Consider the following 144,179-nt stretch of genomic DNA (forward strand, 5'->3'; position numbering starts at 1 on the left):
GAAAAAACAAACTGCAGAAAAATTGGCCACAAGAATTAAATCAAATTTGTTTTGTTTGTATATATATATATATATATATATATATATATATATATATATATATATATATATATATATATATATATATATATATATATATGGCCATCAATCTAAATAACATGTAATTCATCAAAATTGATCAAACCAAGACTGAGTTTAAATATTAATAATACATTTGAACAACATTTGTGAGCAAAAAGCTAATTTTCAACGTAGATAATCGTGAATAAGAACAATATCTAGTCAGTCTGAAACAACCCGACACTGATCCATATTGGTCCAGTGTTTGAAGAGTAAAAGCTCAAGTATTAACTGACAAGTATGGGAAATGAGATTTCCCATACTTGTCAGTTAAAACACCCAGACTGACCTCAGTGACTTCATATTTCTATTTTTGAACCAGAAGTAAAATCCAATACTTTAGGACAACAAGGCCTGTGGATACAGCCAAACTCATTCTATCTCAGTTTTAAATAACTCTCCCAGGTTAGAACCTAGTTTATCCAAAGTCAGACCAACTTCCTGTTCTCCCAACAGCTCATTTCCTGAATGTCTGGGCCAATCGTCTCCAAGACTTCACTGATGGGAACCAAAGGATCTTCTTTAAAGCTGCAGTAACAGCTGAGACTTCCTTCACTGTTCTTCATCTGCAGCAGTTTGCAAACTTCACACGGCGACATACCAACATGTCGGTGTTACAAACACAGACGTCTTATTGAGACTTTATGAAACAGACCAACACAAAGTAATGTATGACTAATGAATGCAAAGTTATTTAATTCTAAAAATCTTCTTCAAATAAAATTCTGACAAGCATAAAGCAACCGGCTCCCTTCAGACCTAATTATAATCATTCCAAAGTCCACAAACTTTCACTTTGTGTTGATCCATCGCATAGAGTTGGAATAAAATACTGACTGTTATGTTTGTAATGTGACAAAATAAGGACATTTCCAGGGATCTGAATACTTTTCCAAGGTGTGGTACATGGAAAAGCTTTGTTTGGACCTAACATCGGTTTAAAAATGTTCTAACCGGGTCCGGCTGCGTTGCCTCAGAAGCTGTGAAAGCATCAATCAGGCGTTTCCGTGTGTCTGGTCCGAGCCGGCCGCGGCGCCCTGCAGCTGCTGCGCTCCTGCAGCACGTCCTAATGAGCCGGGATGAAGACGGCCGCCTCGCTGCAGCAGGTCACATTAACCCAGATGTGTCACCAACCTTAGCGGGCCTTGAGCTCGACGGGCCACATTAAGTATTCAAGCAGTCGCCCTCCTCTCATTCTGCCCACTGGAACGCTCCTAATGCTTCGCCGTACTTCCATCTGTCTCTGTGTTTTCCAGCTCTTTGACTTCTCCTGTAAAGCAGCTGGATCTCATTCCAGGTCCCACTTTTCTACGCGGGTCTCGATAAGCTCCACTTGGCCTCCTGCGGTCATTCCAGGACCACCGGCGGCATCGGCGCCATCCACACACACAGCTTTATCTGTGCTCCTGAAAGCTCTGCTGAAGGCTGGGGCCGGCTGTGGGAAGGAGGTTCTGAAGCACGGAGCTTTTTACAAACTGGCAGGTGTCAACATGAGCAGAGGCAACAAACACAAAGGCTTAAATTAATCCTGAAAACTCAACGTTGTTGTAAAAGCCAAAATAAAAGCAGAATATTTCAGTAGAAAAGCTGCTTTGTGCCATAAATCAGCTTTTTGAGGACAGTAGATCAAAAGCTTTGAAATAGCTGAGTCATATTTTATAACAGTGTCTCTTTTTAGTACATTTGTTATTAAAATACACAAAGTTCTAACATAGACATTCATGATTTACAAAATTAATGTGTCACTCACTTCCATATCGTACTTCATGAAAGTATTTTTATATGAATAAATAATACACCGTCTGCTGTTTGCATGAGAAAGCAGCAAACCGATCCAGGACGTGAGAAAATCCCAAACTTTCGATTCGTTCATGCTCTCGATCCTCCTCGACTCAGAAACAAACTCAAGTCTGAACATGTTTCTTTTAAAACATGAAGGAGAAACGAGAAGAAAATAAAACCTGTACAGTTTCTCCTGCTTTCAGCAGAGCACAGAATGTGTCATCCGGCTCCAACATGCACAGGTGTAAAGCTCCAAACCATCGAGATCCAAACACAAAATCCAAACAAAAGTAAGATCAAATCCATGATGGGAGCTGGAGGCATCAGTCCAGTCCAGAGTTCAGACGATGTATGTGGGGAGTTCTGTGGAGAATTTCACATGTACATGAGGTTTCAGACATCCTGAGGGGAGAGCAGAGCAGACAGAGCACAGATTAACAAACCAGCATATAAAGACAAATGTTATTCATTAATGAAATGTTTTCCGTGGTCTGGGGTAAAGTTTAAATGTGTTGTCATGATCTGTAATAAAAACATCTAAATTAACAGAAATACGTCCTTGAAAACATCCAACTTTGTCAAAAAAAAATCAATAATCAGATTTATTTACCATGAAGTTACTGGAATAAATCAACTTATCAGTAATAATCTAGTAATGATCATAGTCTTGTATAACTTTGCTGTCATCGTTGCAGATTAGACTGTTCTGTGGAACATGAAGTCAAAGAATAAGATAAAAAGTTTGTTAAATATCTTCAGTGCTGGTTGAAAAGCTTCCTTGTGTGACATCATGAAATAAATTCAACAGAACTGGTGTGAAATATGTGAGTTGAACCCAGACTGAACTAATTAAGATGATGCCTAAAACTGAGAGTGTCATCATCCACATCCTGTATCAACAAGGTCTGAAAGGCCATTCAGAGAAGAAGATGTTAAGACAACATCAAAGCATCCAGTTTGGACATTCACTCTGGGACAAACGTTTGGACTCCATGTCCGGGTTCTGATGAAGCTGAAGTGGGACAATGACTGTTGTTACAATTGGAGGGAAACAGAAGAAGCTTTTCTGTGGATGTCAAATCTTCAGAAGGCTGAGGTGAACCTAACTGAATCAGTTTGGGTTAAAATAGAGTGAAGAGAGTTTTTTTGTTCTTACTTTGATCACTCTGCAGAATGATATAAAAATGCAGACTAATGGCAGTAAAACTGAAAATAAAACAAGTGACATTTTGTGTCAACCAGAAATGTTCATGACTGGATCTCAGAGATAAAATCAACTCTTCACAGGAAGAACTGATGGATGATAAATCAGAACAAACTCAGACAGATGAGGCATGAAATCTGAAATGAGGCATATTATGCTCCTATTAAAACATTAAAGTTCTGCAGTTACTCTGGACATAAACTAAACGCTGGACCTTTTCTGAACAGCACCGACGTGGAGCAGCTCTGTGACGCTGGCGCTGATTGGATCTTCTCCTAAACTTTGATCATTTTCTGGTTTTGGCTTTGAATGTCTGGATAATTTCTCCCTCTGGATTTAGATGCTGTGCAGCAGGAAGGATGTTTGCTCCTTTTATGGTCAGACAGTTGATATGATGTATAATCAATTTTTGATTGTTTTTTACATCTAGGAGCAGCTGATTAGCATCTCACCATATAATCTGCTGTCTGAACATTGGCTGTTAGCACTTTATGACAGACCACCATGCAGCAAAGGTCTTCAGTCAGAGGCCTCTTCCAATAGTTTGAAGACTGACTGCTACTGGAGATCCTTCCTGCCCACAGCATCACCATCCATAGTCATTCTTTGGAAATAATTGAGTGATCAGAATGATGTCAATGTTTAATTTCCCATTGGGATAAATAAAGTATTTTGAATTGAATGTGGTTTTATAAATCATAAGTATGGAATAACGGGAAGGCAGCTAAAAAGAAAAAAAGTGTGACTCAAATGCTATAATAAAAGCAAATAATCTATTGATTAACGAGAAATAAAACTAAATAAAATATTTAATATGTTAAAATGTAGTTAAAAAATAAAAGTCAGAAAAAGACAAAGTTGAATAAATCTTATAAACCCAAGAAACAAAAGTTGACATTAAAATAATCAAACACATAAATAAAGAAAAAATAAATAATGACATAATCAATAAACAGTGTTTTCAAACTTAATTTTGTGATTTTACAGAAAGCATTCGCAAAGTGTTTAATAAGAAGTGTTGGCACTCATATCATTCCGTATAATGTGAGGCTGAGTCTGATGTCGACCCGTTCAGAGGAGAGACAGCGTGTTGACCGTACCACTAACAGCCTCTGATCTGTTTATGTCTAGTTCTCCTGCAGTCTGGACCACTTCACTGAGAAACAACAGAAAGCACAGGATGAGCGACAGGACGGGGTGAAGCAGCCGTGAGACGAGACGGGAGGCTCGGATCAGGTCAAAGGTCACTCACCGATGGGCCGCGAGTTCAACTCGGTGTCCAGAATCTCCAGAGAAGGCACCAAGTCCTGCGGTGAGCAGGGCGTGGCCTCTGAGGGATTGGCTGGACTCATCACTTCTGGTTCTTTGTCGTTCTGCATCTGCGCATAGACGTTGAGGCCTGGGATCTTCCTTGAGGAAAGATTTACAGTGAGGCAGACGGAAAGAGAGAGGAAGCTACCAGGAACACATGATGGATCGGACTGGTTTCCTCAACCTTTAACTGAATGTTTGCTCCATGTCAACCAGCGTCTGGATGGGATTCAGCAGATATAAAACCTGTTAAGGCTAATAAATGTTTCCCTTTGCTTCTGCTCGTCTATAAATCTTCATGACCCTTCACATGATTTTCCCTCTGAACGCCGTCTCAGCAAGGAAACACGGTTTAACATTTCAGAAAGGTCAGCAGCCTCCATTTAAAGGCCTTCATCCTGAAAGCCGCTGAAGGCCGACTGACATTTCTTTTTGTGAGCGATGACCTGATCAGCAGCTGTCAGCTGTTTGTGTGTCGAGCTTCAGGAAAACTTTACCTCTTAAATTTGTAGATGACAAACACAGCTAAACCCGCAACCACTACAGAGAGCAGCATTAGCATGGCAGAGCCACTGTGGTTCTCGCTGGTGTCCACCAGGGGCGCTGCAGAGACAGGGAGACAGCCACCGCAGCGTGTGAACAACACAGCAGAGTTAGAGGAGGTGTATTAGCAGCCTGCTGCCTCATGCAACGAGCAGTGAACAGAAATGAGACCCATGTGATGAATCGGTTTAATATATGGACTTCTCTTACTCTTTAGCTTAAAAGCCCCTTTAGGACAGTAGCAGCATCCCCAAAAGGAAGAGGCACACATACGTCTCTGAATGTCTCTGTGTAGCTACATGGTGGGAGCCAATCAGACACAGGGGTGGAGTTATTAGTCGAGAGGGGGTGGGGCAATAAAAATGTGAAATATAAACCTGACTGTCCGCTGAGCCTGGCCACATGCTTCATGTTTGTGCTGAAGGTTCACGGTGAGCAGGCGGACGGCGGCCTTACCTGCCGACAGGTGAGCGGCGTACACGGTGACCTGGACCCCCGGCCGCAGCGTGAACTGGACCAGGTTCTGATTCAAGGCGTTCAGCAGGAGGTCAGAGAGCTGCAGACAGAAAGCACATGACCTGGGCTGGTTGCTATGGAAACACACCTGTCTTGTTTCATGTTAACACATCACCAGATAAAGCAAATAGTTTTCTTTGTCAGTCTTTAGTGTCTCTGGTCCTGTGAGATCTGAAGGAATCACATTATTTTTTATTTTAAAAATTTACTTTTAAAAGTTAAACAGCCGCTTTGGATAAAAGAGGAAAAACAACTTTGAGCATCTCAGGAAAACTGAACAAATTTGAAAATATTCTTTTACTGACGACAAATAAATAATATAGGTATTGAAATACAAATTCTCTAATTCTCTCCTTTGTCATATTGAATATTACTAATTAAAGAATAAGCCATGAAAAAGAAATATCAAAGAAGAAATAACAGTCGGATGTCAGCAGGCGACTGAAATGTTGAGAAGTTTGAATCTCTCCACAGAGATGTGATGCTTCTGTTTGTGTTCCTGCAATACCTGAGGTTAATTTATGCTATTTTAGATTAAAGGAAATATGATCACCCAGCATGTTGTCTAAAACAAGCATTTACATCGTTTTCGTCATATGGACTCAGTCACAGCAGTAGATGGATGCAATTTCACACATTTTACATAAAGTGGCTTCAGTTCAGTTGATGAAGTGTTGCATCGTCACAAACCAGAGAACGCTGCATTAAAGTGTGATCTTTAGGCTCTTTGTAGCCAGCGCTCTGTCGCTAGGAGACAATGTGTTCCCATTTATTTAGATGAATCAATGAGAAATACCAACGATAACACAGTTTGACTGACAGGAAAATAGGATTTTAGCTCCCATAACACCAGATGTAAAATCTGACTGAAAAGTGAAAGATAAAACCAGGTTGGAGAAAAAGGAAACTAATAAAGTGTGAATGTGTTGAAAAAGCTGCTAGGATGGATGAAAAGGCTCAGCGAGTCTGACTGATTGTTTTCATTCGAGTTTGAAACTAAATCAAAAGTTCAACACGCATTTCAGGGTTTCTACACATTAACCATTTCAAGCTTCATATGCAAGTGCTATCAGATCTCCAGACTCTTCTGCAACAAAGACAAGTTGGGTTTGTTATAAACACAGTAAAACCCTGAGCATCAGTAACGCTCCAGTACCAGGACACTTACAGAACTGACCTTTGTTTTCCAGTTTCTGCAGGAGAAATGCAGAGTTTTCAGCAAACCGATCATTAGGAATCAGTTTATTGGAGCTAAAGCTCCTGTGAGACTTTTTATTATCTTGGCACGTCTAGAGGATTCAAACACCAGTTAGGAGGAGATCCGTTTCTGAAGCAAATACTTTTGATGTGCTAATTCTCAGTAGGGCAGGTGCATCAGGATCAAAGGTGTAAAATTAATGATATTCTGCTAAATCAGGAACAAAATGTTTATGTTTCTCACACTGTCTACTTAAAATGGTGCTCAGAAGTATTCATACCCCTCAAGAGACTTCCAGAACCCTGGAAATGACAATTGTGTTTTCACTTCAACTTTACTTTTGCTGGAAACTCATTATTTTATCTTTTTTTATTTTAGGTCTAAAAATAAACTGTGAAAATCATTTTTTTTATTTCTGAGGGAGAAATACTTGAGAGGCTCATTGGTGTTAAAATACAAATCAATAATTTAAAGGTCAAGAAGCTGAAAGGATCATTAAATGTCCCCAGTGGTCAAAAAATATTAGAAAATTAAAAAGTAAATACACTCAAGTCCACTAATAATCACTTTGAATTATTAGTGTAGGACTAATAATACAAAGTGATTATTACTGGACTTATTCATTGATTTTATTTGAATGGAAAGGTACATTAATAAATGTACAAAACTGTAGTAAATACTCTGGATTTAGCAACATGCTAATTCCCATCCACGTCCCATAAGAACCCACCTGTTGATGCTGCAGCACCGACTCATGCAGTGTTTATGAAGACAACCTCAAACTGAAAACAGCCTCCGCAAACCTACTTTTTCCTGAGAAGGTCAAATGAAGTGGATAAACAGGTGAAATACAAACGTGCAGCATGTTTATCAGCTCTGACCTGAGAACGTTCCTGCAGCCTCTGAAATGATCATAACGCTGAATGCACTTTAAATACCGAGCCGTGTCAGCGCGGCCCTGACCCGCCCACACATGTGAACGCTCCTGTTTATGTAAGAGTCTTTGTCTGCAGGACCTTTTCCTCCAGGATGCATAATGCAACGCAGGCAGCTTGATCTCTGCTTTCAGACAGATGAACTGGGATCCAACCTGGGAAGGTTACCGCGACCCGGAGCTCAACTGGAGAACCATCCCAGCTGATCCACACAGACAGACCTCTTCATCGGAGCTCCTACACAATCTACAAATGAAGTGTTGCTGTTTTTAAATCATATTCATAAAAGAAACCAATAAGGAGCTGCATAATTAAAGCAAACACTTCCTCTCTCTCTGCTGCAGAGACTTCATTTATCTTATCTGCCTCATTTGCTAAATTAATTGTGATATGAGTAATTCCTGTACTCCTTCATGCTCCCCTTTGTGCTGTTTAAATTTAGTCTGTGCTTTGACTAATTACTTTCTCACCGTTTGCATAGCGGGGTCAGTGAAATCTGTTTTACATTCTAACAAGCGGAGCCAACTCCGCACTTTAAGGACGCCAGCCATGAATGAAGATTTATGGCCGGCTTGGAGGGAGGGGGAACTTTCCAGAAGATCAAGCAGGAGGGAGGAAGAAGGGGAGAAATGGAGGATTCCTATCCATGGATTCTTCCTGGCATTAACATCGATCATCATCCGTTAGGTTAGACTGAGCAGCTCTGCTTCATGTCGATTGATGCTGAACATTTCTCTCTCTGCCCCCCCAACATCATGTAAGTTTAAAAGTCAGTCCTTTCACTCATAATACTTGTCAGGCTTATTGATTAGTCGATTCTTCAAGCATTTTCCAAAATTAGACTCCTACAAAAAATAATTCTCCAGCAGATTAACAGTGACATCTGCTGGTGGGGAATGGGAACTTGAAGCTGCAGGTTTAAATTTTCAGGAGCCTTTACTGGATAAGCTGCTGCTATGAAAAGACCCTCAGTGAGTCACAAAGCAGGAACAGACGATCTGCAGCTGTGTGTTGTGTCAAAGTTAGAACGAGGATAACAAGGTGGCATCCGTCCGCCCACTGGAGGACGACGCTGCCGCCTCACCTGATCTAAATGAGCCGAGCTCTTCTCTGCTTTCCCCTCGGTGAGCTGCTTGTCAGGCAGCAGGAAAAACTCGGCTGCTGTTGGTAAACCTGGCAGGACGGTGACCAGGAGCAGGTCCTCTCGTACGCCTGTCGCCTGCAAGGAGACCAGAGTCAGGATCTGCTCAGATCAGAACCTCAGATTAAAACCTGCTGGGCTTCATCAGAGGATAATCCAGCCGACCTCCGGCAGAAACCATCCTGTGAAATCACGACTATTATTAAACAAAATGTCTGCGCTCCAAAAACTGCTGAAAATGTTTTGGTTGTATTTTTAGACATCTGAATTATTTAAAACTGCTTTAGTTTCCAGTTATTTACTGAAATAATAAGAAATATCCTGAGGGAGACGCAGCAGGAAATGAGAGTTTATGAGAACTGAAGGCTTTTAATGAGGGATGCAGTTCAGGAACCAGGTTGAACTTTTGTTATGTTATAAAATACATTTTGATCAGCAATCAATCAGTGATTGGAAACATATTTAAATCATTATGTAGAGATGAGATACTACCAACAAAAAGGTCTTCATAAAATCAACACATCCGAAAAATATAATGAGACAAAATATAAACTGATAAAATACAACATGCAAACAATCACATGTTTTAGACAGACATCAACAATGTCACCTACTTATGGTTTCTGCTTTTTACTTGTGGGAACCAAAAAGTGACATTTTTTACAGACTTTGAATAACAACAAAGTACATAGCGCCATCTGGTGGACAAATCTAAAATGTTAACAGCTAACAGTTCAAAATAAGACGAGGAACCCAAGCAGGTAAAAATGGATCTCAAACAACAGAACAGCTTTGGGTTCTAACTGACTGCCAGATTTTAACAGACAGATTTAAAACTCTACTTCTTCTCCCACTTCGTCCGTTTGCTCTAAAAATGGTGGACGGCAATGAATCTTCGGACTGAGCAGGCAGAGAAGGATACTCCACACTCGTCCTTCAAATGTGGAAAAAAAGGAGAAAACTATGACTGGTGGAGCCTCCGATCCTGGACAGCTTTTGTCTCATCGCTGTGACAAAACCGGCCTTGGAAGGATGCAGCCCTGAATTTAGAGACTTCCTTAGAGACGCCAGGAAACTTTAAATAAAAAATCTGGCAACGGAAAAATGAAACTATAGCAGAATAAATATCCAAAACACAGAGCAAGATCAACAGAGACTAAAAGAAGGTTGTTCAAAGGATTCACACAAGGGGTGATCATAAGTGAGGTTTGTAATTATTCAGTTAAAACAATAATTTCTGAATGTGGATTTTTTTTCTAAGATGTTTACAGGTTGTTGCCAGTAAGGATGAAGATAACTGACTGGTTTTAAGTCAAACAGCTTGTGAACTTCAGTTCTCAGTCAAATAATGTAAAAATGAATAACTCTCGTTTTACATCGGTGTGAAATAAACCAATAAAGAGATGAAGAAATGATCACTGCCTCCTGCAGGAGTCGCTGCTTCTTCCTCCACTTCCCTCTATGAGCTTCAGCCTCAGTGATCACTCAACTCAGTCATCAAATCAGATTTTCATCTCAGTTTTTCCTCTCGCTCCGTTCCGCCTTCAAGGCTGAGGTTGTCACCAGGAATAATAAAAAAAAAAACATAAACAATAATCATGTCAGAAAGAAATAACAAGCCAGGCGTGCTCAGTGAAGATTGGAGAGATGGATGTATTTCTGGCATCAATTTTGATTTTGCAGGATCAAAAAGTGTGAAAGGATGATGCAAGAGGCAGAGAGCTGCTTCCGAAGAATCGGAAATATATCGGAATCCTGAGGAAGTGTCGAGAACCGGTTAATGAGTCCGACTCTGTCTCTGACAGTTTGTGTTTGGCTCATCTGCCAGCGTCTCGTCGGGTCAGGACCAGGACTTCTGATGTTCATTGGGTCCGGTCCCGAACTCGTTCACCTGCTCCAGCATTACTTCCCCCTCCCCGGTTCTCCTTCTGACCATTTATCAGGGTGAAAGTCAAACCTGTGAGGAGCTGAGCAGCAGAAAGCAGCAGCTGGGAGAGCGAGCCTCACCTGGATCAGAGCGTTCCGGATCACCCGGCTCACATCCTGCCTCCACTCAGCCACGTCCGGGTTGTGTTCGTCCAGGTTCGAGGAGAAGGCCAGCAGGTGGGATCGGAAATATTCTGCATGAAGCAAACATGAGGTGAGGATTTTTCACTGACCTTTTTCAGCTTCAGCTCCTCATCAAGTAACGTTTCTCTAAAGCAGGGGTCCCCAAACTACGGCCCGCGGGCCGGATCCGGCCCGCCACGTCATTTGGTCCGGCCCCCTGAACAATGCCGGATCCGGCCCGCCTCCTCATACCAGAGAGCATTCAGTGTTTTTTTTCATATATTGTATTTTCTGGTTTATATGTGGATTTTTCTTCAACCACCAGGGGGGGCTCTTGAGCAGATGTGAAACTAACTTTCCCTCAATGGAATATATACTCGACAGTCCCAGTCACCGTTTCACTCACGGTTTTTTCCATTTGCATTCTGGGTAAAAATCTATCTAAAAGCGCGAATGTGTTGTCGCCCCCCCCCCGTAGACAAGAATTTTCTAAGGTTTCTTTCTCCAAAAAGTAAGACCGGCCCCCGACCAGAGAAAGGAACAGCTATGTGGCCCTCGCAGGAAAACGTTTGGGGACCCCTGCTCTAAAGGAAATCATCAGGTTTTTTTTTTAAATTCAGGACACAATGATACAGAAAACTGTCAGAACTATTGGAGGGACTGACAAAAAATTAATTACAATTATTTGTACATCAATCAAAAACCATAAATCGACTTTAAGTCAGTAAAATCCGTACTATGTGTTCAATGTGCTTTTAAAAACAGCTGGATTATGAGCAAATATGTTGATTCTTCTCTGTTCTGATGCTTCCTGAGAACATTGATGTTGAAAATTAGAATTTGTTCTCAACTCATTTCCTTGGTAAAATAAAGGAAAAATAAATAAACATAAAACTACAATAAAAAGTCAATTGATTTCAACTGGTCACAGTTATCAAGTTCAATTTATCATTTAAATTAAAAACAAAAAACTCAGCAGATGAGATCTCTGATTCAGAGCATATAGCGACAGTAGAGAGGAAAACCTTTCAGTTTACTAACGGTTTTATCTTAAGATTTTAGTTTCCATGTCATTAATTTATTACTTTATTACGTTACTTTATTTTTTACAGCCAGAAATATTTCCAAACTCTCTGTCTTGTAAGTGAGCGAAAAGCAAAGGAGCCCTGAGTAGCCAGCTAGCTTAGCGGCGTGAGGAGCAACAAGTGAGGGAGGGGCAGCGCTGGATTCCTGCTTTTTATCAGACATTAACAGACTGTTTACACTTAAACCGCCAAACTGAAGCCTGTAGATCAGCTTCAGGAATAATAACAACAGCAGTCGGAGTGTGTGAAGTGATGGTGGCGCCTCCTGCTGACAGGAAGGCAGATTGTTGTGGCATCTTGTTCACAGTCTCCACTCACCGTGGACAGCGATAGTTTTCCTGTCCTGCAGGATGGCGTTCCCAGCAGACACCTGCACCGTGACTGTATTGATCCCTTCCCTGGGGAACGTACACGCCACGCTTCCCTCCAGGGTGATAACAGGCTGCTGGAGAACACACACACACACACACACACACACACACACACACACACACACACACACACACACACACACACACACAGCCAGTCAGTCCGAGCGCTCCCCTGAGACTCGGCCATCAGCAGCCGGTTACCACGGCCCAGCAGGACGGACTGACATCAGAACCAACGTCTCTGTTCATCCGGTAAAACGGACTCAGCTGACAGAACCGGCCGTCCTGATCCCAACACCAACACTTTGACTCAACAGAAGCCAGACAGCCGGAGCGGTCCGCTGGACCGGGCCAGTCAGACAGAGGTTCTGGTTCTGTTTGACTAGAGCGTTCTCTTCTAAACACGAAAAATACTTTTCAAATGATTTCAGCTATTAATGGAATAAAACCATCCGAACGGACTTTTCCCAAAATATTTTCTCAGACCGAGATCAGGACTTTGTTTTGATCTCATCATAGATCCTCCAGGTCCTCCAGGTCCTCCAGGATCTCCAGGATCTCCAGGTCCTCCAGGGTCTCCAGGTCCACCAGGTTCTCCAGGTCCTCCAGGATCTCCAGGATCTCCAGGATCTCCAGGTCCTCCAGGGTCTCCAGGTCCACCAGGTTCTCCAGGTCCTCCAGGATCTCCAGGATCTCCAGGTCCTCCAGGATCTCCAGGTCCTCCAGGATCTCCAGGATCTCCAGGTCCTCCAGGGTCTCCAGGTCCACCAGGTTCTCCAGGTCCTCCAGGATCTCCAGGATCTCCAGGATCTCCAGGTCCTCCAGGGTCTCCAGGTCCACCAGGTTCTCCAGGTCCTCCAGGATCTCCAGGATCTCCAGGTCCTCCAGGATCTCCAGGTCCTCCAGGATCTCCAGGATCTCCAGGTCCTCCAGGGTCTCCAGGTCCACCAGGTTCTCCAGGTCCTCCAGGATCTCCAGGATCTCCAGGATCTCCAGGTCCTCCAGGGTCTCCAGGTCCACCAGGTTCTCCAGGTCCTCCAGGATCTCCAGGATCTCCAGGTCCTCCAGGATCTCCAGGTCCTCCAGGATCTCCAGGTTCTCCAGGTCCACCAGGTTCTCCAGGTTCTCCAGGTCCACCAGGTTCTCCAGGTCCACCAGGTTCTCCAGGTTCTCCAGATCCACCAGGTCCTCCAGGATCTCCAGGTTCTCCAGATCCACCAGGTCCTCCAGGATCTCCAGGTCCTCCAGGATCTCCAGGTTCTCCAGATCCTCCAGATCCTCCAGGTCCACCAGGTCCTCCAGGTCCACCAGGTCCTCCAGGTTCTCCAGGTCCACCAGGTTCTCCAGGTTCTCCAGATCCACCAGGTCCTCCAGGATCTCCAGGTCCTCCAGGATCTCCAGGTCCACCAGGTCCTCCAGGATCTCCAGGTTCTCCAGGTCCTCCAGATCCACCAGGTTCTCCAGGTCCACCAGGTCCTCCAGGATCTCCAGGTCCACCAGGTTCTCCAGGATCTCCAGGTTCCCCAGGTCCTCCAGGTCCACCAGGTCCTCCAGGTCCTCCAGGTTCTCCAGGTCCACCAGGTCCTCCAGGATCTCCAGGTCCACCAGGTTCTCCAGGATCTCCAGGTTCCCCAGGTCCTCCAGGTCCACCAGGTTCTCCAGGTCCACCAGGTCCTCCAGGATCTCCAGGTTCTCCAGGTCCTCCAGATCCACCAGGTTCTCCAGGTCCACCAGGTCCTCCAGGATCTCCAGGTCCACCAGGTTCTCCAGGATCTCCAGGTTCCCCAGGTCCTCCAGGTCCACCAGGTTCTCCAGGTCCACCAGGTTCTCCAGGATCTCCAGGTTCTCCAGATCCTCCAGGTCCTCCAGGTCCTCCAGGTCCACCAGGTTCTCCAGGTCCACCAGGTTCTCCAGGTCCACCAGGTTCTCCAGGTCCACCAGGTTCTCCAGGATCTCCAGGTTCTCCAGGTCCTCCAGATCCTCCAGGTCCTCCAGGTTCTCCAGGTCCACCAGGTTCTCCAGATCTTCCAGGTCCACCAGGTTCTCCAGGTCCACCAGGTCCTCCAGGTTCTCCAGGTCCACCAGGTCCACCAGGTCCTCCAGGTTCTCCAGGTCCACCAGGTCCTCCAGGTTCTCCAGGTCCACCAGGTTCTCCAGATCCTCCAGGTCCACCAGGTCCTCCAGGTTCTCCAGGTCCACCAGGTTCTCCAGATCCTCCAGGTCCACCAGGTCCACCAGGTCCTCCAGGTTCTCCAGGTCCACCAGGTCCTCCAGGTTCTCCAGGTCCACCAGGTTCTCCAGATCCTCCAGGTCCACCAGGTCCTCCAGGTTCTCCAGGTCCACCAGGTTCTCCAGATCCTCCAGGTCCACCAGGTCCACCAGGTCCTCCAGGTTCTCCAGGTCCACCAGGTCCTCCAGGTTCTCCAGGTCCTCCAGGTCCACCAGGTCCTCCAGATCCTCCAGGTCCACCAGGTTCTCCAGGTCCACCAGATCCTCCAGGTCCACCAGGTCCTCCAGGTTCTCCAGGTCCACCAGGTCCTCCAGGTCCACCAGGTCCTCCAGGTTCTCCAGGTCCTTCTCCCCCCCGGGTTCCACCTTCTCAGTAATTTTCTGAGAATCATCGATCTGGAAGTCTCTTCTGTGCCAAAGCTTTAACGTCTTACAGAAGTTAATGTTCTGCCTTCAGAACATTAAGTCCATGCACTTCTGGTGCATTTCCCAGAATTTGTCTCTTTCCTGAATGATGTGATGCCTGGACTGTCCCATCACGTCTACGCTGCTGTGATTTGTCTCTAACATCCCTTCTCTCATTATTGTGGCATTTAGCAACCAGGAATCATTCTGGTCGTTCCAACTGACCTGCTGTGTGTCTGTAAGCTTCTGGTTACAACATTCACTATGGAGTTTTTCTGTTTTTGAAGATGAGCTGGAACCACAGTTGACACACCTGAGATGCTCCTGAGAGCTCGTTGCTGGCTGAAGCCATCAGGATGTTAAAACGGGTCAGAGAACTCCTGCTGCTGACCGGACCTCCGCTCCGCTCTGCTCTGCATGCAGATGGCTTTAAGATTCTCCATAACTTGGTAATCGAGACACTTTAAGCTTATGGCTCATCAGAACATTCTGCAGCTGTTATCAGTGCTGATTAACAAGGTTTTGGTTTTCTGCAGCCGGCGCCAACAAATATAGCTGCACAGAACAACAGAGTCAGCAACCTACTTCTTAATCACAAACGGACACAGAGAAGCAGCGCTCGCCGTACCTCAGTGTTATTTCCGATCCACCAGATGTAGGTGACCGTTCCCACTTGGCTGGGATGCAGAACGGTGGTCAGGTTCACTTCCTTGTTCCTCACCGCCACAAAGGGAGCAGAGAGATGGATATGCTCCAGCTGACCTGTTCAGACACACAATGCATCACAGAGTGAACTCCACGCTCTGCTGCTACATGCAAAACTCACAAACAACTTTATTAACTTTATTAGCTCAAATGGAGAGAAGAAATTAGCCCAGAATTCTCTGCTGCGTCTGAACCAATAGCTGCCATCTGTGGGTTGTTTTCCTCTGCCGCCCTCTGGGGTCTGCAGTGACTCTGTGTGCGTGGCTGTCACACACGGCGGGCAGATCGGCGGCGGGGGCGGCGGGCTCCCTGATCAGTAAGTCGGTTCCTTTTACATCTGTTAGGCAGCAGAAGTTGTCAGGCCTCATCCATACGAGGCAGCAGCTGACTGGAGAGGAAGCGTAATGAGGTTTGTTCTATCTCTGTTTGTTTGTTCGATTCTGGACGGGTTCTGGGGAGATAAAGCCCCGAACGCGGTGAACTGACAGCAGCAATTCCACACAAGGTGATAAAGAGTGGGAAAAAGAGGAAGATTAGAAAAATGGAGGACAGTCCTCCATGAATGGAAGCAGAGGTTTTTTGTGCTGTTATTTTTAATAAAAACTCACATGTGACGTGCAGGAAGAGCGTGGCGGTCTCAGAACCGAGGCTGTTCTCCCCGGTGGCCGTCACCCGGTAGATTCCCACGGATCTGTAGACGTGCTTGATGCCGTCCTCGATGGAGCTCACGTTGGAGTACGTCAGAGCGTGACCATCTCCAAAGTCCACCGTGATGCTGGTCCTCGCTCCGTCTCCCTGCGCAGGACAAACACTTCAGGTTTAATCTGCAGGACTTCATGTTCTCCTCACGATAAAAACGCATCTGGTGCCTGCAGGCAGCCTGGATTTACTTTGCTTTAAATTCAGAGCCTGTCAGACTGCATGGTAGGAAATGTTCTAATTTACCATAATTCTGGACATTTTCAAATTCTTTAAGATCACATGTCAAACCTTTAACCAGCTGGGTTTTACTAAGTTTCATGTTGTTTCGGTACGTCTTGGTGTTTACAATGATTTACTGAAATGTACCTTTAAAACTAAGAAACATTGAAACAGCACTTTATAAATCTAAGTGTAACTTTATGGATGAATGATGCTAATTAGCATCAAAGATGTTAATAAAAGTGTGGGAAATCTATTCACATTTTCTGATTATACAACATTGACTCAAAGGATTTCTTTAGATTACAAAAAAATAATGAAGTGACTCAATTAAAATGTTAATCAAGGTAATTACAGAGTCAATAATTAATTAATCAGGTTTGAATCAAAAACCATACTTACACAATGTAAGTTCATTGAGAACCTCTGACTGGATAATATTCACGTTATTCTGAGTGTGAGAAACCCAGTCAGAGAAGTTTGGACTCGTTCTGCTGTTTTTAACTGGGTCCAGATTCGATCAAAGCATTTTACAGCAGAACCAACCAAGCATCAGTGAGGCTGAGCTGTGAAGACGACCTGCGTGATGCTCACTATGCCAGCAAAGAAAGAAATACAAATGTAAACCGTGATGCTCTGGTGCTGCTTGCACTCAGTCACAGTCACAACGAAACCATTTGAAATGCAAGAAATTGGCAAATTAATCTTCCTGTGTGTTTAAAACTCAGAGTTTCACACATTTTTCTGCTGCGCTTTTCACACGAGGCGTTCATCACCGAAGAGTTCATCTGAACTCAAACAAAAAACAGATTTTTGAATTTCATCTGCGATTATAAAACATGTTTTTAACCTTAATGAAGTTACAGACTCTGCTCTGTGTGAGCCAATAACTTGATTCTTTTGTTTAAACAAAGATAAACTTTATGTTTTATTACACTACAAAGTGACTCTTTGCATCCAGTAAAACAGGCTCAGTGTTCAGAGAACAAAGGACCAAATCTAAGTGAATAAATATATTCTGACTCTCCTGAGCACAAAAAGAAAGTTCAAGTCTTCATGGAAGAATTGGACTGGATAACTGAACTGCTGCATTTCATTTTCTTATGTGTGAAATTTTCTTTTCGGTAATGTTGAAGTGGCAGCAGTGAGACTGGACCTTTGAAGGAGCCTTCATCCCCCAGGCTGAAGTGATTCATTCATGTTGGTGTCTTACTTGACTAGAGTTTCCATTTAATCTCATTTTCTAAACGTCAGTTAGAGAATAAACTTGTGCTCTTTCCACTCTGCATGCGGCGCGCTGTCTGCTTCTCCTGGTGGATGATTTCGATCCGAAGCTCTTTGAATGGCAGTAATAAATTCACTCTCCTCTTTTGAAACGTTTAGGTCCATTCTTTGTTCTGAACCAGAACAGGAACAGAACGAATGGACACCGAGTGCGAAAATAACAGCATTTCAGTTCAACCACAGGGTTTTGGTCTCCATAGAAACGGCTTAGCCAGGAACATTTTCTTGGATGTGATGAACAGTGGGCACCGTGGTTGACATTCACAGATTGATTTTATAATTGTAGAAGGTTTATTGAAATTCCTTCCCTGCTGAATGAAATGACTCAGCAGCTGGTGGGGCTCACCTCCTCCAGGAAAACCAGGAAGGTGACGTTGGCGCCCAGCGTGGCGGTCAGCCGGCCCTCGCTGGTGACCAGGTGGAGGCCTTTGGGAGCCTGGACGGGGCAGTGCTGTCGCCGGGCCGTGTACTCTGCTATCACTCCAGCTGTGCAGTTATTGGACACCACCTTCCTGTAGCTGAGGGGGACAGACACCATCTGACCATGTTCACATGGAAACAGTAATATGCTTCTCTGTGGTTCTGTCCAAACCTTGTTTATCTATTTAAATTACATTTTCTAGGCAAAACAAAAGCTTTGAATGCTCATTTAACTGGCAACTAACTTATTTCAACCAAAAACTCTCTCACTTTCCCACCAACTCTTATTTAATCATTAAATAACTGTTAAAAGCTAAAAATTTGTTATTTTTTACCACTGTTATGCAACATGAACTATGTCTTAGCTAACCATTAATTAACTTTTAGTTAACATCAACTAACTGTTATTTACCATTTACTGACTTTTAAATAATTAACCAAGTCCTATTTAACTACTAACTACCAGATGGTTCCACGTTGTTGTTGCTCTGTCCAGTTTTTTTTAAATATCACCAGCTTGTCTTTTTGATGTTTACAGTTTCATGTACACATCATATCCTGAGCCTTAAAAAGTAAACGTTATATTTTAAAATGCCTGATCTCAGTAACACTTGATCATTTACCTTTTAACAGCCACCTGCTTTACACTGTTTAGAAAAGTTCAGAAAGTTGAAATTACCCATTTAAAATATAAATATAAACCTATCTCATCTTTAGACATTTCAACCAGTGAGAACCGATGAGATTCGGTCTTCCTGTCGTTGGTTATCACATATTCACTATGATTATTTATTAAACTTCACCTTAGTTGATTTTCCTTCACATTCTGCTTCCTTTGTGTCTCTTTCTTGTTTTCCTGCCAACATGTCCTGTTTACTTCAGTCTGACTGTTTCTTTAGTTAGAAACAAACTTTTTTGCTGCAGACTCGTTTCCTCCTCCTGCTGTTCTGTAACACTTTAAGGCGCCATCAGCAGAACAGGTTCTGTGTTGTTATGAATTATCATGTTGAACACTCATTTTTCTTGTTTTACAGCCACCAATCAGCCCAATCAGTAAAGTGATGTGCTGGTCCTCCAGGGCCGATGTCCTGGTGTTTCTCTGCTTTAGCACACCTGATCCAAATAATTACTACCTTCCTGCAGAACCTGACGACATGCTGAGGAAGCAACCCAGTCGTTTAGACTGTGTGTTGGACCAGGAACGTGTCCAAAACCCTCAGGACAGCAATTTGACACTGTTGTTTAGATATTCACTCCATTTTGGGCTTCAGATAAAATTATGTTCAAAAGTTTTTCAACTCTTGTGTTTCATTCATCTCCGACTTTTAGCTGTGATGTTCTAATTAACTAACTAATTAACTTCCTGATTCTGATCTGATGCTCGTCATGTTCACCCTGTGCTGTTGAGGAAAGTCATCCCCGTGGTGCAGCTGCGGGACATGGAGGACGGATGGAACCAGAAGGCGGGGCTGCACTTCCCGTCAGTTCGCCTCTCATAGCCATAATCACTGCAATGAAACCGACAGACGGCGATCCGATCAGAAGCAACGGAAATCTGAAATCATTGTTAAGGTTATTGTGAAGTTTGCATTCTAATAAAAATTATTTTACAAATGATTTTAATCATATTAAGACGTTTTCAAAATACACAAGAGATTTCACCACAGAAGAACTCATGACGTAATCTAATAATAGATCAAAATTATTCACAAATGGAAAACATTTAACAGTGTTTGTGCATCTTTAAAATGTCTTAAATTCATTTAAAGGTAAGTTCATCACCAGCTGGCATGGAGGTGGAAGGGTGATGATTGGGGCTGGTCTTAAAGCCACAGTCCAAACCTCAAAGTGTTCAGGAATGGAAACCTGTGAACTGATGACATGAACTACATGTCATCAAGAAAATGTGTCAATATATGAGCCTGCTGGAGTCAAAGCTGCAGTTATAATAAACATGTTTCTGAAGGATCATAAACTTGATGCTGAACTTTGTTGCTGTGACATCAGTGATGGTGAGGAACCCCTCTGTGTTTAGGACTGCAGATACCAGCCATTAGGTGTTTGTGCTACAAATTAAAAGGCAGAGCAGCTCTGTGTCCCCAAACTGATGGGGACAAATTGCCCCAATTAGAGCGACATGCACACAGATGCAGAAGTGTTGTGATTGTTAATGAAAGCTATTAGGCGCCGTGATTTATGGTCCTGATGAAGCTTATTGCAGGAGCTGCCTCCTCCAGAGGCCTGTAGATTTGGGACCAAAGCATGAAAAAAATGAATGCAATTAAATAGTGAGAGAAAGCAGTTTTCATCTGGATGCAGATAAACCGACATCTTCCTGACATTAAGAGTCGCTGCTGCAAAAATGGCTGTGAAGGATCGTTTTATCTCTGAACACTTTGTCCTTCAAGACGTGAACGATGGCAAACATTAAAGCAGAATCAATAAAATGTCTGAGAGTGAAAAACACGTTGGCTCCTCCACTTTTTCTCTTTCTCACACACAAACACAGAAATATTCACACATTAGCGCAAACACCGTGAGGATGAGCCAAATCCGATATGCATTTCTAATCTGCAGGATGGCAACTATTTATCCCCTGATCCTGTTTTTTACAGGGAGCCAAACTGAGACAAAAATCTCTTAGTCAATAACTGCAGAAGGTGTTTCACACATATCCAAAAACCTCATGTATTCACAGAGATATCCAGTGTTTGATTAGTGATGGAGGTGGAACATTATTGTAAAATCTATAGGCCTTCAGAGTAAACAGTCACCATGTGTACAAAATGAAACAACATCTAAATTCATGCTTCGGTCTTAACCATGTTGAGAAGAAATGCAGGAAAGTGTTTTTCAGTTTCTCATCCTAAATATTTATGTGTGAAAATGAAGTGAAAAAGTAAAAGTAAGCAGCAATGAAGGGATCTAAATTTACAGATTTACAGCTTAGATCTGTAGGCCTGGATATTTAGTTACCATTTTTCTGTGAAAGTATTTTTTCCAATACGGGTTTTATATTAAATATTATTTCATAAGCATTTAGAAGAGGACTGCCAGAAGGCCTGTGATGGAAATGATTATGGACATTTGATTGAGTGAATATTTATTGGTTTGTTGCTTCTAGAGAAAATATGTTTTTAGCATTATAGCTTCTCACTGATGAGTTCAAATTTAGGGAATTTTGCCTCCATTTATTATGATATTAATCTTTTGTTGTTTTTTTCTAAATCGTTTAAGTGTGTGTGTGTGTGTGCGTGTGTGTGTGTGTGTTTGTACATGTCCTGTGTTGGCTTGTGAAGGACTGGTGACCTGTCCAAGGTGGACAATGTCCTGATTGGAGAAATGAATTAATAAACTGTGACTCTTTTCAACCCAGATATCTGATTGGTTAGTGAAGAGAACTTCAGACCAATTATAAAAACCTGAGCAGGATTAGCTCCGCCCCCAGGCTTTGATTGGTCAGGGTGAGAAAAAATATGTATTTATGATGTGCTGCTATGAAATTAATAACTAAATAGTAAACCAAGATTCTGTTCCTTTTAAAAATAAAGCATTTTATTTTTAAACTTACTCATTAAACGCTAAAAGTGTCTAAAACATGTTCAGATGTTTTTTGAACATAGGTACTTATTTTCTTATGTGGGATTTTTCTGTTTGTGTTCTGGCTGAGATCACCAACATTAAATTTGACAGAAATTTAACAAATAAAATCCAAAAATAAAAAAATAAACCTTGCATTGCGAATAAGGAAAGATTATTAGATGTAAAGGGGATGAACTGAGGTCAGCACTGACCACTCGAAGTCCGCCTCCGTGCAGTCGCAGGGAGCCGAGGTCATCGCCACGGAGTACGTCTTTCCCATGACGCACCTGGAGGTCGGCTTCAGCTTCCGGTAGATTCTCTTCACGCCCATCAGACACGGCTCACCCTGCCGAGCAGATCAGAAAACAGATTACAGGAAAATCACACAAACATTCATTTAAAAACCAGGAGGAAAATGATTTAAATGATGCAAACAGAAATAAATCAACATCGTCTGTCACTGCAACCCTACTGGGGCTCCATCTTAGATTTATTCACTAATATTGATATAATCTGATAATGAACCTCAATCTGCCAAACATTTTTAGATTTATTCTGAGTGACTGAATCAGTTGAGGATTAAAAAACAACCTGAGCCGCCGGTTTCACTCGACATCCCGCCTCCATGCAGCAGGTGTCAGTAGTGAGATGTCAAAGAAACCGGACTGCATCACAAATAGACTTCCAGGTTCTGACAATGAAAAGCTGAAACTTCTCTAGTTCCATCTCCTCCTCTGTTTCTCTGCAGACGCTCTCAGCCAGTCGGGCTCCATAATTGGCCCGGACTCTTGTCATCTTCCATGCTTCCTGGTTTGATCATTGCTCCGCTCTGAACATATGGGTGTCTGAGCTGTTGACAGAAGCGGGCCGTGAATAAAGGCTTGCTCTGAGTGTGTGGCTCGGTTTCAGGCCCAGCAGGTTGATGAAACAGAGCAGGACGGGTGGAGGGTCAGGGTCCAACACACTCTGAGCATGGAGGGGAAGCGTCTTTAAAAGCTAATATAGAACCAACCTTGGTCCTCCTGGATGTTCAGCAGGATGGAGATGCATTAATAAGCTAAAGGTTATGGCTGTATTTACTCCATCCTATTTCCTGTCAGTGAATGTTCTGACCAATAGTTGTGGTGGTTCCCCAGGATTTATTTTATTTATTTCTTTTTAATGAATGCATGACGTCAATAAGGAGGGATCAGTCAGCTGTCTGCCCATTTCACCCTTCAATACAGAATTTCTTTTCCAGTTTTAATCTATATTTAAGAAAAAAACATAATGAATAATTGTAAAGTAAATGAAAGAGCAGAGTAAATAGTTACTCACTCTGATCACACTGGAATAATTAAAAACAGAAAGTGCATCCAGAACCGTTTTGTCCTCAGATCTTTATTTGGGTCCGGCAGCCATGATACCTGGTTGTGTAGGTGCCACGTCTGGTAGTCCGCCTCGGTGCATCTCCTGTTGAAGATGGACCTGAAATCTATTTTCACCAGCTGCCACTCAGAGCGATGACTGAAGTGGCCAAAGATCCTGGAAACAAGTCATGTAAAGAAAAAATCAAGTGAGGGATGGAGATTGATGGAACGAGCCGTTAAAGAGGAGGCAGCAGAACGGATTCAAACCAGACTAGACCCGAGTCAGAGAAGAAGGAAAACTTCACCAGACATGTATCACTCCATGGTCCAAACTACAATATCAGTTTTCTCTTGTTGAGTAAACTCCATCTTATTTACAGAAACAATGTCAGAGGCAGAGAGATGAAAACTACGTTTAAAAACACAAACCAGCCAGAATGTGGATGTTTTGAAGCTGCTGCCCATCATGCAGTGGGATTCCAGCCATGCAGCGTTTCTGGACTCCTTCCATCTGGAAATGATCCTTCATCATCCCAGGAAGCATTCTGACACCGACACGTTTTAAGGTCAAAATTAATAGCCAACACAAAATTATTTGCAAAATTGTGGCTTCAAATGTTTGATAACTCTTAAATGTTTTGAGCTCTTATTCCACCTATCATGCCTTCTTATTCACAAAGACACCCAGCTAACAGGGTTTATTTATTTAAATGACTTAAATTAGAGCTTAGACTATTTTGTAATTGTTTTTTGTGGATCTTTTGTTAAAAACAGATCAGAAAGTTCACCAGGTAGAGAGCTCAGTAAAAGCTCCTATGATTTTACACTGAAGGATATTTTCCAACTTCCTTTGGGATGAGTTGGGAAGAGCACAGTGACGACTTCATGAAGTCTGAAGAGGCTGATAGAATAAAGTTTCAGAAAACTTAGCATAAGTTTGTAAGATTTGTAGCCTAATATTTGTACGAGACAAAAGAATAAAACTCTAGGAGAAAAAGGGAGTGATGAAGAGTTGTTCTTTTTCCAGACAGGCTCGGTTAAAAGAGCTTTTCGATTTCCTTTGGTTTCTGCACAGCAGGCCTGGGTGAAAACATTCTGCTTCAAATACAAATGAGATCCTCATGCAGAAAGAAAACCCTGCAGACAGAAGACTTGCTCCAGCCCAGACACGCATCCCTGCTTTCACATCTATTTGTTGTCACCTTACTCACATTGGAAAATACAAACCAAACAAAAATAAGACAAAATGACGACTAATCTGTCTTTATTATGAACGTTAATAAGAATAAATTCTCTCGTTTTTCTCTGACCAGATTCCAAATACAATTCAAGGTTATTAAACCGGCTAGGAGAATATCCCATCTCCAGCTGAATCAAGTGACTGTGTGTGTGCGTGTGTGTGTGCGTGTGTGTGTGCGTGTGTGTGTGTGTGTGTGCGTGTGTGTGTGTGTGTGTGTGTGTGTGTGTGTGAGACCATATAGCAACATATTAATCACAATCTGTCAATTAGCGCCGGAGGCATCCGACCATGACAGGCACTTACTGCAGAAATTAGTACAAATTGATAAGAAAGCGGTGCATGATGGTCTTATGAAAACTGATGGCCTTAACGTTGGAGGACTTGATCTCAGTCTCTGCTTTGTCTTTACAGAACCTCAAACTCCTTCCAAACAGAAGCAGCCGTGGTGCGTTCCTCCTCAGAGCGCTGTCATCCTGCCTTCCTGCTCTCCTTCCTCCTGCTGCGCCCATCACTCTCCCGCCGCGCCGCGCCGCGCCCGCCGTCACTCTGTCATTAATGGCAGGTGTCATGAAACATTGATGTGCCCGTGGAGACCCTTTGGTAACGGGCCCCACAGGCCCCACTCTCTGCTGCAATAACGGGCCGGTGCTGCGTCATATGAATGCTCCCGGCTCGTGGCTATTCTAATAATAAATGTGGAGGGAATCTTCATAACTCTGCTCTCTGAGGGCAAACTGATTCGTGCTCGCCGCTCTGCCCGATTTCTAATGCTGTTAAAAGTTTTCAAAACTAAACTTTCTTTGCTGTTTTCCTGTCTTTTTGATCATTTTGATCATTTTCCTTCATGCTCTTCAAATGGACAGTCGCGCTGTCGCCGGCTGCCAAAGCATTGATCTCCTGTGATCACAATCTGGAGACAGCCAGTTTTGATGTTGGCCAGACCTTGAGAGAAAGTCTGTTTTTATTCATGAAGAAGAAAACAGGCAGAGACGAATGCTGGATGGCTCAGAAGGCGAAGCAAAGCTCAGGTTACAGGAACACATCTGCAGATGCAGAGTTAATGTCTTACCTACTGCAGTCAGAGGATCTGGGTTTGGAGAATCAACCACCCTGATGTTCAAGCTAACAACAGACAGAGCCGGTTTCCTGTCAGGTTTCTCAGCTCAAATCATGTTTGTGTTTCTACTCAGCAGAAACTCTGCAGGTTTCTGACCAGATTCGCCCACCAGGATTATTCTCCTGTTTCAGTTCTCTAATCTCTAATCAGTCGTTAATATTGCATTTAATTGTCAGTCTAGTCTGTAATTATCAAGATGTCTGTCCTTCCTGGTTGAGGCTTTCATTCCTCCAACACCAATCCTGCAGAAAACAGAATCTGATAATAGTAATGCTACAAACCAAAGGAACGTCTAATGAAAAGGTAACAGTGGATGTGCTGTGGTGGTTCAGCACAACCCAAGTATGGAGGCCTCAGTCCTCAACGCAGCCGCCGCAGGTTCGATTCCCGGCCTTGGCGACCTTTGCTGCATGTCTTCCCCGTCTCTCATTACTAACTTTCCTGTTAAATAACTATCAAATAAAGGCCCCTACAGCCAATAAAACCTTTAAAAAAAGGGAAACCAAATGACTTTCTATTCAATAACCGCATGATGCTGTCATGTCAGCATGGACTGAAATCTCTGATGATTGGCTCCATCAGCTCCTCTGCTAAGAGTCACGGCGGCTATGAATGACCATTTCTATCTGGTGACAAATCAGATGAGTGCTTTGGAGGAAATTAGGTTTTATTTTTGTTCCAGCTTTGAGCTCTAAAAGTGCAACACGGACGGCGGCAGCATGTTGGAGCAGCTCTGTTATTTTACCTCTGATTTATTCTTTTCTAGACTTTCGTTCATATAGTTTTTGGTTTCATGTTTAGACATTTATTCCCTCTGGTTTGAATGCAGCTAGGATTTTTGCTCTCACATTTTTACTTTCACGTAGTTGTCATGATGTGTAACCATGGTAACAAGGTATTGGTTTTACAACCAGGAGCAGCTGATTAGCATCTCTCTCCTTGGATACGGCTGGTCAGTACCAACCAGCAGAGACAGAAGGACGAAGTTCAAGCCGTTTCTTCAGGTCCCAGACTCTAACTTCTCTCTGCCAGACTTTCAGACAGAGATTTACAGAGGAGTGGCAAGAGCAAATAAGGTGGATTAGCAGTTCTGGCCAACAACTGATGGTATCATCTCGGCCAAGTTACTGTGTAGAAGTCCTGGGCAACAGTCAGAGACTTGATCATATTTGTTAAAGACAGTAATGGATGGTGGCAGCATCACCATCCATAATGACTGAAGGAATTAGGATGATATGAGTTAAACATTTAATTTCACATCAGGATGATGGAAGTATTTGATGTGTTTGCTTGATTTTGCCTTGATAAATCCTCCCTGGTTCACCAGGAGATTGCATCAACTGCTGCTCAGAAAAGTTCAAACACAATTTGTCTGATTTCTCTCTTTCCCTCATATTTTTTCAAGATGGACGTGTGCTACTCACGTCATGATGAGCGTCTCCTCGCCCGGCTCGCCCAGCACCCCGTCCACAAACAGAGGCGTGTTGGAGAAGCTGTACTTGTTCCACTGCCGTCCTTCGTCGAAGCTCAACCTGAGAACACAAACAGCTGCGGCACCTGGGATCCGTGCTAATCCCCCCCGCTGTGTGCACAAGCTAATGACCCTTAGAGGTGTCTCACAACTTTATTTCATATTCTGTGCAGGACTGAGGGAGTCTGCTCAATGAGCAGCGATCAGTGAGAGCTACACTCATTATGACTTCAAACACGGAGAGGGGAAATGGAATGACAGCTGTAAGAGCAGTCATTCTCCACGGCTGCTGGCTCCTCTAACAGGAATCATCCCCAGTTCAAGACAAACTCATTTGCTTTTCTGTTTGACTAACTTAAGACTTCCAGCTCCCTCTGAGGGAATTAGTCATGCTGTGACAAACGGCAGCTTCGTGGTAATGACTCACCATAGGTGTCGGATGGGAAGTGGAGTGTGTCTTATTGCCACCAAGGCTCCACCTTGGTCGAGATAAAGCACGGCGTACTCCTCGTCAAAGATCTGCAGGAGAAAGAAGAAAACTCAGCGAGGCGAGACTTTTCTGCGTCTGCACACTGAGCAGCCGTCACTGGCGCCGGGAGGAAGCTGCATGCTGCTGACCTTACAAAGTTACACGACCTCAGAGACTGTAATATGATTCTGTGACGTTAATATCTAATGAAAGTTATTCACATGACGGCAACCCCTCGTTTTATGTCTTGGCCCTCAGATTTCTAAATTATGTTTTATCAAAGTGCTTCATGAAAAAAGTCTGAGTGAAAAGTTGACAGTAAGACAACAGACAGGAGGATTTTCACATTAAACTGTAGGAAAGAAATAAAAATCAGATTAAAAAAAACGAGTGTAAAAAATGCACAGAGTTTTATTTAATTTGTTTTCCTCACTTTTGAGTTATTGATGGAACAGATATTCAGATGATCCACTTGTAGATTTTTCTAAGAACAACATATTTTACCGTCACTATAGTTCTATATTAATTTGTTTTATTGAGTGAAATTCACAAACCAGTCCAATCTTGATATTTATTCAGTGTGTGTGAAGAAGGACCTGGCATGTTCTTGCAGTAGAAATGGTGATGCATATCCAACAAACATAAAGTAGGTAATAAACATGCTTTGTTCAGGGAGCCGTTTAAAAGAATCGGATCGTCACGTCATTATTTTCTCACTATGCATTTGTATTGAGCCTCCTTTTCTTTGACGCCCCTAAATAAAATCCACTGCAGCCTGGTGCCTACAGCGGCCGCCGTAAGCATCATGAAGACCCAGGATGTTCTGGTGAAGTTTGAAACTGGTCAGGTTCTAAAAGAAGAACCCAAGCTCTGAACATCACACCCAGCTCCTTTAACTAGGACATAGTTTATGACTTTGCTGCTTTTAATTAGCGTAGCTTCATCTGTCTGAGCAGACAGCGTTCCTCCAACGCTCCAGACAACCTCCAGCTGTTCCTCACATCTGTCAGCTTCTCCATAAACGCTGTGATGGCCGCCGTTCTGTGGATGATGTTTGTCTTCTGAGCTTTATGACTCTTTATGCTTGAATTATTTCCTCCAGGTATCAGCTTGATCCCAATTTATTCTGTCTAAAAGCTCCCACAGTCTTGGTCTGCCTTTATGTCCCAGAGGCTGCTGCACAGTTTGATCCTGACTGCAGGGTCGGCCCAAGGCATCAGCAAACTGAGCGGCTGCTTAGGGCCCCATGAAGGCTTGGGCCGGCCCCGTCTGACTGTCTCCATTAAGATCCTTTACTAACTTCGACTGAGTCTTCTGGCTAAGTTTGGAGTGATGTGGCTAAAAGCCTGCAGTAGTTCAGACTGGCTTTACTCACATGTTCGTTATTCATTTGTTTCAGAGCTACATGGCAGCTTGTTCCATTCAGAAGGTAAAAACTTCCTGCCTTCCTGAAAAATGACTTTCTGAATGAAAGATGTTTCTAAGACATTAATTGCTTGTAGCAGTCAAGGTTACAACTGATGCAATCTGGAAGAATTGGGTTTCACAGACGTATAAACTTAGTCATGGATGCTGAACAGAAAAATGATGGTGAATTAATATGTTTTAAAATATTTGCTAGTGAGGTGCTTCAGGGACAAAAATAAAAACATAAATAAGCTGTGAAATAAAGACCAAATCCATAAACGTGAGAAGTGCCGAGCACCTGCAGTGCTTGGTGAATGAACAGATGTGACCTGGAGAACACATTTATCTATTTAAATGGCTTTTTGCAGGTTTTTCTGTCTTCACTGTTTAACACCTTATTTATATCACACATAGCTAACTTTAAGACTTTCTATAGCAGCAACAAACCCCAGACCAGAGGCAGATATTAGCACCAAGGCATTGACTGAGCTGAACAGATTCAGTGTTTTAGCTGATAATCAGCTGATCGGTGGACCGAAGCCCAACATCCGTTACATTTAGGGTTAAATGATGGACAACTAAATGTTCAGCTCACATGGATCATGAAGATAAAGTCAACTACTGTTTTTATCTCCTCAGAAACTCAGGATTTTTCTGTCTTTGGTTTTAATCACTGGTTTGGTTTTCATAAACTTGAGGGCCAGATATTTATTATTTATTTGCCATTCTGCCTATGAATGATCGGTGAGCTGCTGACTGAATCAAACCCAGGCTACTGAGCCTTGGATGCTAATTTGAAACGCTGAAAGCCAGATCATTTTGCTACAAACAAATTAAAAATGATCAAAAATACATTTGCGGATAAAACCCAGTTACCAGTTTTTGTGGATATCCTTGAAAAGATTTAACAAAATATTACGTGTAGCTCAGTTTATTAGCTCTGCTTCGTGGATCCAAGAGGAGCAACAATCTGGTTTTAAGTTTGCTTTTCTGAAGGTTTATCTGCTTCGTCATTCATGTGGTTCCTGCAGCATTAAAAGCTGGAGTCCGTCCTGCCAACAGTCGGCTGTTTTAGTCCTGCATCAACGAAGCCTCTGGTCAGAGAAACTGAAGTCTAGCTCAGTTCTGCTCCAAGAGGCCAACACTGTTCACACGTTGAATGTGGACGTCCTGACAACACGCAGTGGAACCTTTTCTACCCAGTAATAAAGTCTTCAATGTCTGCTAACTGAACATGAGCAGAAAGAGAGACAGGCAGCGCGTCAGGATGGCAAAACAGAAGTGAACCAAATGTCAGTCAGCTGCTGCCATGGGAAACGTCTGAAAGGTTTGTAGATTTCTAAAACACTCTCACTTCCTTCACAAAGAAGAATCAAAGACTGCATTCCCAGCAGAAGTGATGTCATATTGTTTTACACTTCCCACATTTCACAGCTGAACTGGAATTACTTCACAGGATACATTTCAGCGGCGTGACATCAGGCAGCACAAAGAGGCCTCACCTGTCTCCACGTGTTTCCTGCATCAGAGGTGATGAACGCGCTCACATTGCTGGTGGTCAGTTCTGAACCGATGGAGCCTGCAGAGGAAATTCACACAAGACAAACCGCATTTGATGATGGGAGCAGCATGATGTGTACGCAGGAAGAAAAGCCTGCTTCAGATCAAATCTAACTGTTATGCAGTGAGGACTGCAGCCAGCGGTGGTCCGCTCTGCAGCTGCTGACTGCACCTGTAATTACGCCGCTCCTACAGATCTACGCCGCACTGTGACATTTGTGCAGGCTCCCAAATTAACCAATAAATCCTGATTACTGTATTCATCTTTCAGCACTTCGGACCACATTAAGACAAGCTTTCCTAATCCAGTGCAAAAGGCTGTAATTGCTTTAATTCAGCCTGTAATTGGTGCCAGGTGGCAGGTTTTGGAGGCCTGATTGTTCCACAGGAATGAACTCTCCATGAGCCACAATCTCCTTCTCACAACGGACTCAAAGTCGCAATTCTGATCCAGTTTCTGTCTTCAGATTGAGAAAGGTGATCTATGAAAAGTGACCATCAAAGGTTGAATTTCCCATTAGGTGCATTCTTTTATTTCTCATTTTGTAGCACAATGAGGGTGATAACAATCCCAGCAGCAGTTGAGTTTCAGTTTACAGCGAACAGATCGCCGTTTTATGGCTCCGACTTCCTCTCCTTCATGCGGTCCGGACCATCTGTAGACTTTATCAATGGAAATGCGATCATGATGGCTGAAATCGTTCTAAAATTAGATCCCCGGATGGAGAGGAAGAAGTTATTTTTCCGTTATTTTCCTCCTTCGTGACCGCAGCTGGAATAATGACGGATCAAACCAAACGGGTCGATTGTTGCACTGAGAGCTGTTTAATTCTCTGCTTCACGCTCAGAGTGCCAGCCTGGCCTTCTGCAGACACCTGAGGTGTGTGCTGATGAGTTATTGACGGTGTCGGTCCATATGGGAGTAAATATCACGGCGGTGTGAATCCACCTGGAAGGCAGCTGATGTCATTTTCCTCCATTTTTCTTTGTTCTTGATGGTTTATAGCTTTGCATCACTGATGGCTGTTTGGTGGAAAGCAGAGGAGGGCAGGCAGAGGCTGGAGCAGCAGGCAGAGGCAGGCCAAGTATTCATAACTCTTCAACGTTCTCACATTTTATCAAATAAACAAAAACCTGAATGAATTTTATCCAGATTTTATGAGATGTAACAAAACCAAGAAGGATTCAAATGAGAACTCAGCTGCCTCATCTTTACTTCTATCATCTAAATAAAGATCTTTGGGAAGCAGAAACAAACAACCCATATAATCACTGTGAAGCATGGTGGTGGCAGCATCATGCTACAGGGAGGCTTTTCATTTGCAGGGATTATCCAGGAAGGTGCAGAAGATCATTTCATGATTTATGTATTTCATTCTGGAAGAATAAAATGTTTTTACTCATCAAAAAGAAAAATTTTGAACAAATTATTTTTGAAGACTACAGGTTCCTTCAGCTTGATGGTTTCAGCCTGCATGGTAAAAGGTTTACACACTTCCACTGTGTTCTAAAATGGCCCAGTCAAAGTCCTGAGCAAAATTACATTGACAATTTGAGCCACGACTATAAAACTGATGTTCAGATCTTAACTGAAATATCTTGTAGAGTAAAATAAAAAAGAAAATCTTTCATTAACGTTAGTAGATGGAAGATGATTTTCTTTCTACTTCACATGAAAACCTAATGAAGCTCATCAAACTGTGTGGTTGTAAAGAACAAGATCAAAGAGTGAATACTTTATGTCTGTAACATCCTGAAGAGAAGATCTGTCTGCACAAAGTTTGTATCCACATGTAGATCAATGTTTCTGACTTTAAGCAGGAGATTCTACAGTTCGCCAACATGCAGCAAAAAAGATAATCAAGTATTTCATTTGATGCTGTAAAATGGATTCATAAGAAACTCCGACTGTAAAACCAGTTAAATAATAAAACCCCCGTAATTAAGTGAACACTGTTAGCAGGTCGTTACATAATTAGCGGATTCGTCTGAAGGAAGGCAGACAGACCGTCAGCGGCGGCAGCAGCAGCCTTCCTCACACCCACCTGAGGCGACGATGATCCCCGGCGCCGACTCCCTGCTGGCGATGTTTCCAGATGTGTAGGGATTGGCAGACACGTGAAGATGGAGATGTAATGAGCAGTACGGCTGCAGAGGGAGAAATCAAGATCTCAATTAGCGAAACCTTCGGGCCGAGCCGCCGGGATCACTAAGAGACGCAGACGCACGCCTCGCCGGTTGCATCGACTCGGATCTGCAACCCTCCCAAGTCATAAGCTCCATCACAAACACGGCATCCCCATTGGCCGGCCTCACCATTAATTCTGATTGGGTTAACCTTTACCGACACAATTCTCATTACGAGGCGGCGAAATGCCAGTGGAGGAGGCCATGTTGTGACGGGCTGTTTGGAGGTTTATTAAAACTCTGACATTTGCTGACAAATGACTGGATAATATGAGAAGAAGGCAAAAAATGCCACAGAGTATCTAATTGGTTTGGGGTTTCTTTTTTTGGGGGGAGGCGGGAGGGGGGTGATTATTTCCGGTCTGAGGTTGGGACGAGTTGGGAACGTTCCAGATGAACCGGATTGTTTACTTGGATTGTTGAACTTTAGCGTCTGACTGAAATCTCAGGCGAACGATGAGCTGCCCCAACTTTCAGGAGCTCTGAGGAAGACGGACAGATGAAGGAGAGGAGCGCGCTTTTCCATCTGACACCTCTTCTTCTTCCAGTAGCTTAAATGGGAGGTCGGCTTATTGGACTGAATCAGAACGGCTGACCTTTCAGCTCAGCCGCCTCGGAGCACTCAGCTCTGACGGCTGCTGCTCTCTGAGCACGGCCTCTCGCTGCTGCTGGGATCAGGCGGCTCCTGTCTCTCAGATGGACGCGCACACATGGATAAAAAAAGAAGCAGCAGCAGCAGCAGCAGCAGCAGCAGCAGCAGCAGCAGCGCTCACCAGCACACAGTGGATGCTGTTGCCTCTCAGGTCTCTGCTGGGGGCCTGCAGTAACCTCCAGTCTCTGCCGCGGTTATAAGTGATGTACGTCTTTACTTGGTTATCAGTCTTTTTGTTGGCCAGGAACATGCCCTTTATTCCTGCCACCTGGGAAGGTAACACAGAAACAGCTTTGAGAGAAACTCAGGCAGATCTCTGAATATTATTCACTTCAGTTGAAACCAGATGTTTACATACATCGTAGAAAACCACACAACCTTTTTATTCCACAAATCAGAATAAATGTTCAATTTAACATTTCTCAAGAAACGATATTTCAAGGAATTTTGAAAAAATAATTTAAATTCAATCACATATATTATAGTTGATCTCAGCTATCAAACAGTGAATTATTCAAATTAGTCTAAAAGGTTTCCATCAGGAAAACCAGCAGGTTGCATCGAGCCGCTGACTTTTATTCCTCCTGAAGGACCACGCAGCAACGATCACTCCCATTACAGAAAACCCTCTCACTGAGCAAGCATGTAGCGAGAGGTTTCTTCCTTTAACAAGAAGAAACCTCCACCAGAACCAGAGCCAGAACCAGAACCAGAACCAGGCTCGGTACCAGAGCCAGAACCAGAACCAGAACCAGGCTCGGTACCAGCGGCCATCTGCCACGACTCACTGGAGGTTTGAGAAGACAAAGCAGATAAACAAAAAGGAAAGAGAAGAACTTGTCTGTGGTTATTTATGATGTTTATGAAAGTGAAAAGTTAACAGCAGGAGAACGACTCCATGACGGCGTCATATCACTCAAACCTGCACTAAATATTTAGTTTGTGAGCAACATATTTAGCTCACAAACTAAATATTTACATACAAATGAAATATTTAATTTAACTAAATATTTAACTTGTCAATAAATCTGTAGTTTGGAACTATAATATTTATAAATGTATGTACAACATGGTGAAAATATAACTTTGAAAAATTAAAATAAACCAAAACATTACTGTCATTTTTTACAGTGTAACTTTACGAGCAGCACCCATAAGTCTGAATACCAGCTTCACATGGAGCTGATAAAACGCAGCTCAGTGCAAAGCGAGTCGGACGCCGGGCTGATTGCAGCACACAGACCTGCTCTGTATTCCTACCAGAACCAAACACAGCGACAAACGCTGAGTGGAAAATGATGGAGCGTCTGGAGACTTGTGAGTAATCAATGTGTGCCTTAAATGAATGTGACTCCCTGCTGGAGGCCCGCGGGGCGCCGCAGCCGACCTCCAGCGAGTCGCTGCGCCTGCATCAACCCGTGAAACTCCACTTTGGTAATTGGCAGATACTTCATTCTCCCTCGGAGTGGAGATTTAGCATAAGTTTCGTCCCGGGTGGCGACCCCAATCAGGACGGTGGATTTGATTCTATCTCTGTGGCTGCAGGAAGACATGCGCTGCATCGTCGCAGGCTTAATTATCAGATCCGCAGATAGAAGTTTTAAATAATGGCAGGTGGTCAAATGATTCAAAAAATTATAAAGATTAGGTAGGTTTCATTAAAAATTAGCTGCTTTTTTCATCAAAGGAAGAGATAATCTTAGCTTCAGGAAAGCTAACATTCTAGGAAGAATTCCTTTTCCTGGTGATGTGGACACTTCAGAGGAAAGGTGCTGGTTTATTTCATCCCCTCTGCCTTCAAGCTCTGATATATTGATCAAAGTTCTAATAAAACTTCAGACCAGTTGCTTTTAACGTTCACCTCTAACTGAAATCAAAGCGTGTTTCTGGAATGAAAAGCAGACTCCAGCGGCGAACGGTCCTGTTAAAGCTTGTTTACCTCATACAGGTCCACCATGACGTTGCCCTCCAGGCCCATGCTGCTGACCACGTTCTCCAGAGCCAGAGTGTAGTAGACGCCCGAAGTGTCCGACACGTACAGGTTGTAGGTTTCATTCTGGTTCCACTCCTGAACAGCAGCCACTACGCGGTTTTCATCTGTACTGATCACATGCAGCTCCTAGGAGACGGACCAGGACAATCAGGCTGATGGGCTGGATGGAAAGGTTTGATTTGATATGCATTACACCTGGAGGGAGGAGGGGACGGACGGATGGACGGATGGATGGACGGAAGGACGGACGGATGGATGGACGGACGGATGGACGGATGGATGGACGGAAGGACGGACGGATGGATGGACGGACGGACGGACGGATGGATGGACGGACGGACGGATGGATGGACGGACGGACGGATGGATGGACGGACGGACGGATGGACGGACGGACGGATGGACGGATGGACGGACGGATGGATGGACGGACGGAAGGACGGACGGACGGACGGATGGATGGACGGACTGATGGACGGAAGGACGGACGGATGGATGGACGGAAGGACGGACGGACGGATGGACGGACGGATGGATGGACGGACGGATGGACGGACGGACGGACAGATGGACGGACGGACGGACAGACAGACGGATGGACGGACAGACGGACGGACGGACAGATGGACGGACGGACAGATGGACGGACGGGCGGACGGACAGATGGGCGGACGGGCGGACGGACAGATGGACGGATGGACGGACAGATGGACGGACGGGCGGACGGATGGATGGACGGAAAAGTTGTTTGCTTTCTCTATAAGGTCCTGCTGTCATCTGAATATGATGCGCGGTCAGAACCAGCCAATCAGAATCAGGAGGAGGGTCATAGCGCTGTCAGTCAAACTTGTGTACACGCTGCTCACACAGTTGGTTCACCACAGCAGCTATGAATGCTCAGACTGGTTAGCATAGTGGATGAACAGTTTTCCTGGAACAGTAAGTTGTTTCTTTGCCATTAGCATATTTAGCAGTGCGTGCATGAGGATGATTGACAGCATTAAGATACTCCTCTTGGCTCTGATTGGTTGTTTTACACGGGGAGTGTGAATTTCTGCAGCTCACTGAGGAGATCAATCTTTTCTTAGGTCATCTGTCTCAGCATGTTGACAGTTTTAACGTTTTTTAAAAGCTACGTACTTCAGCTGTAACTCAATGGTCCTGATGAGAGTTTTAACATTCGTACTCCGAGTATGAATGCACCTCAGCTTGCTTTTAATTTGGTCCTTCAATCAAAGTCATGATTTATTCTGTTCCAATTATAAACCTAAAGACGTTCATATGATCCTTATTGTTCCTGAGCTCCTGCTGGGTTAATCACAGCCATCTGAATGTTTCTGTCGTCTGTGTTTTAACTAAGAGGATGCAGCAATCATTACCACTTGCTAAGAGTTATTGGACAGAAACTATTCGGCTGAGTTCGTGCTGTTAGCTTGGGAGCTTCATCTACCTCTGACTGTTCCAATAATACCTTGCAGCCAGCCTGCAGCTACCCGGGCGCACTGGGCCTGATTGAATAAAACATGTTTAATTGTCAGTAGGGACGTGATAAGCGAGGTCAGGCAAACGCGAAGCAGAGCCGAATATCAATCCTGGAAACACTGAGAAACATTTGGCCTTAATTTGCCTGGAAACACCAAAGAGACCATCGCAGGGAGCCAGCGATGCATCGGATCCTGAAACGAGCCGGGAGCTCATTTTGATCCAACGTTTAGATGTACAAACTTCAGCACTGCTGTGCAGAATTTTTGTTCTAACACTTTCTAGGGTTGTGTAATTGCTTTTTAATGGTCAAAGTCTCAGGAGCGCCTGTTGGTGAGTGTTATGTACGCGGTAACAAAGCGCTGTGCCGTGTTACCTTGGGCAGGGTGTACTTTGGCAGCTTCATCGGGGTAAAGACGTCTCGTTTTGCAGAAACGTAGTAGACCGGCCTCCCTGCAGTGGACACCTTCAGGCACAAACATGACAAACAACATCATATTACACCAAACAACAGAACATAACTGAATATGCCCTGGATGAATCTCCCACAGCCACAGCGCCGTCCCGGAGCAAACGGACGATTACTTACCTGGACAAACACATACTCATCCTGCACCACCAGGGAATTGGGGTCAATGTATCCGGGGAATGGTTTGCCCTTGTTGGTGTCTGTGCAGTTCTGCAGCTTGCAGGTGACGTACAGCGCCTCTGCTCCCACACACACACACACACACACACACACACACAAACACGTCAGGCCGTGGCTTCTGATATGGTTTTAGCCGATGAAGAAAGGCAGCCTTCACCCACAGCTAAGTGCTCTCTTTTGGCCCCGTGTCAGTGAAGTGGCCCCGGTAAGGGATGACAGATGAACCGAGAGGCCGATTGCTTTCCTTGCCTTCAATCACGGCTCTGCGGCCGCACGCCTGTCCCCCAACGCCGGCCTCTGCCAAAAACCTGTCGGCTCCCTCCATGCAGGCGTGATCAATGCTGATGGTCTCTGGCTGTGTGACTGTAACACTGTGTAGGACCGCGTTTGATTGGCTTACCTCTGTCACATCAGGCTCAAACAAAAACCAAAAAAAAGAAAATAGATGGCAGTGTGGAAACGAAGAGGAACACAGATAAATTAACAATGTGACCATGTCCAGACAGGGAAATGTGGTCTGGACATGTCCATCCACGGACAACGCTCTGATGAAAGTCACTGAGGCTTCAGGAACGAATCTGTCCTCAGGGTCTCATGCATAAAACATCCAGAGCCGAGAGATTTGTACGTTTAGAGGCTAACTGGATGAGCAAAGCAGAAATGCTACATCACATCCTACATAATTTTACTCAGTAGTAACAGAGTTCAGGGAAGTTTTATGTGTTCCAAGGATTTCTGTGCAGAACAAAGTCATTGTCCTTTTTAAAACACTTTCGTATCGACGTGATTCAGGTGAGTGAAATGAATCTACATGTCCACCACTGACCTGAACCGCTGATCTTTAAAAGCTTTACAGATCCATGCATTACTTTTCCCTCCATTGTTCCTGTGGGTCCCTGGACCCGGCCGTCCCTTTACATTATCCTGCAGCAGGACTATCCAAGAACCCCCCGACTGCTCACTACTTGAGCACAATGCCTCCAGCAGAGCACAAAGACAGCAGGAAAATAGAGCTCTGAACTCAGAATTCAATTACTCACGTCCTTCAGAGATGCTGGTTTCCAGGTGAATTAAGCCCGGCTCTTTGTCCAAACCCATCTTGGACCTGAAAGGCAGACAAATATGTTTCAGGAACATCACTGTTGCTCTTTTCCCATCGGGTGGATGCCCCCCCTTCCCGAAGCTGCTGTCTGACCTGAGAGATTACACGCTGCAAAGTCAGACAAGCTTATAACAACAGAGAGGTTCAGCCAACTGCAACCACAGCAGCGGTAAATATCAGCAGAGCTGCATGTAGGAATTACTGTCTCCAACACGACGATCTGTGTTCAGCACAGAGAGCCTCAGGTTGAGTGACTGATCTAAATGTTCAAAAGACCTTGAAGGTCCTTTTCCTCCCCGAACGAGAGAGACAGAAAAATGTTTCCTCCCATCATTAGAGCAGGAAAATCCATTGATTTTCCTGCTGCAGTCGGGATGCCTGCAGATGGAATAGCATATAATCATTAGGGCATTAAAAATGTATTAAAAAGACTGGAGGATCAGAGGAAGGAGGCGAAGATGAGGAGCTGATGGGAGAAGGTGGAAGGAGACGTGACAACGTTCCGACGGACCGAACAGATTTCTGGACGTCTGTGTGAGACACCAAAACTCAGATCATTGTTCTTTTATTAACTACATGAGATCAAACAAAACCTTGAACATGATGGCCTACTTCTCAAATCCATGTTTACATTTTACTAAATAATCCAAAGAACCATCTGAGGCAGGCAGTGGATTATGGGAGAGAAACCGTGAAGGAAGTTTGCCCTGTCAGGTTTCTGCAAGAGGGCAAACAGTTTAATGCTTTAAACGCTCCAAGAATTATATAAAGATAACTTTAGTATAAAGAGGTTTTCAAAATATCACTTTATTTATTCAGGAAAAAGTAAATGGTTGTTCCATTCCTGACAAGTGTTTACAACAACACTGACAGGCTGAATAACAGCAACTCAGTTTCAGTCCAGGTTTGGACTAGGCCACTGCAGAACCCTTTTTTTAGTCATCTTGATGTTTGTTATCACTGCCTTGCTTCATAACTCCAGTCTGTTTCACCTGAAGGCCATGAAATGATGACCTGGAGAACAGAACATCGTCCAGGTTCTGACCAGAGCGGAGAGACGCCCAGACATCAAACCTCCTCCATGTCTGACTCATCATACGTTTTCTGAGATGCTGCTAGTTTATGCCAGATGTAACGAGACACAGATGAAACTGGAAATAGATATTCCAGTTTCATCTGTTCATCATCAGCATGTTTTTGACAAATAAAAAATGTGACTTTATGTTCTTTTTAGTCAGCATCAGTTCTGGGCTGGAAACTCACATGGATGAAAAGGTTTCACCTCCTTCCAAGGTGCCTGAAGAGGAACAGCAATCTGGTGAGGTGGCGACTCCAACAACACTCAAAATACTGATTAAACATCATCAGCCAATATTTACATGAGGAAACAAAGTTATCCACTGATCTTACAGGACCAGTCCTGTCTGCTCTGCTGTCCAGAGGACTGACTGACCCAGCAGGTCACGTCTGCACAGCTCACAGATGTCACTCTGACAACTTAACAACTTTTCAGACAAAAAAATCAGTATGAGCCAAAACCGCATCCGCAGGTCAGGCTTTTTAAAGATCGACCAGGGAACTGCAATCGGTTCGCCTCTAGTCGAAGTTCATTCATGATTTAACAAGTGGAAGTATTACAGGTTGGTTTATTCCTTAATAAAGGGCATCATCATCTCAAAGCTGCATTTTCTAATTACTTTGATATTAAAAGTTATTATCTGAAACATTCATTCTGGCAAAAACAAACACAGACGAAATCAGTAGGACAGCAAATAGTTTTTCCAAGAAAGTTCAAATGAAGCCGAACAGCAGCGTCTGTGTCTGCGCCGAGGTCAGACCCAGTAGGAGCAAAAGAGCCGGTGACATGAGAGGGAGCTCTTGTCCCAGGAAACACACACACACACACACACACATGCAGCTCCCAAATGTTCCTGCAGAGATTATCACTGTCATATGCAAATGGCTGCAGACGCCGAGCTCCCAAACTGATTATAGTCGCATCCTATGGAGGTTAGCAGCGAGTCGCTCAGTGCCTCTCAGGTTCTCCGAATCACAAATGAGCTTACACATGTTCCGTGGCTGCATGTGCAGCAGACATAAGCTCCCCGAGCAGCTTCATTACCAGGGCTAGCACAACTCCAACCGCACAGCGCGCAACCCAAAATAGAACCCTGACAGCATCAGCAGCATCGGCCCTGAGGCCCGCTTCACTCCTGGCAGCGCGGCTCGTTACTACGGCGCCGCTCCTCTGCACTCTGCTGAGGTGAAGACCGTTTGTCATGTGTTGGTTACTGGATGAAGACATGCAGAAAACAACTAACTCTGACACAACTTGTGAAGAGGGAGCACAACAAAGTCATGCAGCAGGAACACAAAATGTTTTTATAGATTTTATGAAAGAAATTATGGTGAGCGTCCTGAGGAAAGCATCTATTCCATAAATCTTTGTTTTTCTATATTTTATTCCAAACTTAATTGGAAAATTATCAAAAAACAAATGATTCAATTCTAATGTCTCTGTGTTTGGTTGCTTTTCACTCCTGAATGTTTCAAATCTAATAATGTATAATCTAGATTTCTGGACGGTGAGTCTCCCGCATAAAACTACAAGTTTTTCTGAAGCTCATCAAAACATCCAGGAATAATCTGGATTCACCTTCTACTGCCAATAGACGGCACTGGTTTACCGTTACACCCAGTTAGGACTTTTAGTGGCTTATGCTGCTTGTGGAAGCTGTCAGTAACGCAACTGGAGAAACATTTTGCTGCTTTATGGTTATGCAGATTAAAATCCAACAATTCTGCATAAAAAATCATTTTTTATTGGCTGAATGCAACATTTTTATTTTCTTAGAAACTTTTATCTGTAAGCTGCAATTATCACAATTAATAGTAGAAATATATCAAGCTGTGTGCAACGAGTTTACATGAGTTTCCAATTGTTCAACTGAATTAGTGGAATAAATGAACTTTTGATCTACCAACCATGCAACACACTGATGATCAGTCTAACACATGAATAATGTTCATCTGCGCAGCCTCTCATTCAGTTCTAATTATAATTTGACATTTTTACCACCTGCGTAAAAGAAAATGACAATAACTGACGTGTTTATAGTTTCATAGAAAACATCTTCGGCTCTGCGCTCTCTTCCAAACAGCTGATCAAATTTATTTGGCACAAAACAATCCAGCTTCAATTAATATGCAGCAATTAGAGCCACCAGATTAATCAGTTCTATAATAAAATCTGAATTTCAGAATGTGCAATTTGTCATTATTTACATGAACCAATGTTTAAAGGTATTGCTGTGATGATAATGTGATGTTATTTATCAGCAGCTGATAAATAACAGAAGGAAGGTTCTAATTAAATGATGTGCAGGATTTTTAGGTCATTTTGCTCTGAACAGCATTTTTATGTTGTTTTCTGACTGTTATACTAGAAACAGGTTATTTTTACACAAATGGATTATTAGCAATTGGATTTAAAGTTCAACATTTTTTTAGATTTTGTTGAAATTTACCTAATAAACAGAAACAAACAGCGATGAGCTATAAAGCTGGTCTGAGGTTTACTCCTCACATCAGCTCCTGGACTTCCTGTGTCTGTTGATGAATTCTGAGGTTTATTTGGTGGTGAAACTTTTAAAGTAGCCGTTTAAAAGTGTCTCTGGCGGTGGGGCCTTTCCCCTGGGCTTTTTAATGTTTGCCTTAGTTTTTCCTGAATCATCCAGCAACAAAATGAATAGCTTCAAATTTTAATTTATGAAATGGAAAACGTCTCCCATAGAGCACATGTACCTCTTTATCTTCTCTCACAGTTTGTATTTGGCTTCTTAGGGACAAATTCAAGAAAAATATAAAAACGAGAGTATTGTTGTGTTTTCTGGCACAAAACCAGCAGTCAGTAAGTCAAAAGAATCTTATCATCTCATTTTTCTATTTGTTAAAAACATCAGTGTTGATCCAGACACATTTCATAACAAGAAGCAGAAAAAGTATTAATACTAGAGACAAAAAACCTTTTTCATTCCTAAAATGTCAATATCATGACAGGTCTGGTAAAATCGTTTAAACATCCATGTTTTAATGAATAATGAAAAAATGCATTTAAAAACAGTTCCCTTGTTAAACTTTTCCTAGAGAAATAAATTATATTTAGACATTCTGTTTTTTGAAAATTACATTTGATGATTAATCATCAGTTTTAAACGGTCTAAACAAAGTACAGTGAACAGGTCATTATCATGATTACTTACCAATAGAAACGATTAGGAGCCACTTTCTCGTGCACCAGCTGCCATCTCCTTCCAAACTCAACAGAGCTGTAAAGCTAAAAAAAATTAAAATAAAAGTTACTCTCCACCATCATTCTGCTGTATAAGCACATAAAATAAGACCCAAAGTGCACAAGGCCAACCGTTAGGACATTAACTGTGTTTTCACACCAGATGAGCTCTGCACTCAGACATCAGCATCATGAACCAAAGTGAGAACTACTAACTTCAATAAATTAAAATATTATTGAAAAATCATTTCTGTTAATTACGATGATTTTCTGCTTGGTTAATGAAAAAATATGACATTTAAAATTAGAATATTACATCATAAAAAAAATACAGCCTTCATAAATAAGTATGTTTAATGGCCAATTAAAGGTTGTCCATTTTCAAAAGGTACGTTTAATGAGTTAAACGAGCCTCATGGGAATATTCATACTGTAACTTATCGACTGAGACGGCTTTAAGACATTTTGTGGACTCAGATTTGTGCAGCAGAATGTCACAGTTCTGCAGAGGAGAGTCACTGAAGAAGAGAGCCAATGACAGCGGTAGTCTGAGTGCAATCAAAGAAACTGAACATGAAACAAGAAGCACTGGTTTGTTCTGCTGAGATTTCAGCTAAAGCAGGTTTGAAAAGCCATCTTCAGATATAAAGACATCATTTTGTTCTTTAAACGCCTAAAATAACTTTGAGTTGTACAAATGTGTTAAAATAAAGTTTGATTTGAAATCAGTTTGGTTTTGAAGGCTGGTCGAAAAACGCAGGAGAAGCAGAGGAAAATTTCTCCTTAAAGTTTCTGGTGTCTAAATTTAGTCGTTGGTGAATTTTTTATATTTTTCTGGATGAAACATGATAAAAACACAAAGATGACTTACTGCCGACGACATATTCGCGTTTGTAGATAAATTTTTACCCAGAATGCAAATGGAAAAAAAACCGTGAGCGAAACGGTGACTGGTACTGACTAGTATATATTCCATTGAGGGAAACTGAGTTTCATATCTGCTCAAGAGCCCCCCCTGGTGGTTGAAGAAAAATCCACATGTATATGAAAAAAAACACGGAATGCTCTCTGGTATTGTTCAGGGGGCCGGACCAAATGAGGAGGCGGGCCGGATCCAGCCCGCGGGCCGTAGCTTGGGGACCCCTGGTTTAAATGATTCTGTACCGCTGCACTTGTGTTTATTTTAACTTTATCTATTCATTTATTGATTTACTTTTTCTTTTCCATCACAGTGCTACAGAATGAAGTCATTCTCACTTTTCATTTTTTTAATCTGTAACCTTTAGAGACTGAAATAAAAGTATTTAATCCTCAAACACGTGTAGTCGGTTATAAAACAAAGACAAATCTGTTTACTGTGCAGCTTACAAACACAATCTAATGAAGCTCCAAACTTGTTTCAATGTTAAACTCTGACTTTTCCGTTTTGAGCAGTGATGCACAGCGTGTAAACAGGTATTTATCAGTGGATATCCAAAGTGTTTGTTTGCATTCATTTGTTTTCTAATTACATCTCCATACTGTGAATAACATCCCATATGGATCATCTCTGCTGAAAAGTCTGATATTTACCTCTGAAGGGATTTTCTCTCTGCAGATAAAATTCTAATTTTACATCAGATTGTTCTTCAGTGGACAGTTACTGACCCTTTCTAGGAATGAAATGTCACTGCTGGGGAAGCTGTTCACAGAGATTCATACAAGTATGTTAAAGGAACAGGGATCTTTAAATTCAGACACTGTCCTGCAACTTCTAGATGTATTTCTGCTTCTACACACCTGAGTTAAATATGAAGTCATTAGAAAAAAAACACTTTACTGATATTTAAATATATTGATCAGCACCACCTTCATGTTTCACTATTGGTTATTTTCCTGCAGGGCTGTATTTGGGTTAAACCGGTTCAGGTGTCCAAATATTCCCGCATCAGAATCAGAATGCTTTTATTTCAGTCCAAACAGGCGGGCTGCATTCATCAGAGCCGCCCTCAAATTTACACTCAGCTGTTTTAAGAAATCATTTATTACAGTAAATGTTTCCTCCTGACCACGACAGTTCAACCTGTTTCAGCTCAGCTTCCTCTGACCGTTGCAGATTTCTGTCAACACATTTCATCCTGTTTAAGATGAACTAACTAGAACCAGTTTAAGGTCATCATGGTGTTCACACTCACAGCAGCACTTGGCTGCAGACTTATTGAAATGTCTGAAGTTAGAAGAGCCACATTTAAACTCCTGAGTAATGATGAAGGACATCTGATGTCATTTTACATCTTTTCTTCTGTTTTTAGTTTTTATTCTCACTACTGGCTATTTTCGTGACTTTATATTCCCTTAATGTTTGTTATGGTTAAAACAGACATATTTGTAAAGTCTCCCAATTTTATCATATAAATGTATTCAATGACATCCCAGTTAAAAGTTAATCAATACAAATATATTTTTGAAAAATCATCTTGTAATGTGTTCTAATACACATAAAAACAAATATCACTGATTGCTATTAATATGCATGCATGAAGCTGGCTAAGCAGATGCAAGAAAAAGGAAGAGAGCAGAGAACTGGGGCAGGAGGAAATCACTTTGACTAATTACCCTCCTAAAACGAGTTAGTGTGTTTCCCAGTAAGAGCAGAGCAGAGAACAGGAGCCGGAGGAGGTGAGGCGGCTACTGGTGGGGCGGAGGGGCCGCTGCCGCCGCTGCAGCCTCTGAAAGGTCTCTCAATCAACAAATGTGGCAGCTCTGCCAAAAAGAGGGCAGGCAAAGTGAAAGAGAAGCAGTTTTAGGGTGGAGAGGAGTTGAGTTGGTGGGAGTGGCAGAAGATGAGGGAATAAATTATCCATTTCTTCCCTTTTCCCAAGGAAATATACTCCGCTTTGGTTAGTTACACAACATAACGATGGAGGACTCCGACATTAGTTGGGCTAACACTAAAGCGCTATTGACCCTTTGCAAATATGTCTCCTAATCATGTTGAGGCGCCATGACGGACGTCAGCAGTGAGGGATGGGTGGACTGAACCCACCCAGCTGATTGTTTTCTCCAGTATCTCCAGTTTCTACTGGTTCAAGTTGAGCTGATGTGTCTGTGGAAGAAGCTCATCTAGTTGGGGTTTGGTTTTCACAGATAGCCTGAATTCTCTCCACATGGTTTATGCCGCTTTGTCATGAACCGGGTTTTCTCTTGCACCAGAGAAACTTAAAAGCATGTAAAAGTCCAGATGTTTTCATACATGCTTGGCTGCATCATGGTGGCGCATTTTAACTAATGATTAGATGCATACATTTTCTATATTGCAAAATTTGATTGCATCACTGACATGAATGTTTCTCTTCTTAGTTTGTAAAAACTGTTTGCTGTAAATTCACTGCTAATCCTTCCTCATCAAAAGACGATAAAATGGCAGTTTGGTTTGCATCCTGTCTGTCTGTCAGCCTCCACTGCAACAACCCACAGGAATCAATGAACAAATAAAAGTGATCCTCAGAGTCTTTGCAGGTTGTTGCTTCCTGAAGAGCATGACGTCATGTGCAGAGGCTCATCGTGGTTTTCAGCAGAATGTTAAATTGCTACATGGATAAATTCAGTCATGATGCCCCCATGTATCAATGACTCAGCATGTCACGCCGCTCTTCCATCTGCCCTGCATGGTTTCCCTTCAGGAAGTGATTCTCTGGAACAAACTTGAACTCATGTTTTCAGACGATTTATTTAACTTCCAAAGCCGTCTCAGTGATGCGGCACGGCCTCCTGAGGAGACCAACAACAGCAAACTATAACAAATATTGACCAAGAGTTTACATTTCTGGAACAAGGCCTGACCTCAATAATATACAACAAATATATATTTGTGAATGTTTTAATGCTTCACTAGGACCCAGTTATTATAAACTACACTAATCCTACACAGTCAAATGACTTTTTGTGGATTAGAGGAAACTTTCAGACTTGTTGCTTGTAAATAAACTGTTTCATTATCGGCCAACCTTCCATGTTGATGAGCTGAATGTTAATGTCTGACTGGATCTGCACTGGACTCCTCTGTACAAACCCTCCTCTCTGTCTGCGCTGGTCTGGCAGCGTTTTGCAGGAGGAGCCGGTTCTGCTTCCAGTTCACTTCAACTTTATTTACAAAGATAAATAAACCCAATCAGAGGCAGATTTAAAGTCAATCCCATCCAATTCAAGTTGATCCCTTTTATCAAACAATGCAGTCAAGTTCAATTTTTCAATTTATTATTCAAATTGGCTAAAATGTTTTCTATCACAGGAAACCCGGCAGACTGACAGAACCACATGAAAGCTTTCTGTCTCCGTCTCTCTCACCAGCTCTGTTATTTTGTACGAAAAGGAAACAGATATGAAATATCAGGGCATTACATTTAATTCGTTTTCAGCCGCAGCTGCTGAGATTTCATTGGTTTTAAACACCAGACAGCAAACAGAAAGTCTGGAATGAGCCTTTAGCTGCAGCTCAGCCACATATTTTAACAGCCACCTTCTGACTAAACAACACAGGTTCTCCTTCATATTTACTTCCATGTTTCACCTTCAAGCTGATTAATAACCTCAGTATCTCTGTGGAAGATCTTCCTCTGTCAGGTTCTCTACAGGCTGGAGCTGCTGGGGCTCCATGTTCTGGATCTCTGCTGCACATAAGACACATTTAACCTCAAGTCACCGACTCTCACCTTAAAGTGCATCTTTAAATCTGACTTCTCCCAAACCGCTGTGCTTACAGCGATGTCATGGGTTGATCCTTCACACAAACTTCTACATTTAACGTTTCAGAATATTTTAGTTTGGTATTTCTTTACTAAAATATAACTCAGAATGTTCACATAATTAATGAGGACAGTTGGATAAAGAAACACATTTACTAAGGAAAATAATCTGATTATGGAACAGGATTAGAGCCAACAAAAAAAAAAAATCTTTCAGAATTTTGCTTAAATTCAGAATTCTGAGAAAAAAGTCTAAACTTTTTTTTTCAATGTCCCTAATCCTCTGGAACTATTCTGCTAAGAATCATGGGATATTTTATTTTATTTTCACAGACAGATCTAAAAGTACTGCAGCTATAAAAGCAGAGAAAAATTATTGTACAAGTTATTGATGAAGGTGAGATGAATGCAAATGTATGCCGCACTTTTAAGAATTTTACAGTTAAAAACCAGGTATAATTTAAAGGCCACTTTGATTCGTTACATGAAAGACACTAAATGTTGCAACACAAGAAAATAGGAAAAGTTCAGAGCATTGTTTCTCAGACAATGATTCCTAAAATAAAAACTCTGGAGCTTTTTGGTTACAAACTTTGTGTTTGGTTTTTCTGATAGGCTGCAGATTAAATTTCACAGAAGAGAAACGTTCAGATTAATGAATAAAATCCCTTCAGCTTATGGATGTTTCTGATGTGGTTACTTCTCTTTCAGTGACATAATTAGTCAATTTAGTTTATCCAGATGACTTCCAGCCTTAAGCTGCTGCAGTGTTTCCTCCTCCTGTCAGACTTTCATCAGAGCTCCACCTGTTCTGCAGCTGAACTGTCACCGGCCTCCTGTGGAGCATCAGTCCTCCAGCTAAGAGTCACTGGGATCCTGATGTGGTGAAAGTCGAGGCTCTTCCTCTTTGAAAGGAGCTGCAGTCATGTCCTCTCCCTCACCTTTTGGTCGTGGCTGTATGCCAGGATCCAGTCCTCCTGCTCGGGGTGAAACAGGAGGCTCAGGATGTAGAAGTTGAGTCGGTACTTCTGGTATGTGGCTCCTTCATCAGAGCTGATCAGGAGGCTGCTCTCTATCTCCGGATCCGTCAGCAGCATAATCTTTAAAAGAAACACAAGATGATGAGAAAACAAAGCATTTGGTCATGATGAGCATCATGGCAGAAAGTGCAGGACCTAAAACATTTGGACGTGTTAAATTTGTTCCTGCGGACGACGCGACCTGAGCGCTGAAGAGCTGAAAGCAGCAGACAGACTCATCCTACTTAGAGCTGATCATTAATAATTCAACCAGAGACGGTTTATGGGCGGCCCTCTCCAAATTTAACTCGCCCTGCGGTTTTTAAAGGATTCAACTGTTTTACCACCTGATCAGGTCAGAGTAAAAGAACTGGAGTGAACCGTTACATCTAAAAATAACTGACTCAATCTAAGATTACGACCTGACATTCTTCTCCAAATGTGGCTCAAAATCTGGAAAAGAAAACAAAGATAATAAAAACTGCAACACGGCATCAACAGACTGGAATGAGTTTTCCACAAAACACGTCAGGGTTAGAAAGTTTTCAGCCCCTGTGGGCGGCGCATGTTCTGTTCAGTGAGCCAGTCACACTGAAAGATTAAAATCCAAAGCAACATATCCTATTCTGGAAAACACTCCAGCTGTAATCCTCGTTAACGGCCACACACACCGACTCACAGTCCAATACTGAAAATGTTTAGCCGCCAGCTCATAACAGAAACTGCAAGGTCAGCACTTTGTATTGCTGCACTCATTCCATGATGTAATTTCCATTGGGGATTGGTGTGTGTGTGTGTGTGTGGGTGTGTGTGCGTGTGTGTGTGTGTGCGTGCTTGTTTGCAATACCTTGTGGGGATGATTTTCCTGACATATACTACGTTGTGGGGACCAATTGCTCCTCGTGGGGACCGGAGCTTGGTCCCCACAAGGGGAAACCCTGTTTTTGGGTCAGGGGTCAGAGTTAGGGCTAAGGTATGAATTGAGTTTTGGTTGATTAGGGTTAGGTATGTGATGGTTAGGGTTAGGAAAAGGGTAAAGGTCAGGTTTAGGCTGTAGAAATGAATGGAAGTCAATGGAAAGTCCCCACAAAGATAGCAAAACAAACGTGTGTGTGTGTGTGTGTGTGTGTGTGTGTGTGTGTGTGTGTGTGTGTGTGTGTGTGTGTGTGAGAGAGGTGGGGGGGTTTAGTTCTGCTTCTGTCCTGCATCAATATGAAGAAGACGATGTGAAAACGCTGACACGCTCAGTTTTATTGTCTTCGTCGCTCAAAGCGAAACGCGTGCGGAGCAGCAGGAAGTGCTGCAGGGAATCGACTGAAAGTTTTAACGTGACTTTTGTTTCCGACTCTGGGGAAACCATTTTACCCACAGGTGATGTTCCACTGCCTGACAAAACACCAGAGTCCAAAGAAACAAGTTAGCTCATACTGACGTTTGAGCACCACGCCTGTATGTTCCAGGGAATTTACAGATCATCTGTCTACATGGTACCAGTCAGAACCCACTGAGATCCAAAACATCAACCTGGCTTACATCGGAAAGACTGAGTGTAATAAACGAGTGAAATTTGGAAGTAAAGGGTGTTTCCATTTATTGCTTCCATCAGCAACAGAAATCAGTGAGTTGTGGACATTAAGCTTATGGATCTTAAGTTTTAAAAGCAGAACCAATCCAGAAACCTTCAGCTCACCCTGAGGAAGACTCTGAGGAAGACCTGCAGCTTGGTTAAAGCTGCAGGTCTCAGTCCTGCACCCGTTGCCTTGGTGACCCAGTCCTCATTAACGGACCATACGGATGTAAATCCACAAATCCAAGCTTAAACCTCTGGTTGGACTTGAAAGGAGTTTTCTGAGAAAGAGGAACTCAGGTTTCAGAGAAACGGACGTTTTCTACCTGATTAAATTACTAAAGAACAAAATGATGAAACATTTTACTCTCTAGAAACATCTAGAAACATCAGCTGCCTGACATAAAGATACAGGTGAAGGTATTTTAATGTCTTCACATCTCAACACTTTACAACAAACTTTTATGTAAGAAAACAATAAAAAGTTTTTCTGTTGGTGTGAAAATAAAATTCTGAAAAGTGTGGCATAAAAGTTTTAGCCTTTATGTGGGGTTGAAATCTACAAACTGTTCTTTTGCACAGTTTATCTGTCTTATATATAAACCCATATAATACAGGGGAAGGTGTTTTTATATATATATATAGATATATATACGTTTATATAAGGTGAAATATGCCAGATATATTAATTATGCACTGGCTTCTGTTCAGATAAAATCCCAGTACAACACATGAAAGTTTATTTTTCAAGAGACAAAGTGTCAATAATTTGCATAAAGGCGGCTGTTATTAGAAGAAACCTAATTTAAATAAATGTATTTTGCTTATTTTAGATTTATGCTAAAAGCAGAAAACTTACAAACTGGAATTCTCTGTGTGGTTTTATTAAACTTCCCCACAGTTGAGAAAGTGTTTCATTTTGTCAATAAGAGTCCATTATGAGAGCTGGAGCTCCAGCAACGGCTTCTCCGCCAACAACTCGATGAAAATTGTGCAAGTAAAGTTCCTGCTTCGCGCTCCAGGACTCACATTTGGTTTCAAAATGGCTCTTTGCAGGACGGGGTCTGCGTGGCCATTATGTCGTCAGACAGCAGAGAGAATCTGAGAGCACGCTGCTCTCGCCGTCGATATCCTTCTCTGCGTGTTGCCGTCTGGCGTGAACGTTTCTGATCCCTCATGCTGCCGAGTCATTTGTCAGGACTCGTTTCTGTTAGAGCTGCCACGGTGGGCAGAACCGCCGGCACCAGTTCATCAATCAGAGACGGCGGTTTTAATGCCACATGCGTGCAGAACATGTCGAACAGCCCAATCCAACGTGTTTGTCTCACTCTGAGCTGCAGCCCAGCAGCAGGCCGCTTTCCACCCGGCCGCTGTGTTTCTGCTAACGTCTAGATTATGCTACGCTAACTATGCTGGCATCCTTACCGACATCTGCATTCATCAGACGGAACAAAACTGTTCATTCTGCAGAAATATGTAAATGGTTTTAAAGAAATGAGGTGTATTTCTGAAACAGGATCAGGATTCCATATTATTCTTTGCAAACATAACCGATGCAGGCTGCTGCAGGACACGAGCCAGAATCACATAAAGAAACATATTCAGCTCCATAAAACAACAATAGTGGGAGAAGATGGAGGATTTGCCTTGTTGTGAATGTTTTACAGAATGCAAAAGCCTAAAATAAAACCGAGATGTTTATGTTTAAAGGAGCATGCAGCATGGAAATCCAAACTAAATATAAAATTCAAGCTTTTCCTGCCAATAACCAACAGCATCCTGACCTGCAGCCATCTGCTGTTCTCATGCATTTCAGGGACAATCATTCTCCTTCTTACTCATTTTAACAAGTAACTCCAGCTGATCAATACTTTTAATAAAGCAATGGCTAATATGACTCAGCCTATAAAAGGCAGCCTCTGTTATTGGCCTTTCACAGCTGATTGGTTTGGTTTCACAGGAGCGGAGGAACCGAACGGCTTCACTCCATCTGCAGCTGGAAACAACCCTGATGCTGAAGCTGCTACTGGACTCTGGCTTCATCACACTGGAGGTACTGGTTCCTCACAGCAGATCCAGATGTGAAGCAGAAAGAAGGCTGAATTTTAAATGTACTTCCTCAGCTCAACTCGTGTTAAATTATGTGCTGAGAAAAGAAAACAAGAACCAAAAAGATCATCAAAGGAGTAAATAAAGTGAAGACAACCTGTTTCATAATTAATAATTCCTAGATCTTAAAAGAGAAACACATTTTTACTTCTAACTCTTAGAAATATCCTAACACCACGGTAAAAGCAAATAAACAAAAAAAACTGGAAGGACTCAGTATGTCATGATTCTTATCTAATAAAAAAGAAAATGATCCACACAGTTGGATACGTGTATTTATGGTGATTTACAGGTTATCATGAGTTTTCCAGTCAGAGCCATTTGGCAGCTCAATGAATTAACTGTTAGCTTCAGGTGTTTTAAAACTGCCGTGTATTAAACAACAAAACGTTTTACATAACCAGGTGCTTCCTGGTTGCTGCTGGACAGCAGAGGACTAGTTAGAACTAGTTATCCTCCTGTCTGCATTACCAGCCATGTAAGGCTGTCGTCCTTCCAGTGAGTTCTGGCTTCGGCCCGGTCTGCGTTAATGGGCCTAGAAATGATTATCCTGGTCATCAAAGGTCATCCTGTTGACACAGTTGGACCAGAAGCCTGAGAACATTGTCTTCTGACCCAGTTCAGAACTTCTATCTTTAGTGTTGTACAGATCTGTAACATCTCGTCCTGCCAACCTTTTATCCAGGCTTCGTTTAACTCCAACAGAAACATGGCGTCCTTTTGGCCTTGGCCCAGAGTTCCTGTCCTCAATATTTCACATATTCCGGTGAATCAGAAAACAAGTCAGGAAGTCTGTCACTGACAGGAAGTAAACAACCAAACGCTCCCCAAAATCACCTCTACTTTCCGCATTACTTCTCTGTGTGAGCGGATTGAATTCTGGGTTATTTTGTGCTAATGCCCCAGCAAGCCACGGAGGCAATAGTGGATTATTCCCTGTATCAGCAGGCTGAGGGAAAAAGCTAAAGTTAGCTCCAGGTTGTGCTTAAGTCAGAGGAACCGAGTCCCATAATTGAAGCCAAAGGGCAGAGAAAGGGGAGCAGCTCCAGCCAGGAGGGAGTAAAGTATTCACAAGGGGTTGATAAATGTCAGCAGTAAACATGCTGGAAGGGCTAAAGGTCTCAAAGCCTCCTGTTGTCAATGCCAACCCCCTTTAGTCGCAAACGTAAGGCAGGAACATGGAGAAAAACCGGAAGTTCAGTTCATCCATGGAAAAATACTGTTCCTGTGGAATCTGGACATAAAGATCCAGCCCACTGTTTTCATCTTTATCCACATTTTAACACAAACATTCTGATCAACAGAGGAAGTGGAGCTGCGTGACATCAGCTTCAACGCTGCGTCTCTTCCACTTTTCCACATAAAGTCATTGTTGTGTACTGTAAAAGGTTCTCAGATGGTCCATCCTGCCTCCATGTCCAGATGATGGACTGAACAGAGCTCTGGGGTGTTGCTGTAAAACACGACCCTGCTGCAAACGTCTGCACACCCGTCTGCCTGTCCGGTCTCCGGAAGCTGTTTTTACTCTGAAGTTGATTTGATCAAACATCTTTCTATCAGTGGATTTGTCTCAACCATCACAGCGGCGACCCATTCGCACGGCGCTGAATGAGACGATGAGCAGCACCCGGGTTAATGCTGACACAGAAGAGTCCACCGAAAGCACTGATGAGTTAACAGCCCTGCAGTCCGACCGGTGTGAATCCATGTGGAACCGAGTTAACTCTGCAGAGCGTCTGCACTGACGGCATGCGGCTAATCAGATCACTCACTGCTTTTTATCAATGAATATTCATGTCAAACACTCTCCATCAAACCCCATTCAGCCCCGTGTCTCTCAGTGCAGGACATGAAAGAGTTGATATACATATCCATAATTATTACCTCTCCTCTTCCTCGGCATCGACCAGGTGCTTTCAGCTGTTTGATCCGACTTATTAAACGTAACTCCTGTCTCTTGATCTGAGGCATTTAAGCCTGCTGCTAATTGAACGCTGCCTGACATTTTAGCTCACCCAGACCCTGCCAGACCTGACAAACATGTCAGCTTCCGCCTTTCAGTATAATTGGGTTTCCATCTCGGCTCGGCTAGCCGCCCCTGGTGGCGGCGCTGAGGCCGGAAGGCCGGCGAGGCGTGAATGGAAACCCAGAGATACAGGTTCATTACGTACGGATGATCCCAGACAACAAACTACAGGAAGTCTCCTTCTCCAGACATCTGATCTGACGTGACTTGAACCAGAGAAATAATGACTCCTTCCAGCAGCAACCATCAATTAATAACATTACATTTACCCTCTGGTGAGTATTTACCAAAGCACTGGTTTCAGGTCTTTCTAAAAGTCAGCCTGTTTTCACAAATGTCATATTTGTATCAATATTTACAGTCCAAAAACTATTAAGGGTAATTTGAGAGAGGCATAGAATATCATAAAAAGGTTATGGCTCATAAAAACACAAAATTGTGTTTCACATAAAGAAACCTTTACTAGTTTGATCATTTTGTTTTCATTTCCAACCAGAATCTCAAGACCAAACACTTGTTGATTTACGACCACAGTTTGGGTCCTGACTCCAATCTTATCTGCTTGTTTAGTTCTTCTCTTAGAACGGCCCAGTCAAAGTCCAGAGCTCCATCCAATTCAGAATGTGTTGTAAGATCAAACAGATTTTTATTCAATTTGAGTAATCTTAAATAATAGTAAAAAAAATCTGTTTCTAAATGTGACATGAGGAATTTCATGAATTATGTTGAAGAAATTGTGCAAACATGTTATAAATGCTGGGATGTTGCAACCAAAGCAAACAGACTCTTACAGTTAGCTAACAGGGCTACTGAGGTGTTGATGATAAGGGTCAGCAGACGGGGCAGAGCTAGCCATCTGTTGAACCACATTAACCAGGATTTAGCTCATCAATCTGTTCTAACAAATACCGGATAGTGAAGGTGTTTAATCTGCAGTACTTCAATCTTCCACTACTGCTGCGACTTTTCACCATTTTTATTCATTTTGTTCTCTGAATAAGAGCAGGCGCGTCGTGGCGTTTGCTGATGACTGTGTCTCTGATGACCAGGACTCTGATGGACTCTTCAGTGGAAGAGTTTTATCTTCTGGTGGGAGCGCTCATTTCTAAAACCTCTCAAAACCAAAGAAATGTCCATTTCAGAAAGAAGCCTCCGCCTTGTTCTGTAGTTTTTATCCATGGGCAGGTTATTAAAGTTGTCACCAATAACTTGGTACAATTATTGTGTTGGACTTCCAGTTTACTAACGGGCTGATCGAGCGGCGTCTCCCAGCATGCATAGCGTCAGATGTCACCACTGCTGACATCACAAATGTTATATAAATCGCAGGGATAAAGAGAACTCGGACCCTTTTTAAGACTCGAGGAGACAGATCTTTTAAAGCTGTGGCGCCTCGCCTCTGGAATGAGCTACCTTGTACCATTCGATCTCTGGATTGTATAGACACTTTTAGGAAACAACTTAAGACCCACTTTTTTAAACTTGCTTTTTAGCGTAATACTGTGTTTTATTGTTTTGTATGTTGCTTTTAATTTCTTTATTTCTTACACTTTGTGCAGCACTTTGTGACCCTGGTCTGTGAAAAGCGCTATAGAAATAAAGTTTACTTACTTACTTAACCTGGACATAAAAGCCAAACACTTTCTTCACACCTGCTGAACGGAAAAATGACTTTACAACGTCCAAATTTGAGACATTCCCTTTAGTCTTTACAAGTAAAACTTAAATTGGCTGCCGATAAATAAAGACACTATTAAATAATTGTAACTTTAATGAACTGTAATTTACTCTCAGAAAGGAGAACATTTGTCGTCTGCAAAGCGAACAAAGTCCAGTTAGACTGGAACATTTTGTCGCTTTGGGAGGAAAACACCAATCTGCTCAACTTTAACTTCCTGAGTGGACAATAAAGAGTCAGAATCATAAAAGACCTTCCTTCTTCTTCTCCCTCTTCCATCCCAGCCTGCCGCTCGTCCTCAGCCTCGCCGGCTCCAGGCGTTTTGCTGCTCCGCTCGGCGTAGCCGTTTGGAGATTCTTGCCTCGGGCCCAACAGATGTTACGTTCCCTCACAGACCCACCAACACACCACCTCCCAACAAAACCATCGACTGCTGCTCGTGTTGCTGTGCAGCCGCGCAGCCAGCAGAGCATGGCTGATCGGCTGCGATTCTTCCAGCATGTGGCCTGGAAAAGCCGGCAGATAGCAGACGCTTCACCTCCCTTCTGCAGCACTTCCTCTCTGAATCCTTCACCTACATGAGTTAATATCAGCATGCTGTGGATGCAGCAGGTGGAATAGCTCCAGGTAAGTCTGGTGAAGGCAAGCAGGCGCTGTAATGACCGGCTGATCAGCAACAACTTCACAATTCTGCTGCAGGCGAGATTATGCAACATTCTGCTGAAAGTAAGTAATAAAAGTTATTTTTGCTCTCTGCCCTTTTGAATATTCATCCTTCATAAATATTGATTTTTCCTTACAGTTTCTTGCTGCTTTCAAAGTAAAAGCACTCTGTTTCAACTGGTGAAACAGAAAGTGGCATAAATTGATTTGTGAATTTAATATTTCCACCACTTCACATCACACATTGCCACATCGAAAATAATGAATTATATGTGTGCAATAAGGACCTGAAATACTGAACTTAACAGAATGAGGACCTCTGGACAGAAACAATCCAGAAATGAGATGGACCATCTGAAGTGATGTTTCCTAATTTACTCATGTGTTTTCTGTATTTTCATGTTTAAAGCTACAATCAAAGCACCTGGTTGCAGGTCCATTTCCTTCTTATCTGTACAGGGATAATCAACACACGGCAGGATGGTAAATTATGAATTTAAAATGCAGAATTTCACACAAAAATAAGGGAAGCTGTATGGATCGACAGCAGAAGTGAAGAATAACAGCAGGAATCAACTGACAGGCAGTTTGAGAGACTGAAGCTCATAACTACTGAACACAGAGATTTAAAGAGCAGCAGCAAAAGCATATGAGCTGGATTAGCAGAGATACCCAAAAACTCATGATGTCATTCCTGTGAAATGTCATCTCTGCTGTTACCAAGCCATGATGGTCATGAGACTGCAACAGTCTTCAGTCAGAAGCCTCTTCAGACTGACTGCTACAGGAGATCCTTCCTGCCTCCAGCATCACCAACCACAACGACTCTCTGAGGAACCTTGGACTGAGGAAGCTGTGGTTCATGGTGGGACCCAGTCAGAGGAGCTGAGGTAAAGGCGTTAAACACAGAGACAGAGAGCAGCAGCGCGTGGTGAGGAAATGAGAGCTGAGCTTGAAAGGCGATGCTTTCAAATGATCAACCAATCCATATTTTTATGTCTACCTTTCATCAGGAGTCATGGGTAAGACCTGAACACAAGACGCCAAAACCAGTTTCCTTCACAACATGCCTGTAGGATCCAACAGTAATAACTGTGTAATAACTTAACTTTAGCTCAGATAAAATCTAAAGACAGTGAACGTAGTTTTTTAATGACTTGCAGTCAGACAAGACTACAAATACGCCTCATTTTCTGTGAATCTCCTTAATTCCATTGCAGAACTCCACCAGCTTTGACAAAAAGCAGGAAGAGGCTCTTAGCTCTCTCTAAATAGATTACAAGGCTTCCAGAGAACAATGAGGGCAATAAATTATGGTAAGAATGGGCTTTAAAGATCAGAACCAGGACTTCAAGCGAGATGCATAACAGAACTAAAAAGTATGCTATTCTTTTCTGTTTAATGTACTTCAGAAGAAGAAGTGAAATTAATCATGGCTGACTTCCATTTGGCTACCTTCTTTCTTTCTTTTCGGTTTCAGACTTCTGCTTCCAGCTGCACTGAAGTTAAATACACAGATTTCAATTCAGCAAATATGGCAACATATATTAAAATAAGGAAATGTTTGTGAACTGATGTGCTCAGTTATTCAAAAAGTTTGTCTTCCTATCAGAGCAGCTGACAAAAACCTTTTAGTGTTCAAAGGATTCATTGCAATCCATTTCTGACAAGCAAACTGAAGCAATTATAATGAACAGCTTGACTCTAAAAGCTGAAAACCAGTAAACTGAAATAATTATAAAGTCATAAGTAGCATTTTTAATACAGACAGTAAGAAGGTTTTACTTTGCCTGATGGCTGTGCTGCAGTCTAACATGTAATATATGACTTTTAATATTTGAAATCGTGTGTGTGTGTGTATAGGGGTGTGTGTGTGTGTGTGTGTGTGTGTGTGTGTGTGTGTGTATGTGTGTGTATGTGTGTGTGTGTGTGTATGTGTGTGTATGTGTGTGTGTGTAGGTAGGTGTGTGTGTGTGTGTGTGTGCGTGTGTGTGTGTGTGTGTGTGTGTGTGTGTGTGTGTGTGTGTGTGTGTGTGTGTGTGTGTGTGTGTAGGTGTGTGTGTGTGTGTGTGTGTGTGTGTGTGTGTGTAGGGGGGGTGTTTGTGAAAATGTAAACCCAGAGGTCCATCCACATGGACTGGCAGGCAACCGAGGCCGTTGTGAGGAAGACGCCTGAGCTCTGCTGCTGTTGTTTAAGTCGGTGAATTTAAGAGAAAGAGCCGTATTATGCATTCCTCACAGAGAACGCTCAAGCTGAGAGCAAAGCAGAAGCTGAATCCATCTGTCACTCAATGCCTCCCCAGAAAATTCCCTTTTGTTTCCCGACCATTAGAGGCTATACCCATTTGTATGACTGCAATATGTGAGCTTCTTTTTTAAAGCAAGCACTCAGCTTCCTCGACAATTTACTGTAATTGTGTGCTCTCACAAAAAATCTCAGGCAAAAACTCTGAATTATTTCCCCTTATGTGTGCTCGAGCTCTGATCTCACATGCATGGGCTCAGCATGGAGCCACAATATGAAAATTGATGTAATTGCTGTGTTGCCAGCCTGTTTTCTCTGTCACTGACCCCGAGGCCAGACCTCTATTTATCCATTTTTTGCTGCCCTTTTCCTCCCCTCTCCACTCCTCCTCGCTCTCTTGCTCTCCGTCAGTTTATTTGCCGGCGCTCCCTCCCTGGTGTTTTATTCCCCTGGTCTCCAGCAGCCTCAAAGGTCTGATTTACTCCGGCTCTTGCAGTAAAAAGAGAGGCTTTTGTTTCCCACCAGTAGGAGTCACATGGGACCCTCCATGGGGGCAGGAAGAAGAATCAAAACCCTGCCGTGTCTCCTACCCTCCTTTACAAATCTACCTGCTTGTGTGGCTGGAAGAAGGAAGCTGGCAGTCGGTGTCAGATGCAGAATCCTTACAGGAATACGATCAGTTTGTCTTCAAACTGCTGCAACACATAGAAACTCGTTTTAATAGGAGCTGAGCCTGAAAATGTAAGAAGATTTCTTTTTTCCATGCGTCCTCTCTGGAAATGGACTGAAAAAAACTCCACCACAAGGGGGCAGTAAAGCACAAAGACGTCTGAAAACCACGTGATGCTTATGCAACATAATGTCAACTATCTATTTTGTTCCTGGTGATGGTAGCAACTTCTGACAGCAAGAGTTGCATGTGAAGCTGCTTGTTTTGGTGGAAAACTTTATGAACCAAGTTATGCTTTTCAAGTTTCAGTAAATCTCTTCATGTTTCCATAATCACAAACTTACAGACGTCTGTTCATTAAGTTCAGGTATTTTGAGCTTCTCATGGCTGCATGTGCAGCACAGTCACACGAAGCTGAACTTTCAGCTACAGCAGCATGTGTTGAACACGACACCAAAGTGAAACAGGATTATTAAAGGTTGTTTCTATCAGCTATTCACAGACAAGGAGCCAAAACGACTGAGGCTGAGAGAAAAAACGGAGTGACTTCCAAAACCTTCGGTTCATTTGCTCTGTTCATTTTGTCACCAAAGTGTTTAGTTTAGATGGTTCTCTGAGCCAAGCACAGCAAAGATCAGTGTTTGATTAGTCTGGTCTGCTTCCATTATTACAGCATTTCAGTTTCAAACTGAATCTATGAAAACCAGCTGATGGAGAAAGTTACTAACGGCAACAGATGTTTAACAAACACTCATGTCACTTTGTTTGGACACCAGGTGGCGCTCCTTTAGAGGTTTGTGGGGAATTTGATGGTGTTTAATAAACACCAGCAGGAGAATGAATTTCATGAATTGTGACACTCTGTCATTCATTCCACATGCTTCTGTCTCACACCTGTTTTAAATGAATGGGTTTTCTGAATAAGGAGCTGCTTGTTAGTAATTCATTAATTTTCATGAGATTTGTGAAGGATGAACATGTAGGACAGCAGCCTCCGACAGAAAAGGCCAAACGCGGGTCTCTGTTAAATTGGCCGTCAGTTTCGATTCAATTTACTGAGTGTGACAACAACTACAGTGATGATGGCCCCCTGCGGTTCCCGGTGATGCTACTGTGACTCACTGTTGTTTTTATTACCTTCAAGTCCTGACACAGAGCCACGCTACTGCAACGAGCAGACTGAGAGGAAGGTGTTCAAACCGCGTGAGACTCAGATTATTAGTATTCATGTCTGCATGAAGGGAAGCGAGTGTGATGACAGAAAGCAGACAAACAGCAAACATGTGAGCCGATATATGAAGAAACAAAAGCCTGTTTCCATCCAGCTTTACTCTGACTCATCTGTTCCTGGTCTGGTCTCACCAATCCTGCCAAGCTGTTTATAGACCTTCATCTGCTCTGCTCTGGGTTGGTGGTCTGGTTCTGTTCTGGGTTTAGATGGTGGTCTGGTTCTGTTCTGGGTTTAGATGGTGGTCTGGCTCTGTTCTGGGTTTAGACGGTGGTCTGGTTCTGTTCTGGGTTTAGATGGTGGTCTGGCTCTGTTCTGGGTTTAGATGGTGGTCTGGCTCTGCTCTGCTCTGTTCTGGGTTTAGATGGTGGTCTGGTTCTGTTCTGGGTTTAGATGGTGGTCTGGCTCTGTTCTGGGTTTAGATGGTGGTCTGGTTCTGTTCTGGGTTTAGATGGTGGTCTGGTTCTGTTCTGGGTTTAGATGGTGGTCTGGTTCTGTTCTGGGTTTAGACGGTGGTCTGGCTCTGGTCTGGGTTTAGATGGTGGTCTGGTTCTGTTCTGGGTTTAGACGGTGGTCTGGCTCTGTTCTGGGTTTAGATGGTGGTCTGGTTCTGTTCTGGGTTTAGACGGTGGTCTGGCTCTGGTCTGGGTTTAGACGGTGGTCTGGCTCTGGTCTGGGTTTAGATGGTGGTCTGGCTCTACTCTGCTCTGTTCTGGGTTTAGATGGTGGTCTGGTTCTGTTCTGGGTTTAGATGGTGGTCTGGCTCTACTCTGCTCTGTTCTGGGTTTAGATGGTGGTCTGGTTCTGTTCTGGGTTTAGACGGTGGTCTGGCTCTGGTCTGGGTTTAGATGGTGGTCTGGCTCTACTCTGCTCTGTTCTGGGTTTAGATGGTGGTCTGGTTCTGTTCTGGGTTTAGATGGTGGTCTGGCTCTACTCTGCTCTGTTCTGGGTTTAGATGGTGGTCTGGTTCTGTTCTGGGTTTAGATGGTGGTCTGGTTCTGTTCTGGGTTTAGACGGTGGTCTGGCTCTGTTCTGGGTTTAGATGGTGGTCTGGTTCTGTTCTGGGTTTAGACGGTGGTCTGGCTCTGGTCTGGGTTTAGACGGTGGTCTGGCTCTGGTCTGGGTTTAGACGGTGGTCTGGCTCTGGTCTGGGTTTAGATGGTGGTCTGGCTCTGGTCTGCTCTGGTCTGGGTTTAGACGGTGGTCTGGCTCTGGTCTGGGTTTAGACGGTGGTCTGGCTCTGGTCTGGGTTTAGACGGTGGTCTGGTTCTGTTCTGGGTTCAGATGGTGGTCTGGTTCTGTTCTGGGTTTAGATGGTGGTCTGGCTCTGGTCTGGGTTTAGACGGTGGTCTGGCTCTGGTCTGGGTTTAGACGGTGGTCTGGTTCTGTTCTGGGTTCAGATGGTGGTCTGGTTCTGGTCTGGGTTTAGACGGTGGTCTGGCTCTGTTCTGGGTTCAGACGGTGGTCTGGCTCTGGTCTGGGTTTAGATGGTGGTCTGGCTCTGGTCTGGGTTTAGACGGTGGTCTGGTTCTGGTCTGGGTTTAGACGGTGGTCTGGCTCTGTTCTGTTCTGGGTTTAGACGGTGGTCTGGCTCTGTTCTGGGTTCAGACGGTGGTCTGGTTCTGGTCTGGGTTTAGACGGTGGTCTGGTTCTGGTCTGGGTTTAGATGGTGGTCTGGCTCTACTCTGCTCTGGTCTGGGTTTAGACGGTGGTCTGGTTCTGTTCTGGGTTTAGACGGTGGTCTGGCTCTGTTCTGGGTTTAGATGGTGGTCTGGCTCTGTTCTGGGTTTAGACGGTGGTCTGGTTCTGGTCTGGGTTTAGACGGTGGTCTGGTTCTGGTCTGGGTTTAGATGGTGGTCTGGCTCTGTTCTGGGTTTAGACGGTGGTCTGGTTCTGGTCTGGGTTTAGACGGTGGTCTGGTTCTGGTCTGGGTTTAGACGGTGGTCTGGCTCTGGTCTGGGTTTAGACGGTGGTCTGGTTCTGTTCTGGGTTCAGATGGTGGTCTGGTTCTGGTCTGGGTTTAGACGGTGGTCTGGCTCTGTTCTGGGTTCAGACGGTGGTCTGGCTCTGGTCTGGGTTTAGATGGTGGTCTGGCTCTGGTCTGGGTTTAGACGGTGGTCTGGTTCTGGTCTGGGTTTAGACGGTGGTCTGGCTCTGTTCTGTTCTGGGTTTAGACGGTGGTCTGGCTCTGTTCTGGGTTCAGACGGTGGTCTGGTTCTGGTCTGGGTTTAGACGGTGGTCTGGTTCTGGTCTGGGTTTAGATGGTGGTCTGGCTCTACTCTGCTCTGGTCTGGGTTCAGACGGTGGTCTGGTTCTGGTCTGGGTTTAGACGGTGGTCTGGTTCTGGTCTGGGTTTAGATGGTGGTCTGGCTCTGTTCTGGGTTTAGACGGTGGTCTGGTTCTGGTCTGGGTTTAGACGGTGGTCTGGTTCTGGTCTGGGTTTAGATGGTGGTCTGGCTCTGTTCTGGGTTTAGACGGTGGTCTGGTTCTGGTCTGGGTTTAGACGGTGGTCTGGCTCTGTTCTGGGTTTAGATGGTGGTCTGGCTCTGGTCTGGGTTTAGATGGTGGTCTGGCTCTGGTCTGGGTTTAGATGGTGGTCTGGCTCTGGTCTGGGTTTAGACGGTGGTCTGGTTCTGGTCTGGGTTTAGACGGTGGTCTGGCTCTGGTCTGGGTTTAGATGGTGGTCTGGCTCTGGTCTGGGTTTAGATGGTGGTCTGGCTCTGGTCTGGGTTTAGATGGTGGTCTGGCTCTGGTCTGGGTTTAGACGGTGGTCTGGTTCTGGTCTGGGTTTAGACGGTGGTCTGGCTCTGGTCTGGGTTTAGATGGTGGTCTGGCTCTGGTCTGGGTTTAGATGGTGGTCTGGCTCTGGTCTGGGTTTAGACGGTGGTCTGGTTCTGGTCTGGGTTTAGACGGTGGTCTGGCTCTGGTCTGGGTTTAGATGGTGGTCTGGCTCTGGTCTGGGTTTAGATGGTGGTCTGGCTCTGGTCTGGGTTTAGATGGTGGTCTGGCTCTGGTCTGGGTTTAGACGGTGGTCTGGTTCTGGTCTGGGTTTAGACGGTGGTCTGGCTCTGTTCTGTTCTGGGTTTAGACGGTGGTCTGGCTCTGTTCTGGGTTCAGACGGTGGTCTGGTTCTGGTCTGGGTTTAGACGGTGGTCTGGTTCTGGTCTGGGTTTAGATGGTGGTCTGGCTCTACTCTGCTCTGGTCTGGGTTCAGACGGTGGTCTGGTTCTGGTCTGGGTTTAGACGGTGGTCTGGTTCTGGTCTGGGTTTAGATGGTGGTCTGGCTCTGTTCTGGGTTTAGACGGTGGTCTGGTTCTGGTCTGGGTTTAGACGGTGGTCTGGTTCTGGTCTGGGTTTAGATGGTGGTCTGGCTCTGTTCTGGGTTTAGACGGTGGTCTGGTTCTGGTCTGGGTTTAGACGGTGGTCTGGCTCTGTTCTGGGTTTAGATGGTGGTCTGGCTCTGGTCTGGGTTTAGATGGTGGTCTGGCTCTGGTCTGGGTTTAGATGGTGGTCTGGCTCTGGTCTGGGTTTAGACGGTGGTCTGGTTCTGGTCTGGGTTTAGACGGTGGTCTGGCTCTGGTCTGGGTTTAGATGGTGGTCTGGCTCTGGTCTGGGTTTAGATGGTGGTCTGGCTCTGGTCTGGGTTTAGATGGTGGTCTGGCTCTGTTCTGGGTTTAGACGGTGGTCTGGTTCTGGTCTGGGTTTAGATGGTGGTCTGGCTCTGTTCTGGGTTCAGACGGTGGTCTGGTTCTGGTCTGGGTTTAGACGGTGGTCTGGCTCTGGTCTGGGTTTAGATGGTGGTCTGGCTCTGGTCTGGGTTTAGATGGTGGTCTGGTTCTGGTCTGGGTTTAGACGGTGGTCTGGTTCTGGTCTGGGTTTAGACGGTGGTCTGGTTCTGGTCTGGGTTTAGACGGCGTTTTGGCTCGACTCTGCGTGATATTTTTTGGGACTTGAAGCTGTTGTGATCTCCTGTTGTTCCTCTGCAGCTCTGCCTAATTAAAACAGCTTCTGAGCCTTTTAAGTGGTTTTGCCGAGGTCCCACCTCTCTCAACGCAAACACAACAAAAGCTTGTAAAAATGGAGTTTTTACTCTCGCTCTGCCTTTCAGTTTGATTGAATTCAGTTCATGACACGCAGGGAGAAACACAACCGAGATGGTTTCATGGGAAATGAGAGAGAGAGTTAAAATAATGGAGCAGTCTTTGTGCTGTCCAGCTCATCAGAGCAGCTTTTTAAACAGCATATCTGCATCCATGATGGGAACAAAGATCTGAACTCTGTGATGTTCAACTCTCCAGAGGCTGGAAAGTCTGAATGGACACAACAAGGTCGGACAAGAGAGAACCGCTGCTGTTGTGTCAGGGAGAAACATTTGGAATAATTACAGAATTATGTCCACTGAAAACGGACATGCATAAAATACAGTAAAAATGAATTGTAATGGCCCAGAGTGATAATGGAACCTGAGTTAATTTTCCCTAAATGGACCAGAGCTGAGAAAAAGTCATTAACACTCATCATAACTGATGTGCTGCCTCTGATTTGCACAGAGAGCTTTTCCAAAGCTGCTGGAAAAAACAGGAATTCTCATCAAATCAGATTTATTTCCACTTCTGCTGCAGGACAGGATCGGTTCTGTTGGGATATCATTTTCTCTTTTCTTGGATTACAAAACATGACAGAATTTAATGGAGTTCTGGACATTTCCTGTTTTAATCCTGCATGGAGCATCTGATCCGGTTTCAAACACACGTCTCAGAGCAGATTGGATCCAGGACCATCTGATTCCGTCCACAGCGTCTGGAACCACACCGCCGTGTTCAGCTCCAAATGGCCACTAATTAGCAGGAGGAAAGAAATTACCTGCTCAGCTTCCTGTCTGACTGATGGAGCATTTCATTCATCCAAACATTTATTCCTTCATGTTTCTGGGCAAAAGTACCAAATCTACAGCAGGGAGGGGTGAGCTCTGGCTCCGTCTGACTACAGAGTGTTGATGTGGCTCTGGCCGTTTACATCAGGACCGAAATCATCCACAGAAGGATTGGGATGGTTTCAGGAGAGTTAACTTACAAAATCAAATACTTGAAATAAACTGTAAATAGTTTTCAGCATCTCCTTCTGTCTAAAAACTGAAAATGACTTTTCGTTGAGAAGTCCAGATTTGATCTGCAGATCTGAGAACCAACAACAGGAAGACATCAAATGTTTCTGTTGTACTTGTGAGCAGAACTGCAAAATGAGCACAAATCAGTATTTAATTTATCTGCCTGTACATAAAGAAGTGAATAAACACCCAGGGTTTTAAATAAGTGCATAAATAAATCAGTAATTAAACTTATAAGCCATATTTAGGATGTTATCCTTCAGCAGTATGAAGGATGAGTCAGTGTTTATGTTTCATATATATAAAAATTTAATTTGTTTCTTTTTCTCATCATTAAAGTTAAAATTAAAGGCATGAATGCATCATGATGTTAAGGTTTTCTTGGTTGTGCTTTAGTTAGATTGTTAGTGCTCTTCTTGGTCTTTACCTCTTCATTCTAACTTCCAGTAACACCAGTAACACCAGTAACCACCTCTCTGGTTGTGTCCTGAGGGTTTCCCACATCACTGCCAGATCCTCCAGGGTTTCTGTCATCTCCTTTGTTCCTGCTTTGTTTTTAACCCACATGATTAGAATAAAACTAAAAACAGATGGTTTTAACCGCTGCATGACAAAAACCTCAAACATCCAATCAAATGATTTCCATTTCATCAGCATGAACAGCTCGTCCTGCGAGTCTCAGTGGGATCTACATGTGAACAAACAATCAGGTCTGTTCTGAGCGTCTTCCTGACAACCCAGAACAACGAGTCAGACATCAGCACAATCAGCTGTAAATGACATTTCACAGTCTGTCACCGGAGCTGAGCAGCAGACAAGAGCAGCTCTGACACACAAACTGGACTGAGAGCAAACAGCCTCACCTTCCTCTTGTTGTTGGGGCTCACATACAGGTAGCTGAGGATCGTCTTCGCTCCCACTTTGTCGTTCAGCTTCTGGTACGTTGCTCCATAGTCAGTTGACCTGAAATTTAATCAGAAAGGTCTGGTGAGCAGATTGGTGAATTACTAGTTGCAATTAAACATTTTCTGCAGAGACGGCAGAGCGAGAGCAGGAAGAGGCTCAGATGAGACGAAGTTCCTGTTTGGTTTCAGAGTGAAAACCCAGCAGGAGGTCAAACAGCTGCACCTTAAAGACGGACAACGCCGAGACACGACACGTTGGTTAGCAACACAGATTCATGTCAAAACAAATAACATGGATGAGGTTAAACTTTCAGGAGGTCATTTATACACAGCGCCAAGGAAAGATATTCGGTTTGGCTTTTTTTGTCACAAATGTTTAAATCCATCAAAGTAATTCAGTCAATAAAAACATGATTGGGCCCGAGCAGCTCAGCGCTGCAAAGGCCTATTGAAATTGTGCTGTAAATTATTATGCTTCCATAAAATAAATTGGCTTTTTGGGGGCTTTAACATATTCAAAAACTCACCAAACTTGGCGGACGTGTCAAGTCTGCGTGAAAATTACGTTTTTTAAGGTCGTCGCAAAAATCACTAAAGAAATGGCTCAACGGCGCCACCTAGCAACTTTCAAAAGACCCTTTCCTATTAACTTACTTCATTGTAGAGACTTGAAATTCGGTACACTTGTAGAGCTCCCCAAGATGCTCAGAATTTACAATTAATGTCATAGTGGAAGTATGACAGGAAGTCGGCCATTTTGGATTGAAGTTGTGATTTTGACCCCATTTTGGCCGTTTACAGCCGTCGCATTTGATCAAACTTCAAACTCGGTCAGATCGTTCATAAGGCATGGCCGATTAAAAGTTATCAAAATGGTGAGTTTTCGTGCATGCTGAAGGGGTGATACCAGGGGTCAAAGTTCACCTACTTGCCATGAAACTCAAAACTGTTATAACTCAGAGAGGCACCAAACTTTCAGTGATTGATCATCATCGGGTGCCCTACAATACCCAATGGCTAAATGATGACATCACTTAGGCCATGCCCCCTGAAAACAGGAAATGTCATGTTTTACTCTGAACGGTCCATTTTTGACCCCTTTGACCTAATCAAGATGAAACTGTGTCTACAGACAGAAAACATGGTGTAATGTGGATTCCAACCCCGTTTGTTTTTGATGGAGGAGGTGGGCGTGGCGAAGTGACCTGTAACGCCATTGCTATACATTTGGCTTTAGATTCCACAATTTTGACACAACAGTTGTTGATGGGCGTGGCCTAATTTCTCCCCAGCGCCCCCTAGAATATTTTAAATGATCAGCCCCAAGCCATGCTTTAACCTAGAAATATGAAACTTGGTACACATGTGTATCTTGTCAGGACGTACAAAAAAGTCTCTTGGACCCATGGTGCAAATCCAACAGGAAGTCGGCCATTTTGGATCAAACCCGCCATTTCCTGTTTTTCATACACATCACATTTGATTGAACTCCTCTTACAGCTTTTGAGATACAGACTTCAAACTAACTCAGCACACTGTTGAGACATTGTAGATGAAAAGTTATCAAAAGATCTCTCGTACATCAAAGCATGTGGGCGTGGCTAAGTGTCAAACTTTGACTTTTCTCCAACATGAATGTGCAATAACTTCCAAATGCCAGGTCAGACTTTCCATGTCTCATTATAGACCAGCCTTGATCACAGTAACATGGTCAACTGATGACATCACCTAAGCCCCACCCCCTTCCAACAGGAAGTCACCTGTTTTTTCTGCTGGGTGTCTTATTTTTACTCTATGATTCAAATGGGTTGAATGCTGTGCCAACTAAAATAAAATGACATGATGACCTCTGTGAATGTTGGCTGAACTGTGTGGGCGTGGCTAAATAGCGAATAGCAATGCTCCCCATATATCTACGATCGTCTCTAATTCACACATGCATCATCCGATTTGCACCAGACTTTTTATGATTGACTCTGGTGAACCTCTAAAGAGCCCAATAGCATTACATTGTAATTTGACTCCACTGCGCCCCTTAGGTTAATGAAACCGCTATATCTCCTCGCTACATCGGCCGATCTGCACCAGATTTTTGGTGCATCATTGGGGAGCGCTGCAGAACTCATCGATGAGTACGGCCTGGCGGACGGGTGCGGGAGCTGAGCGAGAGCCGCTGGCGGGCGGCGGTGCTGGGACCCTGCGGTGGCCAATAGGCCGGAGCGGCGCTGAGCTGCGAAGGCTGCTCGAGGCTACTTAAAGCTTTAATTAAAGTTTATTTCTGTGGCTTTTTCATTTGTTTAGTTTTTATTAATCTGCCTTTTGTCCATTTATCATTCCTGAACTTAATGGACATTTTAAATGTACTCCAATGACCCGCTATTGAGTTTCCTGTCAGGTTTTGCATTTTTCCTTTCAATCCCACAGGAGATTTATAATTAATTAGATTTTTTTTTTTTTGTTAAAAATGGCAATAGAAACATTTAATATTACAATTGGCAGATTTAAAATACAACTTTTAGGTTTGATGATCCAATTTCCTAAAGGAAAACTTGAAATACTTGTTAGCTGCTCTGGATCACAGAACCTGAACAGATCGGACTTCAGATCATTCAGAACAGAAACCTTAGTTTTTATGGAGGTGTAGCTCAAGTTTATCCATTCATCCATTATCTGACACACTTATCCCACGAGGGGTCATGAGGGGTCATGAGGGGTTCTGGTGCCTATCTTCACACACACACCTAAGGAGAATTCAGAGAGATCTAGCTCATATGAATAATTATTAGACACACTTATTATTTGATTAAGTATAAAAACTTAATGTGTTCTTTTTCCATTTTTCTGTAAAGCACTGAGATGATCACTTGTGCAGTTCCTGGAAAACAGGACGCCAACTGGACTGATTTTTCTGTTTTTAAAATACATTTTAACTTTTCTCAAAGAGCTTGTTCAGGTGATGATAGCAGGATGTTGCCAAGTGATTTTCATTAAAACATCTCATTAAATCAGCCAAGAGGTAAAAGGCTGACCACAAATAGGTCTTCTAATTGGACAATGGTCCATCATACCACCAAACCAGTTATAAAGTGGCTTAAGGACAACTAAGTCAATGTTTTGGGATCTTTGTTACTGCACAGCATAGAAGTGAAACATTTTGTTTCTCTACTCTTCGTGTTATTTGACATGACGAAGATGCTGGACTGTCTTATTTTATGGCAGCAGATTCATCAACGTTTTGTGTTCTAAGCTGTGGAAACTCTTAGGTTTGCACCAGTAAGACGGTTCCTACTCCACCAAGTGTCGTCTTGCTCATCCTAACCAGAGATCAGCTGCTGCACATCGATGCTACCAAACATGGTGAACATCCGAGACGCTGGGAGGGGGAACTGTTTCAGGGATGAAGAGGAGGAACTGAAGGAACTCCAGCGTTTTGTGGTTAACGAAGGAGCCCAGTGCAGAGACGGACTGTGGCAAAGAGTTTTAGTAAAAAATAATAAGGAGCTCTTGCAGGAGAAAACCCAGGATGAGCAGGAAAATGGAGCAGAATAACAGAAAGAACCAGCAGAGAACCAGGCAGCTTACACAGACGACCTGCAGTATCTATAAACCACCTGCCAATAGCTAAACTAGTAAAGTTACACTCCTCTGATCATGTCAAACAGTTAGCTGGTTAACTCCATCTGGAGCTGACTGCTCAGTGTTGGGTCACCAGAAGGTCTCCACATTTACAGGCACATTAAAGTAAAAAACAAAACTTCTTTACATAATTGTACAGAATAAAAAGTTAAGTTTTATAAATTGAATGCATATAAAACATTTGATTCTAATGAGACTGCATTTTGTCTAGTCTTCCTCCTTGTGTTTCACCACTGAAAGAAACTTCAAGAAGTTGAGCGTTCCCCATGGGATGAAGGTTAATTAGCAGCGCTCTCTTGTTTACTAGAACCTTACACCTGATCTGACAGGTGGAGGCTGTTTACATGCTGCGTTTGAAGGAACTTTATGCAAGTAAAAACTAAAACTCATTGATATTCAGACTCCAGAATACATCTTTGAAGAAATCACTGAGGCAGCGATGATTGACGACCACCTAAATCCTCCACATCTTCTGCACAGTTATAGTGGAATTGTTTCAAGATTAATATCTTCCAAAAGAATATGTTTTCTTTGAAAACATTTCCTGAACTTCTTTTTATCTAAAGATTAAACATCACATTCAGACTGAAAAATGAGTCATCAAGAGCAGAAAAATGTTTAAACTGTAGAGATTCAGATAAAAGTTGACACATTGGCTTCAGAGCCGAGTGGCTGGATGAGTTTTATTGATACGGGTAAATAAGTAAAGGAAGCTGCATTTTTCTCCAGTGCTAGTTATATTTATGGGGGTCAGTGTATTGGAGTCAGTTTTTCTTCTCCTGACCTGAATAAAGGAAACACAGCACTTCTATTTTTATCTTCAGAGAGACGAACAACCAGACGAGACCTGCTTTAACTTCCTGAACTCAGCTGTGATCCAGGTCATCCTGCAGGATTTTCAGCACATTCAAGTACATCTAGACAAATTACAGTAGAAATAAATGAATAGACTCATCTTATTAAAATATGTTGTACAAAGTAAATACACACACTGCGCTATATTTTAATCTCTAACATTTCTTACTGTCAGCTGTTCTTGTTTACAGTAGATGGAAACCCAGTCTGATAAAATCCAGCCCATTGTTCTACGTTTTGCTTCGTGAAGGCAGTCTGGACCCGTGGCTGTTCAGAAGCGATTGCTTCCTGGAGGCGTGGCTTCTGTTAATGAATTAAATTTCACCTAATGCTAACATCTGGCCACAACGTATGTAATACGCCCATTCAACGCTATGCCGTTTACCAGAACTTGACTGCTCTGTGAACAGCCATCTGTGGAAGTGCCAATCCGAACGAGGCGCCTGTTGATGTTCATTCAACATGCTGAGGCGTGAGCAGCACAGACTGAACGGCTTCTGCACTTCCTCCGCTGCCATCGATAAAACTACAACCTATACAGGCAGACTGTGATTCTAAAACAGCTCAGAAAATCATCACCATCATCCTCCACAACTTATCCTTCTGTTCTCTGATTGGCCCAGCTGACATCCAACCAGAGCAATCCAAGTTAATGGGAGGAAGTCCAGACGCAGGAAGGCAGCAAGGCCAATGAAAACATTCACAATTCATTCCTTCATGAGAGACTAACATATTTGGCTAATTCCTGATATTCTGGTGGTACCACCAATTAAATTAAAGGAACTCCAATGTATTATTAATGAAATTATTAATAACTTAGTAGTCATAATTAATAATTACACAAACCAAATATTGATGCAAATCCTGGAGTCCCAAGAAGATGAACAAAACCTTGAAATGTTTGAATAATTAATTTACATAGTATGAGTTTTCACTTTTTAGAATAAATTACTAACATAAATGAAGTTTCCTCTAAATATTTGATTCCAGGTGATGCAGCTGTAACCTTCATCACAGAACAGCAGGGCTGGATTTTCTTCTGCCAGCCAGGGACACTTTATGTTTACAGAGTTGTAAATCGATTTAAACTGGTAAATCCACATCGTCCTCAGAGGACCGTGAATATATTCTAATGTCGGCCACACCACTGATGACAAATCTGTGCTTGGATAGGATTTTAGCGTTTCAGGCTGCCTTTGAAAGTTTGAACGACTTCTCTGAGCTGCCAGGTTTAATTTGTTTTCAGAGGCCTGGGGCTCAATCAAGGAGCTTTTTCTCATTTCACACAAAGCCAGAGAAAAAAAGCCCAAAGCATGCAAATCCTAAAAATGCAGCGGAGACGGCCCTAAACGCCTCGCGTGACTTCAAATATAGCAATCACTCACATCGACTGATATATTCCTTTCATTCCTTTAAATCCAGACTGAAGATCTTGTTTAAAGGGATTTCAGAGAATGTCACAGTTTACAAAAAGCCATGAAAACAGAAAAATATTCTCAACATATTACCAATTTTCTTCCCTTGGGGAACCTTTCAGGTTTACTCTGGACTGTATCCATGGAGAGTGAATGCGTTGCCATCTGATGGGTGAAACTGGTACCATTTATCAGAAATCATTGGTGTCTGGGTTCACTGGGCAGTGACATCATCGGACTATTGATCGGCTCCTGTCACAGAAAACCTGATTTAAGACCCAGTGACGCATTTCTACTGTGGCAGCAACTTTAAACGCTGCGCGCTGTCCGCATCCCAGGAGGATGAAAGCACATCAAGTGAAAAATGATTATTTTTCAAGGACGAAACGATGCAGTGAAAAAGTATTTACCCCCCGACAGAATTCTTCTGTTCTTACTCTCTTAGCTCACCTAACTAAATACTGCAGATTATCAAATAAATTGAGGTCAGACAAAATAATGTGAATCAAATTAGTTCAGTTATTAGAAAATAAAGCTATTCAAGCCACGTACATGTCTGAAATAGGGTGAAAGATTTTGAAAATCAACATCATTCTTCAATCGAAAGAAATTTGAAAACAGGAAAAAAAAGTCTCTGACATCTGAGTCTTAAAATAGTTACAATCAAACTCTGGTCCGTCTAAAACCTCTGACTCTGTTCGGTCAAAGAATAAAAGCAGGAAGTGGACTACAGCGCAGGGCATTCTGGGTAAATTCTACCAAAATAAATGAGCCAGTTTAGCGCTAGCTGGAGAAATGGTTTGTGATCTTTTACCAAAGACAAAATGGAAATCTTACAACCTCTGAAATCTGACATTTTTGTTTACATTTCATGAAGAAGGAATCCACAGCCTCCTCGAAGGAGGACAGAGAGGATTCAGTTGATCCAAGTCTAATGGACTGTCAGGTGGGAAAACAGCCTAAAGCACCGTTTTCCAACAACAGCGTCACCCTGAAGGTGAGTGATGGCCTGGAGCTGCCGTTCTGCTGAATGAACCATGAACTCTGGCTTCAGCAGAAGCTCCTCCATCAGGACAAGGATCTGAAGCACACCAAGTCAATGGTACCAACTAGTCAAAACCACCAAGGAAAATTTCAGAGTGGCCTAGTCAAAGTCTGAACTTAAGTAGGGTTAGGATACTTGGGATGACCTTAAACAGACCATTCATAATAAAATGCTTCTTTGTGGCTGATTTAAAACAATTTTGGGTGGATCAAAATTCCTCAACAGTGATGGAAAACATTCATTTCTACTCATCACAAGCGACTAAAGAGCAAAATTATCCATAAACTATATTTTGTATTTCCTCAGGTTCTGACTGATACAAAAATGTGGTTATTTATCTGGAAACTGAGAAAAAACAAAACACCAAAAAACTGAGTATACTGAGTATCTGAGTGGAGATCTGGTGAACCAATGGGCCGAACCTGGACTGAACCTGGACTGAACCTGGACTGAACCTGGACTGAACCTGGGCCGAACCTGGACTGAACCTGGACTGAACCTGGACTGAACCTGGACTGAACCTGGGCCGAACCTGGACTGAACCTGGGCCGAACCTGGACTGAACCTGGACTGAACCTGGGCCGAACCTGGACTGAACCTGGGCCGAACCTGGACTGAACCTGGACTGAACCTGGACTGAACCTGGGCCGAACCTGGACTGAACCTGGGCCGAACCTGGACTGAACCTGGGCTGAACCTGGACTGAACCTGGACTGAACCTGGGCCGAACCTGGACTGAACCTGGACTGAACCTGGACTGAACCTGGGCTGAACCCGGGCCAAACCCGGACTGAACCTGGACCGAACCTGGACCGAACCTGGACTGAACCTGGACAGAACCTGGACCGAACCTGGGCCGAACCTGGACTGAACCTGGACTGAACCTGGGCTGAACCTGGGCCGAACCCGGACCGAACCTGGGCCGAACCTGGACCGAACCTGGGCCGAACCCGGACTGAACCTGGACTGAACCTGGGCTGAACCTGGACTGAACCCGGACTGAACCTGGACTGAACCTGGGCCGAACCTGGACTGAACCTGGACCGAACCTGGGCCGAACCTGGACCGAACCTGGACCGAACCTGGACCGAACCTGGACCGAACCTGGACCGAACCTGGACTGAACCTGGGCTGAACCTGGACTGAACCTGGGCTGAACCTGGGCTGAACCTGGACCGAACCTGGACCGAACCTGGACCGAACCTGGACTGAACCTGGACTGAACCTGGGCTGAACCTGGGCCGAACCCGGACCGAACCTGGGCCGAACCTGGACCGAACCTGGGCCGAACCCGGACTGAACCTGGACTGAACCTGGGCTGAACCTGGACTGAACCCGGACTGAACCTGGACTGAACCTGGGCCGAACCTGGACTGAACCTGGACCGAACCTGGGCCGAACCTGGACCGAACCTGGACCGAACCTGGACCGAACCTGGACCGAACCTGGACTGAACCTGGACTGAACCTGGACTGAACCTGGACTGAACCTGGGCTGAACCTGGGCTGAACCTGGACCGAACCTGGACCGAACCTGGACCGAACCTGGACTGAACCTGGACTGAACCTGGGCTGAACCTGGGCTGAACCTGGACTGAACCTGGGCTGAACCTGGACTGAACCCGGGCCAAACCTGGACTGAACCTGGGCCGAACCCGGGCCGAACCCCAGTCAGGCGCCCAGAGGCACCTGGGCGTGAACCGCGCCGCGGCTCTGGCCCCACACTGAGTGGATTTTCGCTCCACAGCAGCTGCAGGTGGACAAAGGCTTCAGGCTGCCGTGTGTTGGCCTCCACAAAGACGGAATGAGTCGGTCCAAGGACACGGGAATGTTATCAGCACTTTTACACCGATACGGCTCAGTGGGGAGAATGGATTCCGGATATATTAGGAACATCTGAGGCATTAAAAACTTTCACAACCAAAAAAAAAAAAAAAACCTTTTTTAGTCCTCGTGAAACAGATTAAAATTCTGTCTGAAGCCGCATATTAAAAGGCTTATTAGAAAGTCTCAGTTATAAGTGCTATACATTGATAGGAAGCTCCATCGGGAATATGGTTCATCACGATTCAGAGAGAGAGAGAGGGAGAGAGGCACAGAGAGAGAGAGAAAGAGAGGGAGAGAGGCAGAGAGACAGAGAGAGAGAGGGAAAGAGAGAGAGAGAGAGAGGTAGAGAGAGAGAGGGAAAGAGAGAGAGAGAGAGAGAGGCAGAGAGAGAGAGAGAAAGAGAGAGAGGGAGAGAGAGAGAGAGAGGGAGAGAGAGAGAGAGAGAGGGAGGGCGAGAGAGAGAGAGAGAGAGAGAGAGAGAGAGAGAGAGAGGGAAAGAGAGAGGCACAGAGAGAGAGAGAGGCAGAGAGAGAGAGATGTGTGGATCTCAGGAAACGCCAGCAGCGCCGCTCCAGACAAGCAGCAGCTGCGATGAGTCGGCCAGGATGAATTTATGCAACCTGGCACTCTCACTCAGAGGAGCTCTGGAGTAGCTGGCTAAATCAGAGCTTTCCCTCCTCCTCTCCACATCCGCAATGCCTTTCCATCATCCCGCCGCCCGTCACGATCCACGGCTCACCTCCGACTCCTGAAATCTTTTTTTTTTTTAAACCATGAACGTATTTTTAAAATGAGCAGCTCTGTGGTTGAACACAGTGAGAGGATCCAAAAACCCTAATTAGGGAACATTTTCAGGCCGTTCGTCACACCGAACAGGAACCCGGCCAATATTCTCAACATGGCGGACTAGTTTTGAGGATCTGGATGATATTCAAAGCAGTGAAGAATGAGGGACATGTTACATGTCGAGGTGAGCAGTGGAGACGGTTCTGAGGCCGGGGGTTAACCTGTGGCTCACGGGCCACTTAAAGCCCTCTGCATTATTTTTCCTGGACCAACTACAGGAAATCAAGGATTGTAAAAATGTGGAACTCCAGTAAATGATGCAGATGGACAGTGCAGGACTTTCACTCACAAAATAAAACCATCCAAAATGGAGAGAATAGATGAGACAACTATTTTTATTAACTTTTGTTAACTTTGAATATTTTGGGTTTTGCATCATTTTAATTTCATGGCCAATCTTTTAATCATCTTTCCGTTCTCAGACAGTGAAGCTACTTTTCCTGTTAGACTCTCCTGCTGCTCTCAGCTCTTCAGCTGCTGTCATGGCCGCTGCAGCGTCCAGACGATCCTCACAGACTCCCTGCTGGGACGGCGGCAAAAAGATGCAAATACTAAATACTGACTGGAGGGGGTGAATATTTGTCATATTTTAATATATTTCTCAATATTTTGTAGAAATTAATTTCCACTTTGACATTACAGGTTTCGTTGGGTTTTATTTTTATCAAAAAATCCAAATTCTGTTAATCATAATTGATTTGTAATAACAATAAAAGAATCCAAGGGGCTGAATACTTTTTATAGACACTGTAAAAGTGTTAAAATCCTGAATAGATGATGCTTCGCCTTTTTCTCACTGTGTGTTGAAGGATCCTAAAAACTGAAATACAGTCACGACTTTTCAGAGTTTTTTCCTGATCCTGGATGAAGATCTGAGACCTGGAGACGGACGGACGGGTTTTAATGTTCCAATATTCTTCAGACAACATTTTACTGTTTGCTTTTACTTTTCATTCATAGCATCACGCTCATTCATTTCTTTACTTTGACTTATTGTTCTCATGTTCTGTTGCTGGAACCCAGTTCGGTTGTTGACGTATGAAATAATTTGATGACATTAAACCGAATCAGATTCTCTGATGTGATCATTTCTCTGAGATCCCAGAGCCGCCTGCTTACGAGAGCAAAGCCAATTTTTAAATCAATAATGAGTCTGAATCTGTAAAACTGGAGACAAACAGAAAACTGGACGATTTGTTTGAGGAGATTTCTGACTTTGTGTTGTTACTTGTTAAAACGCTGACTTCACTGCTGTCCATAAAGAAATGGCAGCTTGACAGATTCATGCTCACGCCCATCACATCAATTTATGGGCAGAAAAATTTCAAGCTGTTACCTCATGCAGCTTTGCCTACTTCAGGCTGGAATCGCTCCCCGAGGTGCCGCTCCGTCTTCCCGGCTGTAAATTTTCTACTAATGTCCCGTCCACTCATTAAACTCTTCTCTCACTCAAAAACGTGAATCATCTGTTCACTCGTCTGTCTTTCTGTTGGACTGTCAGGCTTTTCCACACACACCTTTAATCATCCGTCCATTACGAAGCGCTGTGTTTTCTCAGGTTATTAGATTTATCACAGCGTTGGAGAGGCACCATTACCGGGATAATGCGGGATCATGGCTGGCTGCTCTGAGCTGAGTGGCCTCCTGCGACGTTCACCGCAGCGCTGCGTGTCTGCGCCGCCTCAGGCTGCCTCCCAGTCACAGGACAGATGAGAAACCCTTCAAACACTTTCCTCAATAAAGTCATTTCTAGTCAAGACAATAAACGTTAGCTAATATTCCACAAAAACACTTCACTAAAAGAAACTTTTCTTATTCAAAAATGGTTAATTAATCTCAAAGGGACATTAAATAACATTATTTAGCCAAAGGCAAATGAAAACAAAGTTTTTAATAAGCGTTTGGATTGACAGCTGGCAGAGAATCGAATATTTATTAAAGATTCATTATTTTGTCTCGGTGGAACCAGTTCAAGTCTGAATGATGAACATGCAGAAGAACTGAGGCTGAAAAAGCTCCAAGTCAGAGGGGAAGAAAAACGCCAAGAACAAAATCCAGAGGCACAAAGAACAAAAAATAATAAACCAAGAAACAGATACGATCAAACCTTAACTGATATGAACAAGAAAATGAAGGAAAAACACAGAAGAAACCCAAAACCCAAACACTGGGACACAAGCAGCTTTAAATATGTTAGTAATCCAAATGATTGTTTTCCAGAATATAGATTTTATTCATAACTTATGTCATAAAACTGACCTGAAAAGGTTTGTTGAACATGTTCATGACTTGAGCACAGCCTGAGTTTGAGCTGATGGTTTTGGGTTCAGAGTTCTGGACTGGTTCCACTAACGAGCCTCCAGCTCCAGGTTCTGATGGGCTCATGATCCTCAGATCTTCCTCTGACTTTACTTTCCCCCAGAAGTTTCAAACATTTAAGTGATTGTCAGTGTGTGAGAATCTGGATCCCGGAGCGTTTTTAAATCACGATTAAAGCCATGGGAAGTGTGGACGGCGCCTCAGCGGCGCCTCGGACCAATTTACTGTGTCAAACTCAGACGTGCTCCCATCATGACCTGCTGAAACGTGTCAGACTCTTACCTCCATAATGAACTCTCAGTCGCACTGTTGAGGTTGAAGTCAAAGAGTTTGGTTAGCATCAGAATTACCTGCAAGACAACAGAGGCAACAGTTAGGATGTAAATCTATCCTTTCACACATAAAGACGTTAAATTTACAGGAAATTTAAAGATGCAAATTCAAGGAACATTGTGAGGAAGGAAAAAATGAGTCCCAGGCAGATCAGCTGAGTCAGATTTCAGCCTCTTTCTCCTTTTGGTCTAAAATAATTAGACTATAAATGTTCAGCCTTTTTTCTCTCCAACTTTGTTCCAAGTAGAAGTGGAAGTTCTTTTTGTCCATCTGAGTAACTGGAGCTCCATCCATCATCCAGTTAAATTAAGTAGATTTTTCTCATGTTGACCCTCATCTATCACCGTTCATGGATGACGCATTCTAGACCTGCGTCACTCAGAGCGGCAGCCTGTTGGACCAAACCAGTCTGAGGAAACATTTCTATCCAGAAAGTTTGTGAATTAAACGGATTTGAATTTTTCCTGTTTTTCACTGACAGAAACACGTCGGACTCGTCCAGCTTCTGTTTGACTCATGAACAGTTTTATTTTTATATTTGATGCTTTACTCCATCAGCAACTTGATGCAGACACACACAGATGTATTTTATTTGATGTTTTCCATATTTTTCTCAGACTGTCACACAGCTGAATAGAAATTCAGACGTTATCCATCAGATTTATCTTCTGTAAATCTATAAATGTTTTTATCTCACTTGCTGGGGATAAATTTAACTTTTCATTCAGGATTAAAGGAAATCAACCAGATAAAAATGGAAACTTATTCCAGTCAAACATCATGCAAACATTTACATTTTTGCTGTCAAAGAGGATAAAAATCCCCAGTTTGTTTCATTGGTGGAAATGATCATCTGCTTTATTGCATCTCATCTGTTCTTGCTCCTCTGTCTGTTGATTCAATTGTCATTTTGCCATCGGTGTCACCTTTTTCTTTTCAGACTTTCTGAACAATTAGAGCATTTTCTAACCACATGTTGAGGGTTTAGAGTAGGAATAATAAAACGTGTGCGCCTTAGGGAAGAGTTGGAATAAGACTTTTTATGACTGTGTAACTTCTGATGAGGGTTGGGGGAACTGGTGAGGTTAGAGCAGGAGCAGTGGGTGTGATGGTTCATGGGGTCTTTGTGGAGGACAGAGGAGCAGGAAGGCTCTGAAGGCTGAAGCTGTTCATCAATCTGCTGCTTTGGCTCTGATGTCTGCAGAACACACTCCCAGACTCAAGCAGTCAGACCCAAACACACACACTGAATAAAAGCAGCTACATCTGCCTCAAATCCATGGAATTCACAATGCAAACAGTTTTTTCAGGAGAAACTTTAACTTGTTAATTTGACTTTAACTTTACCTGAATTCAGGAGTCGGTTTCTGCATCCCGTCTCAACACACCTGGATCAAATGAACGACTCGCTACTGAGCATGTGCAGAACGACTGGAAGCTGATCCAGGGATCCAGGCGTGTGGAGACGGGATGCAGCCGATAGAAACAGGACAGACGCTCTCAGTCCTGGTTAACATTAAACCTTTACAGAAATCACTTGGAGAGTTTTCCCATTATTCCAATTACATTTTTAATTCCTCAGAAAAATGTTTAAGTTGTCTCTGTTGGAAAACACCGAGTCTCTGTGACCAGCTGTGTCCAAAAGCAGAAGAGAGGAAATCTGAGCTGCTGCTTTAGAAACACTTCAGAGCATAAATACTTTCAAAAGATGGAAAATGGCTCCTATTATTTTAGTGTGAAGATGAAAAATCCACCAGTTTGTGTCCATATTAGTAAAAATAACTCATTAAATGTCACTTAGAAAAGCACTTTAGGTTCTGAATTATTAAAAATATGGAGGTTGATCAATTTAAACAGAGCTCTCAACACTTCATGTTTAAACTGTGTTCACACAGCAGCTCCTGATGCTCATTTCTGATTCTTTGCTGAAATCTGATTCCTTTGCAGGATCCTGAACGTCGACGCCACAGCAGCAGAATTTTGGGCCAACTTTTAAAATGTTGCAAAACAGAAAATCCAAATTGGACATGCTTCCATCCAGTGGTCTGGAGTGAATCAGCCAGGATACGCAGACTTTAATTTCTTCAGATGTTGACGCTACGCATGGCTGCAGTAAACAACAAGTAGCAAAGCAACAGCAAACAAGTGTTCAAACATTTCAGCAAAATTCAGGGAGTTATTTCAAACTTTGCTGTTTCCATCAACAATTTCCAATGTGAAACTTCAAAAATATGCATGAAACTGTTAATGGAAGCAGCTACAGATTTCTCTCATAGGTTTGTAATCCTGCTTTTCAGTCAGTGTCTAAACTGTCTTGTCCTGAGGTTCAGTTTGTAATAATTTTGTTTATTTAATATTTATTTGTTGGTTCTTTAGCACAGTATATTGAACAGGTATATAAATACTGCAACATGGTTTTTAATGACACATTTCTGATCGTTATGCACAGAGAAACATGAACCACGTTTCTCTGTCCTACTGGTTTCTTCTTTTCTTGTTTTAAAAACCAGTTTGAAATAAAGAAATAAATGAAATCTGGATTTAATCACATCTGGCTTCTTATGAATTATGACTCATGTCTCACATCAATGATGTAAAAGTTGAATCAAATTAAATTTTTTTAGGTGTGAATTGATCAGAACTGATGTGTTCAGACTCTCCAATTCTCAAAAATCAGACGCGGGTCACAGTGTTAGACACACATAACCAGTCAGAGGAAGTTAGAACTTTAAAAATGAAGTTTGAGAACCTGATAAACATTTATGAAGAATAATAATCAGGTTACTGATTTCTGGGGGGTTTACTGGCCGTCAGCCTTGTTAAGGTTTGTTAAAACGGTTCCTAATATTTCGTTCAGTGTGTCAGATGCAACGTATCGGATCCTGTCTTCATTTAGCTTTTCTTCCATTCAGAGGTTGAAGATAAAGTCAGATGTTGGAGCAAAACGTTCACCTTAACTTCCTTGTTGCTGTTTCCAACCTGACTGTCAAACATTCAACATAAAATCTACTTTTAATCTAATCAATCATATCCATGTGTTAATCAGAAATGTTCCAGAGGTCTTCTCTGTGAACAGACTCCACAGCTGCAGCGAGCTGCTGCCACTGCGGCTGTTTAAAATTATCCTCATTGTTTCAGACTCATTACTTAATCATATCCCATTGATTCCAAACACTGCTGGGAAAATCTTCTGGATTCGGTTGATGCCCTGAAGGTGAGCGGGATGAGTGAAAGTGGGTCAGCCCAAGTCTTCGGGGAAACAAGCCGAGGCAGAAACAACTTATTTGGCTCGGAGCGTAAAAGTGAACGCGGCGCGGTGTGTTTACTTTGTGACTGGAAGTGTTTGAAGCTGAAGATGCAGGAAAATATTGAGAGGAAACTGGATCCCGACTGTTCCGAGTTTACTCTGATAAGATCCAGGAGATCCACAGGGACGCGCTGCCAGTTAGTTATCTGATGACCTGCAGGTGTTCTGGGTAAGATGCTGCAGTGGTCAGTCTGAAACTGCCCACTCAGTGCATCACTGTGTTCTTATCTCTGACTGTTCAACAAAACTAAACACTGATGGAGTTGGAAACCTGCGTCCATCAGTTCCCCTCCGCATCGCCCTGCTTGTTGCCGTGGCAGCAGCAGCCAGTCACTCCATGACTTGTGTGACTTTGTGAAACTGTTGCGCCAGCATGAGGCCGCAGTGAGAACACGGCGAACAGATGCAACTTGGGTAGAGGAATTACACGGCGAGGTCGGGGGCTCCAGTGATCAGGCTTATTAAATATGCGCCAACATCTGCAGCCCCTGAAACCCTGCCGGCGCCATGGAAACGGGTCGGTGTCGGGCCGGCAGGGACTCGGTGTTCTGAACATTCACCCGAATAAAGACCCGTAACCCTGCATTGATCAGGAGTCAGCCTGGGGACGGAGGGGGACAATCACCTTAAAGTCAGAACCGTGCATGCTAATGCTAATGACCAACCGGGTCCACTTAGCGTCCCACCTGGAGGCTACATTCCCAGCATTCAGCTTCTCTTTTCGTCCTCCACTCATTATTTCCTTCACACATCACATCCTCCTCTGCGAGTCGACGTGTGTTTGTGAGAAAAGCAGGTTGAAGGTGAGGGTAATGGGGCAATTACGGCTTTAACAACTCTGAGCCAGTCGTTAGCATGTCTGGGTGCAGGTAAAGGTGAGCAGGTGTGTAAGGTTTTCCAGATCAGAGCGACACACAGCTCTCCGGCTCCAGGCTCAGAGGAACGACCTGTGAAAGGCCGCAGTAAAGTCTCTCTGACTGAAGGGCAGAGTCTGCTCTGGCCGTCTGTCGGCTGCATATGGAGAGAAGCAGGCGGTCGTCAGCCAGCGGCCCGGTCAGATGGGCTCCCACTGGAAGGTGCATATGTTCCTCACTGGCGGTGCCAGTTGGGCCCGGAGGCTCCGTACTGTAAATACACAGACAGGCTCTGTGGAGGATACCTCTCCACAGGCCGACTCACTTCTGATGCATGAAGGCATCAGAAAGACAAAACCAATCTTCCAACACGTTTTGCAAAGATCCAGACTCAAATATTCAGATTTTTTCATCCAGTAAACTTTTGCTCAGAGTCACAGAAAAGGTGAAAGTCTGACTCCATCCTTATACAGCCCCATACATACATGTATGTTCCATTTTATAGTACAATCAATTAAATATGACTTCAAAGACATTTGACTTGAATGGTTTAAATTGGGTCTCTGTCTCTTTAAGAAGCTCCCGGTCTCTCTGACACTCTGTCTTCAGCACATCATTAGAAAAATGTTTCTCTGTTAAGCTTCTGATGGTTTCATTATGTTGCACTGACAAGCAGCTCATACGAGCTCAGCACATGAGACGTTCCACCAGGTGTTTGCTAATTGCTGCTGGCTAGTCTGTAGGATAAGAGACACAGCTGGAGACACGATGGACCAACTGGAGACCTACCAACCTGTACGTCCACTCAGACTGACAGGCTGTGTGTTAATCAGACCAAAGCTTAATGCTGTGACAGAATGGCCCAGTCAAAGTCCACACTGAAATCCTTAGCAATAATTGAAAACTGACGTTCACAGATATCCACATCCAGACTTTGATCCGTTTCAGAGAAGAACGGCCCAGAGGTTCAGTCCTGTGCAGAGCTGGAAACCCAGATGAGCTGAAACTGGGAGGAAGTGCCAACACATGCCACACTTTTCAGATTTTTATGTAAAAACATAAAGAACCATGCATCATGTATCCTTTACTTCATAACTATGCACCATTTCGTTTTGGTTTATCACATAAAAATCCCATAAAAAGTAGTTTCTGTTTTTGACAAAATGTGAAAACTGTTCAGTAGATATGAACTTCTTTAAATTATGACATTTCTAATAAATAAATCAGTTTCTCCAGTTTTTTATCAAAGAAATACAGTTTTATGGAAACAGGGAAAACAGCTTTTAAAGTTTTGTTTCTGTATGTTAGTGCAAACTGTAATTCCAAAAGTTTAGCGATGTGACGCTGCGAACTGCAGCAGCGATTAGGAACCAGACCTCATCAGAACCAAACCCGCCACGTCGGCCCACATGCAGAAAGCTGCCATGTTTCTGCACAGCAGCTGACAGGAAGTGGCACTTTGAGATGCAGACTGTTTGCTCCAAACAAAGCTTCGTGTGAAAAATGCTGTAAGAGTTTCTCACATGGTGTCAAATTAGATGTGAATGTGGACAGCAGCTTCAGAACCACCGGTCGGTCCTGACACTCCGGGTCCAGCTAACAAAGAAACTAAAGTTTGTTACCTTGTTACTTCGTAAGAAGCTGCCCAGAACTTTCTGAGCATCCAGACTGTCCACTGTAACGTCACAACAGAAGTTGGTTTATTAAAAACGGTTTAAGTTTCTGCAGCATGCAGACTTTATCGTGTGGATTTTTTATCCTTCTGGGAATTCTGGGAATGTTTCTCAAAGCAGATTGAACCAAATGCATGCAGACTCAGGAGTTTACGGCTCTCTTCCTCTCAACAGCCACAAATGTTTGTCTTGTGTGTTTATCATGTAAACCTCCAGTCAGCTGTGACAGACCAGTTTGTACTGAGCCAGGTTCTGGTTCCGGTTCTGGTTCTGCTGGAGGGTTCTTCCTGTTAAAGGAGAGTTTTTCCTCTCCACTGTCGCTTCATGCATGCTCAGTATGAGGGATTGCTGTACACCAGGAGCTTGTCGCTCGTTTCTGTCCAGGAGAGACGGCTCCAGGCTCTGCTGGGCTTCATTACACAGAAACTTTTAACTGTTTGATAACCAGGATCAACTGGGATGTGGATTGAAATTAGTTTTTAAAGTGCACTATATGAATAAACTGAACAGTATGTTAACATACAGCCACAGCATGAAAAACTCTGCAGCTACATGCATATTAAATCCATCAGGTGAGATCTGAACCCCAAACCTTTTACCTCTGAGGAGACCAAGCTATTATTAAATATATATACACATTAAATTGGTCCTTTACTGTAACATTTCCACTGAATATGATTCCAATCCAGATATTTTTGCTGTCCTGGCCGCTCCCTGCCTCACAGAGCAGCCACAAAAGAAGCCCCTCTAAGTGGAAGTACATTACTTTCAAAACGCACCATTTATGTGCATCAGCTCAAGCAGAGTGATTTACGGTGATTTCTGTTATGCAGCCATTTCCTCTCTCCTAATGAAAGCAAACTGCATCAGCTCACCTGCTGCACGGCACCGGGGGAAAATTTAAAACACAACACCGGCAGCATCCCAGTTTATTTACGCTGCCGTTGCCTTTCATTCCCGTCTGGTTCAGAGCATGACCGCACCATCAAAAGCTGATTTATTCTGCGCTGAGAAGCCAGAGTGGTGCAGCTTCTGCAGTGGACATGGTCCTGATGGATGAAGAGCGCAGTTCAAAGAGGAGACGTGTCTCTGGAGGATGTTCAAGAAGGCTTGCAAACGCATAAGGAAAGAGCACAGATATATTAGTCATGCAGAGAAAAGCCTCAGCTCGAGGTGCGGATCAGTCACAACTGTGTCTGTGCAAAGCTCCACATATTTAAAGTATCCTTTTATTTCTCTTTAATCCAAACTTTGCCTTTGCTGCCAGCAAACACGGATATCTGCTGTACTCTCTGGTAATTGTCCTTGGATGGAGGAAAGAAAATATCACCACGGATCAAAATTCCCCAACATGCATATACAAGCAACAATTACCATCTCCTGGGGCGCGAGGAGCCAAACAAACCGCAAACACACACGCACACACACACACGCCGACTCTCCCAAACGGAGGGGGGGTTAATGTCAGGTTCAGGTTCTGCAGGGCATCGCAAACTATTTGTTTTCCTCACGTCTCATTTCTGTAATCATGTGAGACCAGATTTCTCCAGGGGACAGATCCGGTTTCGTTCCTGCAGGAGCTCAGAGCTGCTGACACACAGGAGCACCTAATGAATCTGTTTCACACTTTCCTTTTAATCTGCAAAATGAATTCTGTGAGCACAAACAGGGCAGCGCGCTCATATATAATGATGCAAACAAGTTCTACCTGCTGACGTTTGGAGATAGCTCCAACTGTCATGCTCACTGTGAGGGGGTGGGGGATCACTGAGGCAAGAACACTCCTCTCTGTGGATTAGCCTGTCACATCTTCCTGTGGAAAATGCACCACTTGTGCCTCTTGCTAATATAAAAGTGAAACATGCCTGGGAAGCAGAGTTTTCCTCTGCTTGTCACATATCTAAAAATAATGCATCTTCATTGGAAAGCAGATTGATCAAGGCCTGTCAGGGCGCGCGGCCCCAGGAGCTTCCTCTGCATCCCGGCCGCAGGAATCAGAGCTGCTTATTAGTAAATGATCCGTCTTCTGCAGCCTGATCTCTTTCAGTTGTAATCACCGCACAGAGATGCTGCCAGAAACTTACACCATGCCGTCAATTTACTTCCTCCTCTTTGTTTTTTCGCTGATGAGAGAAGGACGAACGTTCCTCCATTTTCTGATGCATTGGAGCAGATTATTTTGGGCCATGTGGGGTTTGCAGCGACGCTGGTGGAATACTGAACAACTCGGCAGCTTCTGCACCTACCTGCAGCTCCGGTTCCATGAGCCGCCGCTTTGATCCGCAGACCTGTCACTGTTGTTTGCTGCTGCCTTTTTGTTTGCTTTTTTCTGATGATGATGCAGGCGCAGCTTTTTCATATTCCTTGATTTGCAGCCATATGCTGTTCCTAACTGCTTGTTAACCCACTTTGCACCGCGCACATTTCCCTCCACGCTACGCTGGATGGATTCACTGTGACCGTTTTTGCAATTAAGAGCCTGATCTCTGAAATGTGGAGCTGCAGAAAGCATTTGAACACTTAAAAGGCTTAAGGAAGTCATTAATAAGATGTGTGCCGGTAATAAGTATTAAAAAGTATGCAGAGATGTGGTTGTACACGATGATTACATCTCTTTTTCATGTCTGAACTACAAAGCCCTCCACGTCGTTTTGTTTCAGCGCCGCCTGTTCCTGGGAATTATCTGCAGGAAACTGATGTGGAAATGTGTCGACAAGAATCCAGGAATCTTTACATGCAGGTGCAAAGCAGTAATTCATCCGGCTCCCTTCACGCTTCACATTCAGCAAATATTCTCTTTATTTACAGCACGTCGTCTCTGCAGGCTCAACACTCGCTTAAAACTTCTCCGTAAAAAACTTATTTACAATTTTTTCATAGAAACTCTTGATTTCCCTGTAAAAATCACCAAATTGAAAGCACTGAGGGGCCATGTTTATTTCCAAATAAAATGCTCAATAACTTTATTGTTAGTCTTTCATTTTTGTAAACATGCAATATTTTCTGAAATAGAAAAGAAGAACTCATAGTAACTCCTAGCAACTGAAAGCTGTGCAGGTTTCTAACTATTTTAGTCGAAGTTTTTTATTTCGTTGGTTTAGAAAATGTTTTTAGTTTAATCTCAGCAAGAAAAATGAGAACTTCTCCTAAAATCCTGACTGTCTTTAGTAAAGTTTAATAAGGTTTGTTGAGTAAAGGGTTGCTGAATGTCTGTGGCCACTGATATTAAAATGTCTAATAAAAGATTAACATCTTGAATTGTACTTAACATTATTCATTTAAGATGATCTCATCATTAAAACGTATTAAAGTTTTCATCAGCTCCACTTGGGTCAAATATCAACCATTCTTATCCTGCAGTCGGGGGTCACAAAAGGTCCACAAATGAGTTAAACCTGCAGCTTCGCCCTGATGCTACATCTGATGGCATCTTACTAATCAGACTTACTGATGAACTATATGAACATTATTCTTCTGACTTTGTAAGAGGCGTTCACTGAAAACACCAGAGCTGCTGGTCCTTTAGACCGGTAGAGGATGTTCCATCAGCTGGTCATTCTGTCGGCCGTTCAGCAACGTTTGACCAAAGCGAAGATTGGTGAGCTGTGCTGGAGGCTAGCTGTAGATTATTTTATTAGCCTAATTGTAAATAATTTAAAGAGAATAAGATTTTTTAGCCAACATTCTGAGGATGACATGCACAGCAGAGCGGCAGCTGACGTAACGTTACGTCAGCTGGTGATTCATACATGTTGTTACTTCAGATTCATTATAACTGGGTTGGATTCTGCATGGTTGCATGTTCTCTCTGTGCATGGCCGGGTTCTCTCTGGGTTCATGTTCTCTCTGTGCATGGCCGGGTTCTCTCTGGGTTCATGTTCTCTCTGGGTTCATGTTCTCTCTGTGCATGGCCGGGTTCTCTCTGGGTTCATGTTCTCTCTGTGCATGGCCGGGTTCTCTCTGGGTTCATGTTCTCTCTGGGTTCATGTTCTCTCTGTGCATGGCCGGGTTCTCTCTGGGTTCATGTTCTCTCTGTGCATGGCCGGGTTCTCTCTGGGTTCATGTTCTCTCTGTGCATGGCCGGGTTCTCTCTGGGTTCATGTTCTCTCTGGGTTCATGTTCTCTCTGTGCATGGCCGGGTTCTCTCTGGGTTCATGTTCTCTCTGGGTTCATGGTCTCTCTGTGCATGGCCGGGTTCTCTCTGGGTTCATGTTCTCTCTGGGTTCATGTTCTCTCTGTGCATGGCCGGGTTCTCTCTGGGTTCATGTTCTCTCTGGGTTCATGGTCTCTCTGTGCATGGCCGGGTTCTCTCTGGGTTCATGTTCTCTCTGTGCATGGCCGGGTTCTCTGGGTTCATGTTCTCTCTGGGTTCATGGTCTCTCTGTGCATGGCCGGGTTCTCTCTGGGTTCATGTTCTCTCTGGGTTCATGTTCTCTCTGTGCATCGCCGGGTTCTCCCAGGGTTCTTGCTTCCAAAGTCTAAAAACCTGACAGTTAGATCGACTGGTCACTAAGCTGCACTGAGTCCTGACTGTGTGCATGGTCATCCTGAGTCCGATGGACTGGTGACCTGGTGACCTGTCCACAGCAGTCGTAGTATAAAAAGTAAACTACGGTTCAGACTGATTACAGATCCTTAACCAGTCCTTTCATTTAGTGGTGGAGAACGTCAGCTTGTTGTAAATTGAAATATCTCCCAGGAGCTGGCACCTTGTGCGGCATCCTAAATGTGCTCCAACATTTGCACACGCACAAGTCAAGCTTGTTTAAACATTTTTCCAGGCATTCAAGGACCAAAGATCCTGAAGAGAATGCCAATTGAGACAATAAATCACTGTTTAGCAGTTTGTCATAAAGGGGAGATAAGACCTGACACAATTACTGAAAGGAAATTCATGGCCAGTGTCCTGCAGATAGCAGTGAGAGCATCTTTCACAGAACACAAAGCGCTTCCTGCGCCGAATGAGAAACGGAGCGACGAGCTGCTTCCATTCAGCTCTGAGGCGTGTTTGTATTTTGGTCATTTCAACAGTTATGAATGTTTGATTTATTCATGTCACACTCAACCTTCTCACCTGAAACACGCTCAGGTGGAATCTGAACTTCAGTGAAGAGGGAGGTGGAGCAGAGGTTTGGCCTCCAGATATTTCTACTGCAGCAAAGGTGAAAGGTCAAACAAACCTCGGTGGCATCTTCACTTTACCTTCCTTTGAAATCCGCCTTGAAACTTTAATAGATTTGCATAATTTCTTTAGAAGGCGTCATAAGAGCTAATATTTGCTGGCTGTTCACTGGAGGACAAAGTACTGAGTTACTGAAGATCTAGAAATTTTAACTTCATCAAAGGGATTTTAGGATCATTGATTTTGTTCAGTTTCATCCACTTTGGATCCTACAGGGTGGTGCAGTCGTTGCCCGAGGCAACGCTGGATTAAAAGCAGACCCCCAAGGAGCCGCCTGGGGAGCCACTGATGGTGGCAGCTAACAAGCTCGGCTGTTTGCTCCTGATTCCCAGTTGTTCATGTTTTAAATAAAGATCCTCATGATTTGCATTCAATTTATGATGATATAAAATAGGAGCAACACTTTGTTGTGGCCTATACAAAACCCTAACCCTGACCCCCCTTCCTTCATGTTTATCACAAACATGAACGTTAATCATAAAACCTTCATGAAGTGAGAGGAAAAAGATAAAACATTTGGAAATCTGGAGGCCCAAGGTTTTGGGTCATGCTCCTTCGATCCATCCATTATCTTCTGTTTCATCCAGATTCAGGCCACAAGAGCGAATTTCTCTGAAATTCATAACAGAGCGGGATGTTGGTCAGAGGTGAGTTTTTGCAGGTCAAACTGAATAACCTCTGGTTCAAGTTCTCCACCACAGACTCTAGACAGCGAGACAGTCGACAGGCAAAGTGTGAGCTCAGGTTTAGCTGCTTATAGGATATCATTTGGTCAACAGGACGGTAAACAATCATCTTTGGTTTCTGAAGCCCAGCGTCCAGCAGCACCAGAACGGCTCCATCAGATGATCACACCACGTTGGGTCTCAAAGGTCAAACCCAAACCGTCAGACTTCACTTGTATTGAATAACAGTTGGCACCTCATGGTGCCAGTCCTGACCAGAAATTCAACCCAGCCCACACAGGAAGCCGTTCAAGGCCAGGCTGCTGAGCCAGACGAGGCTTTGGCTGCACAGCGCTTGTACAAGCCGAGGCGGGAGGCATTCTGGCTCCCCTCTACCAGGAATTAATCCAAGGACAAATGAGCAAGTTTGGCAGGACTGAACGGGAGGGGAAAGCAGACAAATCCGAGGGATGAAGGCGTTTCTCTGTGAGCAAGTTTCAGCTGCAGCGATGGCTGTTTGGACATGCTGCAACGTGAAAAGGTGTCATGACCTGCAGGTTAACGTAGAGGACATGAGTAAACATGACGGAGGAGTGTGTGTGGCGGCCGTCAGCCTGACGCAGAGCTCCACCGGCCTTCGCTCTGAACGCACAGCGGATCTTAATGCTGCTCTGAACCGAGCCAGGGACGCTTCAACCTCTGAACTTCAGAGGATCAAACGACGTCTCAGCAAAATCCATAACAATGTTTGAAAAGTTACACAGTCCAAAATTAACAGCAAGTTATTTAGCCTGTCAATAACATTTTTCAAAGTCATATTTTCATCATGTTTTTCATTCATTTAAAATGTCAAAATTTAAAACTAAAATGTTTCATTTTACAAGCTGAACTTTTAGCTCAGTTAAATATTTAGGTAACATGGAAATTCACCTGCCAATAAGCAGAAGTAGACTATCAAAATAAAAGCTTGCTGTTACGTACCTCTATAAACTCCTGCTTTCAAGTTGCTTCATGTCACCTCATCATTGTTTACTTCCTCTTTTCCTGTACATTTAGAAATCAGCAAGTCTTAAAACAAAGCTGAGCCGTTTTAACAGACGTTTAGCAGCAGCTCTGCAGCCGTTCAGTCAGAAAGTCCAGCTTCTATTTCTGAAAGTCCATTTCTGTTTTAGCTAAACACATTCAGCTGAACATTTAGCTCCGAGTTAAACAGCCGGTTTAGAATGTAAATATTCACCAGTTTAGAACTAAATATCTAGTTTGTAAACTAGATATTTGGTTGGCTAACTAAATAAGTTATAATAATGCTACAAAAACTAGAAATATATAAGAAAACAAGGCATGCATAACGATCTATAAAATATTTACAAGATATTATTATTAATAATAAAACCCAACCCATCAACAGCAGCAGATTTTCTTGTGTTTAAACTATTTGTGTTTTTCTCTGTTATCCTTTTTGCCCACCTGTGTCTAAAGCGCAGCGTTTTGCTCAAGAAGCGGCTGGACGGCCTGAAGCCAAAGTTCTGCTCTGAGGAAATAAAACGCATCGATACCACAGAGTGATTTATTGTTGACTGGCTCCTGCCTGCCACTTTAAACGTTTTAATGGTATTTCTAACACCATCCAATCACTCACTGCGGCATCATCTGAGCTGGCAGCGGTGAGTCGAGGCTGTCGGAGATTTCCAACTGGACCTTTTCCAGCTCAATGCATAAATTAATAAGGAGCTCAGAGGGTGGAGCGCCGCACCGAGCGGAGGCAAACTCTGGATCGGGCTCTGCCACCGAGAGCGATAAAGCTCAGAGTTATTGGTCGACCAGAACCACCGTGTTATCTGCAAGTGTTTCTAATTGCTCATCTTGGTTTCCTGTAACCACAAAGCAGACCGACTTCCTGCTCGCTGGAAAAAAGCTCAAACCTGCCAGTCTGGTGTCTGAGGTCAGCTCAGCATGTGGACAAGAGGCTTTACAGCTTAATCAATAATATCATTTTGATCAGGTTCATCATAAATGTGAAGCTGACCTTGTTGAGGACAAGATGTTTTCCATATTATCAGAGGAAACAGTGAATAGGAGTAAAATAAATCTGTCACACATGAATGGGCTCAGTGAAGGCAGAACGGTTTCACGCTGACACGTCCCTAATTATCAGCCCACCATCAAAACCCAAAGTAAACCTTTAAAAGGTCACAGCCGCTATCATCAATGAGGCAATTGCTACCAGATCTTCATATTTCTGCTGAATAAATGAGATTTTCAGATGTTTGAGGCTGCAGAAACATGAATCGAGGGGCTTATTGTGCTTGGGTGTCAGTGTATTCAGAGGAATGTAATTTCTGCTGTAGATCCAGAAGATTTTGCGATTAGCTGAGGATTTTGGAGCGACTAAAGCAGCAAGGGCCTGGATCAAACCTACAACTCTCTGCACATGCATGTAGTTTGCCTGCTCCGTTTCACAGGCTCCATATTTACCTTTTATGATTAAAAATTGACTCAAGGCTTGGGGATGTAATTGCAGCTTAGCTTTGAGGCTCATTTTAAACCAAGACGTCTGAAAACAAGAATGTGCTTCTGGAATGGGACTCCCAGCTTTTATTTTTCTGAGGATTTTCTTGTCTTTTCAGTGAAGGAAACAGATTATTGTGGATGTTTGCTAGAAAGATAAATTAGACAATAATATAACGTCAGTCTGTGTTTATTTTCTTTAAATTAAAGTTTTTCTGGGACATGGAAGAAAGAAGTATAAACATAGTAACATCTAATCATCTTGTGCTTCCTTGCATCCCGTCCACACAGAGACAACCATCGTAACCTTTTGTTAACGCTGCAGTACGTACACCGGGCCAGTCGGGGGCGCTGCAACACGGTCACAGAAACAAAAACACCAAATGTTGCCATGTTTGTCATCTGAGACTGAGGCTGAGAAAGAAGCAGAGATGGATCTGTGATGTCCACAGATATGATGCGACACACATTTCCTTCATAAATATTTATTTTCAGCCATTATGTTTGGATTTACTGCATCTGGATTTTTCTGGAGCAGAATTAAGACGCATGTCTCACAAACATCAGATTAAATGCAACACGTCTGTTCAGACTGCAAAGAGTTTGAAAACTATCAGATATTTATCTGATTTAGTTCCACATGTGAAAGTGGATCCAGTCAGTTTATTGAGTGAAAAGGACGGATTGGTCCGTTCAGACCGCCGTGAAAATGTCAGTTATTGGTCTCACATAGAAAAGAAAATCTTATTTGGTGCCAAGTGTCTATATATTACAAAGTCCTGGTCACCCGTCTGAACACACACTGGTCAGACGTTCACACACTGATGAACAGCATCGCTGGTTTGCTGAAACTTCAAACCGTTGCTGCAGTTTCCAGACGACTCTTCCCTCTGAGCCACAGGCCATTTCCAAACCGGCGGCCAGTAACACCTCCCCCCCTCTTCTACTCTGCTGCCAACAAAGAAAGGCACTTGGAGGATTGATAGAGACAGGAGGAAGAAACTTCTGAAACAACTGACTGTGTGTCTTCAGCAGAGAGAGGGGCAGGAGGTCCAAACAACCCGACTCCAACGTCTCTCTGCCCGGCGACAGAGTTAAGAAGAGCAGCAAAAGCAAAGGAGGTGGACCAGCAGAGCTGCCCACCACTGATGGAGTCACTATGCATAACGATTCTTTGAGTTGCGTTTCATTTCCCGTTGGGATGAATCCAATAATCAAAGATCCAATAATCATGTTCTGTTAAACCATAAATATTCCTATCAACAGTTTGTGACAAAAGAAAAAAGATTTTTTTTAAATCATTTGAAAAATAGTTCAAGCACATCTTTTGCTTTAAGCACAAACTAGAAATCCAGTTAAAATATTTATATAAACTACACAACTCAATCACTGACTTTCAACAGGCAACAAATTCAACTACCAAGTTTATAAGATGTGGTTATAAATGAGAAATAACTAATTCAATGCTGAGCCTAGAAACAATAATAAATGTCTGTTTTTAAATTTCTCTCGTCTTTCAGCTCGTTACAGAGGATTTTGTGCCTTTATTTTATGTTTTTTCTTTCCTGCTCATGTAAAAGACTGTTTAACGGTGAGTTTCTCCTGTTCAGGCGCCTCAGTGGATCACAAACCAGATTTAATCTGAAGAAATCCCACAAACAGCAGCAGAGCCCTGAGATACAGAGCAGGCCGAAACAAATTCCCCTGATGGATTTTACCGACGGTTTTCAGATATCCTTCCTGTTGGATTGCTGCGCTGCGTTGCCGCCATTATCGCCACCATCATCATCATCATAAAGGCCATAACTGTGTAGAAGTTGTGGGATTGATGGTATTGCATTGTTGTGGAGAGCGCACTGCCTGGGAGGCGTTCCACTTTTTCACCTCCAGCAGGAAATCTGTGACCTGCTTTAAAAAGCCGACCGTGTCACAGTAAATATGAGATATAGAAAAGGATATGAAGAAAATACAGCCGCGGTACGACTCGCTCTCTGAGGTTTTCCTCTTGGGGCTCAATAAAAATCATCTTAGCACGTAGAAAAACACGGACATATGGAAAACTAAGTACACCCTTTAACCCGGCAGCAGGGTGGAGGAACCTGCTCGCCCTCCTTTCCAACATTGAGGTTTTGCAAACATCAAAGGTTCCACCTCAGCATTTTAATCAGGTCTAGACTTTAACTGGACCATTTCAGCACCTTGATGAATTTCTTCTTCAGGGTTTCTGGTGTAAGTTTGCTGCTGTGTTTGGATCGTTGTTCTGTTGATGCCAAATCACCATTCCTCCACCACCATGCCTGTGCTGGTGTTTCTGCTGACCTGCTGGTTTGATGGCCTAACAGTTGGCTGTGACCACACATCTCTACTTTGGTCTCTCTGTCCAGAGGACAACGATCCAGACATCGTTAAATCAGGAGCAACTTAAACCCTTCAAGGCCTTTACAGCTCTCTCTTAGCAGGTTGAAGATAAAACTCTCAGGTTTTTGTCATTTTTCTGATCATTTCTTTTGACCTTGGAATAAATTTCCTGGGATTTCCGACCCTGTCAGCAGTTTTACGGGTTTTCCACTTGAATAAACGTTCTTACTGAGGATAGATGGATTTTAAACAGCCTGGTAACACTTCTCAGATTGATAAGCAGCATCAGTTGCTCCTCTAATTTCACTGCTGATGTTTTTCCATCAAACAATGGACAGACGGATGGACTCGGGTTTGTTGAGGTGGAGTTTTACATGTAGAGTTCGATTTAATGATTGATTTTCATTCCTGGTGAATCCTCTCTGCAGCCTGACCAGCTCCTGGCTGCTGTCAGTTAAAATGAGCTTTTGTTAAATGTTTCTGCCTTTATTGGTTCATTCTGTCTCAGTGTGACGTTGTGTGAAGGTTTCCATGATGTTCCAGAGTCAGAGCGGTGCTGCAGAGTGCAGGACGTAAAGATGCAGCTTTTCTTTCTTTTCGCTGAGTTTGAATGTTTCTGACTTCCTGTTGATTTCCCAGTCGTGGATCCAGCAGCGACGGGCGCCTCTGTACGCAGGGAGTCAGTTCAGGACCGCTCCAGTGACAGCTGGGCTTTTTGTTTTGGACACATTTGTCCCCGTCTTCCTCCGTCTCCCAGAAGTTCTCTGTGTTGCTGTCCAGTTTTAAGTTTCCAGGCTGTCTGACAAACACACTCATCGAGGACTTTGTTACAGAACCAGGAGGAGGAAGAACAAGAGGCTCCACAGATGACAAGATTCATGACATTTTGCAGCTGAAGTTTGTTCTCTTTTTGTCTTTGATTGCATAATTTCCTGTTATGAAGATTTGCTGGGTCTGCTTTCAAAAACCAGAAGGACTTCCTGGCAACAAATTCATTTTGTTAATTCCATTTTATGACTAAAGCTTCAAAAAGCAGCAAAACCCAAAAAGTGAAGGCAAAACTGCAAAATTAAAAGAAAATACATTTGATTTTTCTTTTTGTTATTTGATTACCTTGAGAGCTACTCAATCACAATCTGCCTTTACTGAATAAACAAACAAATAATTTTATTTAAAAATCAAGCAAAAACTATGTTAAATAAAGCAGAATGAATTCCTCGTTGGGTTTGAAGCTGTTGATGTGACTGAATGAGTGACTCTGTGTTTGTTTTAGTTCTGGTCCACAACTTTTGCTTCTGAAGGACTAAAATCTGAATTGAGACAAAAGCAAATACAGTTTGGATTATTTAAAACCTCGGCGCTGTCGCTGACGACAGAACAACTTTTCCATGTCAACATGACATTCTTTACAGTCAGAATGTGTTCATGGATGACATGACATCAGCATCACATGACACTGTCTTTAGGTCAAATGCTTCAGTTTTAATTAACTTTGGTCTGAATCAGTTTGGTAAACTTGGAGATTCTTCTGGCGGTTCAGAATTTGTTCACACTAAGGTGTGAGCGTCATTGAAGCCCACAGCTGTGAAAACACCTTCCATTGTCTCATAAAGTACACAATTGAATGTAGATTGTGGTGAGTGTTAATGTTCACCCCCCAGTTTGCTCCTTTCACTGTCAAGCTGTACGAACTTCAGGGAACGCTTTTATTTTGAAGGGAAGCCAGTCTGCACATCTACAGACTGACAGCTTGGATTGAAAACATCTGTGATCTTCAGTTTTTAAGTGTTGCCAAACAACCTCAGTTAGAAATTGATCTGGACTTTGACTAGGCCATTGTAACACATTAATATGCCTCAAGTCTTTTGCACTCGAGGTTCCCCCTCCACCCATCTTCCCATCCCCCCACCATGATGCTGCCATCACCTTGTTGTGTGTTAGGAGTGTTTGTTGCCACACGGTGTTTTGCTTGTAGGTCCAAAAAGTTGAATGTTGGTCTCAACGAACCAGAGCGCCACCTTCCACACGTTTGACTTCATTTACAGGCAGTCGCCTCACATTATCACTCTACTCATAAAATAAACCCCAATTTGTGCAGGTTCCAACCATTCATCTCATTCAGTTTCCTTCTGATCGGCCACCAGCTTCCTTTAATGTTTCGTGTTTTAGCGCAGCGTCCCGTGTCGAGCGTTTGGACCCCGGCTAACATGATGCTTGTGTGGTCAGCTGGAGGCGAGCGCTAACTGGAGCAAGCCGAGCATGAGCCATCATGGTGGCACGGAGTGATTGTTTTAAGGACCTCCAGCGCTCGTCTCTGCAGCAGCCTCCAGACGTGTGTGTCTTCTGAAGCTCGACTCCAGCTCTGCAGTTTTCTCTCCTTTAGTTAAATCTGTTCTTCTTTAAGTGTGTCAGCCTCTTCCTCCCTTCGCCGGAGCTGACATTCAGCGTCTGTGGAGCTGCAGCATCATGTGTTTGCTCTGAGGGGATGACCTTCAGTCTGCTTGGAACATTTTGCTCACAATCCACTCGTTAGTCCACAACATTAACTGTATTTTCCTCTGATTTTATAAATATTTCAAGTTTTTATTTATTCTTATAGTTTTTCTTTCTTTTTTCTTTCCAGAGTGTTTGATGATAAATAAAATATTTCACTTTCTAAGATGAAAATTAATCCTTCTGATGACAAAACACCAAATTAACATTCACTGTTTTTAAATGGATCAATCTGGATTTTATGTTGGATTTTTCTATAATTTGGTCATTGAAATAAAAATAAAATGTCTTTAGGTTTCACCAGTTTATTAGCCCTTATGAATTATTCTTCTCCTTTATTTACAATGTTTTTAGGAGAACCAGGGTAATGTTTTTATACTTTTACAAATATTCCCTATAAACGGCAATAAGGAACTACATAAAAAACGTTTTGAAGAAAATTTGGGTTAAGATTTGACTCAATCATGTTTTCAATAAAATCTGGCTTTTTGTCAAAAGAAATACAAAAATATAACTGATTTCTTTATAATCCATAAGATTAAACAGATAAATTCACTGTATAAATAAACTACACTTACATTCAATGAATTAAATCAGATAAACAGCCTTTTCAAAATGTTTAAACACATTTCTGCATTAGAAAATGTTTTATAGGTTTGATGTAACATATTTTTAAACGTCATGTTTTCATTAAGTGTAAGCAGAAAAACTTAAAAATGACCAGAAATAAATGCTGAAAAACATCCTGTATCATGTCTCACTTAGTGATAAAGTTCCTGAAATAGATTAAATTTTTATTAATATTCTAATTTATTGAATGGTTCTGTAGTTTGGACTGAACTGAATGAAAATATAATGAGACAACCTGAACCCAACGGTTGTTACGTTTTAAGAAACATGAAGGCACCAGATGTTTTCTTTTGGGACGGTGTTAATTTATTTATTGCTTTGTTGCAATTCATGTCTGAATGTTATGCATGTAGTGAATATTGCTGGCTGCATATTCAAATAAGAGAGAAATAAAACAAACTGATGTTTATTGGTGTTAGTGTCTCTGAATGGACGACAGTTTCCAGCTTTAAAGCTCTTTAACTTCCTCAAAGTGTGATCTGTTGATCCCAGTGATGAAGGAAAGAATAATGAGAGGAAGAGTTAGCAATGCGGCCCTGCTAACAAACCAAAACAGCAATTAGAGGAGAGGATGCTGATGTTAAACTGAAGGTCCACAGATCAAGTCTCATTACTCCGGGACTCCGTTGTTAATCTGTTCAGCCTCAGAAAACAGGAGACGTATGATATGAAAAGGGAGGGAAGACGAAGCTAAACTCTGCTGGATCACCTGAACGCAGCCAAGCTTCACTCAACCATAACCAAGTTTGTGTTTGGGTGAGTTGGGGCCAGTGGATGATGCATTCAGCACATTTAAACCTGCAAGCAGGGTCGTTTTATTACGACAAAATGCCATTCTGATTCTCATCCTCCCTCTTAACCCAAAGAGTCTTCCACTCCTGCCAAGATACATTTCAAAATGTGTGATAAATCCATTGGCTGCGCCGTCCGTAACAGCAGACGCTCCCACCCGTCTCCGGGAGACCGGCGGACCGACGGCGGAGTTGTTTCACTGCACAGATCTCATTACCTAAAATCCTCAGCTCTGAAAGAGAAGGTCAGGGATCAGCAAATCCTCACTTCTGGCCGCACAGGCTTATGTTTTCATTCTGATGCAATTTTCCTTCTCCGGTTGCCTGAATATCACACTCATGTCCGCCAATTTGAAATCTCATCTACAACTGGAGCAGCTCACTCTGCTGCAGTTTTCAGCATACGAGCTGATTTCCAAAACAACTGAGTACTTTTCACAGCTGGAGACCCACAATGAGGCAACCTGAACAGAATTTATCTCAGATAAAACCTGATCAATCAGAATTTAGCAAATCAAATTTCTGTCAATTTAAATCCTAGATTGTATCTTGAAGCAGCAGTTTTACGTTGTTTACGATACATTTGATTAATAATTTTTTTTGTACATACAAACGTTCCAGGTGGAACCTTTGTACTTGTGCGTTTCTGGTACGCCTGTAATTCTGATGCACAACTGACATCCACAAACAGGAATGGTGAAGCCGCCTCTCTGGTTCCACTGGGTTTATTTTACCTTCAGCACTGACCTGATTGGATGCTGGAGAAGACTGTTGTTGTGTTCAAGTTGTGTTAAAGAAGTTAGTTAATCAATGAAGCTGTTCTAGACCAAATTAGCATCTCAATGCTAAACATGTAGCAGCAGCTCAGACGTCCTTAATTTGGTTCTTTTGCAATAAACTCCTGTTAGGTGGATGACGCCATCTTTACATTTTCATATGCATCAAACTTTCAGAGTCTCTTAAAGACTTAAAATAAAGACTGAAAATTTTAATCCTGATTTTTCCAATTATTCATTCATTTATTGTTTGTGTATAAATTTGGGCCTAAAGAAAAATCAGTACATAATTTGGATTCATAGCTATGAGAGCAGCAGCATTCCTCCAGCTCCCAACTCACAAGAAAGCCTGATAAAGAAATGTGAACAATTTCATATGTGGAGTGTAAACCTAGCACAGAATTTGTTTGATTTTGCTCAATATTTCTTACTTTGTGAGTTATGTTTGTGTTCACTCATATGAAAATGATTCCCCCCCCACCGAGCCAGATGGATGCTAAGAGGGACGACTGAACTTTCTGGAATGATACCGACTCAAAGGCTGCTGTTCTACACAACAATATCACTGTCAGTTTTATACAAATGAAATGAAATATAGTCAAAGCCCGAAGGAAAGTGATAAACAAGCACACATGGCTCCACAACGCAAATCTAATGCTATTCCTGGAGGCCCTTCCGACAATCTAGTTATTTTATCACAAAAAAGCGTCAGATGAAGCACAATTAGGCCTCCACTGTGAAAAATCGTCCCAGCCGCTCAACAAACAGGTGGTGAATCTGATTACGACGGTGTCAAGGTGGAGGAAATTCATGAGCTCTGAGCTGCTCTCTGAGGCGCAGCACACATGATTTATAGGAAACACCAGGAATGTTCACGTGATGCAGAGGAATCCCACTGATGGCCTGACAACAAAGTGGTACAGGTTACTTTTCAAACAACTATTTATAGCTCAGTTGGTTTAAAAATTATGATGCAGTATTTGGGCCGGACACAAAATTATTATTTTTTTAATTATGAGAATAAATTCATAGATCACATAAACTCAAAGACTCAATATTACCAGAAGAAAGTTGTGAAATTGCTAGAAAAAAGTTGTTTTAATGAGAACAAAACTTTGATTGTTGTCCACGATTCATTTTTAGTAATAGACTCAGTGGTTAAAGAGCTGCTTAGCAGTCTACCATCAGTCCATCATCAGTCCATCATCAGTCTATCATCAGTCCATCATCAGTCTGCTATCAGTCTATCATCAGTCTGCTATCAGTCTGCTATCAGTCTGCTATCAGTCTGCTATCAGTCTGCTATCAGTCTGCTATCAGTCCATCATCAGTCCATCATCAGTCCATCATCAGTCTACTATCAGTCTGCTATCAGTCTGCTATCAGTCCATCATCAGTCTGCTATCTAGGGCTGTTGTAAACGAATATTTTAGTAATCGAGTAATCTATCGATTATTCTTACGATTAATCGAGTAATCGGATAAAAAATATATAAAATGAAATATTGGTAAATCTGGCATAATACCGGTGTTACTATCAGATATCAATATCAGTCCAATTTTTCATATTTGAGCATCCCTAACAGTTGCTTTTTTGTAGTTTAGAAAACTAACCTGTAACAATAATAGCTCACTTTCTAAGTTAACCAGAAGAAAAGTTATAGAAAAATTTGAAATTATATTGAATTTAATAACAAAGAGGCAGGCTCACAAATATGCTTATAAAAAATGTCTACAATCCAGCTTTTAGTTTATGTATTCATCTTCAGTGAGTTTAATAGATTAATTAAACTCACCTTGCCACCTAACCTGTCACGCTTTGGGTTTGAAAATACGGGAAATGCCGCCTGGAGTGGGAGGAGAGGGCGAATGAACGAACATGGGGTGGAGGGGAGGAAATAGACCAGCGGACTGACGAACCGTTAGACCGGGGGACGAACACGGGGGGAAGCAATACGGGATATTTACGACACCTTCACTGGTCACACTCAGAAACTCATCTACCAGCCATGTACGATGCGCTCCGCCACCCGTTTCTTCAGACCGGGATATGAAATTTATTGTGCGGTTCGTCGGTAAAGCTACATTTACACGGTAAGCATCAGCTACTCAGCCGCCCGCCCTGTTCAGTCTATCCGCTCACCTCAGCGCTCTTCCCGCCGTTCGCTTTCAACCAGCAGCCCCGGAGGAGAAATGCTGCCGTACTCCAGGCATCCCCCAGTCATTTTAAGGATGCTTATTGGTTCCCCAAAAACGATAAAAAGTCGGGCATTATCATCAATCAATAAAATCCCCACGGGCCAATCTTGAAGATTGGACTTTATGCCGCTGAGACTTAGCTTTTGTCAACAACTCAGAGGCGGAAGTGAGAGCTCCGCGCAACGCAAATGAAGTCCCGGCCGGAACACGGTGCGCTAACTAATAAAACATAAATTAACGAAGCTTCGAGGCAGGAAAATTTTCCTCGAGGAATTTTAGTAATCGAGGTACTCGAATCATTCGAGGAATCGTTTCAGCCCTACTGCTATCAGTCCATCATCAGTCCATCATCAGTCCATCATCAGTCTACCATCAGTCCATCATCAGTCCATCATCAGTCTACTATCAGTCTACTATCAGTCTGCTATCAGTCCATCATCAGTCCATCATCAGTCCATCATCAGTCTACCATCAGTCCATCATCAGTCCATCATCAGTCTACTATCAGTCTACTATCAGTCTGCTATCAGTCCATCATCAGTCCATCATCAGTCCATCATCAGTCTACCATCAGTCCATCATCAGTCCATCATCAGTCTACCATCAGTCCATCATCAGTCCATCATCAGTCTGCTATCAGTCCATCATCAGTCCATCATCAGTCCATCATCAGTCCATCATCAGTCCATCATCAGTCCATCATCAGTCTACTATCAGTCTGCTATCAGTCTATCATCAGTCCATCATCAGTCTACTATCAGTCTGCTATCAGTCTATCATCAGTCTATCATCAGTCTGCTATCAGTCTGCTATCAGTCTGCTATCAGTCTGCTATCAGTCTGCTATCAGTCCATCATCAGTCTGCTATCAGTCCATCATCAGTCCATCGTCAGTCCATCATCAGTCTGCTATCAGTCCATCATCAGTCCATCATCAGTCCATCATCAGTCCATCATCAGTCCATCATCAGTCTGCTATCAGTCTGCTATCAGTCTGCTATCAGTCTGCTATCAGTCTGCTATCAGTCTGCTATCAGTCCATCATCAGTCTACTATCAGTCTATCATCAGTCCATCATCAGTCTGCTATCAGTCCATCATCAGTCCATCATCAGTCCATCATCAGTCTGCTATCAGTCTGCTATCAGTCTGCTATCAGTCTGCTATCAGTCTGCTATCAGTCTGCTATCAGTCTGCTATCAGTCCATCATCAGTCCATCATCAGTCCATCATCAGTCCATCATCAGTCTACTATCAGTCTATCATCAGTCCATCATCAGTCCATCATCAGTCCATCATCAGTCTACCATCAATCAGTCCATCATCAGTCCATCATCAGTCTACCATCAATCAGTCCATCATCAGTCCATCATCAGTCTACTATCAGTCTGCTATCAGTCCATCATCAGTCTACCATCAGTCCATCATCAGTCCATCATCAGTCTACTATCAGTCCATCATCAGTCCATCATCAGTCTACTATCAGTCCATCATCAGTCCATCATCAGTCCATCATCAGTCTACTATCAGTCTATCAGTCCATCATCAGTCTACCATCAGTCCATCATCAGTCTACCATCAGTCCATCATCAGTCTACTATCAGTCTATCAGTCCATCATCAGTCTACCATCAGTCCATCATCAGTCTACCATCAGTCCATCATCAGTCTACTATCAGTCTATCAGTCCATCATCAGTCTACTATCAGTCCATCATCAGTCCATCATCAGTCCATCATCAGTCTACTATCAGTCTATCAGTCCATCATCAGTCTACCATCAGTCCATCATCAGTCTACCATCAGTCCATCATCAGTCTACTATCAGTCTATCAGTCCATCATCAGTCTACCATCAGTCCATCATCAGTCTACCATCAGTCCATCATCAGTCTACTATCAGTCTATCAGTCCATCATCAGTCTACTATCAGTCCATCATCAGTCCATCATCAGTCCATCATCAGTCTACTATCAGTCTATCAGTCCATCATCAGTCTACCATCAGTCCATCATCAGTCTACCATCAGTCCATCATCAGTCTACTATCAGTCTATCAGTCCATCATCAGTCTACCATCAGTCCATCATCAGTCTACCATCAGTCCATCATCAGTCTACTATCAGTCTATCAGTCCATCATCAGTCTACCATCAGTCCATCATCAGTCTACCATCAGTCCATCATCAGTCTACTATCAGTCTATCAGTCCATCATCAGTCTACCATCAGTTCATCATCAGTCTACTATCAGTCCATCATCAGTCCATCATCAGTCCATCATCAGTCCATCATCAGTCCATCATCAGTCTATCATCAGTCTATCATCAGTCTATCATCAGTCTACCATCAGTCTATCAATCTATCATCAGTCTATCATCAGTCTGCCATCAGTCTATCATCAGTCTATCATCAGTCTATCATCAGTCTACCATCAGTCTATCATCAGTCTATCATCAGTCTACCATCAGTCTATCAATCTATCATCAGTCTATCATCAGTCTGCCATCAGTCTATCATCAGTCTACCATCAGTCTATCATCAGTCTACTATCAGTCTATCATCAGTCTACTATCAGTCTATCATCAGTCTATCATCAGTCTATTATCAGTTCTTTGGTATCGAACATCAATACCAAAGAATTGAAAGCTCAGCATTCCTCATTTCAATTTTTTTATATTTCTTGTGTAGAAGTTCTCACAGATTTATCACTTTATTCTCTTAATATTATGACTTTATTCTGAAATTAAGAGTTTATTCTTGTAATATTTTGACTTTGTCTTACAACTTCTTTCTTGTAATACTACGACTTTATTTTGATAATTACTTTTTGTATCATGACTTCTCGTACGACTTTATTCTCTTTCTCATTGTGAGAATTATGATTTCTTATAATCAGCTTTTTGCAGCTTTGCCCAAATACGTCGTAAGAAATTACATTCTGACATTTTAAGGTAATAAATTTTTAAGAGAGAAAACTAAAAAATGAAGTAAAATGATCAAAAACCCAGAACACCAGTGTTTCACCTTTCAGATGTTAACATGAAAAAATTAATGTTTTCACAAGCAGAGCATGCTAACGCCATGCAGAAAGAGCCCAGGACGGGACTGCGACCTTTGACCTCCTACACCACACAGTCGCTCTTCATGCACCCATGAATCTAAAATCAGACTTTTTATCTTTCTGCTTCTGTGCCGTAGACTCAGTGATCACTGAGCAGTGAACACACATCCTCTCCTCTGAATGAGATGATCATTGCTGTTTATCATGTTCATCATCAGCCTGTGGAGTTAAACAAAGACGTTCAAGATGAATTCATGTCCCGCTACGCCCCCTATAGTTTTCAGTAGCAGCATCACTTCTAATAACAAACACTGCTGGTTCCTGCTGCAGCCGCGGAGCTCGTCCTCATGGGACTCTCCAGTTTCTACCACGACGTTCTTCAGTGATTTTATCAAGCAAACAATCTTCATGTAGCAGCACTCCAGAAGAATGTTGACTGAAGGAAAGCGTTTCCTCGGTTTCTGTGTTAGATATGAGGAGGAAGAGAAGCGCAGCCTGAGCCCCTCCACAGTGATCCTTTAAGCCGCTATCAGCACTAATACAACAAGATGCTGCTGCTGCTTTACATTTTCATTGATTGAGGATTAACTTTTCTTATGATTAAAGGCCCTCTTCCAAAGAGGCGCTCTTCAGAGCAGCCATTAGGCGATATCTGGTTGTTCTGCCCCCTCGCCCCCCCAAGCCCTCCATTACTGTCAGCATATCTCTGAGCGCTGCTCTGACCGCGGTGGACACACACTGCCAATACCGATGCTCCCTCTGCTCTGCTGCCTTCTGGTTCTGATGTCGTTTTCTACATGCATCCATGAAATCATCTAACAAATTCTGTTAAAAAAAATAGCAGCAATACAATGTTGGGATTTCACATCCAAAAGAATGGATGGAGCAGGAATATATGCACCCCACTTTACAGCCGGCTGGGGAATTTTATCTCAGAGCTGGGAGCTAAAATTGCAGAAATAAGCAAAAAATGCAATAAAATTAACATGCTGCTTAGCTCAGAGTTAATTAACTGGCTTCTTTTTTCTTCCTTGACAGTTCATGTGAAACAGAAAGAAAAGAAAACATTTTCTTTTGTTTAATTGTTGCCTTCCATGTTTTGTTCCTTAGCAATGTAATCCATTATTTTAGAGGGAGGTTACACAGTTCACGTTTTCATCTTTCTAAGACGAACAAATAATGAAAACAACAAAAAACAAATTAAAAGTTTGACTGCTTCATGCTGCAGAAGTTCTCTTCTATTCAGATTTATTACCTGAACATTACTCCTCATGAATTAAACATTAGAGTACAGTTGCAGGCAATTTTATGAATTTAGGGATTATGGCTTAGTTAGAGTTCTCTAACTGATCCCATAAAACAGCCACTTTAGATGCATTGTGTGGGCAGAGGAGAGACTAGACGCTGCTTTTTTTGTCACTTTGAAGTTTTCAGGTAAATCTATAAGAAAGATTAATGGCCTGCTTGGAAGAAAAGCTCCGGATCTAAAGTGCAGGTTTAGAATAGCAGCAAATCGTGATGACAGCGTGTTGCTGCACTGCAGCAGAGTTCAGCGACGCCCGGCCGTCCGCAAGCAGCAGTCCAACGCGTGATTACTGAGGGATAAGTTCACTTGGCTTTGGTGTAATCCTGAAAAGGGATTAAAGGAAAACAGCAGCGCTTTTCAATCCATATCCTCTTAAACGCAGGAATTACAGCAATTAGCACAGAGCAGGGGACTTGTGAGGGCTGGAGCAGCCAGTAGATTAGCCCAAAAATCAAAAGAAGTCTACTTAAAGCTATACAGCCGCTCATAATCCCTTCTCATGTAATCAGTTTAGGGAGAAAACGTCTCATTGGGGGCCGGCACAGCAGCCGCTCATCGCGTACAACAGCTGGCAGGGGGGCCGTAAAGAGACCACCACGCCTGGTGCTCCTCACATTAAGTTTCAACATACAGATACTGTGACTCTTCTCCAGCGATATCTGCTGCCACTTTACTGCGACTGCCAAGGTCATATCTGATGAAAACCTGATGAAGCAGCAGTTTATCTTTCCTCCCTCTCTTCCCCCTCCTCTCTTCTCAAACTCTGTCCCACCTCCATCTCTCCTGGCACAGACGTATTGAACAGTGGGGGACCGCCGAGTTTTAATTACACCAAGATCCAGCGAGTTAATTGAACATCGCGCAGGCCCTAATTTCACTTTACAGCAAATCAAGATGTTAGTTATGTAAATTGTGAGGCGTCCCACTGGGGCACGGGGGACTTCTGCCAGACACCAAAGTCACTCCCTCCCCACTGGCACCAAGCTGCTGCCTCTCAACTCACCTGAAGGACCTTCCTCCACAGAATGCTCTGATGGATACTTTGTGCATTTTCATTAGACAGAACTCAACTTTTACTCAAAGTGGATAAACCACTGACCACCAGAAATGGAAATGCACAACATAAATATGAGAATCGGCTTTACAGTCACATTTTCAGCTTCCTCAGTGTAAGCCCCTTAATGGCCTCTGCATACAGAACATTTGCAATCAGCTCTGACATCTGTTAGATCAACACAGAAGTTCCTTGATCACATCAAACACAGAAATGAGACAAACACTGCAGTTCTGCTTCTAAGTATAGCTTTCCTCACAATATCAAATAAGTAACATGAAAACAGTGGAAGAACCACAGTGTGGGTTTTACTGGAGCAGTTGTGACAACAGCTGCCATCAGCAGACAGTGGTAGCTGCCAATGAGTCGACACTATTCACTATTTATTATTATAAAACAACTGGAGAGTTGACCCCGACATTCTGATACAGTACTTATTGGTTCAGGTGCAACTTAAAGAACCGGGACTTGTTTAGGTAACTTATCAGATAAAAGTAACATGTTGGGTTTCCCAGGGTTCATCCTAGGATTCCTCCCACTGGTTCAGATTATAACAAACAATAAGATTAGCTACCATAGCTATGCAGATGGTGCGCAGATCTATATTACAAAGTCACCAGGGGACAACGACACCCTTCAAGTGCTGGGCAAAGGATTAGAACAAATGCATGGATCTAACACGACTTTCTCCAACTGAACAGAAACAAAACTGAAGTTATTATCTTTGGAGCTAAAGAGGAACGATCTAGAATCATAGATCTAGAGTCAACACGCAGCTTCAGTTATTACAGCTAGAAACTAGCGATCAGACTGAAATCTGGGAGTAGTGATGAACTCTGTAACAGTATTTGTCTTGAGAAGCACGCCTCCTAGTGGCCTTGTAAAAATCCACCGGAACACGACTGGTTTTGTTAAGATTTTAAAGTGATGATGATCACTGAAGGTGAAAATGCTGCAAATGGATTTCTCCAGTATCCATGTTGAGGTACGCAGCTGTAAAAAGGAAAGCACTGCAAATGTGTTGATTGAATTAAGATCTCCGAGGAGCCGGTTCGTTAAAAACATTCGGACCATTGTTTCTCTCTGAAATCCCTCGACAGTGAGAGCGGTAACCCGTTGGTTCTGCTGGAGGCTAATTCACTCTGCTCCCCATAAGGTCTGCTTGCGCTGTGGGCCTCATGGGTAATCCCATCGAGCCGCAGCTATGGCTGATAACATGAGCCTTATCTTAAATACCTGGAAGTGGATGGCGGTTCTGGTTTGTTGGAAGCTGTCAGTAGTGCTCCAGTGAGAGGAGTCTCTACTGATAGGACTATGGGTTGCTCCATATTCAGCTCAACATGAGGCCATATTACACGGTTGGAGCTTGTACATTTTTCATATGCTGCAGAGGAGCTGGCGGCGAAAAGAGCAGCGCTAAAATTCCATAAATATAGAAAGATGCCTGAGGAAATTAGGCGGAAACTTCAGAGTTAGAGCAGATCCTTCTTTGATTTTTGGGTCATCTTTAAATAAAAAGATTTAAGAAATTAACAAAGTTCTCATCCTGAGCTGGAGGAGCACATGTAATCCATTAGCCGTCAGATTTGTTCGGCTCTCTGTGACCTGAGCAGAAGTTGTGAGGATCTCAGAGGGAGCTCTCAAAAAGCTGAGGAAATTCAACCAGGCAGCAGGAGGGCTCATGATTTGCCACAATGAGAGCTTTCTGAGAATTCTCCTGAAAGACATGAGTAACTCCCCTCCACACTGTGCCAGACTGTAAGTGATTTTGCCCCTCTGGTGTATGGTCTAAAAAGGACGGATACATTTTCAATCTGTCTCTCTGCTCCAGACCTCACAGTGAAGGATGGTTAGAGACTCAAAGGCACTTACTTAGATTTCATGGAGCTTGTTCCCCTTGCTTGTGGTAATTAGTAAAACAAAGGTGGCAGCCAACTGCAAATAGCCAAGGTCTCTATTTGTAATCAAGTAATTTGGATGAACAACAGCTAAATGTTGCAGCTACTAGTGCAGTGGTTCTTAACCTGGGTTCGATCGAACCCCAGGGGTTCGATGAGTCGGTCTCAGGGGTTCGGCGGAGCCTCTGCCGCGGAGGTAAAGACACACTGTGTAAAGTCGTGATGACGCCCCGCTTTGCCGTCACTTGTTGCAGAGGATCACGTTACATTGCTGAGCCAATCAGAGCTGCAGAGGAGCTCTGATTGAAGGAGTTTCACTCTCAACAGGGATTTGAACTTGTGTCTTTAATTACGTCAGCAAAACTAACCGTTTTTACCAAATTCTGTAGCTTTCGGTGTACTTCTAAATCTGCTCCTCAGTCGCGTCTTTTAGGGGTTGCTACTGCCTCTAGTGGCATGGGGGTGGTAACACAACTAATATAATTACATTACTAATTCAGAATACCACAAAGTCTCTATTATTTATTATAAATTTTTCATTCTCTTAAGAATGTAGAGCTAATTAAATGATCTAAAGTCCTTAAAGTGGTTCCAGTTTCTCTCGATGGCCAACTTGTTGAAACTGTGGCAGATTTTAAATACCTTGGCTCGTTCCTGGACAGTCAGCTCAGCTTTGCTGAAAACACTGACTATATTTTGAAGAACTGTTCTCAGAGACTCTACCTTTTAAGAAGACTTCGTGATCATGGGGTGACCCAAGTAGACTCTAGCTGGGTCACCCCTATGTCTTGAATTTGGGGGGGGAATCACATTTTATTTATCACTACAGAAAGGTTCAGTGAGTGTGCATATGAAGCTGGTGGGTTCGGTGCCTCCAAAAAGGTTAAGAACCACTGTACTAATGATTATATTTTTTACTGATTTGATGACTAATCAATTATTTGAAACAACGGTTGAACATGTTTGTAGGTACAGCTTATCTGTTGTAATGTGGATAAAATGTGACAAGATATGAATAATTTATAAGGGATTGTTTAGTGCTGTGTTTATGTTTTATCTGTTTAAGTACAAGGGATTTCATGTTTCCTACTTGGTGGAACATTTCTGTGTGCTTTGGAAGAGTTTAACTGCTGTTTGAATAAAGTGCTGAAGGTCAGAGGAAGATGCTTGCATTGGCGAAAGGCAAACCCCAGAGAATGAAAAGTGTTTTTGAGGCAGATTCTTTCCAGGTGTTTCCTACAGCACTGGCACAAATTCTGATCACATCTTAGAGAAAATCTCCCTAAATGTGCCAGAGAAGAAAAAGACAAATCTTTTTAATCTCTTAATGGAAAGAAATGAGACCTATGGTAATAACTACAGGTATTAACATGCAAGCAAACTGCAGCGAGTGGCAGGCAGCTGAACCGGAGTGAGGCGTGTGTTCGGTGGGAACGACAATAAACGGGTTTGGCACAGATCTGGCTGCATGCTGACAGAGAAAAGCTGCATCGCTCTCCATCCCTCTCCTCCTCATGGTTTATTTCTCTCTGATTCTTTTTATTCTCAGCTCTACTGAGACTAATTATTTTGTGAAGTTTCACTTGCTGCTAGTCCTCCTTTCTCTGTTTGACTTTGATTCTTCCTCCCAAACCAGATCCACTGTGTTTTTTTGTGCTGCCGCAGGTTTATTTGTCTCTATCTGCTGTCATCTCTTCTTAGAGGAACCCAGGCAGAATATGGCTGCACGGACCAACGCAGGGTTACAGTTTTTCATCACTTCTTTCTGCTGTTCTGTACACTACAGCGTAGCTATAGATGCTACGTCTGGTGAAAATTAGAATCGATGATGATGAAGTGTACTCTGAGGAAGAAGAGGTAGAAAGTTAATGTTTTTTCTGCCAAACTGTCAGCTCACAGAAACACGATGAGCCTCGAGCCCTGAGCTCACTAATGCCTTTTATTTGACTTATTTAAATATTCAGACTTGGGCGGACTACAGATGACAAGACATATGTGTTTGTGTTTTTATGAGAAGCACATCTCTGGCTAAATTCAGAGACTAATTTGCACACAGGCTGGCTGACGCTTTCATGCTAATGATTGATAATGTTTTATTAATGCAAAATATTCTCTGCCAAGGACCTAAACAAATTGTGGCAATTTAGTCCTTCCAATGTGCGGTATCAATCATTTCCACCAAGAAACCATCATGCATCACTGCTTCTTTCTTCGAAAAAAGGCTCTGAGGTCCGGAGGCAGTAGCTGCACACTTCTGACAGAAAAAAAGCTTAATTTTTCTTTCTCCAAAGCCAGAAAACAATTTCTTAATTGTTTGTGAACAAAATCACAAAATTTAAAGTGCAGAAAGGTTTTAATTTGCACAGCTGTAATGCAGCTAGCTGTTTATGACAGCAGAATCTTCTTTTTTAAAGGCCAAACGATGGCATGGTGTTGTTTTCCACTAATGAGAGGCCAGACGCCTGGAAACAAGAAGGGACGGTTCGCCTTCTTTTCACCAAAACTGATTTTGTTTCTTAAGCATTTTGACAGAAGCACTATTTAAGAAGAAATCACAGCTACAAAAAGGTGCTGTTTTTGTTTTATGCTCCGAGTTGATCAAAAAAGAAACAGGAAGGTTATGAAGTATGAAGTGGGAGTAAAATTGGTTCCAGCAGGCAGATGGATGGAAAGTAACATCAGGCAAATGTGGAAGCTGCTTTTTCCTTCACCAGTCATCTCTGTTTAGTTATAATTATTTTAATTAGATGTCATAATATAGAAAAAACATCATTAACAAATAGTTGTCATGCACCAAGTAAAGCAGCCAGAAGAACCTGGCTGGTCCACAGTCAGTGAGATTTAGCCTACTTCATGCTGTCAGACAGGTTCTGTTTAACTGATGTCACTCTAAGCCCAGCCAGCTTGATTTATCACAGGGGATTTGTGATGCAACATATCACATTTTAATTTTACTCATGCTGTCTTCAGCCTGGCTGATGATGATTTAAACACAAAAAACAAAGGAATCTCTACGGGAGCAAATTATTGATCGTGGTCCTGTAGAGTAATGAGCATATAGCAATCTTTAAAAAATGTCTATTATAACCACATCTACAGTAAGTTTTTTAGCCAACTGTATCTTAAGCAAGTGGTAACAGAACGAGGTCTTCAGCTACCTGAACATGTCACAAGTCATTTCTCCAAGTCCAACTTCAAGTCACTGAGGGTCTAGTTCAAGTCAAGTCTTTAACTTTTCACACCAGCTGAAAATCCTAAACCTTTAGATGAAGAAAAAAGACTGATGGACAGCAGTCATCAGTCATACAGATTCACGGATTTGCAGTGAACAATTTACAAGGTAAGAATAATGTTTATATACTTCATAGGTAAGACTAGTAAGACACAATTAAATATTGCATTTTGGAGAAGGTAGGAATCTAATCATAACCATGGAGAAAATGCAGCACCATCAAGTAGCCTACCACAAATGAAATAACTGGTTGGTGTTACAGGTCCCCTGGGTCAGGATGCTGCAACATGATGTACGCAATCTGAAGAATAATAAAACAGGAGAGAGAAATCAGGACCGGACCGGAGCGCCGTCTTTAACATCCGGAATGCATCACATTTATTAGTTAACCAACAAACCTTTTACCGTGTGCAATGATAAAGCTTTAAATTATCTTTCTTCCATAAACCTTGTTTCCTTTTGACAAGTAATAATCAATTTCAACACTTTACCCCCTTTTACATTATCACCCTTCACTAACATGCAGACCACTAAGGAATAGTGCATTAAACAGGATAAATTAAAGTTTTAATGCATTTAACTGCATATTAACTGGTCTGGACAAAATATACAATGATTTTAACTTATTAGTGATCAAAAATACAATATCAAGACTTACAAAAACATAAAATTGTTCCAACTTTAACCTCTGAACTCCCAGCTTAATGAACCAATAGTGTGTCTCTACTTTTATCTTTGGCTAGACTCACTTTACTCTCAGCCTCTAAGCTACTTTATGAGTTACAAAATAATATGTACTAAATATTATTCAGTCAAAAGCAAAATAAAGCTTCTGACACCTGAGTTAGTGGGATATAACGGTGTTTCACTCATTTAACCGCAAGACTTCCCTGGCGCAGGTTAGCATCCAGCCAAGCTAAACCTCGGCTTAAAACATTTAGAACTATTAGCAGAAAGGTGAACAGAAACCGCATCACAGCGCCATCTACTGATAAAATAAGAAGTTAATATCTGACAGGAAATTATGGTGTGTTTTATAGTGTACTGACCTGAAGAATAAAAAAAACAGAAGAGACCAATGACGACCGAAGAGCTGCTTTTAACATCCAGATTCCGTATTCATGTCTGTGATGCGTCTGAGGCAAACAGGAAGTCCGCCCCAAAACCAAACCGGAAGCGACGCCCCCCACCAATAAAGGTTCCACTTCGCCACTACTGCTCCCTATTAAATTCAGGGAGTAGGTAGGTTAATATGCCGAAATGTTATAAATATGATTTGTTCTGTTTTCTGGGAAAAAAAGAATAGCATGTACATAAAAATATGTCAAAATTACAAAACGACCAAAACAATGTGGTAACATTTTTAGGTGCACCGCATTTTTTTTAAAGTTTTCTTTGGCGTAAGGGAAAGCATCGTTTTTGACAGTGGTATACATCATGTGACATGAATTCAGGAAAAGACTGTAATTTAATCAAAACAAACATCAGGAGGGATAAGATGCAGGTCAGTTATTTAACTTTAGTAAATACTGTGGCCTATGAGCTCCAACTGCTGGGTGTCCTAATATCACAGACACATTAGCTTGACTTGAACCAGTAAAAGTCAAAAAAAAAAAAAAAAATCTTGATAAAACAATTGCAGTCACTCTGTTTGATTCTCTCACTCGTCACTTCTGATGTCCGTCATGGCGCCTCAACATGATGACACATTGCAAAAGGTCAGTGCATCAACTTTATAGTTAGAGTATCTAATAAACAATCCATTGTTCAATGTTTGCATTTGTTTCTTCTTTTTTATGCCTTGTACCAACAGTGACAGTAACAAATAAGCAAATTCATCAAACATTGGTGCAGAGATAAAAAGAAAGCGTCGCTGAATAAAAACATGCAGAGACCTTGCAAATTATTGCAGTGATTCTTGAGAATAGGGACAAAATGGGTTTTAATTTTCCCATATTTTTTTAAAATTATTTCTCAACCTTATGTATGCAAATATGACAAATAATGTTTAGAAAATATGAAGATGCTAAGGTACAGGCTCCCAGTTGCGAATTTTTTTAAAAAAATTACATTTTTAATCGACCTGACCCAAAACTTTGTCATCACCATCTGACAAAAATAAATCTAAAATGATTTTTAAAATACCCCATTAGTGATATTTTTACTCAATTTACAGACAAATGCTTCTCAAGAAATAAAATAAATATTATTTAAAACAAAAAACAAGAAAAAGTCCATCTGATGGAGTTGACAGTACAAGACGGAGTTGACACAGAACTGAAGGTGGTGACAAACTAGTGAGTAAAATGAAAAACTTGGTACATGTGAAGTAATGCAATTCATGTAAAATACATTAAAATGAATTAGTTGCACAATTAAGTGAGATTTGACAACAATTTCACTGAAAGAGTCAGAAAAACTCTGACGGAGTTGACATCTGACGGAGTTGACGAAATGCCAAACTACCTCAATTTATATGATGTTATTCTGAAGGAGGCCATATTGTAGCTCGTCAGGTCCATGAAATCTTTACAGTAAACCAAAATTAAGCTTTTATTTCGCTAAATTTCATCAAAGTTTTGTAAATTGTCAGTTATGGAGTTGACACATCATGGTTGTGACAAACAACTTAGGAATAAAACAGAAGGAAAAAACTAAAGAATAACTTAAGCTAACCGGAGCTAACTAGCCCTCCTAGCAAAGGAAGAGAAAAGACAACGTCATGGGGTCCTCAGAAGTTCTGGTGCCCCCCAATAATGCCTGATTTTTTTTACATTCTTTTCATTTCTGACGGTGTTGACAAAAACTAAGGACAAATTTTAACGGAGTTGGAAAATATCTAAAAATTATTTTTAATTCAATTTATCGATACTTTTATAATTATTTATATGACTACTTATACTTAATTGTCATAATATATAATTTTAGTATTTCTTTAATTGTTTTAAACTATAAGAATGTGTTGAGTTCTGCTCCTGGACAAGGGCTTTTACAGGCATCATCCACCGACTACAATGTTTAAAATAAAAAAATATTCAGCAAAAAAAAGAAAAATATACATTGTTGTGCTCACATGACCCAGGTTAGTTTACTTAGATATTTGAAAAAAATATATTTTGTGTATATTTTATTCAAATTTCATGCTTTATCCATAGGACCTGTTTTGTCCCTATTCTCAAGAATCACTGATTGCTAATTCTGCTGAAGTCTCGGTGCTGTGTGAATGAATCCCTCAGTTGTGCTTTTTCTATCAGAACCATGAAAAAAATCCCAACTTTCATTCCAGATTCTAGGTGTCTTTAATAATGATGAGGATTTATTTGGTCCATTTCTTCTTAGTTTATTAATGTAAAATGCCAGCCATGCACTATTGAATCTCCTGATGGAGTCTTCTTTCACCAACTGCTCCGCATCTAAATATACATATTTTATTGCATTTAAACCGCTTACTCAGTCCATCATCATTTTCAGGGTTTTTTCTGCCTTGATAAGCATAGCCCTGATGAGAGAGATAAGTGAGGACATCACATCCACCATCTCTGCCAGTACTTTGGTTTTCATGTTTGAGTCTAAGCTGAACAACCTGCTGCCATTACTGGAGCACCAGATTTTACATTTAGATGCTGTTCTAATTAGAGTTAACCTTCCCAGATGGCTGAATACGTGACTCTGTCTTTGCACCTTCAGAGGTGAGTGTCTTCTGAAAATGTACAGCTAGTCTGGTTCACATATTGAACTACAGATGTTATAATGGTGCTTTAAGGCTCTCTGATTGTAGAATTAAATTAAATTTGTCCTTAATTGAGGTGAAGTCTTTTTTTACGTCAACAACTTCAATGGCCTTGATAAGGAAACACTTGAACCAAATGTCCAAAAGTAAAAAAGATGTTGATGTTAGAGGTGAAACCTGCAGGCAGGATGGATGTCCAGCACCCCAACCTTCACACACATCTCTGAATATTAAGCTGAAGAAGGAAGATGGGAGGAGAGACGGCTGGAAATGTTGTCCACTTCCAGTTCATGGAGGTCAGTCTGTTCAGACGCCTCATTGTTCTTCTCTGTGGTTAGAAGGACAGAAGTCAATCTCTGAGGGATGGACGGTAATCTGGATGCTGGATAGAAAACATTCCAGTTAAAATCTCTTTCTGCTCATATTCTCTGGAAAACTTTACTTTTCCAGATTAGACCTGCCCACAGTCCTGGTCATTTTAATTTGCTTCTTAAAACTTATTTTTATTCTCAATCATTCTCATTTAATTTGAGGCCTGAAAAGTTTCTGTTGTGATGTTTTATTTTTATTTTTTCACTTTGGTGCAGTTTTAACCTGTTTTTAAAAGTACTGTATAAATAAACTTGACATTGACATTGATAATATTATGGCTTTAAAAATATTCTGTACGAATTCAGAGAAATCATATTTTAATATTAACAGACGGCACTTTGTTGCCTCTAGTTGGTGATAAGGTTTTACTAAGCCAAGCCAACTTCATTTAGAAAATGTTAAAACAGCAAAAATAGTGAGGAAAGTGCAGAACAATCGGGAATATTCTGCATAAAACCATTTATAAAAGTAGAAAAGAACCATAAAAAGGCATAAAAGCAAATTAAACATTAAAAACATAATAGACAGTAAAACACTCATTGATGCTGGGTGAAAACACAATGAAAAGAGATGGTTTAAGAAGTTTCCTCTGAGCTTCAGATCCGTTTCCGTTGGTCCATCAGTAGCTGGTCAGCTGTCCTGGCTGACCGAGGCGAAGGGGGGCAGGTGGTGGGTGGGGCTGGGGGCAGAACCAGCCTCAGTGGGAACTGAAGCCCACAGCAGGCTGGATATTTGCTGTCTGTTAGGAAGGAAACAGCGCAGAGAAGTTTGAACTCCAGTTCATCAGACAGAAACATGGAAACCGTGACTGTGATCAAAGCTCACAATATTAAAACAGCACAAAGTGAAGCTGATGAACACCACAGGCTCTGCTGTAGGGAAATAACCTCAGCTTTTACCAAGATGGAGCTGATTTCCATGATCATTATCCAAAATTTTCATATCATTGCATCCCAAAACTCTCCACTGAACTGATTCATAAAACCCAGTTTGAGATGAATGAAAGGAAATCAAAATGCACTTTTAAAAAAAAGATTTCTCTTTAGTTTTCTTACATCGTGCTATCTTAGGTTATTCCTTGTGTTAGTTCAGTTGGTCTCATTTTTTCTGTTTTAGATTTGTTCTTCAGATTAATACATCTTTGTTTGTTTGTTTCTATTTCAGTTTCTGTCTTTTCCTTTATGTTCTTCTGCTTTATTTGTCTTTCACCTCACATGTCATCTGTTCCCTTTCTGAGCTGCACCCACTCAGCTGCAATAACCAGTCCACCAGTCTACCAGTACAATAACCAACCCACCAGGATGATAACCAGTCCACCAGGACGATAACCAGTCCACCAGTCTACCAGTACAATAACCAGTCCACCAGGACGATAACCAGTCCACCAGTACAATAACCAGTCCACCAGGACGATAAACAGTCCACCAGGACGATAACCAGTCCACCAGTACAATAACCAGTCCACCAGGACGATAACCAGTCAACCAGGACGATAACCAGTCCACCAGTACAATAACCAGTCAACCAGGACGATAACCAGTCTACCAGTACGATAACCAGTCCTCCAGGACGATAACCAGTCCTCCAGGACGATAAGATAACCAGTCCACCAGGACGATAACCAGTCAACCAGGACGATAACCAGTCTACCAGTACGATAACCAGTCCTCCAGTACAATAACCAGTCCTCCAGGACGATAACCAGTCCTCCAGGACGATAAGATAACCAGTCCACCAGGACGATAACCAGTCAACCAGGACGATAACCAGTCCACCAGTACAATAACCAGTCCACCAGGACGATAACCAGTCAACCAGGACGATAACCAGTCCACCAGTACAATAACCAGTCAACCAGGACGATAACCAGTCTACCAGTACGATAACCAGTCCTCCAGGACGATAACCAGTCCTCCAGGACGATAAGATAACCAGTCCACCAGGACGATAACCAGTCAACCAGGACGATAACCAGTCTACCAGTACGATAACCAGTCCTCCAGTACAATAACCAGTCCTCCAGGACGATAACCAGTCCTCCAGGACGATAAGATAACCAGTCCACCAGGACGATAACCAGTCAACCAGGACGATAACCAGTCCACCAGTACAATAACCAGTCCACCAGGACGATAACCAGTCAACCAGGACGATAACCAGTCCACCAGGACGATAACCAGTCAACCAGGACGATAACCAGTCCTCCAGGACTATAACCAGTCCTTCAGGACGATAACCAGTCCTCCAGGACTATAACCAGTCCTTCAGGACGATAACCAGTCCTTCAGGACAATAACCAGTCAACCAGAATGATAAGCAGTCAACCAGGACGATAACCAGTCAACCAGAATGATAACCAGTCAACCAGGATGATAACCAGTCAACCAGAATGATAACCAGTCAACCAGGATGTTAACCAACCCACCAGGATGATAACCAGTCAACCAGGACGATAACCAGTCAACCAGGATGATAACCAGTCCACCAGGATGATAACCAGTCAACCAGGACGATAACCAGTCAACCAGGACGATAACCAGTCAACCAGGATGATAACCAGTCCACCAGGATGATAACCAGTCAACCAGGACGATAACCAGTCAACCAGGACGATAACCAGTCCACCAGGACGATAACCAGTCAACCAGGACGATAACCAGTCCTCCAGGACTATAACCAGTCCTTCAGGACGATAACCAGTCCTCCAGGACTATAACCAGTCCTTCAGGACGATAACCAGTCCTTCAGGACAATAACCAGTCAACCAGAATGATAAGCAGTCAACCAGGACGATAACCAGTCAACCAGAATGATAACCAGTCAACCAGGATGATAACCAGTCAACCAGGACGATAACCAGTCAACCAGGACGATAACCAGTCAACCAGAATGATAACCAGTCAACCAGGATGATAACCAGTCAACCAGGATGTTAACCAACCCACCAGGATGATAACCAGTCAACCAGGACGATAACCAGTCAACCAGGATGATAACCAGTCCACCAGGATGATAACCAGTCAACCAGGACGATAACCAGTCAACCAGGACGATAACCAGTCCACCAGGATGATAACCAGTCCTCCAGAGGGTAACCCAGTCCATCTGCACAGGGAGAACATGAATCTGCAGTTCTCTGATTTTCATAATATTTCTTTTGAAAACACCTCAAATTAAAATTTTCTGTATCGGCTGAAACTAATTTCTTCCTCTCACTTTCTTAAAACCTTAATTTTATCATAAAACCCAATTCAGTCGTCTGCTGGTTATATAAATTTCAGCACATTTTTTTGACTACAGCGTCTATCTGAAGGCTTTTGTTTTATTTTTATATATAACTAATCAATAGGTTGAACAGCTACAGATGATGTAACTCATAACATGATTTAAAGGAAAGAGAATCTGTGTGAAAGACAAAGTGAATTCATGAACCAGCCTGGCACACAAACCTTGAATATTTGAAAGACATGCATGTAGTTGAACATATTAGAGCAGCTTCAGTTAAAGCGACGTGTCTGTTTGCCTCCAGGTTCCCCTGAATAACTGGATGTGAAGGAAACTCGGAGCGCTGCTTACAGATACACAGGACTGCAACGCGCTAAAATTGATAGTTGGGGCGGAACGTAAATAGCATCATAAAATACCAGCGTCAATGTTTATGGCAGGTATAAGAAACGGGGGTGAGAGGGAAGAAGGATGGAGGAAGAGGAGGAGGAGGAAGAAGAGGAGGAGGAGGAAGAGGAGGAAGAGGAGGAGAAGGAGGAAGAGTAGCAGGTTTTTTTATCTGTGGGAAAAAAGAGGGAGGAGAAACTTTAGCGAGGCTGGAGATTATTTCTGAATCTGCATTTGTTCTGTTCAAGCAACAGCAGGAAGTTCTGCCCACAACTCTGAAATAATCACTTACTAGATTTATTACACCACCGCAGGCATCATAAGAAATAAGCTACCAGACATCAATGAAAATACACCTGAGAAGCAGAATATATAATATTAACTGAGATCAAACATACCGAAGCAAAGTATTGACTGAAAAGCTCAGAGACGGAACATAATAAGCAAGCAGGAGATAAGAAGCAGCACAATTAGGAGAGATCAGAGCCGAATCCTTCAGTCATAAAAGAAATAAACTGGGAGAAAGAAAAGCTTCGCCTCAGTCAAAAGTGCCGCTGCGCCGGAATAATGACCGGGTGCAGAAAAACATCCAACATCGATCACTTACAGAGAGCTTCAGAAAGTCCAACATTTCAAAAACAATTAGCAGGTGAGCCTTTTACAGCTCCAAGAAGTTTTTAAAAATATGATATCTGGCCGGCCTTCAAGCGGCCATGTGGGATCAATATGGCTGGAATTAATGGCCGACTTAACAAGGCACTTAAAACCCTCTTAACAGGGCAGATAAAAGCCCAGTGAACTTTGAAATGTAACGAACATTTTTTATCCTCACAAAGCTACCGGGCTTATTAGCTGCCACAAAAGCCTGCATTAAATGAGACATCCAAACTGACTTCTAAATAAATGGAGGCGGCTGAAACTCCAGAAGAGGCGTTTGGGAGAAAACTCTGAAGGTTAACGGAGATCTGTCTTCCTGTTTTGTTGTTTTGGGTTTTCCTCCTTCAAGCTTTCCGCTAAGACTGATAATCCACGACCATCTGCAGCTGCAGGCTGAGCTGTGACACCTGAAAAATGGAGCCTAATCCACTTTAAACCCTGATCCCGGTGAAACAGTCAGGCGCCTTCATGTCTGTTTTACTTCAACTTTAAAAATCAATGGTAAATTAAATGTTTTAACTGAAGGTTGAAAATAATTTCAAACATTTAGTCTGTCATAACAGAGAGTTTTATTCTCACCTTTTATAAATGTTACAGTTTCAGAGTGAATATTTAGTTAGTAACTTTGCTAAATTTGCTCTAATTTAAATATTTAACTTGCTAACTAAATGTTTACCTTGGCCATATATTTAGTTAGTGAACTAAATATGTAGCTTATTAAATATTTAGTTAGAAAGCAAAAATATTTAACTTACTGGCAAAATATTTAGCTTGGAACTTATCTAAATATTTAGCTGGCAAACATTTAGCTTAATAATTAAATATTTAGTTTCAAACTGTCACATTTATAAATGACTAAATAAAATGGTGAAACTGTGACTCTGGTATTTTTTCCAGTGTGAATAATCCAAATTGTTCCTGTTAATTTTGAACATGTAACTTTACAAACAGCAAGTAGCTCTGATCTTAAATCAAACATTAACTGTCCTAGTAATGGTTTCTGAGAAAAGTAATTTTCACAAAATAACAGTTTTTACCATGAATAATTTCCAATCAATGATTGATTGGGTCCTTCATTAATTGGGTTCTCCAGGAACCAGAACCACAGTGAGCCGTCAACATTTTGCCCAGACCCACTTTCATTTTGAACCTTAGATTTCTGGAAAGTTTGTATTTTTGATGCTGCGTGGCATGGCGGTTTATTTGTTCTGCACATTTTCAGCTGCAAGGCGATTCAAAGTGCTTTGCATGATTAGATGGAAAATAAAAAACGACAAACTAGCTGAAAACATTTCTTTGCAGTGGAAAAGTAAGGAAAAAATGATGACAGGTTGAAAACCTGACACACTTTATGATGTTCCAGTTAACAATCAAGAGCAGCTCTAAATCGGGTTTTTAGCCTTCATTTAAAGAAACTCAGTGTTTCAGCAGTTTTGCAGTTTTCTGGAAGTTTGATAGTAGAGTATAAAACTGAATGAGACTTTAAAGGAGCGCTCCAGTTTCCACAGTTCACTCTCAGCTTAGAGGCTGACTGCAGAGATGATGCTGTTGTCTTAACTTCCTGTCCCTATCTTGACCTCTGCAGAGAAAAAATGGGCACTGTCCCTTTAAGACAGCATTTTAAAACTATTCACACCAAACATTGTTTTGTTTCTCCAAACTAATTTCATCCAACCTTGAATTTGGACATTAGAGATTTTTAGTAACCATTCATATTAGCCTCTAATAGAAGTGTTACAAAATACTTTGACATTTGTGGCCATGGCAACTGAAAATGTAAAGTCGAGGGGATATGAAACAGTTATAAGGTGCTCTGTATAATTTGCTTGACTTTAAAGATGAGGAGTTTTTTTTCTGGACAAAGCAAAAGCCTCTGGTATGTGAGTGTTTTCAGTCATGACTGTGAACTGATGCATATTAAAAAATCATTTGTACTCAGTTATTTCTTCTCTGCAGTGGGAAGGAAAAAGGAAACAGCTGCATGTTGGGAGTTCAAAATAAAAATGGAAAAATACGTTTTGCTTTTAATCAAACTAAACTTTCTGATCAGAAATGAGATAGACAATGCCATTTTTAAAACATTTTTTCTTTTTGCATCTGAATAGAAATAACCTGTGGAACAGTATAAAGTTACTTCTTATTAATCAGAGGAGAAATTAACCTTCTGATAAGTGATTGACGTTTTTCTGCTGTTTTGAAATTATCTTTGGTGAAGAGCTCCAAGTCTCTGAGTTTGGAAGCCGTCGTCACCACTTTGAGAGATTATTACAGCAAACGGTGGGATGCAAAATGCAACAGAAGAGAAGATGAGATCCAGAAGATTACTCCAAGATCAGATCATTCAGAACAGAAAGACCTTCAGGTAGAATTTCCTCTGAAATGTTTGCATCAAACATTTAATCTGTTGAGTCACCACTTCGATCTGACAGAAAGTTTCTGAACTTTTCAGTGAGATTCACAAACATTTGACTTCAGTATTTGTTACTACTGGTTTTGCACAATTTAAGAAAAGTCAAAGCATTTCAGCCTGGAGGAGGAGCTTCAAACGTTACTTCAGGAAGACAAACGTGGTTAAATAACGAGCAGCTTGCTTCAGGAGGATCTGATGATTTCTTGGAGGATTTACAAACTGCTGTGCTGCTGATGTGCTGCAGGCGTTTAGTGCTTCCAGGGCAGGAGCCTGCTGGGACCAGCAGGACTCCCACTGGGAACAGATTAAGTGGCAAACGAGGTGGAGTTATCACAGAAATGTGCATACGGCTGATAAAGAACTCATTATTATTTAGATTTTATTTTTTATTTGTCACATCTATCAAGAGGATTGGTTCTGAAATAAAGACACTGGACCTCTGAGCAGCACCAGCCTGTCAGAACCCGTACAGTTACAGTTCAGTTAGCAGACTTAGTTCCTCTGGTTAATGTTTAATAACTGTTGATCTTAATGGACAAATATGTTTATTCTGCTGTAAATCATATCAACCAAAACCTTCCTCTGACTGTATGACCAAAGTCTAGAAATGTATGAAATTTGGTTTTATCTTTTCCAAATCTGGATAGACAGGAAAGAAAAAAAAACTGAGTAAAAGTTTAGAAAAATTATTAAAATTTACTTTTTACATTTCTCTCTGCACGTTTTCTCTGTGGAGGCTCTCCAGCTTCCTCCACAGTTTAAAACCATGACAGGTTGACTATATCAGCAGAACTTTGAGCCAGGCTCAGGTTAATCATCTTTACATCCAAAATAAACAATAAATAGATCCTGCATTTTGCTTGGAAACAGTTTTTTCCTATTAAGGGATGCATAAGCAACAAACTGATGAAAAGTCTGTAAGTGCAGAAACCAGAAAAGTTGTGAAACTTTACGTCTGCTGCAGCATCAGAAACAGACTTCATGTCTTGAGTATTTATTCTGGAGTGGACATGAGACAGGACCCTACATCCCATGTCCAAACGTATTAATAAACTACATAAAAACATCATTTTCACAAGAAGAGTTTCACCAAGATCAGAGCTCTTGGTGAAACTCATGTCTTCCTCTCTGATTGCAGCACCAATGCAGAAAAGTCCTGCAGAGTTTTTGAAACAGAATCTGCTGCCTTTGTTTCTGCAGCACATCTTTTCCAGGAACATCCGAACTTAAATGAATTCTCTCTGCTTCCTTCATGATTTATCTCACATCTGCAAACGACAAACGAAGTCTGAAGTCTGAAAACCAAACTTTGCACACTCTGCAAGATGAATACGGGATGGTTCTGATGAGTCATTATAATCTTAAAAAACTTGAAAATCTTTGTTTATCAATTCAGAACACTGAAGCAAAAGGTAATCATCCAGGGCAGAAGCCCTCTGACACGGTCCTTTAACGAGAAACGAGTCAGTCTCATTTCTCAGAGAGTCAATCCAATTTTGCGGCAGAGAAGAGGAGATTAATCGCCCACCGCATTAATTAACTCACACAGAGAGCACCGACAAGGACCCCAAGAAAACACCATCTGCATAATATTGTTTCGGTTCAGACACACCTAGACCTCTCCGTTCACCAGAGTCATCCCAACCGACACGTCTGGATTGTTGATTTTTGACACGGGCAACAAACTTCGTTTGGTAAATTATTCAGAGTTGGAACGGGAGCCCGGCTCCCTCAAGCAGATGGCTTCTTTTGCTGTAATCGGAGTGCTAAACATTGGCGAATGCAAACTTTAATGACTTCAATGCAAACTTTCTCTCTCTCTCTCTCTCACATCTGCTGCGCCTCAGAGTCACAGATCAATCTATTATTACAGGTAAAACAACAGGCGAGCGAGAGGGAGGAACTGTGGTCGTTAGTGGTGACAAATGAAAGGCCTGGGGATGGAGGGGTTATCCATCTGGAGCGGAATATCCTGCATCCGCGCCACGCTGGATGAGGCTTCAGCCAAGAGTAAATAGAGCACATTCTACCCAGAGTTCCTCTGCAGTTTTAATATCATCGATCAAAGAAATATGAATAGAAAATCATTTTAAAGGGAACTCAGTTGATCTTAGTTTTGTGGTGATAGGCACCGCTAACAAAAAACTTAGTTCTGCTAAAGCTAAAGCACTATGCCAACACTTAGTGGAAGCTAATGCTAAACCACTAAAGCGCTGGCATCAGTTCAAATTATATCTAAATGACAGACTACAGGCACCAAAATGTTCATGTTCTGTAACATATTGTCTCCGTTTTATTTTGCTTCTGTTTCTTGTTTGAAATAAAGTTATTGGAGGAGGAAAAGAAAGAACATGAAGAGAGGAAACAGAACCGCTGCATGACCAGTCTTAACCCTCTTCAAAATAAGAGCATGAGTATAAATGTTTGACTACTTAATGAATTTTCAGAAGTCAATAATCAAAACTCTGTTAATCTACTTTGACTCTCGTTGCAGAGATTTTACAGATAAATCTACGACCCGTTTCAGGTCCGGTAGCTGCTGGCTGGGTTTGGTCCAACCGTCAGCACCGTTTTTATCGTAGAACCTTTTGGGTCCAAAGCTGACCCAGTTCTTCCTGCTTCTATCCAGAGACACATTACCCCGGATCCTTCCTGTTAGGAGGGAAAGGAACGAGGGCAACAGAAACATGGAATCTGCATTTCACTCTGCAGTAGTTGGACGTCCCTCATCTCCACCTCCTCCTCAGGGGGACAGTATTTACAGTGCTTTGATACAGTGAAGCTTCACACTTTGTCACATTAAAACCACAATCATCCATGTTTTCTTGGCAGTACTTGTATCAACACAGAAAACTTGCAGAAACGGTTTTCCTAAAACCAGACTGTGATCTGGATCACAGGTGATGAAATCACCTGGATAAAATCATTTTAGTCCAGGATTTCTTGGAAAATTTCCACTTTTAATGAATAAATCCTTTGATAGCAGAAATCAAAGCAGCACAGATGAAGATGAATCTTCCAGCTTCCTCACTTCACCTGGAAGAATCTCATCCTCAGGTCTGTAAATTATTGAATATTTCTATAAATACAGAAGCAACTTGGATATATTAAGATGACAGATTTAACTGCTGGAGGAGTTTTTCAGCCTTTTCATGCCGTCGTCTACATCCATGATTTGACTGGAGCTGCTGGAAAAACATCCTAATAATCTAACAAACCGAGGAGCCAAATATTTGTGTGAGTTTTTCTGGATGACAAATGATTTTGCATAATTGTTGTAATTATGCAGACTAATGTGATTCTTCGTGGCGCTCTATTCTTCTGCAGCCTTTTGAAAACAAACCGGATCAGAACCGGGTTGGATTGGGCTCAGAGCTGTTTGTCTGGCCAGCTGTTAAACCGGGATAACAAGCAGCCTTCATTCACGCTCACACTCAGCAGACCAGCCTGTCTAACACTGCAGCCATTTTCATTTCATGCTCTGTGGAAGTTTTACCCATGATGCCACTTGTTCAAGTTTAAGAAAAAAATATATATAACCCTTACATTTGGTACTTGGTAAGATATCAACATGCAAATCAGACCAAACCTGTTCAGTTGTTGCAGTAAGATGCATCCAGTGTCACCTGGACGAGGCAACCAGTCCACATGCAGAGGGATTTCAGAGCAACAAGATTAAAAATGGCGTCATTTCCTCATGTTTACACCCACATGGTGAGGAACACACTGCATCAGACACACTTATGGCTGAAAGATGCATCAGAATATATGCATTTATATGAATTGATATTGATAATTATTGGTTCATTTTTGGCTTCAAATATCCAAAACACAGCCCAGCTGGTGACGTGGTGTTTCCTCTTGAGTTGTTCTCGTTTCCTCTCCAAGCAGCTTTGAGGCGAAACATGAAACTGTCCCACAGACTCAGGAGTCTCTGAGGATCTCATGTCTGTAGATGGTTGAATTTCAGTCAAGCGTATTGATTACCTACATTTTGTGACAAATGTCTTCATTTCCTCCAATCAGAATGGATAGAAGGAAGTTTGATGAGCTAGTTGGGCGTCTGGCCTCGTTCCTCTGCACCAGGACGGCCACCACACACTGTCAGTGCTGCACAGACAGCGGCACTCACACCACCACCGGTTGATCCGACTCTCTGAGCCGCAAACATTCAGCTGGGTCCGGATGCATCCGAGTCCGCTTCGATTCCACACGGATCTCCAGGAAGTGAAATACGCCCAAGAATGTTAGGGGCAACATGAAACTGTTACTGCACAAACTGCACAACAGGTTGTTGCTAGGTAACAGGTTGTTGCTAGGTAACAGGTTGTTGCTAGGTAACCAAAGAGCAAGTGAGATGATGCCATCAACTTATTTAGCGCCATTTCCCTGCATACATCCCCCAGAATGCTGTGCGGTTCTGGATCAGAGTTCAGTAAAACTATTAAAATCCTATTGGACCTGTTTTCCATTGACATTGATCCTGTGTCTGCAGGGACAGATATCGTTATTGTTTTATTGGCCAGCTCAGTAGAACCGAAGCAGAAATGGAGCGGATGACGGTGAAAAGCCTTAGAGGATCTGAATCCATCGTAGATAAAACTCTCCAACATGTTGTTCTGCTCCGAACCCAAAGGGTCCGGTAGGTTCTGCTCTCTTCAACCTGGACATAAAGTTTTATCAGAATGAACAGAAATTATTGATGCCTTTGATGTTTCTACAAAACTTTCTTTTAAATTTTCACCATGACAGAAAGTAGTTGGTGTTCAAACTGAATGACTCAGGTTATCTCAGAGCTCACATTATGAACATCTCAAACAGTTTTTATGTGTTAAGACTTTTATTTAAGCCATAACTCTAACATGTTCCAGTCAGGCTTCCCCAGGGTGCTGGGCTGGTTCATGTCCCTGTGCTGATTTAATTCAGCTCTTTTTTACTCTAACAAAGATGTCCGTCACTCTGCAGCAATAAAAAAAGTTTCTGAAGCTCTGGTCCAACATTCATCTTTCCTGAAGCAGCGAGGACGACTAAAAAGAATCACAAATTGACCATATGGATCAGATCAGAGTGATGAAGGCCCTACCTGTTTGATGTCAGGCTTGATGTAATGACTCCACACAATGACTGATGGATCTGCAGCCTGTCTTCTCTTCTCAGGGCTGACGGCCCAAGCCAGGATAAAAAACGCCGCTGACATTAGACAGAAAGAGTTATGTTCCTCGGGGCGGGGGGAGATCAGAGGGAAGGATCACACAGTTTCACACTGCAAGGATCACTTGAAGTGTGTGATTTAAATGAAAGCTAAGAGCCGGATGATCAGGCCCACACAGAGTAAAGGCAGCAGAAACAGACATCTGTCCAATTTACAGTTAAACAGATCCGACTTCTTAGGACTTCATCCAGTTTCCTGATGCAGAGACGGCGTTCCCGCCAGCCTCGGTGTTCCCGCCAGCCCGCCAGCCTCTGCGTTCCCGCCAGCCCCGACGTTCCCGCCAGCCCGCCAGCCTCTGCGTTCCCGCCAGCCTCGGTGTTCCCGCCAGCCCGCCAGCCTCTGCGTTCCCGCCAGCCCCGACGTTCCCGCCAGCCCGCCAGCCTCTGCGTTCCCGCCAGCCTCGGTGTTCCCGCCAGCCCGCCAGCCTCTGCGTTCCCGCCAGCCCCGACGTTCCCGCCAGCCCGCCAGCCTCGGCGTTCCCGCCAGCGTTCCCGCCAGCCTCGGTGTTCCCGCCAGCTCCATCTAACTGGAGCAGAATTTATGAGCGCATGAGGAGACGGAGTGGGAATAAGGCTGTAATTACAGAAACAATGGGAGCTTGATAGGGTTCAGGTGGAGTGCAGAGATTCATAATTCACAGAAACATTGTTCTAACTGACTTCAACTTTTTCACTCATGAGATGTTGGCGCTTAAATATTCAATGAAGTCAATAACGTGATCATTGTCGTCGCTGATGCATTTCTGGAGCTTCAGAGGGGAAAAGAAAGAGACGATGCTTCTCTCCACCTTCTGCATCATCTCATTATTAATTTCATCCTTCTGTTAATGTGCCTCCCTCTGTGGCGTTAGCTGCTTGTTGCTAAGTTGAGGAAGTCTTTTCGGTTTCCTGGTCAGAGGAGACCAGAAGTAAAAGTGAAACGTCTGTAAGGTCGGCGGATCGCCAGATGTTTGGACTTTTCCATCAGCCTTTGGTCGCATCACTCGTCTTGTTGTCAGCTGTTGTAAAGTTTGTGTTCATAAGGAAGGAAATCTTCAGCTGCTTGGAGAAACGTGGTGAAAGAAGAAAGTCTTCCTGAGCTGAAGTTAAACTGAATCATTTAAATATCAGATCTGAGACGTTTCATAAAGGAATGACCATAAAAAACGTGAAAAGTAACATTCAGACCTTAAAATGGCAAAATGAAATGGTAAAACAAAGAGCAAATGAAAAGTACTCTAATTGATTCATTCAGAAATTCCACATTAATGTGATCATCTCTGCCTAATACTTTTCAAATAAATGTAATGATGCTCAGAAGTTCTTCCTTGTTGAATTCAGTGGTAAATGATTTTAATTCGGCCTGAAGGCAAATTTCAACTTCACCTGAAAATCCTGACTTCAGTCTTTAGAGACTTAAAAAGAAATGTTCACAAATACTTATGATGTCTCTGATTTGATTTCTTGAAGGTTTAATGAAAATTTTTGCTTCTTTCTTTGATAACAGAGATTTGGATTTTATTGATGACTGAACATGCAGTGATAATATTTGAGAAATTGTATTTAGTGTTTATTCATGAGTTTTACAGCAAGAAAACATGAAACACATGTTCTATTAAAGTCAGCTGATGCCTGGGTGTGAATCAGCCTGACCACTTTCTGCCCTCCAGAGAACATTTCTGATTTCTTAAAGTCTCTCAGCAGGCAGCAACAGGTCACTGTAAAACATATTTAGTTTCACCATCCTGACTCAGTTTGAGTTCAGATTTCTTGTTAAAAAAATTCAACCCTGTTAGGCTGAAATTAACAGAAGTTATCAGCAGAATTATTAAACATGCTAATAACAGCACACAGGCATATTAACCCTGTGAAGAGGAAAAGGGAAAAGTCGTCCAAACATCTTTAATGACACGTCTAAATATGATAACTGATGATTCACACAACAACCTGCAGTCTTTGGAGTTCAGTTTTTGAGCCACCTATGCAGACTCAGCATATGGATGTTTTTGTTCACTACAGTATAAAAATAGATGCATATCTTCTCCCTACATGCAGTACAGCTGTATTTAGCTGCAGCCGTCCGACTCGTAAATAATTCCAAAGGCAGCCGCGAACATCTTGAATCACAAATGAGGAGTTTAAGTTTGCATTCATGATTTATTCATATCAAGAAAAAAAACATTTCATTTCCACTCATCATTAAGTGTTAAATTACTGTCTCTTAATTAAAGCTTCTAATTATTCATTCATACTTGTTTTTGCAACATTAATTTGACATTGCATTGGGAAGAAGCCTCCCTATGAGCCGCATTTCTGCATAAAAGGAGACGGGAAACAAAATGCAGACTGGAGTCAGCATTAATCAATGAAATGAACAATTTGATGATTGATGCTGATGAGAAAACTTCCCCACCTCTCCTTCCTGGTGGAGTTCGTCATCCTGAGACATGCTGGAGACGTCTTCCTGATCCGGAGCCTCATTCCCAAAATCCCAGTTTCCAAATTGTGTTATTTGAATATCATCAACACAGCCAGGAGCCGCCATATGTCATTAAAACACGTACTAATTAAAGCTTTCCTAATTATTCTTTCCATATGGATTTGGCTAACAACGTTAAAACTTCCTCTTCCTGACACAATGTGTGTCATTCTGACCTGATCCTCCTTTCTGCTGCAATTAAAAGCTGCGAACGCTGCGAGACACAGCGGGCCTCCATCTCCCATCATCTGAGAGCTTCTTAGCCTCAGATCAGCTCATCAGAGCAATGCTGACGGATCAAATAGGCTTGAATTTGCTTGAGGTGTGAATCAGGAAAAAAAGTCCTTCGACTGAGGAATACGGTAATAAGACCTCCACTTGAACTGAGCAAGGCTCTTGAAGCCCCCAGGCAAAGGGGAAATCTCATTAGGCACAAATCTTCTCTCTGCGGCTGCCCCATCACAAAGTCGAGGTAAAGGAATCCCAGCAGCCGACTTTAAGGGCAGCGCAGCAGAGGGGGGGTGAATGCTGCAACCTGAAGAAACAAAGACCTCCCACCCACCTCGTCGCCTCGCTGCCACTGAAATAGGCAGCCTAAAACATGCTGCTATGCTGCGAATTTTTCCTCCCTTAGATGAAGCAAAGTGCTCGAACCAGCAACATTTAAGCTTCCCCCGGTGGAGGAACGGCAGCTCCTACAAACGAAGCGCATATAAACAGAGGATCCACTCACTCAACATAACAGGACAAAAGTCTTGCAGATAAAAATAGGCAGGTTCACTCGAGTCTAGATGCTGTTCAGCTGCTTGTTCCCACAGACAGTCAGCGTCTTCTCCAAACGAGATGCTGGTGCAGCGATCTTCAAGGCCGTGTCGTCTGGAAATAAAGTTCTTTAACTTTAACTCTCAGACATTCAGCAGAAACTTTTTTAGTCTTCAGTTAGTTTCATGTTTTTGGGTGAAGGACTAAAGATTCTAAATTTGCACTTTTACTGTAACACCAGTTCTTCAATTTAGGAGGAACCTTGTTTCTGCATCCATGTCCCATCCAGTCGTCCATCATGCAGATGGCATGAAAAATTTCACTGCAGTTCAACAGAAACTGAAGCAAGCTGCCAGTTTGAGTCTGGAAATAAGGTGCTGGACTTCCTGGCCTTTCCTGGAGCTTGTTTTAAAACTCTCCATCCCAACGCATCGGCCTGTCGCAGTGCCTGTCCGTTCACCTCTGAACTTTTGTGCCGTGATGCAACCTTCCAGAGAAACTGGGCGATTTGGAAGGTGCTGCTTTAGAGCAGGTTTGTCTGCAGTGGCATCGAACCCTCAGCCAGGCCTCGTTACGCTGCACCACGGTTCATGCCAAGCATAAAAGCCACACCGCTGTCTCGCTCAAGCGCGACTGTCACTCAGCCTTTATGGAGTTTGTCTGTGTCACATTAATGTCTTAAAATCGCATCATGGACGTGAAGACAGTCCGTCTTCTCTGTTGGTGGGACGGCTCTGTCCCTGTCCTCTGCTGGGACAGGCTGGACGCTGTTGGCTGCCGTCCCCTGGAGATACTTTTTATTTTGCAGGAGCTGATATGGACGGTTCATGTCAGCCGTACTGAGAGGCGAAATACAGAATTGTAAAATGCTGTCTAACCTTGACTCTTGTCTTGTGCATCAAACTAAAACTGAGAGAGGAATCGGTCGGCCTTGTCTACTCGGTGCTTTGTTCCTGTCCTGCTCTCATGTTTTACTGTAGACACTGACATGGTGAAGACAATGTTAGACAAAAGGCAACACTGAAGCAAACTGACTACATGTAGTTGTCAGCTGTAGTGCAGGGAGTTCATGTCGTCTCCTGGTTGTGAAGTCTGACTGCTGCCCTCTTCCCTGCATGGAGGATCATGTTGGTTTGTCTGCTTTTGTCTGGCAGGATAACTGCAGGACAGGCTGAAGTTTCCACTTTTCATTCAGTAGAAAGTGACACCCACCCAGCTTTTCAGAGACTAGAGAGCAAAGTTTGACCTGATGTGAAGTGAGGCTCACCTGGACGGTTCTGGTGATGGGAATGTTAAACCACTGAAAGCTGTGCGTCAAAAACTGGATGAAGAAAAATGTGATTGTTGAAACTCACCAGAATGTGAGTTTGATTCTGGCAGAGTTTCATCCTGATGGTTGTGAGGTCACTTCCCTCCAGGAGCTGCAGCGTTTCTAAGGTTACTGCACAAACTTCTGAAGGAACTTCTAAACTATCGCTGCTTCACTCTCAATGTTTCTGTCCTTGCAGCTCGTCTGCTGAGCCCCTGTGAAGCTGACAGCTGGACCTGGTACCGTCTTCCTACAGACGGTTCTGATGGAGTGGAGCATCCAGAGTGCAGCTTCTCTGGAAACCAGAAGTTATTTTCTCCTGTTTAGAAGATGAACTTAGTGTTAATGTATTTTGAAGTCTATGTCGGGTTTTAAAGCTTTTATACTTGTAGCATCAACCAGCCAATGAGCTGCTTAACAGAATATCAACACAACAGGACAATGCAGGAAGTACTCATCTTCTAACTTCAAAATAAGAGCTTCAAACATAATCTAAGGATTTTAAACTAAAATGACTCTTAATGACAGAACCTGAACACCATCCTTCCATCCTTTGCTCTACTTTGTTTTGATCCATCACAGAAAATCCCAAAGGCAGAAAAAGAAAATCACAAACTGAGAAAGTTCAAGGGTCAAGAAGAAAACGTTAATTTTTCCTATGATGATTTAGTGATTTGACTCACAGCGTTGCAGTCTGAGCTGAGTGATTCTGACAAACCTCAGGCTGACTGAGTTTGGTGTTGATATTCCAGTCTGACTATATTTACATGAATCACAGCAGATTGGGTAGAAACTGGGTCTTTAGATGGAGGTGACCACAGTGTGGAGCCTCCCAGCTCCTCCCAGGTGAAGGACAGACTGTCAGAGAGAGAGAGGCTCCTTTAATGTCAGGACTATCTGTGCTCATTGTGTCACGCTTTATTTGAATAACAAATCAGTAAATGTCACAGTCTCATCAAATAAAAGCTGCAGAGCGTGTCGCCGCTGCACCGCTACCTGCAGCATGCCTTATTACTTCTGCTCCGAGTCGTTCTGCACTGGAAAAACATTTGATTTCTAATATCCATGGATTGTTTTACGAGCGTTAGCGATTTTTCATTTTCCTGGTGTGCATAAATATTTTAAAAGCCACTGCTTGTAAGTTTTAATCCATCTTTAAATCTCTTTCCGTTTCCAATTAGCCCGGTGCACCTGCAGCAGCGTCTGCTGGTCTGCAGCCGTCCCAGGTTATATAAGCCGCTGCTGTCTCTGGGAAGTTTGTGCATCTGGGTAGAGAAGCATTGTCATTTTCATCAGCAATGCTTGAGCTTCCGCGCCTCCCCTCTCTAACCTGATTCAGTCAGCGTGTGACAGCTGAGAGTGAGATGGGAAGAGAAACAGTGGAAGAAGGCAGAGATGTAAAGAAGTACCCACACACAAAGCAGAGGCTGCCTGTGTCTTTCTCTGCCACGGAGCAACCTGAGAGGTGCCATGTTGAAGGGAGTGGCACCGGAATAAAGAAGCTGCTCATTAAAAAACTGAATTCTTGAGAAAAACTCAGGCTTATCTGGATGAATTCACCTGCATCTTTGGTCCTGAAGGCTGTTTCACCTGCTTTGTTTCATGAAGCATCTGAGGTGCTGTCGCTGCTCTAAGTCTCCGTCTGCATCAGCATCCTGGATGCTGAGGGACAAACAACCTTGACCTGGTGTGGGTTTGTAGGGGAGGAGTGCATCGCGTGGTGGGACTCTGAGCCTGGACCTCCCCGGCCGCGCTGCTGCACTGCAGCTTGTCATCCAAACATTGATCTCGCCTTTCTTGATTTACAACAATCCAGCTCTGACAGGGGTTTGGAAACGGAGCTACATGGCCACGCTTTGGCAGAGAGCATCGATGAACTTTGAATTTAAATCTGTCAGGACTGGCTGCAGAGTGTGTGGCCTAAACATTTCCACACCGGCGGTATGAGTGAAGCGTGATGATGTAGAATATGTGTCTGTGTAAATCAGAACTCTTCCATCCTGACCAGCGGTCTGCAGACGGGGGGATGATGCAACATGGCTGAGGGGCCATCTGGCCTGAAGAGCTGTACCTGACTCCGGCCTCCCCTCTGGGCACCGGGCAGGGCGGCCAGGACAATCGCTGGCAGTTTGCCACTCATAGAGAGAGATCTGGCTCTGACGGCGCCGGTCAGCGTGGAGCCGCCGGCTGGACGCTGACCAGGCAGAGCAAAGGCAGTTCAGACAGGAGCTGAGAACCATGTTCATCTCTTGGTTATAAAACAATGTGGCCAAGATGTTTTCCATAAAATACAGAACAATAACTGCTGAGATAAGATCAGAACCACCTGATTTCCTGACTTAAGCCTGTTTCTGCCTAATATTCTCATTTTGATTGCAGTTTTTTTTATATGTTTGGGCTGAATGTAAGCAATCCTCTGGACCGGTCAGAGTTCTTCCCTCCAACTCAGTGGGTTTGTTCTTGATAAGTTTCTGAACAGCTGAACTTGGTTCTTTTAGGACCTGAACTCCCTGAATGTCCTTGTCTGCCTCCTGACATCACAGACTCTCTGCTCACACCGTGACGATGTGAGTGTCTGTTCTCACGGCTCAACCTGAGTCAGAACAACGGAAATAATAACCATTCATGGAATCTGCTCCATTATACATAATAACTACCTTTGTCTGTCTCTATTTAATGAGTTTTTCACGTCGTTGAGATGATTTGTGTGTACCTGTGAGGACCGTCCGTCCCTCCTGGATTCAGATAATTAAGTCTTTAAACATAATTAAAGCATAACAATCAAAAACCCAAATAATTATTATTCCTGTTCCATATTTACTCAGTGTGTTTAAAGTCTGGCTGTATGGCAGATAAAATGATATATAATAACATGTTTGGTAATTTTATAGAGTGCTAGTCTCTTTATCTCTAATGAGGAGGAGATGAATGAGAATATAATCTTCTTAATCAGAAATAAAGTCTCCAGTCCTCAGATGTTCAAACTCTTGTCAGTTTTGGTGTCTCTGATTCGACACATGTAGGAGAAAACTGTGATCCTGATCTGATCCCAGTGAGAACAGAACCAGCTTTATGAATCTGAAGGCATAATATTTCCTCCATACTGTTACTAGCAGAGAATTTAATATCAGAGGTTCATCACAGAGCCGAGGCCCTGCCAAGGTTTCTGCTGTTCTGAATAATCCATCAGCGTTTCTTTGATATTAAGATTATTCACAATGATTTTCCCCAAAACAGAACCTTGCAGAAAGTGTTCATGTCTTGCATCTTATACAACTTTTGCACATTATATCATAAACACTATCACTCAAATCAAGTTTCTCCTCCATAAAGCCAAATAAAACGAAGCCCTAAAAGTTTATGAATCTTTATGACATCTGAACCGACAATAAACAACAAACCTTTTATAACAGAGCAACTTCAGAGGAAGAACCTCTGATAAACTTTTTAGTTGAAATCTTCTGAAAGTTGAATTATTAAAATAAAAAGGAACTTAAAGTCAAACTTTAAGTTTCTGCCAGGCTGAACTTTGCACAGATTTTCTCTTTTTATCTTTGGAACTGAACTGATTATCGTTGTATGATCATGATTTCCTTTGTGTCGATACTCTGCAGCTTTGTGACAAACTCAGATATGTTGGCATCATTTCAAAAGCTTTAAGTGTTTCCACAGTAAAATATTCATTTATAAAAATCTTATATGTCAGTAAAGAGACGTGACTGGCACCATAAACGTCGATTGTAAGTAATCATCACAGAACAACATGAGCTGGTTTAGAGATAACATGAATACAGCCCAATCTTATTAAGTAGACATGTACACCAACATACTTCATAGGTAGGAAGGAGCTCTTACCCTCCTGTAACTGTTTCTGAGCTGTTTAAAGCAGGTGGACATTTTTCCAAACACCTTGTGCTGACGCTCCTGTGGGTCCGGCGCCGACAGCCCAACTCTGCTGTCGTCTAATGGGCTCTGATAGCCGGAGCTAGCTTGAAAAGCCGGGACACGAGGAAGCAGGCCGATCAAAGCAGCATCCTAGTTATACATGGTAATTCAGCGGCTAATGACGGCGCTGAGGTAAATGTGTTGAGACATCAGCAGATGTGGCAGAGACTGCACCTCCAGATGTCTTCATCTGTCCCTGGAGTGACTTCTCAAGGATGACAACATGCACAGATGGGCCTGCCAGAAAGACAGAGGCAGTTGATTTTTCTAAGGTGAGACTTCCTGCTTCATGCAGCTCATGGAGGCGCGTTGTGGTCTGCCCACATCGCAGAACAGATCCAGGTGCTACGCTAAGGCTAACCAGAATGTACAACACTGGGATTTTCACAAAGTTTTACTTTAATACTGTGTAACAAACATTTCTGTACCTGTATCAGCAGTATGGAAGAACCGAGTCCGGTAACCCAGGAACCAGAGACCCACCCGGCTGCTGGTGCCCCTCCACCCCAAACCAGAGGTACAGGCAGCCGCCCCTAGACCCGATCCCGCCCGGGGACGGAGCCTGAAGCTGCCCACACCAACATGGGTCTCAACATGTTATTCAAGTTTAATATTATTTTATATTTCCAGTCATTTCTCTCTGTGTGATAAAAACTCCATACATTCACGTTTCTGTTCAGTCCAAACTGTATCAGTGTTATTTCTGCTTTTGTTTAATAAAATGCAACAGAATCCAGTCTGTTAACTCAGACCAGCTGAAACAGAGACAATCTCTGTGGATAATTTCAGTTCTCTTCTCAGTCAGCAGCGTTCGCTCATGGCTCGCTCCCTGCAGCAGGTTGGTAAAGCAGGTACAACACAAGCTGTCAGCTGAAGCAGAACTAAACGCTCTGCAGCCTGCAGGCCGGATCTGTTGCAGCCTCATGTCTTTGTTTCACCTTCCTATCAACAAAGATCATCTTTAAGGGATGAAGGCTTTATTATGGCAGCGGAGGGTAGCCGGACTCTCCAATTAAAATTCATTGTGTTAATTTGCGGCACTAATGTGGCATTATTCACTTCCACCATGCCGCCGTGATCACTCAACTATTAGTCACACATTGAAATGGGAATTTTGAATGCTGTATGTTGGATTAATTAACATCGGTGTTTTAATGGATTTAATTATAAGTAGCTAGAAAGACTTTATTGCAGACAATTAAAGTGGCTCTATTATTCTCATCTTAGGCTTTGTTGTTATTCTCCAAATCAGTTAGGTATACATGAATCAGAACTAGAAGAAACGATTCATCTGATGCTTTTGTTCCAGGAAGAGATAACAAACTGACACTATTTAAATGATTTTGTCAACAAATGTAGCACCTAAATGCTGTGCTGGTAAATTGGATCTTATGTCTAATTCCACTCAAGTATCACAAGAAATTTTTCTTGCAGAGTCTGCAGAAGTTGTATAAAGGTTACATGTTACCAGTCATTCTTTATTGCCATTAACTAATTAGTGTTGTCTCATTAGTGTGATTTACTTTGTTTTTGCAGGACCAGATGAAAATATTCCTCTGAATTAGTGACACAATAAAACAGGAAAAGCAAAGATGCAGTTAGCAGTAATACTGAAGGTCTGGTGGGTAAAACATGAACAGTTTCTACTGAAGTGGCCAAAATGTGCAAACAAAATATCCTACATGCTCTGATGATGCCGCCCTTTGCTCAAACTGTTAAAACAAAGCAGGACTGGAGCTTGTTTTCATGGTTTTAATGCCAAAATCCCACACTGACACTGATCAGACCCTTTTGCTATTAAGCCACTAAAAAGTTCTGGTTCCATCAGTTACTGGTTTAGTGGGCAAGTTTGACCAGGTGCAATCTCAGGGTCACATGACCTGTTAGTGTATCTGCAGCTTTTTTAAAAGGCCTCAGAAGCAACAACAACATCCACCAAGCAAACCATGAAGACCACAGAGGCCTGCAAACAAGTCAGGGACGACGTTGTTTAAAAAATATCTAAACCTCTTATGATCCCTGTGGCGCCATAATCATCAAACACAAAGAAGCAGCCTGCCAACAGGGGGCACCAAAGTCCCAGACCAAACAAGGAGGGCATTAATGAGAGGCAGCACAGAGACAGATGACCTTTGACCCACAGGAAGCTGCCTCAGTGACGGACTGCAGCATCCTGGGTGCATCAAGCAGCAGCATCACAGATCCTCCACAACCACCAACAGCATCAGTCTGTTATCTGCCTGCTGATACAGTTTATTCTGAATAATCTGTTATTTTTAGCACACACATTATAAAAGTTTTTAATTATTCTACCCAGTTGTTAATTTCTTTTATTCTGCATATGCTACTTTAATAACTGTACAGAATCATTTTTCAGATGCTGTAAATTTGCCCTTACTGTGCATTTTTTATCATTTTACTTTTGGGTAAATCTACATGCTGTCACTTTACTGCATACCTGAATTTCCTCGCTGTGGACAATAAAGGACTTTGTCTATTTTATTCTAATCTTACCAAATATTCATTCAGGTCTTTTGACATATCATAAATCTGCTGTTTGCACCCTATCAAAATCTATATTTGGCCCAAAATGAAAGAATATTTGTTTATTTGGCTTATTGGCAATAAATCTTGAAACACTGAAAAAGTTTGTTTGCCTTTAAATGGAGCCATATTTCTGCTAAAATTCACTCTAGGGTTTAACAGCAGTTAATTCAACATATATTACCTAGAAAGGTAACAGCTGTCAACACCTTCCAGTCTCTCTGGCTTTCAACTGGCCTGTTTCACCTTCCAGACACTTAATTGATAGGGATAACACCATAATGAAAACATCATGACCTGCGGAAAAAACTTCCTAAATTGAGGCTTTTCAGAGAAGACGTCGTCTGGAGCTGCAGCCATTAACAACAACACACACTTACAGGTTCAACACACACTTTGCATCCAGCATGATGATCCCTGGCAGACAAGAGGAACAGAAACACTTTGTAAACTTCAATCCTGAGTGAGACACGAAGTCATCAAAAGCAAGGCATGAGTTATGCTTTTTCTAACGTAGCAGCATTTGTACAAGAAGCGGAAAGTTATTGATCATAATGAATCCCAGAGCAAATCTGACTCGTTAAAACATTTATTGTAATGTTGGGTCATTTTTGCATGCAGAGCAGGAAGTGTGTGGGTTTTTCTGAAAGGCTGAGGAAAGGAGAAAAAAAGCTCTCTGTAGGTTTTGCTTTTGAACACAAAGCGTTCTGGTCTGCATCATGTCGGAGTGTGAGTGGGCAACACAAAGTCAGGGGAGAAAAAAGCTGCTTGTCAAGCAAGATCCTGCATTTGTCAAAAAGTTTCCTTGAATTTTTTTTTACTTGCTCATTTAGTCAAGTTCTCTCTGAGCCATTTCCACCACTCCATGTCTCCGTGTTTGATCAGACTTGGTCAATTAACTTGACCGGCCGTCTCGTGTGGCTCTCTCAGTCAAAGTGCTGCAGGCTCTTGAAAAGACCTTTTTCATCTTCACTTTCAGACACATTCCACTGGTTTACAGATTGCCCAGGATCCAATTTGTGCCTCCGAAATGTCCCGTGCAATTCTGCAGCAGATCAACGTGTGAGATGGGGAAAAGAACCTGTGGCATCCTTGAAACAGCTGCAGGAATCACTCTTGTCAATCTGAATTGCTACATTGGTGGAACGGCTTTCAAAGAAGGCAGATAACACAAACACCATGGCCAGTAATTGAATCCTCATGCCTCAAACTGAAAGTCTGCAGCCAGAGAGCATCTGCTAAACTCTGTCCTACGAATCAAAGCATTTCTGTGTCATTCTTAACTGCTTGCTCTTACTTAACACCGTCCATGTGGTGTTAAAATGTTTTTCAGATATCTGCTCTGTGGATTTGCTTCACCTTTCAGCTCAGCCTCTAAGCCTTGCATCAATGCCTTCCTAATAGCGTAGAGAGCTTCTCTAACCACATTACTTCCTTCACCATCATTCACATCAAAGTGTCAATCACAGCCGAGGGCAATGAGGTAGTAATACCACAGCAGAAAATCAGAGTGTGGATGTTTGTGGGGAGATATTAGTGCATCACATGGACACACAGCGAGCCGTCTGCAACAGCACAAGGCTGAAGCTCGGCCTTACAGGCTGCTACATGCTTTTATGAAGGATTAGAAGTGCTGAGCCACCAAGAAGAAACATCTTTTCCTAAATGTTTTCATGAAGCTCAAAAACATTCTGGCAGTAAATACCTTCACCAACTACAGGAATGGTCCAGAGACTTAATTTCACATTTCAGAATAAATTAAAGTATAATCATAACTAGTAATCTGATAGTGGAAAAAAAGGCTGGTCATTTTTTATGTAGAAAAGAAAATAATGTGATAGAATCAAAAAGCAACTGATCCTTCAGGCGTCAGGAACAGAGGACGGCATGAATGAGGAAGAATGGCCTGTGGGTGAGGCTACAAGAGTTTTACATGATAATCAATGGCTTATGTTTAAAGGCAAAACAACGTTTTAATCTGATAAAACTCAATAGTGGAATCTATTTTAAAAGCCCTTCAAGTAAAACCTCCCAAAATGATCCCAACATATTATGAGTAGAAATGATCAGGGTTAAAGGTGAGCACACCGTCTTATAGGATAATGTGTAAATCAGTTCCTTTTTTGTTGTTCTTAGTTTTTCCATCCATTGTCTTCCTCTCTCCTCTCTGCAGCCGGTTGCTCCAGCTCCTCCAGGGGAATCCAGGCTGACCACAGAGAAACGTCGCCCCATAAAACCAGATGCCTGAGTCACATCAACTGGCTCCTGTCGATGTGGCGGAGCAGCGGCTCTCCTCTGCCGCTGAAGGTTTTGGTCTCACTGCTATAAGCTAACAGCCTGGGGATAAAACCTAATTTTGTTGTTATAGTTTTTTTATATACAAAAACTGTAATTTCAGATTCATTTTCTAAAACCACTACAGTGATTTCTTGGTTTCTGTTCTGGGATATTTGAGAAAGTTTTTGCCCATGCTTGCCAAGGCCTGACAGAATTTGATCAGTTTAAAAAGTACAAAGACCAAAAGCAGAAAGAAGCAGATTTATTCTTGTTTGTCCGTCACCTTTATGTAACCACATCTGCTGCAGCGCTATTATCGCCTGTCTGCCTCCATCTGACTGGCGGCCAAGTGCCATGTTGTAATTTTCCTGAAAGTAAGTCCTATGGCTTTAAGCCGCAGTCGCATGGTTTTTATCTGCCTCTCTGGGCTTTTTGGTAACTGTCATGTGGTCAGACATGAACTGAAAGGTTATCAGCAAACTGTCAGCATGTGTGAGGCAGTAATTGAACTCAAAGTGCAGCAATGTGGTGGTTTGACAAGTTGGCTGAACTCTGCTTGGATGGAGAAAAACTTTCAGGTTTCAGAACTTTGCACCCCAGCAGGGACCTGGAGGCTGCACGGCATCCCAGCCGACCCGTTTATGTTTGGTTGACTTGGAAAAGGTCAGCTGCATCCATCAGGGGTCATTAGGGGTATGGGTACCAGGCCCCTTGGTATGGGCTGGTAGGTCCTGGTATAACCAGTGTCAGACCTTTGTCTGCATCGCCGGCAGTAAGTCAGACTCGTTTCTAGGAAGAGCTGGACTCTGCCAAAGTTGTCCTTTGTCCCAGATTCTGTTCATAACCACAGCCGAGGTTTTGGGAGTCTGTTTTGAAACGGATGGATGAAAATCAGCACCTTCAAATCTGAGCCCAGACTGAAAAGGATTGAGTGCCTTCTCTGGGTTGAGGTTCTGCCCGAAGTGGAGGAGTTTAAATATCTTGGGGTCTTGTTCACGAATGAGGAAAAACGGACTGGGAGATTGACGGGTGGATTGGTGCTGCATCCGCAGTGATACGGGCCGTCAATCCAGAGGCTGAGATGGCCTTCCCCCACAGGCTGCCTGGGTTCTCCTTTACAGGTAAAAGCTCAGCCATCTGGGAGGGATTCAGAGTCACTGCTTCTCCACATCGAGAGGCCAGGTGAGGCGGCTTGAGCATCTGGTCAGGATCGCTCCTGTCTACTTGGTTGGAGAGAGAGAAAAGTCTGGACCTCTGCAATATGATGGATGGATGGATGGATGGATGGACGGATGGATGGATGATGGATGGATGGATGGATGGATGGATGGATGGATGGATGGATGGATGGATGGATGGATGGATGGATGATGGATGGATGATGGATGGATGGATGGATGGATGGATGGATGGATGGATGGATGATGGATGGATGGATGGATGATGGATGGATGGATGGATGGATGATGGATGGATGGATGATGGATGGATGGATGGATGGATGGATGGATGGATGGACGGACGGACGGACGGACGGATGATGGATGGATGGATGGATGGACGGATGGATGGATGGATGGACGGATGATGGATGGATGGATGGATGGATGGATGGATGGATGGATGATGGATGGATGGATGATGGATGGATGGATGGATGGATGATGGATGGATGGATGGATGGATGGACGGACGGATGATGGATGGATGGATGGATGGATGGATGGATGGATGGATGGATGGACGGATGGATGGATGGATGGATGATGGATGGACGGATGGATGGATGGATGGATGGATGGATGGATGGATGGATGGATGGATGGATGGATGATGGATGGATGGATGGATGGATGATGGATGGATGGATGGATGGATGGATGGATGATGGATGGATGGATGGATGGATGGATGGATGGATGGAT

The 144,179-nt window shown here is 42.8% G+C and overlaps 1 protein-coding gene across 1 annotated transcript; it reads right to left on the reverse strand.

Moving 5' to 3' along the window:
• Window positions 1-4,910: 4,910 nt before the first annotated feature.
• On the reverse strand, window positions 4,911-113,411 carry sorcs1 (sortilin-related VPS10 domain containing receptor 1). The gene is made up of 25 exons (XM_088006824.1): window positions 113,200-113,411; window positions 78,936-79,003; window positions 66,670-66,769; window positions 48,436-48,594; window positions 42,742-42,815; window positions 38,418-38,482; window positions 37,318-37,436; window positions 37,105-37,194; window positions 35,193-35,372; window positions 33,375-33,521; window positions 32,460-32,562; window positions 30,357-30,433; window positions 27,406-27,497; window positions 26,932-27,039; window positions 23,208-23,325; window positions 22,014-22,147; window positions 19,614-19,727; window positions 18,146-18,317; window positions 16,203-16,389; window positions 15,518-15,651; window positions 12,203-12,329; window positions 10,758-10,870; window positions 8,694-8,828; window positions 5,417-5,516; window positions 4,911-5,020 (listed from the first exon to the last, which is right to left on the reverse strand). The coding sequence occupies exons 2-25, from the start codon at window positions 78,992-78,994 to the stop codon at window positions 4,911-4,913; spliced, it is 2,817 nt and encodes a 938-aa protein (XP_087862950.1). The 5' UTR covers window positions 78,995-79,003; window positions 113,200-113,411.
• Between the last annotated feature and the right edge of the window lie 30,768 nt (window positions 113,412-144,179).

The sequence above is a fragment of the Poecilia mexicana genome, unplaced genomic scaffold (genome assembly GCF_051168715.1).
Source record: "Poecilia mexicana isolate PSO_F unplaced genomic scaffold, ASM5116871v1 scaffold_1, whole genome shotgun sequence".
Taxonomy (NCBI): Eukaryota; Metazoa; Chordata; class Actinopteri; order Cyprinodontiformes; family Poeciliidae; genus Poecilia; species Poecilia mexicana.

Coding starts and splice junctions, on each gene's coding strand:
- sorcs1 (XM_088006824.1), bottom strand. CDS start 78,994: ATGCTAACCAAACTCTTTGACTTCAACCTCAACAGTGCGACTGAGAGT. Junction 38,483..42,741: donor GCTCCTAATCGTTTCTATTG/GTAAGTAATCAT, acceptor TCTGCCTTTCAG/GTCCAAGATGGGTTTGGACA. Junction 18,318..19,613: donor ACTTTCCTCAACAGCACAGG/GTGAACATGACG, acceptor TGTCCCCCTCAG/CTACAGGAAGGTGGTGTCCA.